General features: G+C 43.0%; 4 protein-coding genes across 13 annotated transcripts in view; 1 reads left to right on the top strand and 3 right to left on the bottom strand.

The window, feature by feature from the left end:
* The first annotated feature begins 1,237 nt into the window (after positions 1–1,237).
* Positions 1,238–33,767, top strand: LOC311532553 (uncharacterized protein). 5 transcript variants are annotated; one of them, XM_084651105.1, is made up of 6 exons: positions 1,238–2,409; positions 4,389–4,528; positions 9,643–9,743; positions 10,132–16,018; positions 22,737–22,830; positions 33,162–33,767. In XM_084651105.1, the coding sequence occupies exons 1-3, from the start codon at positions 2,234–2,236 to the stop codon at positions 9,672–9,674; spliced, it is 348 nt and encodes a 115-aa protein (XP_084507231.1). In that variant the 5' UTR covers positions 1,238–2,233; the 3' UTR covers positions 9,675–9,743; positions 10,132–16,018; positions 22,737–22,830; positions 33,162–33,767. The 5 variants fall into 5 exon arrangements, with proteins under 5 accessions (XP_084507231.1, XP_084507232.1, XP_084507233.1 ...); XM_084651106.1 differs by having other exon boundaries at positions 10,466–16,018; XM_084651107.1 differs by having other exon boundaries at positions 11,090–16,018.
* Positions 17,165–42,959, bottom strand: RCC1L (RCC1 like). The gene is made up of 11 exons (XM_084651098.1): positions 41,871–42,959; positions 37,405–37,534; positions 31,448–31,576; positions 30,462–30,528; positions 29,897–29,948; positions 28,008–28,092; positions 24,880–25,061; positions 21,445–21,529; positions 20,669–20,842; positions 19,104–19,189; positions 17,165–17,722 (listed from the first exon to the last, which is right to left on the bottom strand). Exons 1-11 carry the CDS (start codon positions 42,723–42,725, stop codon positions 17,645–17,647), a joined length of 1,923 nt encoding a protein of 640 aa, XP_084507224.1. The 5' UTR covers positions 42,726–42,959; the 3' UTR covers positions 17,165–17,644.
* A 383-nt stretch (positions 42,960–43,342) lies between these two features.
* NCF1 (neutrophil cytosolic factor 1) lies at positions 43,343–80,899 on the bottom strand. Of its 2 annotated transcripts, XM_084651100.1 has the most exons (12): positions 79,248–80,899; positions 71,877–71,975; positions 65,961–66,041; positions 64,523–64,598; positions 59,536–59,701; positions 58,511–58,566; positions 57,172–57,294; positions 55,179–55,286; positions 53,989–54,106; positions 50,200–50,307; positions 48,075–48,211; positions 43,343–45,899 (listed from the first exon to the last, which is right to left on the bottom strand). In XM_084651100.1, the coding sequence occupies exons 3-12, from the start codon at positions 66,033–66,035 to the stop codon at positions 45,781–45,783; spliced, it is 1,086 nt and encodes a 361-aa protein (XP_084507226.1). In that variant the 5' UTR covers positions 66,036–66,041; positions 71,877–71,975; positions 79,248–80,899; the 3' UTR covers positions 43,343–45,780. The 2 variants fall into 2 exon arrangements, with proteins under 2 accessions (XP_084507226.1, XP_084507225.1); XM_084651099.1 differs by lacking the exons at positions 71,877–71,975; positions 79,248–80,899 and adding an exon at positions 67,406–67,614.
* Positions 80,900–85,456: 4,557 nt separating this feature from the next.
* The window catches only part of GTF2I (general transcription factor IIi), a 75,602-nt gene continuing 17,248 nt past the window's right edge, over positions 85,457–143,810 (bottom strand). The window contains exons 4-36 of one of the 5 annotated variants that reach the window (XR_014714422.1): positions 136,260–136,394; positions 135,384–135,567; positions 135,137–135,165; positions 132,901–132,955; positions 132,105–132,148; positions 130,846–130,923; positions 123,888–123,947; positions 122,981–123,037; positions 119,975–120,037; positions 117,918–118,019; positions 112,857–112,922; positions 109,174–109,357; positions 107,532–107,590; positions 105,232–105,303; positions 104,271–104,454; positions 103,872–103,930; positions 101,016–101,087; positions 100,281–100,464; positions 99,740–99,798; positions 98,865–98,948; positions 98,281–98,373; positions 97,366–97,431; positions 96,623–96,806; positions 95,879–95,931; positions 93,623–93,733; positions 92,696–92,779; positions 91,700–91,883; positions 90,381–90,409; positions 88,745–88,828; positions 88,152–88,190; positions 87,498–87,573; positions 86,934–86,970; positions 85,457–85,977 (exon numbers count right to left, since the gene is read on the bottom strand). Coding sequence is in view for 4 of the 5 variants with exons in the window: in XM_084651268.1 (XP_084507394.1) it covers positions 87,515–87,573; positions 88,152–88,190; positions 88,745–88,828; positions 90,381–90,409; positions 91,700–91,883; positions 92,696–92,779; positions 93,623–93,733; positions 95,879–95,931; positions 96,623–96,806; positions 97,366–97,431; positions 98,281–98,373; positions 98,865–98,948; positions 99,740–99,798; positions 100,281–100,464; positions 101,016–101,087; positions 103,872–103,930; positions 104,271–104,454; positions 105,232–105,303; positions 107,532–107,590; positions 109,174–109,357; positions 112,857–112,922; positions 117,918–118,019; positions 119,975–120,037; positions 122,981–123,037; positions 123,888–123,947; positions 130,846–130,923; positions 132,105–132,148; positions 132,901–132,955; positions 135,137–135,165; positions 135,384–135,567; positions 136,260–136,394 (2,816 nt within the window). In the remaining variant the exon portion in view is untranslated. The remainder of the gene's footprint in view (positions 85,978–86,933; positions 86,971–87,497; positions 87,574–88,151; positions 88,191–88,744; positions 88,829–90,380; positions 90,410–91,699; positions 91,884–92,695; positions 92,780–93,622; positions 93,734–95,878; positions 95,932–96,622; positions 96,807–97,365; positions 97,432–98,280; positions 98,374–98,864; positions 98,949–99,739; positions 99,799–100,280; positions 100,465–101,015; positions 101,088–103,871; positions 103,931–104,270; positions 104,455–105,231; positions 105,304–107,531; positions 107,591–109,173; positions 109,358–112,856; positions 112,923–117,917; positions 118,020–119,974; positions 120,038–122,980; positions 123,038–123,887; positions 123,948–130,845; positions 130,924–132,104; positions 132,149–132,900; positions 132,956–135,136; positions 135,166–135,383; positions 135,568–136,259; positions 136,395–143,810) is intronic. The other 4 variants (XM_084651269.1, XM_084651268.1, XM_084651271.1 and 1 more) reach the window with 4 other exon arrangements.

The raw sequence follows: 143,810 nt of genomic DNA on the forward strand, positions 1-143,810 counted from the left end.
GCTGTTAATGGCCATTTTATTCCTGTTGTGACTTACTTGAACAGGGCATTGATTACTCTTTTTCTTGAATTAAAAAATCCAGCCCTGGTCCAAATTACTGCTAAGCAGACTGAAGCAGACCATAGTTAGGAGGCTGTTGTGTGGCTCAGGTTTTCTGGCAAATAACCAGATCAGAGAAATTCTCATTCCTAAGCCTTGCCAACCCTAGGACCTATGGCCGGTCACCCTTCCCACCTTGTGCTTCATTCAGCCCAGCTGGAAAATTGGGATAAACACCACTGAAATCTCCAGAGACTCCTTGAACACAATGCATCTGAGCTGAACTTTCCTGTATAACTTAATCACCAGTATGATACGTTCAAGCCCTAAATGGCATCTGAATTTTTGGCAAACACTCCTGGTGCTGAAAGCAAAATTGTTGCTGTTATCGTACAGTGGGGTGTGGGGGACTGGGGGTGTGAAAAGAAACATTTGGTAACACGGCCTTGTTTATTTCCATTGTGTTCTGTCTTTGCTGGTGTCTTGCAGAAACGGGAATTTACAAAGCCGTTCCTTAATTGGAACCATCTTTTTTTTTTTTTTTAATTGGGATAAATGATGTGATGGAGACTTTTCTTTAAAAAAAAATGCTCCAGAAAGCAGCTGACTGAAGGGGCAGTTCACCCCTATTCGAGGGACTGGTGCAACACTTGTGTTCCCTAAGACTTTAATCCTGCACAGACTGACACACACATGCATGTTGAGTGACTCAGCTGAAGCCAGTGGGGCGGTTTGCAGCATGCAGAATTATGTCCATGTACCAGTCTTTGCTAGGTTGAGGTGGAAAGGCTTCAGTGAGATTTAAATGGTTGATAGCCCTTGTGCCAACCCTCTGCACAGAGGTGAATTTCACCCGGTCGCGTTGCAACAGCAGCGAAAGGTGTTGTTCTTGTATGAAGCGTGGAGCTGGAAGATGGATGGTTTTGCTTTACACAGAGAGTGCACATGCTTATTTTACTTGCTGGTCTTTTGCTGAAACTCGAGATTTATTGTACTGTATGGAAAAGAAGAAAAAACCCTCATGTTCCAAAACAAATGACAGTATATTTTGTACTCTGTAAAGTGTTAATTAAAATGGAAAAAAAAAAAAAAGCGAAACATACGCTGTCTGCTTTTGTACTGATCAAACTGATTAAAATAAAGCAGAGCTTGGCATTGTCTTTATAAGATGTAACTCTCTTTTGTTAAGCCTTTTCTAAAAGGCAACGAATGCCAGGGAAAGAAAAGTCTGTCCTAGGTTTTATCCCAGTATTGAGCTGCTTGCATCAAATGGTGACCAGGCAGCTAAAATCCTGAACATCCTGTTGACCCTTGTATTCACACCAAGCTCCAATGAATTATATGGGCCTCCCAACAGTTGCAAGGGCCTATTCATGTAGATCCGATTGTAGGGTCAGGGTTTAGGTGGTAGCAGGCACCAGAAGGCCCCTGGCCAAATCCAGCCCAGATGGTTATCGGTACGACTCTGCTGAACGCCTGGAGGGCAGTTCCAACTCTGAAATCAAGCCCTCTGTCAGGACGCCGTGTGTGCAGGGAGAGATGCCAGCGTTCTTGGTGGTACCATCCTCCAGGTGCACCGGTGATGCAGGGCTCACTCAGCTGGAAGGTAAGCGATCCATCCCATTGCACTCTTTGAAAGCAGGAGCCAGTAAGCCTAGCGCCATCCCTTATGGGGAGTGGGGGGTGAAGAGGGGGACTGCAGAACTGTCTCCAACTATTGCATTATACAAGTGTCACTAGCACCTTTTGGACCATTGTTATTAATTATTATTAAGTGCTGGCAAACGTTCCCTTGTTCTGACAGGTATCTCCCAGGCTGTGGGAGCTATGGGTGTGTGTTTGCCTACGCAGTCACTGCCCTCTCTGCACTGAAGTCTGTGCTTTGGGAAGAAGGGTGCCACACAAACCCGAATCTGAGCTAAACTTGTCACTCTGGCTCCGTGGAAGATCTCCACCCAACTGGACCCAGGCCAATGTAGATAGGCGTTTGTGGAGGTCTGGGTAAGGGGAGTTGAGGCCAGTGCTTTACCATCCAAAGATCCAAATGACACTGATCTTCTGCCTCATTCCCTTGACTTAGGACCCCAGCTCGATGTGCTGCAGACTCCCTTAGGCTAGCTCTCCTCACAGCAGTGCGCAGGCCAGTAGTTCTCCACGCAATATTGAAGTACACAGCTGCGGTCTCTGCCAAGGGATGAAATCCAGCATGGACACGTCACCACGTCATGGTGGACTCGTCAACCCTACGCCACGGCTGGCTGCATTTGCTGTGGTCATTGGCAGGCTGTGCATTGCCCTGATCCCGTCGTGGCCTGTGTTATCCCTTCAGAGATTTGAAGACTGGAAGATGGAGTTGAGTACTGTTCCCAGGTAAGCAACTGCCTTCGTTGTTCAGGAAAACAATAGTGCTTTCCAGTGTGTAAAGTGCTGCGCTTTAGGATCATCTCTCTCGCCGAGAAAGCCAGGAAATCCCCCATTACCACTTACTGTTCTCAGCAAGGGTGAAGTTTTGAGGGGGCTGGAGGTTCTGGTTGAAATTCACAGGAAATGCAACTCCCATGTCTCTGTCCTGCAGCATGCTGTACAATTGGGCATTAAGGAGCTGTCATAAATATAAAGGGAAGGGTAAACCCCTTTGAAATCCTTCCTGGCCAGGGGAAAGCTCCTCTCACCTGTAAAGGGTTAAGAAGCTAAAGGTAACCTCGCTGGCACCTGACCAAAATGACCAATGAGGAGACAAGATACTTTCAAAAGCTGGGAGGAGGGAGAGAAACAAAGGGTCTGTGTGTCTGTCTATATGCTGCTTTTGCCGGGGATAGACCAGGAATGGAGTCTTAGAACTTTTAGTAAGTAATCTAGCTAGGTATGTGTTAGATTATGATTTCTTTAAATAGCTGAGAAAAGAATTGTGCTGAATAGAATAACTATTTCTGTCTGTGTATCTTTTTTGTAACTTAAGGTTTTGCCTAGAGGGGTTCTCTATGTTTTTGAAGCTAATTACTCTGTAAGATATCTACCATCCTGATTTTACAGGGGGGGATTTCTTCATTTCTATTTACTTCTATTTTTATTAAAAGTCTTCTTGTAAGAAACTGAATGCTTTTTCATTGTTCTTAGATCCAAGGGTTTGGGTCTGTGGTCACCTATGCAAATTGGTGAGGCTTTTTATCCAACATTTCCCAGGAAAGTAGGGGTGCAAGTGTTGGGAGGATTGTTCATTGTTCTTAAGATCCAAGAGTCTGGGTCTGTAGTCACCTAGGCAAATTGGTGAGGCTTTTTACCAAACCTTGTCCAGGAAGTGGGGTGCAAGGTTTTGGGAAGTATTTTGAGGGGAAGGACGCGTCCAAACAGCTCTTCCCCAGTAACCAGTATTAGTTTGGTGGTGGTAGTGGCCAGTCCAAGGACAAGAGGTGGAATATTTTGTACCTTGGGGAAGTTTTAACCTAAGCTGGTAAAGATAAGCTTAGGAGGTTTTTCATGCAGGTCCCCACATCTGTACCCTAGAGTTCAGAGTGGGGGAGGAACCTTGACAGGAGCAGAGGTGCATTTGGTCCCCACTGAATAAACAGCGAAGCATTTGTACATGGATCCTTAACGTGACGCTTGGCCTTCGTCATTTAGTGCATTTAAAACTGACGACAAAACCGTTCAGTGAGGCGCCATGGCACGAGTGACCTGGTAACGTGAGCCCAGCCACCTGCCCTTGCCATGCCATCTTTTAACTTCGGGCCTGACCCTGCCTCGCTGAAGTGAATGGGAGTCAGACGGGACCCTTAAGGTCAACGTTTTCAAAGTTCCTGAGGTGATGTCCACACTAGCAATGCTTCACCGGCACAGGAAGGCCAGGATACGATCCCAGCGAAATGCTCCAGTGTGGATGCAGCTATGCAGGCTAAGCTGCTCTGGGTGCTGGTGTAGGAAACCCTCTCCCCGCCCCCCCCCAGGAGCAAAACAAGCTTTACTAGCAGCTTTCCCAGTGCAGCTGCCTCTCCGCTGCAGGCTTCAGCTGGCACAGCTGTGTCGGCCAGGGATCGTGGGTTGTTGCTCCTAAAGCTGAAGGCCAGATTTTGCCCTTTGGAAGATCCCATAGTGTATGTGTGACTTTTCTGAAGATGTGTGTGCAACGTAAGAGTCGTGCGAGCTACTTGATCTGCTGCTGCCTTTCATGTCACCACGGCTGTCAGTGGGGGAGGTTCCTATCTGCACATTTTGACACTTAGGCCAAACGTGATCTTTTTTTTTCCTCAGTGCATGCTTAGCATTTATGTATTTCTTTTCTTTCGCCTTCAGCCATAGAAGTGGCTGTTTTCCCACTGGCCATGTTAACTGTGAACCGTGTTGTCTGACAGATCGTCTACACTGGAGTGGAATGTCAGGATCCCAGCATTGTCTTCTCCTGAAGAGCATCACTCAGTGGAGGGGAACATCGAAAACATAAGAAGTTTGGGAAAGAGGCATCTCCCCTGGAAACCTTGTCCCTCCATTCAAGGTAGAGATGACTTGAAAAGAGACGTGGGGTAAAATTTTCAAGTGTACCTCTAAGTCTCATTGACTTTCAATAGGGCAGAGGGCTGGTCTACGTGGGGAAAAGCCTGGAGTAGCTAGTGCCGATTAGCTAGTGCACCCTAACCTGCACACAGGCACTCTTGGGGCAGGGTAAGAGTGTTCACATGGGGAGTTCGTGTGCTTTAATTTACACCCTAGCTATCTCTGCACTAGCTTCCCCATGTAGACAAGCTGGGAAGCTCTTACATCGTATAGGAACTTTTGAAAAGGTTACCCATGCAACCAACTGCCCTCTAGCAGCTAAATATCCAAGTAGGTCCAAAAGCTTTATTGGCTGCAAGAGACCTGGAGGCATCCCTCTCTGCTTGCACGGACAGCTAGCATGAGCTATAACCTTGCAGAGCTCTTTCTGCCGCTCCTGGAACCAGACTAGGGAAATAGCAAAATTAATTCCCCATCTAAACACCCTGGTCCTAAAAGCAGCTCACCATTTTTGTTTTGAGTCATTAAATTGTTCTCCTCATATCCACAGTGAGACTTTAAGGCAGACCATAAAATATTTTGCACCAAATTCAGAAGGACCTTGCAGCAGTCACACTATGTTGTACAGGATGGAGACACAGGAATTTCACTCAGATCTTCATGGTCCTAAAAGCACAGGTCATCACTACGTGAGCTAATGGAGAATCTTCATTAACTGTTAGCAGTATAGAGCCTACGAAACATGCTTGAGTAGTTCTGAGTCCCTTTAGTAGAAGACAGTGATGCAATCTCATAACCGGTTATATTTAAATAAGCACACATGGTAGGATTTGGTCTGAAATGTATCCACTTGAACAAAAATTACAGATCCCTCAATAAAATAAGAATTGATTTGTTTGTCAGGTCTAAAGCTCTTCCGGTCAGAGACCATAGCGTCTCCTGTGTTTGCAGAGTGCCTAACAGAATGAGGCTCTGGGTGCTACCTCAATACAAATAATAAGAAATGTATTTCTCAAGCTAAGAAGAGGCTTGGGGAAAGAGTCCAAACTAACAAATCAGGCCTGATCTACTGTATTTTAGGACTTCAATGACTGGTAGAAACTCCTAGTTTTGTTGCAGCTTAGTTCGAGCACTCTGCAGTATGTTTATAAAAATAAGAGGATGGGAAGTCAAACCAAAGCAGGTCTATTTTTGAGGTCTTCAAGTTCTAGTTCTCAGAATCATTTGGATCAATGGGGAGGCAAGATATAGTTGGTCTGAGTGTTGACCGTGCCTAAAATAATCCTGGCTTTACAGGATGTAATATATTTCATTTACAGTGACATGGTTTATTAACGCACTCCGGACCATATTTTGCCCTCCGACAGCCCCACTATTAGGTCAGGGATATTACCTGAATCTAGCTAAGGGTGGAGCATGAGCCATCCCAGTAGGATTTTAGGTATGGAAGTGCAGAAATGAATAGCTGGAGCGGAGCACAAATGAAATAGTCTTCCCGCCTGGGTAGCAGTCATTTTAATAACAATCCTGCAGCTGACGTTACTCGGTTCCCATGCCCCAGTTGATTCGCCATGGGCTGCGTGAGTCAAGGAGACTAAATTCCCCTCACCCTCAGAGATCGGCCATGTGCTGTACAGTATCTGTTGTAGGAATAGCTGAAGGACTTGAGCTTATAGGGCTATCAGCCCATTGTCTTACCCAAGGATTAAATTCAGCTGCGCGGACCCTGGGGTAGCACAAGCCAGGATTTGGATTTTCAAAACCAACTGATATCTTTGGGCTCTTCAAGTTGTTGGTACAGTGTAGTATTAATGATTAATAACTGTATCACTGGACAATCCAGATTGGGGCCCCGTTGTGCTCGGAGCTGTACACGCACGGAGGGATTGTGTTTCCTGCCCTGAAGAGTTTTCACTCTATTTTCAGCCAAAGCTGATAGCACAGTGGTATTTGTAAGGCAAATGACTCGTACTAATCAATGCGAATCAAGTAGGTTATTTTTGTTCTAATTTAAGATGCTCCCGATGTACCTTCCCTGTTCTCCCTCTCCTACCCCTTCCCCTTTACTGCACGTATATTTATGGCTGTCTAATTTGCTACTTTGAAGGACAAAGTGCGCAGAGATTCCTTCCATTGTACTACTTCTCAGCTCCCTACCGTGGGACTAGATTGTTAATTATACTGACAGCTGTGTTCCTAAACAGATGTAATCTGTCATGGGGGGGGAGGGGGGGATGTAAACTTTACAACCCCTGGATGCCTCCAACAGGTAAAATCTTTCTGATTTTCCTCGTATCCAACAGTTTTAAAAGGTTGATCCTGCATGGGACAGTAGAGGATAATAGAAGAATATTGAAAATCAGGCATTTTAGTTACTGAGTGGGTGGACAACTGAAGGAAAGAAAAGGAATCCTCTGGAGACATGTTTATAACACATACCTGCTACAGGATACGGGATTTACAGGAGGATATAAAGCCTGATCTATAATCATGGCCTGGAGCTTGTGCTGTGGAGGAAAGTGCTGTAGGGAGATGCAATCTGAACAGCGTGCTCTGTGATGTGGGGAGGGGACCGTGCGTATGCAAATCAAGAGTGGCATGTCTCAATTCAGTAAGATGCTAGGAAAGGCATTTGCCTTCTTTCCACAAAACATGACCCGAGCCATCAGCTAATGCCGCCCTAGCCAGAGTTGGCAGAGACGATGCCAACAGGCCTAAAGGGGAAAGCACCATTACAAAGGACCCACCGGTCTGCAGCAAGAAAGGGGATTTCTCTTTCCAGGTTAGTTTTCTTTTATTGTGCACTTTTAACTCCTTTGCCTGTTAACACGCTGTAGCGGAGGGGAGAACTTCTTGCTTTGTTCAAGTTTAACCCATAATTGGTACCGTAGATGCTGTGACTCAGCTGTTCATTCTAGTCTGAAGAGCGTACGCTGGCTTGTTACAAATGCACCCCCTGAAAACAAGAGCAGAAGCCAGGTTGTCTAGAGGTTAGACCAAGGGATCGGGAGTCACCAAGGGATGGGGAATTCCTGGTTCTGTCACCTACAGACTGTGTGACCATGAGTTAGTCACTCAGTCTCCATAGACTGCTTCCATATCTCACAAGGGCCTTGTCAAACTTAATTCATTAGTGCTTTAAGATCCTCCATTGAAAGGGACTATAGACGTGCAAAACTATGGTGTTTTGTTATTAAGCAAATCTCTGAACTTCAGCCTGGAATCAACACAGATACATGCAGTGACTTCAACTCATAGGTCCTGCCCAAATCCCACTGCAAATTTTATAAAGATATAATTACATCCTTTATGTGTCCCAATGAGTTTATTTTGAGCTTGAATAGCTGGAAGATCAACTCAGTCAGTTGCAGCTTCAGCACTAACCATTAAAGGCATCACTTCAAGGAGCACAGGGTTTAAAAGTTTAACCAGACTCCCTCAGTTCATTGAAGTCGGGTTTTCTTGGAGCAACACTTTTAAAAAGATTCCTCCCCATACCTTCCCCCGTCTCATATAAGGAAAAACTTGCTTCTAACAGAATTTTAACAAACGTATTTTTTAAAAAAAACAAAATGACCATATTTTACAGAAGCGTGTCTGTGTGAAATTCTTCCCTGAGAGTTTCTTAGATACCTGCACTGAAGAATTTACTGTAAAGCTTTTGGGATGCAATGGATCTGATTGATGTGTGTGTAAATTTAGTGGGCAAGGTGCCGCAAATCAACAGCACTGGGAAATGATGCCCTGGTCTTCCACAGAAGAGTTCACGCAACATGAGGAGCAGCAATAAGAGTGGTATCAAGCCACTCTCATTTAGAGACACTGCCTCATTATTATTTTGTTTGTCTTCATGTTTATAGTAGCTGCTAGATTAAGGCCCCATCATTCTATGTGCTATGCAAACTCATAGTAAGAAACAGGGCCTGCTCCAAAGTGCATAGAGTGTAGGTGTAGACAGCCTCAGATAAAAGTAGTATGACATTTCCTGTTATGCAAATGGCGAAACTGAGGCACAGAGTGATTAAGTGACTCGCCCGGGGTGTCACAAGAAGTCTGTGGCAGGGCCAGGAGTTGAATCCAGGGCTCCTGTGTCCCACTGTACTGCTTTAACCACAAGACCACTCTTCCTCACTACCTCAAGGCCATTCAATGGCTGATGAGCATGCCAGTTTGGATAAATAGTGGTTTAAGTGAGGTGGACACCTGTCCACTAGAGATGAGTCTGAAACCATCAATCCATTTCACACAGGCCAACACACCTGGGTGAGAAGGTAACAGCTCTCATTCCCGTAGACCTGCAGGTAGTGACCTGAAGGTAGCATGAGCTATAATCTCTGTGAGCCATCCAGGTGGGTACAAGTCTAATCTCACCGATTCAGGGCCAAGCTCACAACTGCAGTCAAGGGGCAGTGAAGAGGAAGTGGCAGGGCTACGCCCTCTCTCTCTCTCCCCCTAAGGAAAGGCTTCTCTCACTCTAGAACACTGGGGTTTGTTTGCACTGTCTCCACATCCATGGCTGCGTTAACCAGAAACACCAAAGGAGCTCTTAGAGTATTCGGAGCCCTCATCGCTCTTTCCCAAGCACATTAGACCCAAGAAAAGTCCCACTGCATCTTAGCTGCCAAGTCCTGTGGCCCCCTGCGATGTTTGCCATCCTTTGTCCTCCCTTCTCCTGCACGGCACAAGGGGGGTTGGGTCAGCTGTGAAAGGTGTTTCACAAAGATGGATCTGTGTTTATCCTGACAGTGTATCACTATGAAAAATTGCCCTCCACGGACAAAATGAGTCAGTGCAACACTTAATTCAGCTAAATAGACCAGAGGTCTGTAAATGATCTGACACCAAAATGTGTATATATAGCCTTATTCTCTGTTGTGTTAACACCCTGGGCTTAGTAGCTACTGTTCTATTAATCATTCGTAATCATTATCTGTTTGGTTTTTTTGACCTCTGAAATATGTGATGGGCACATTGGGATTTAACCAGCCTGTGGCTTTTGTGATCAGCTGATACAGACTAATAGCTGCTTTTCCACATCTGACTGGCAGGTCTGTATGCAGATAACCACAGACGACATGTTCTTGTTTTAACTCCTCCTGTTGTGATGTCTTGTAGAGAGCGACACCGCAGCATGGGGGGAAAACTAGACTCATCAGCAAGGGACTGGCCGTTCCTTCAAAGCCTGGCCAAACACACCATGCTTACCGAGGAACCAGGTAAGAGGCTTATCCCCATCCTGAATTCCTATATCATGAAGGCACCATGCTGCTGTGGTTAGATCAGATTATGACAGACGGTTCTCTTCCCAGCTGTGCTTCTACGATTGAGGGTCCATTGTGCTAGGCCATTTACACACACAGACAGTCTCTGCTGCAGAGAGCTTACAATCTAAGTGCATGCTGACAGTACACAGTATTATTATTTGTAGAGCCTAGGAATCCCCAGTCATGAACCAGAGTCCCGTGGTGCCAGGTGCTGTGCAAACACTCAACAAAAAGGAGCTTATGAGATTCTAATAAACGCTCTCTGAGAGTGTTTTGTCAGACAGGAAACAATTCCTGGCTTGGAATGACTCTCAAACTTTGCTTTGTTTCCGTCATTCAGGCCAAACAGCACCAGAATGGCATCATGCCCAGACTCAAGTGTGCAGTTCCATGGATATGCATCTGGAGGCACAGTACAGACCACTGCTGTGGGGAGACATTACTGAATGATATATTGCCAGTAAACACATTGGGTGAAATTCCTGCAGGCATACAGAAGATGTGACAGTGACGAGACCACTGAGCCCCCACAATGAAGTCTCCCTTAGCTTCTCTTCTGTAACTCTTTCCCAGCAGGGTTGTTGCCAAAGATTGTGCTGTAGGAGCTGGATAAATTATTCCAGGCGTTCAGTTCTTTGAACAACACCTCACGGAAAATAATTTTCTTCTTTTAGATGTTTCAGTTGAATAAGGGAGGCGTCCTTACCTTTATGGATTTATACCCCTGCCTGCCTTCCTACAGATCCACTGCCTCCTGGGAAATTGCAAGCATCTTATAAAGGCCAACTCAGAAAGATCTGAAGAGTCTGTACACAGAGAATTCTTTCCGATGTCATCAATGCAGTTTTAGACAATAGCCTCGGGTAAATCTGAAGCCCTTTGGCACTGGATGTCTGAAAAGGCAGAACATGTAGAAATGAGACCTCTTCAACCTCAGTGGCTCAGCCTACAAGATTACGAAGGAAGGGTAGAGTCAGCGGTGTCAGAGTACAACCCAGGAGTCCTGACTCCCAGCCCCCCTCCCCACCCCCCAACTGTGCTCCCTCCAGAAAATAACTCTCCTACAAAAAGACTTTTAAACTAAACTTTGCTACATGTTTAAAAACAGTAACAAACCCACCCCTTTCCCTCAGAAAAGAAACTCAGCATCTTATGTACCACAAAACAGATTGTAGTTTAGAAAACCGGCAGCAAAATCAAGCTCATAGTACTGCAGGAATAACGTTTAATCTTCCAGAACTGCTCTACAGGTGTCATAGGGGCCTTTTTCAGATGATTTATGCTTGTGTTCTTTGCAGAGTTTCTCTGGGATGAAATATAATGGCACTTGGAAGGAGACGTTGAGTAACACAGACAATGACTGGAATAAATGAGAAGTGCTGAGGAGAGATGTCCCGATCCTGAAGTGATCTTGCTACCAAGTTAGTGGAACAAGAAAAACAGCTTTCCTCTGCATCCTGGCCTGTTCTGATGAAACAAGCCCATGGTCACGTCCCTTTGTGGGGACAAAGGTTGGTTCTAGCTCTCTGAATATGCGGTGTGGCCTCTCTCACGTCTCCCCTCCAGAGCAGCCAGTCTCCAGACTGCTTATTTTGAAGTGGTTTGGAGAAAGATGGGGGCTCTCTTGCCTTACGAGGACACTTAAGTCTGTGAAATATGTGTTGAATGGTTCTTGTCTGGGTAATATTCCACTGAATGTTCTGAAAAGAGCAATGCCAACATGTGCTGAGGGCGGTATGCAGAGGGGGATTTGTTGAAGATGTAGTGAGGAGGGGCATAGAGTTGGGAACGGGAAGATGTTCCCCTGGTCCTCTCTGCTGCTTGCTTTCTTCCTTCACCTTTATTTCAATAAAAAAGTGGGGTGGCTCATGAAGGCGAGGCTTGAGCCAGTCACAGCAAAGGCAGGAGCTGGGTGTCTCCCACCACACAATACACTTTTAACCATGAAGCATGCTGCCCTTTTCTGGAGAAGGGCCTCCTAGGAGTGGGCTCCCACTTTTGCTGGTAGTGTTGTAACGCACACAAGTAGGGGATAGGGTGAGGCCCAACCTATCTTGCATGTGTGAGAAAGGATTTGAAGTAAAAGGTGATAGTCATGCTTTTGGAAAACTTTTCCTATTCCTGGGACTAGTGCCCAGGAAACCCCCTCTGCAAACCCTTAAAACACCCTATGTTACATCTCAGAAGTGCAGGCCTGGAAGGGACCTCAGTAGGTCGTGTAACCCAGTCCCCTGCACTGAAGACAGGACTAAGTAATAAACAGACCCATCCCTGACAGGTGTTTGTCTAAACCATTCTTAAAAACCGCCTGGAATCTGCTCAGCGCCGTGTGGTGTAGGAGCCTGAACACAATGCAGGGAACTGGCAATGGTGCAAGCCATATTTTCTGAGCCTCAGTTTCTCTATTTGCAATATACGGATATTTACCTCCATCACAAGGGTGAGGATATATTATGCACTGTCTCCAATGCTGTAAGTGTGGCTGTTATTGACCACTGGAAACAGGCCTTGATCCAGACACCCGTCCTTGGGAAAGTTTGAATCTAGAGCAGAAATTTGTGGTGCCAGCAGTTATTATAATCGGTGATACTAAGGATGACCTGTCCCCGTGCAAGGAGCTCAGTTTTGCATTTCTTATGTGAAATGTCCTATCATCCCTATCCTGGAATTCCAGCCGGCCTGGCTTTGCTGTACTGCTCCCAGAGCAAACTGCATGGCTCTTCCTGGGGCATGCTCTGATTTCCAGGGCTGGCCCTTTCTCCCCTCCCCTTTTGCAGATGTACTTGAGAAGTGTGGACATGCCAGAAATACCAGTGTGCAAAGGTTTGCGCTGACCTCCAGCTTGGGAGGGGAAACATTATATTAAACTCAATATGGTATAAAAGTAGAATTGAAATAAATCTAAACAAAATGCTTTTACCATATCGAAATGAAATGTTTCAATGTTGTTTCAAAAATTTCCCATCAAGAATGTTATCGAAATCAACACAGTCCCCTGATTTCAGCAAAACTGCATTTTCCAACAGCAAACTGTTCCATCATTCTAGTGAGTATCTGCATGTCTTTTTTATACAAGTCTCTGCACTCACTAGCGGAAGCAGAGCTGGGTCTGGGCAGTGGCCTGGGGAACATCAGAGGTCTGTTTAAGGTGCTGTGTCCTAAGATATCGGCACACGTGTTAGACTTAGTGCAATGGGTTGAAATCCTGGCAGCATCCCCTCCACCCTTCATAAATGAAGATCCATGTGTTTTGCTGTATGGGGGGGTATTAGATGAGCCCTTAAAAACCAAAGCCTTGTCTGCACTGTGTGGGATGCGGAGGAGGAAAAATTTCAGGGGCGTGGGGCACCCACTTCGCATTGACTTTGTTGCCATGGGGGATTCTATGGCATGTCCCCTAAGAAAAGGGGGTTGTCAAGATGTCTTTGGCCAAAATGTCCAATCTCCCATTGCTGTTGTGCTGTCTGACTAACTTCACAGTCTGCCACTTATTGCTCTAGCAATATCCCCCAAGCCTTGACTGTTCAGGCGAGCAGTTGTCCTGGGAACCCAGCTCCGTTAGTAACATGCCTTTGGATTTTACAGAGTGAGCTTGAAGGCTCCAAATATAGATGTTCCGGTTCACTGGCAGCTGTCCCTGCCTGTCTCACAAAGCTATAAAACAGTGTATTTACATCCTCCCCACACCTGGACTTGGGCTGCCGATGATCCTTCACACATCAGCCTCCAACCAGGACTCGCCTTTCCTCACCTGCATTTCAATATTCACAGCATGGTGCCATTAATTAGAAAACAAGGTATTGCAAATGAGGACTCAAGCTACCTTCCACTTGGGGGTAACCTCCTGTCACTCAGATTTATTTCCCCAGCAGGCAGAATAGAAAGCTTCAGTGTTTCCCCAGCGCGGCTGTCACTGCTGTTTCACGCTCCCATCAGTACAAGACACCAGCACGATGAGCAAGTGACCTAGGAAATGCAGATCCTGGCCCAGCCAGTCAGGAAGTCATCAGCTTCCATGAGTAATTCCCTTTCTGGCACTTAGGAAGTTGGTCTAGGTAGACTGTAAAGAGGCTGGAAGGGCACTGCAAGCTTAGATAGAGATACCTTGGCTGTATACTGTTGCTTTGTGTGCTCGCATCTGAATGTTGGCTTGGTGCTCGGACGCTCCTGCCGTCTTATAAGCTGATCTGTTTAACTCCTTGTTTGTTTTCAGTAAAGGGAGGGGAGTAAGGAAGTCTGTTCTTTGCCTGCTAGGGTTACAACTAGCTAGTGGGCGAGAGAGAAATTTTAAAATCCAGGTTAAAGAGGGACCCCTTAATGAAAAGATCTTGTTATGGCTTAAGGTAAGTTCTGGGCCACTTGCGCTCATTAAAGATCCAAAAAGGAAAGCTTGTTCGTCCGGGCATCCTGCCTAAATGTTAACACTGCCTTCCTAAATTTCCCTGTAGTCGCAATAACATGTATTAGTCTGCCTGCTTCCCGTCCTGACCTGTTGCGTACAGTTGCTGCACACTGTTAAGAGTTCCCTGTTTGAACCCAGAGCGGGCTGCATTTCAGCAGTGAGGGAAATGACCCTCCCATATCGTTTGCACAGCAATTCATTCGCAAAGTGCAGTGACCCTATCTATGAACGTACAGGGAACAAAAGCAACCCCAGTTACTATGGAGGGGTATCTGGGAGACTGCAGTGTTTCCCTATATTTAGAAAAGGAAGTAACTGAGGTATTTCAGATAGTGATTGCTGGATTTTTGATGGGGGAAGCTGTAAGGATTTGTCTACGCTTGAATTTTCAGTAGTGGTTAATTCACGCAAGTGTGAATTCTAGTGTAGCTGGACCACCAAAGTTAGTGCCAGGATGAAAATGTTCATTGCTTGTTGTGTTTAACCACAGAATGCAGCTTAACGCTCCTTACAAGTAAATGGATAGCAAATCCTCTTGAACATACTGGGGATTTTAGGAGCATAGCATGTTAGTAACCCTAATTCGAACAGCCCACTGTTAGCTATGACTAGCAATAAACGTGTGTCTACACTTGTGTTAAAACATGACTGAAAAGTCAAGCGTGGACACAATGGGTAAAACTTTCAAAAGTACCTAAATGACCTAGAAGCCTAAAACCCAGTGACTTTCAATGGAGCTTAGTCTCTCTTGAAAACTTGAACCACCCGATATTATTTGTATTACCATAGCGTTTAGGAGTCCCAGTCATGGCGTATAAGCGTACACTGTTCCTGCCCCAAAGAGCTAACCCGAGCTCCCCTCTCTATAAAAAATTATACTGAAAAATACTCATCATCTTGCTTTTCTTATTTAATTCAATAGCACTGATGGAGTGTTGGATTAACACGACCTTAATACCGTTTCTGGATCAAACCTGTGCCTCTCTAAACTTGTTAAAGCATTTAACTGAAAAGAATAAATAGAGATTCATGTACCTGAAGTTTCCAAAACCTTTCATCATTATGACGGATCACTAAGGAAGATATTTAAATAACTCCACATGAGTAGGAGGTAAAGTTTTGTTGTGGATTATAAACTGGATAATGGGACCCTACCAGCACACCAGCAGCGTGAATACACTGCTGTAGTCTAGTACGAAAGCTCCTATGGGAATTTGTCATTAAAACTCCCATTGACTTGCAATGGGAGCTGAGCACCTAATTAATTTAAGCTCCTTTGAACTCCCAGCTGAAAATGTCTTGATTGCCTGAAGCTTCATTACCATTCAAGAATGGTAAAGCCATGTTTTCCTACCAAGGTGAGAGGAAATGTTAATTAAATATAGCAGTAACCTTCTGCAACTCTTTCTGAAAGCTCCCTGTGGTGCTGGGACACTACAGCAACTGTGTGCTGAGACCCCTCCTATCATGCTGCCCAATACTGTTACCTTGTCAGTCTGTTGTCTTCCTCTGGTCTTAGATGTAGAGTGTCTTTTAGTACAGCACATAGGGATCCTGACTGCAGCTCTTAGGTACTATGATCTACTACTATTACAGTTATGTTACAATAGTGTCTTGATGGCCCCTTCTGACCTTAAAGACTATGAGTTATCTACTAATAAAAAGAGAGAATGCTGGTTCTTGTCCCTCTCAAACCTATTCCTGTAATAATGTCTTATTCCCCTCTAGGATTTTTACCCCCCTTGGAGATGGCAGTATCTGTTGTTCTTCATGTTTCCTAACTGTGCCACCTTTTGGTTGGCTGCCACTGAAGGACTAGAACATGGTGAGTATCCCCATTGGAGGGGCTTCATGAAATCAGCTATTTATGCCTTACTGCTGGTCTCTGTTTATCCACAAAGAACTGAGAGGCTGATGCTGTTGGCTAAACAACTGCAGAGCAGGGCTTTGAAAGCGCTGCAGTGACAGCTCTTTGAGGTCATGTACAAAGAGGGAAGGTTGGTGTATGTTGGACACTAGCAGGCATTTGGAAGTATGTGGAGTCAATGCTGACAGGGTTGAATGGCATCAAAGCACATGAGCAGTCAGCATCCCCATAAAAACTGGAGCTGGGGAGAGTAGCTTAGATATGAGCGTGAGCTGGATGGACAGATGCATGGTTGTTTACTGGCAGTTGCCTGAAGGGTTACATCGTGGGTAGGGTGGAGACAGGACCCGCCAGTTGCAGAAGGGACTGCAGCGCTCACTGATGTCATGCCCTACCACCTTCCTCTCGGTCTAGTGTGCCCTCTAGCATATCCAGAGGTACAAAGGTTGTGTCTCTGCTACCCTCACACCTGGGCTTCTGCAAAGATACTTCTACCAAGCTTCCCAAATCCACTCTATTCCATTACATTTGTGATTTCACTGCCATCTTCTCCCTCTGGACCTAGATTTTCAAAAACAGGAGTCTCTAGTCAGGAGGTAAACAAACACTTTTGGAAATCTCACCATCGATTTAGGTTCCTGTTACTCCAACTGGGGGGGGAGGGCAAAGGCAGTGTATAGTTAGCACCCATTGCAGCAGTTCTGCGTGGAGATGCATGTTGGGGTCTGGGGTAAAAGGCAGCATCCCATGAGATGAGTAGGAGGAGTTAGAACAACTACACTCATCCTGAACCCGCTTAAGCATCATACCTGTGCTGCTGTAGTGCAGACAAGGTATAAATTAATGTAGATCACTGCTCATTTCACTTTCACCCCACACTGCACCATATAAATCACATGGGCAGGGGATCCCACTCTTATCTACCTGCACGGGGCTCTGCCTTCATCTACTCCATTTTTCAGTATAATTGAGGGGAGCTCTGTAAGCTCTTTGGGGCAGCTGAGTGAAACGGCATAGTGCAGCTCTGCTTCCAGTGTAACTCACAAGACATTGGCTCAAACACTGTATGACTGGTAATGTTGCTGAAAAACAGTTCTGCCAGGGTGTATTAGCATATATTTATTTCAGCCCATACTATAACTTTCCCTTTCAGAAACATGGTTGGGGGAAGACCATCACGCCCTTGCAGTGGCGTTTAAAGTTCTACTGCCATGTGTATGAGTAAGTGCACATAGCATTATGTCCTGCAATTTCCTTATGGAGGAACACAGTAAAATGGGCATCAGAGTATTGCTGCCTGGGAGTTTGGCAGCAGGACAGTTGGAATCTTTTCAGCAGCCCATTAAAAGTGTTTGATATGCACATCCCTATGGGAGAGAGCCTTACGTTCCTCCCAAAGAGGCACTGGAGAAACCGTTAAAGTTCCAAGCATAGCTGTGGTTCTTCACACGCCAAGTGCGTGCAGTCAGTGCCGTATTCTATCCCCTGAACATTAGCACAAAGGGTTCTCCTTCCTGAAAGAGTCGTCATGGGTGCATCTTTTACCATCCGTTCCCAATGTGTAGCTGAGGTACAGCACAGCTGCTAGATAAATGATTTAACCAGAGTTACCATATGATCAACTCCACAAGCCACATCAACTACCTCGCCTGGGACTGTCACCTGAAAAGAAAAAAGAAAATTTGCTTTCAGGCTCTTTCTGCCACTTATGTGCACACACCCATACGAGCCAGGCTGAGCGCCTTTTAAAGTGCAAGCCTTTGGGACACCTTGGTGATGGGGTTCAGTCCAGGGAATGGAGATTAGACTGAAGAAACATCAGCTCCAACTGCAGGCAAAAAAAAAAAGGCACAAAAACAGCCAACCCTACAGAATTCATCAACATGCTGAAAAGCACAGTGCATGCTCATGTACTGATCTGTTAGGAAATGCAGGGGATTGTAGCCCCAGCCCATCTGTTCAGAAAGCAGCAGAGACTCAGCAAGATGATTTGTTAAAGCCTGGGAGATGCTTCATGTTTGGTCTCAGTTCAAGGACAAGGGTGGATTTTTGAACTGGGAGCATGAACAGGTTAGTCATTAAGTTACACTGAGGTCTTTAAGAACAGCTGAACACTAGCATTTCAAATGTGTAGTCCTCAATGGAGGACTGAAATAGCTGCTAGGTGGTGGAAAAGGCAACCAGCCACGAAGGGTAACAGATCCTCTACACTATATATGGTGCCCTATGGGAGCTCATGCTGCTGCTCTTTTAAAAGAACAGTAAGGTGCATTGCACCCTAAGATTCCTGACCATTTTAAATGGACACACCACTGCCATCTACTTTCCTAGTAGCTATGTCCAGGGAGAAATGGGATAGTTAAAATTTATGCACTTGGCATTTGTGCCATTTAATTTAGCAAATCTTAACTAAATAAATGAGGAAGTAGTATTCACAACTTTGATAAACTACACTTCTGTATGAAATTGCCCCTGCTTTAATGTTTTTTCCTTTTAAAAAGGATGTTTTATGTGCCTGTGACATGAAAGTTGAGAATTCAGGCAATTAAGTTAGACAGTTGTGCCAGCGAGGGTGATAGCTTGGCCCCCAAAATATTTGAAAATCTTGTCTGAAAGGTGCGGACACTTTCAAACTCAATGCTCCATGAACATAGGTGTGGGGATTTTTCTTCTTTAATTTAAATGAAGTTTGACATAATCTTAGTGAACACAACAGATGCTGGACAGGGCTTGGGCTCTGACACTTGGTATACAGAACACTTAACTAGAGCCCAAGTCTCTCAGTTCTCCTGGTTCAGTATAGGCTAATTATAAAATACCAGAACAACACTGGAGACAACATCTAGCTCTGACCCAACTCCATCCCTTCTGGTCAGGAAGTCCAAGGAGGAAGTGATAAGACCATCTTGCATTTGAAGTTTTCATGTTACTTTCAGTGCCAAAATCAACAACTAGGCCTAGTGAGTGGGTGAGACCTCACTCCTCTTTGTTATACAATACACTAAATACAGGGCATGTTTGTGCTTGAATGCTGTGTACTTACCCTCCATGGGAAATACTGGTCTTCCATTCTTCCAATCCCCAGGCACCCCCTTATATTCTTGCCCCACACAAACAGCTCTCCTCTGTCTGCAACAAGCAAAAAACCCAGGTCAGATTGCCTATGAACTAAGTAATTTTATGTACAAGGAAAGGGGTTGCAGCTATGCTGCTTATGGAGGTATGGCCTTCTAGTCAATCACCAGTAGGTCTTGTAAGTTTAGTTAAGAGAACACTTGATAGAGCAATGTTGTCTTCACAGAAGAGCTCAGGGAACAGAAGCAAACAAGAAGTTTTTGGTCTGAACCTTTTCTCCTCCACCCAAAGTGCAGGATTTTGTTTAAAGGAACAGAGTCCACCAGAAGGTTCTGAAGTCAGTGGAAGCTCCAGGTGTTCATTTTCAAAACTCAGGTTCAACATCCTCCATCTATGTGCACAGCTCTTAGAGTCAAAGCAGGAGCACCGATGTGACTTTCAAGATGTTTAACTTCATGCATCAGAGCACAGTGAGTGAGCCAGATAAGCAAAGATAGTGAAAGCCACCACTCCACATCTGATAGAGTGGTGGCTTCCAATCAGGGTAGGGCAAAACTGCATTCAGTACATCTGGAGATGTCTTAGGCTTCTCAGTCACTGGAGGTGCTCTTAAACATTTTACTTGAGTCCCAATTTCAAAAATGATTTATACCAATGAAAAAACTCTGGGTAGACAAGGCCTAACTGTTTCAGCAGGGGGTGAGATTTTTTTTTTTAACTGAAAGAGAGGAAGTTGTCCCTGCAGGGACACAGTTCTACTGGTATATAGCTATTCCCGTATGAGCCTGGAAACACCAGTATAAAGCACCCTACACTGCTCTGACTATAGTGGGCAGTAAGAACAGTACAGCCTGTGTGCATGGACGAGCACTTTATCCACCTTGGTACAATGACATACGCTCTCCATTTCTTGGGTCAATGTGCCTCCACCATTATGGAAAGTCACTTGAAGGAGATGGGGGTAAATGTTCTCTAATCCTTCCCATTTGGCTACAGCTCAATTCCAACATTATTTTACCTATCATTGAGGGAAGCTTTTACTCTTGAGGTAGAGTACCTACTTCAGCTTTCCATGGCGCTGCCCTCTGCTGGGCATCGTCAGACTCCAGTTATTTTCTTCACATACAATCTTGATGTATTATAGTTACAGCTGCCCTAACAGTGCCGCTAAGATTGTCAAGTCAGTATTTGCACTGTAATGCCATGGTTTTTCTGCTTCAGACACTAGGTTAGTTAGTTCAACTTGCATATCTGGGCTGGTTGCAATTTAAAAAGCAAAAGGAAGGGGCACAGATCTGTTTTACTGAACCCAGATTAGAAATTTATCATTAACAGAGGCCAGGCTGCCATCTGTCATTGACATGGTCCAACTGAAAACATGATCCAAGCCATTGCATTGTTTCAGCATGGTATTTTTGAGGTTCACATTTCACGTTTAAAGAGTGTTTTAGAAACAAACATCTCAGTAAGATTTTAAAAGGGGAACAAATTGAAAAGACACTTTCCCCACTGATCCATGGCCTGGAAACTTACTGTTAAGTGCAGCAAATTGGCTGAGTCCACAGCGAATGCGAGAAACACGGGTGTCTGGACTGAAGTCTGACAAGCCAAAGAGGGTGGGTGGGATCATTTCTGGAGTTGCTGTTTCCATCAGGTTTGGTCCTTTCCCAAGAATTCCATATCCCCAAACAAAGACATTTCCTCCTTCTGCATTACAATAAAAACAAATTCTTTGAGTACATTCACTCTTATGAAATTAATACAGCCTCAGAAATCTAATTAGATCCAAATGGCTATTTTCTTTGGGCTTGGCAAGTCATTCTGACTATTTAAAAAAAAACACAATGTGTTTCCATTTGGCTCCTTCCTGCATTTGAATTCTCTCTAACTTTGCCGTCAAAGCCAATTTTCCTTGGATCATGTTTCCCGAATGTAGTTCTGCCTCTGCATTATTAAAACTGAGTGTTTTCAGTTTGTCTCTGAGAGAGAACAGGCCCACAGTGCCCAAGGTACAGAGACACTTATGTCCCAGCATTCCTACCCTCTTGGATTTGTGACTAGCCAGCTCTTTCTGGTGTGAGACTTCAAAAAGAATTCTTCAAGTTCAATACTTGTGAAAGCTGCCAGATGGACAGCGTGGGAGAATTAAATCATATCGACACAGCAGTGCATGCTCCCTGTGCCAACATGCCTCAGCTCTGACCTTCAGGAACAACTTCTAGGGCTAAGTATTTCATTCCTAACAGCCTGTCTCCTCACCCATCTTATTAAATCCAATGGGAGCCCTGCAACAGCAAAAATGAACTCACCATTTACAACAGCATTGCCCGTCCCTCCACATGCAGCATCCTTTATCTTCCCAATCTTGAATGGTAAGTGCCTCGGAACATTCACCTATTGAGAAAAAACAAACAATTCTGACCTCAGAGAATGCATACGCCAGCAATGAGAACCTGGACATTCACTGGTGTTTTTGGAAGTTTCTCTTAGGACAAAGAGAATGTAAACAATGTCTACAGAATGTCTATTGTTGTAAAAGTCACCTTTCTCCCCTGTATCTATAGGATTGTTCAGGCGGTTACATAAACTATGGATGCTTCCTCCATCTGCTGGACTGAGGTCACAGTGAATGTGATCCCACAGCAGGAAAATGAACTGTGTTCAGCTGAATGAGGCCAAAGGTGAAGACAACTGATTGGGGAAAGTGGCAAAGCTGAAAAAATCCACCTTGGACTACAAAACTGAAGAATGTTAAGGGGTGTACACCTAAAGGAATCCATTCATCCCAGAGCTGAAGAACTAGATAGGACAAGGAAGCTAGCCGCTCAACAAGTGTTTGCAAACAATCACAAGAGAGACCAGAAGGCCATAGGCTGTAGCCCTTTTGTGACAGAGTTTAAAAGGCACTGGAAAACCTATAGTTTAGTGGGTGTGAATGATGAATGTTACAGATAGTTGAGCATTTCCTTTTCCAGAACAGTCATTACTCAGACTTGGCTCAAAGGCAACATCTTTGGTGACCAAGCAATCTAACCCCATTTCCAGTCGTTCTCAGTATCCCCTCCAGGAAGCCTCATATTGGAACAGTCTGACCCCATGTTATTTAACCTACTAATTATCTCAAAACATCCTTCCAAACTAGATAATTAGCCCTAAACTGGGGACACACCAGGATTAGCAAAAGGAACTAAACTAAAAGTTTACTAAAATGGCATTAATTTGATGGTCTGCTCTTAATTTTCCTTCAAATATAGCTGAATATTGATGAACGAGGCAAACATCTGCTTAATTGCCACATTCAACCTTGAGTCAGCATTTCAAATCTATTTACCATAAACATTTGCTCTAAGAAGAAATTTACTTTTGTGAAATGACCCTGTGGGATTTTTGTAGAAGGCTGTGTTCGAGCCAGTAGGGAGGAATGGATGCAGCTTGCACCTTTTGTCCCATAAGTTTGAATGCGGCTAAATTTGTCAGATTACTTTTTGCTTGTGCATTTGAAAGCAGATTACAAATAAATTTGAAATGGATAAATTCTTTTAAAAAACTGAACTGTTCTAAGTATTTGGTCACAATATAATAGAGTACTCTTTATCACCAGGTCTCAAAGAAGATCAGTGTCATCATCCCCATCTTACAGATGGGGAAACTGAGGCAGCGAGCAGGGACATGCCTTGCCCAGAGTCATCCAGCAAGTGAGTAGCAGAGTCAGGAACAGAACCCAAGTATTCTGAGTCCTAGTCTAGTGCTCTCTGCACTAGGGTATACTGCCTCAGAAGTCAGTTTCCTGACTGGATGCCAAAATACACCCCACACCCATGACTTTGAGGCTGAGCTTTCTGCAAACCTTTGTCTCTGTAGAAGCCATCTGCAGAAAGCCCATGTACATGAGAAGCAAGTTCAATTTTAAAAAGCAATTGCATGTCTGGACTTAGTCTGTTTTTTGCAGTCTCTGCTGTAGACTCAAACCTTAATAAAAAGATTAATTAAAGGACTGCATTATTTGCACAAGGAATATTTTTCAAAAACTACAGATTAACAGCACAACTGTCCACACTACAGATTGCCTACCCCACTTAAAAGAGATTTATAAAACATTCACCATGAGCCTTTATGGTCCACTGAGTCATGGTATAATGAAAAATCTTTGTGAGCTTCTGGCACCCTGCAGCGATTGTTTATAATCTGACAGAGGAGAATTCCCCACTCTGTGGCAGGCAATAAGTGCCAATTCATCTTCTGTGGGGATTTCAGCAAGCCAGTGTCAAAATTAAGCTATGATGTTATCAGATGTGGCTATTTTAAGAGTTGACTTTGTACTGAATTAGACTGACACTATTATTTCCTGCCTTAAAATTAATGATGGGATGTTGAAAAGGACTTCACTGTTATATATAAAAACATAGCTTAATTTATTTTACACATTTAATGGGTTTTGGCAGCTATATTTTAACATGCTTAAGTATTATTAATCAGGAGTCTGTGCATGCTATAGGCTATATAGGTTCATCTAGGAAACTATCAGCCCTGACATCAGACTAACTCAAGTATAAAACAGAAAAAAAAGTGTAAATTGAACACTTTGAACTTCTCTATCTGCAGATTTCAAAGTGTTCCACAAAAATGATCCAAATCAATCTCCCCCTAATCCCTGTGAGATTCATTCAGTCACCCCAAAATATATCCAGTGAAATTGGGTCCACACAGCCACGCCCTCATATGTTCTCCTATAGGTATAACATGCCCACTATAAGCAATGCAGTTACCTGGGCTGTCTCTCTACCCTTTATGGCTAGGAGTTTCAGAATTGCCTGAGGGAATTAGGTGCCCGACTCCTGTTGAAATTCCCAACATACAGCCTTCCAGTTGGATGCAGTTTTAAATCAACTTTCCCTCTGGGACAGAGCAACAGCAGGGCTTTGCAGAAAACTCAAGACCAGTGAGAGACAACTCATTTGACAGACTTAGGTATTTAAAAACAATATTTTAACTACATTAAATTGGCTCCTTTGAGTGGGGCCATCTACCACTTGTTATTCGGTTCACAATGTGAGGGGTGTGGCTGGATTCCCAGTCAGACCAGGAAGCAGCAATGATCAGGACAAGTTAAAGATCATTTGCTTCAAGCCCAGAGCTCTCACTGCTGTTATCTTTGGGGACTTAGTTCAAGTGGAGCTACACCTTAAATCCACTGAGAGACTGAAGCTAGAGCAGAATGTGGCCATCTATCTCCTCTGAGAGGGATCCTTCACTGAGCACATGATTCCAGAGTTCTCATCTTCTGTGGCTGCCTACTAGGTTTCAGAGAGGAGTTCAAGGTGTTGCTCTTTTTCCTGTGAAGCCCTAAATGGCATGTGACCTGCCTACTGGAGGGGCTGATTACTGCCAGAAGAGGCACTCCAGTCAGACCATCCTTGGTTTGCAAGCTGGCAGGGCCTTCTCTAGGACACAGGCCCTCAACTTTAGAACATACTTCCCTTGCTTGGCCTGAAACAGCCCTAAACCATGGGCTTTCAGGGCAAAACACGAATACAAGCAATACGATTATTCCCAGACAGTAGGGCTTAGTAATTTTGGGTGAAGATACACTGCTAGTTGTGTCACTTTACAGTGATTGTGTTATCAAAGGCACCTGGAGCAGGGAATAGGTGCTTACTTTATAGCTTCATGTACAGAACAGTTATTTACATAGTGCCCAAAGGTTGGCAGGCGAGTTGCAGATGGAACATCCAACCTAACCTAACCTGTGTCGTCTCTGTGATGGAAGCCAGCTGCATGTATTCAGAGTTTCCCCATCCAAAGAGATCTCCTTCATCAGATACAGCCAGACAGCTGTCCCCATAGGTGGCAACCTGAACGATATTTACTCCAGCAATATCTCCGCCCAGTTTGGTGGGCACACTGGTGATATTGTAATGGCCAAGACCTGATAAGGGGAGAGAGAGATGTGCTGTAATGAAATGCTGTACTTGTTCATATTAGAAAAAAGGTAGATACCATGCGCCTCATGGTGCCAGTCATTCAAAGACTGGATCTTTTGAAGCAACAAGAAAAAAGTGCACCTGCTTCTGGGGATGTGTTATCTCAAAGCTAAAGCAAGATCTGACTGATACATCCCTAGCATGCCTCCTGTGTTCTAGCAGCTTGGTGGCACAGCTCAAGAGCCCACCATGTATATTACAAAGATCAAACAGTTTGGTATCCTATCTGTCTCTGTAGAGGAGATAAATAGCAGAGCACTTCAGAGCAGGCTAATGCTACACTAAAATGCTTGATCTAAGAGGATGGTTAAACAGGAATTAACTCAGGGAAGCCCTGTGGTCTGTGTTATGCAGGAGGCCAAACTTAGATTATCACAATAGTCCCTTCTGGCCTTAATCTATGGAAGAGTTGCTGATGCTCAACATCTCCCAGGATTTGGTGCCAACAGGGCTATTTAAAAAAAGGCTCACCATGCTTTACCCATCTCAAGACAACAGTGGTGAGCCCCCCAGTGATATTTTTATTATGACTGGGCGGTTGTGAATCATTCTTGTACCAGCCCCACACTCTTGTTTCATGTTGAGCAAACAAGTTGATTTCTTACCTTAGTACCTAATGATCCAAGCCGAGGCCTATCACCCCAAAACATGCATTGGGAACTAACACAACTATCCCGAGCAAATTGTGTTGCAGCAGTTCTTCCTCTATCTGCTATAAAGCCAACCAATTCCTACTCCCTGACTGGTGACTATCAGCTCCGATGTAACGCAGAGGAATCTTTCTGCTCACAATTCAGACTGATGCGTGCCACCCTGTATTTTGGAGGTGGCTGTTAAAAACAGTGAGGCTAACATACAGTGGATTATGTAAAGCATGCATACTCCCATTCACCACTTCCCCTCCCTACTTTACACTCCTAACGGTCCTTCATTGCTGTCACCAAACAATCAGGTTTCCCTCCAGAGTCAATTAACTCCACTACAGAGTGGGAGAGAGACCTGTTCAGCTGTCCTGTGGGTTGAGCACATTGAAACAATACTAACTGCACAGAAGTCCCATTCCTCACAACATCACACAGACCAATTGCCTAGAAAAAAGTAAATAAGCCTTCTTGATAGTATGGGTCTGGACAATTCAGGAGCGAGACTAGGAACTGTATCAAAAATAAAATGACTCAGCATGACAACTCCTGGGACTTGACGTGACTGGTCATCACACTGTCTTCATTTACCTCAGCAGGCTCCAGAGCTAATGCACATGCCAGCATATCTAGGGCTCCCATGGGACCTTTCCCCCTGCTGTGGAACAATCTGCTCACACACCACTTGTGATTAATGCTGTGTGTGTACTTATGAAAAGATGCAAAAAAACTTGACAACTTCTACTTAGACGTTCGGTCCTGCTCTGCAGAAGCGGCTAAGACACAATCTACACTATCTAAAGAACCAGGTTTAATCAAGGCTGTGAAACATATTGTGACCCCCACCATATTAGAACATGGGTTTATCTTGCCTGTGCAGACAGATGTGTTAGTGAATGCTCTTTCAAACCCAGCTGAGACCCATGCTAAGATAGGGTCCCTAAAACCAGTTAGGTTTCCTGTGCCCTCAGAAACACAGCTGGCTCACAACATATTTCACAAGCATAGGTGGGGCAAGGTGAAGAGGATGGTTGATATGGTGACAGGCTGCCTGGGGCCAGATGAAAAGCTAGTCTGGGAGTAGGGGGACACAAACTGGGGAGAGCAGTAAGAGGACGCAATAGGCAACATGATGCAGCCAAATAGGAGGGAAAGAAGAAGGACCTTGGCCAAAGCTTCCTGCCTAGGACAGCAAAAGCAGCCAGGAAGGTGGTCTCAGTAAAGGCCGTTGTCAAGAGCAACAGGAACAGGAAATGGGGGGGGGGGAGGAGGAGGAGTCTGGAAGAAGGACAGCAGCAGTAGGTAAAAACAATATAGAGCTGGATAGGTAACCCCACATCGGCGCAGACCTCCCTGTGAGGGGGCACAGACTCACTCAAGTGGATAATGAACTCTTCTGGGCTCAGCCAGCACTGACCAGACCGAGCTGTCAGCCTTGCTGTGCCTGGAGATTAGCATAGAAGATGACAGCCACAGACCTGGATGCCCCTGAGACTGCATGGACCAGGTACAAAGTGGGGGTGACCAAAAAGAGGAGTGGATTTTCCCTCTCTCAGGGGAAGGAGAGGGAAACGGACCTTGCTTTTGTTTGTTTGGAGAATCTCTTGTGTGCCAAACACAGGAAGGACTCTGTAAGCAACTCCAATCAAGGTCTGGTGGGGACACCTACCTGCCACACCCCAACCAGAGTCCTTCCCCACTGCCACTTCTCACGTGTCACCATGGGTGTGGGTGGAGTTTCAAGGTCAAACAGGGTCTAAAACTCAGCAAGGCCAGGGGACATTCAAACTTCTTCTCTAATTGCTCCCATCCTCCAAGAAATAAAAGGAATAGGCTTGGCTCATTCACATGAGCATGCAGAGTACTGTCTATACAGAACATGTTTTTATCTTGCATGTGCGGACAGAAAAGCATGTCATGGTTCAAGTCAAGGCTCACCAATACATCGAGATGGGATCGCTATGACTATTTCAAGCACTATACAGCAATCCCATACCTATGCACTGGAGATAAATGGCTTGAGATGGCTTGAAATATTCTCAAACAGAATTTGCTGGCAAGACAAAAACATCCTCTAACACAAGTGAGTTGCAATGTACCTTATCTCAACTTGCTGCCACTGTTAAATATCTGGCATTCTGTCTTCCAGTCAGTTGATCAGAGCAAACACTGTTCCAAGCTTTTACTAGCACTTGTTGGATTTTCTGCACAGCAACTTCAGCTCAGCTTCTACTTTTCTGAAAGGCCTACCTGTTTGTCCATCAGCTCCCCATCCACAGGAGTAAACATCGCCTCTCTCCGTCCTGAACAGACTGTGATCCTGCCCACAGACAATCTACATGCAAGTGAAAAGCTAAGTCAGATCATGTTGAGAATTAGTGCACCATGACATCATGTGCGGACTTATGAATGTGAATCTCTTGTACTCAACATGCCTGTTCTCTTTAGCCAGAACTTGCCAATTTTGGGGCCTTCTGTCCAGAGCAAACAGAACAGCTACATGTACAAGAGGGAAGGTTAAAACCACCCCAACACAGGCCTTGGTGAACACAGTAGAATTTTGGCTTTGTCTGTAGTGAGCGCTCCCGAAGTGGAATTCCAAACAACATAGTGAACAACGAGGCCCAAGCAAACCATAGCCCAACATCATAAAATGGCATCAATGAACGATGGAAGAGAACTCTCATCACAACCTCCCTTCCAAGAATGATTATTTCCTGGTTCACGTGATGTCAGCTACACCTTGCAATTTGACTCTTTGACTTAAGAACTACAGCAACCCGGAATGTCCCTCTGCCGCTCCACATCTGTTCTTGGACTGATCATGTTTTACACAATACCCACGCCTGTCGTGGGATTGGCGTGAGCTATTCCAGTGATACTCAGACTGGGATGCACAAGCGGCTCTTTAACATGTCCCCTGCCGCTCTTTGCGGCACATGACATGAAAACACAGTGGGATTTAATTATTAACCCGTCAAAGTTATTAACCCATCAGGAGGCTTTTACTATGTTATTAACCAATTAAGTTATCAACTTGCACTAAGTTATTAACTTGTTTGCTGTGAGAACATATAACTAAATATTTTATTGCCCTGTCATACTGTTTTAAATATGAATATCTAGTACTATAGTAAATGAAACAATGAATTCCCATGACTGTGGCTCTCTTGGGGAATGCTGATCGCTAATTTGGCTCCTGAACCACTGAGGTCTGAGTATCACTGAACTAGGGCCAAAATTTCCAAAGGTGAGGCTTAAAGTCTCTCCTAAATCACTGGGTAAATGTTCAAGAACAGCGAGCACCTAAGAGCTGACACCAATATCACAGGGAGCTGCTAGGTGCTCAACCCACCTGAAAATCTGGCTAGTGATTTTTAAGAGCCTAAATGAGGATTTAGGCTTTTAACGTTAAAGGACTTATTTTGGAAAACTCTGGCTGAATATAATGCGGGCCTCTCCCATCCCACTGGCCTGGATTAGTTACCTTGCTTTCTAGGAGATCACTGGGTGGATTTTATGGGCCAAATTTTCTCAAGTGCGTACATGCAATCCAGGCAAATGAACACGCAAATGGCTAGTTGTGCAGTTTAACTGACCACTTTGTGCATGCAGTTACTGCAGCTGCATGAAACAGCAGGGCGATCGTGTGTGCTAATTAGGCCTCATCCAATCCTAGAAATCCTCATCTAGAATCTGACCGTATGTGAATCTAGCTGGCAATTTACAGGGAGAATGGTCTCATGGTTAAGGCATTGGATAGCACTTGGGACTTCACAAATAAAAGGTCTCGGTGCCCAACTGCTGCAAATTGGTGGTAAAAGGAGAGGTAGCAGACACAAAAGGCCGAGATGACTGAGAAATGGTCAGGGATAGGCCTCTCAACAGATAATACTCAAATGCAGCCAAAGAAATTCAGCAGCAGAGGGTGCCCATCAGCTAAGGTCTCATGTTTCCTGATCCTCCCAGGAATTCAGACCCAGCAAAGTCAATCACACTAGCTGGGAAGTGGTATAGGATAAGGGGCAATTGTTCAAGCCCCAAAGAATCAAGCAGTAGGGCCTCTTTCCCATTTTAGAAGACATCTGTTGAATGACCCCCATCCTCAGACAGGTTTTAGATTGAGAAAAGGCTCTTACCTGCACAACCCTGCCTTCAAACTTTCGCAGTCGGTGAATTAGATGGCTCTCACTGCATCACCAGCAGAGAAAGAGAAAAGGTAAAACAAAGGGAAGATTTCAAGGGTTTGCAACTGAAACTTCCAGAGGCTTGCGCTCTTTGCAAAATATCTGGGGAAGGGAGTCTTCACATGTACTCAGAACACTTAACACTATAGAGCACTTTCCATCTTCTGAAGGGAGAGAAATGATTTCCCCTTTCTATAGGTTAGTTTAAGTGACTAATCTAAAGCAATAGGAGTTCTACTTGGTAGAGCTGGGACTTTTCTCTCAGGAGCTCCTGATTCCAGTCCCTGGATTATACCCAAACCACTAGATTATACTGCCTCCAAATTAATTTAGCACTAGTCTACCCGTTCTCACAGTACATTACCTGGCACTACATTAGTAGGGATGGAGAAAAGCTGTACTAAAAACCTTCACTGGGGAAGGGAGTATGAAAGTAAAGAAAATAGACCTGTAATTAATTATATGAGAACTTCTATTATGCAAAAATAAAGGGTATGAATTCGGGGGGTAGTCTCACCTGTAAATTTCACCTTCAGTAACTTTTCGGCCGCACTGCCCATAGGAATTGTTGCCCATGCTGAAGACTGAAAAACAACAACTGCATGCATCTGACTTCCATTTAGCTATTCAAGTTAATATCAAGCATTTATTCTCTCTCATAGATGGTAGCTCCTAACTGCAACACAGCCTGCATAATCCCAACATACACCCAAAATGCTTAGTTCTCAAGCACCTACAAGATGATCTTGAACCTTCTCACCAGGGGTCACCTAAACATGAGAGATTCAAGACATTTCAGGCAACAGTATCTAAGCAGTAATGTCATATGCACTATACTAGTACCTAGAAGCTAGTGGCCATTCCTCCATAATTGACTAGCTCCTTCGGCTGTTGCCTAGGAGACTTAGAAATAAGATCAGCATTTCCACAGAAGCACCAAATCAAGTGATCAATTCTCTCAGCGATCAATAGCTGCACTGGGATGCTAAATACTGCACTGAAGTTGGTGTGCTAAAGAATTCTCAGGGCATTTGAGAGCCAGTCAACACAGGTTCCTCTCTATATAAGCCTATTAATTAATTACCTTTATGAATGCAACATTCTACCTAGCCAAGTAGCACTTAGAAGTTTCACAAAGAAAATGCCATAAGGTATTGGCATACCTGTCCGAAACCTGAATTAGAAAATACATCCAGCTGAAAGAGACAAATACCCTACACTTAACAAGCCCCAGGGCTAGACAGACAAACCATATTTTAGAATACTTGCAGAACAAAAACATCTACAGCTTGGGCCAGATGGAACGCAGAATGTGAAGAAGATTTAAGCTTAGAGTTTTCCCTTCACTGAACAATCCTGCTTTAATGGTTGAAAAAACACTTCCATGTGCCATATTTATACAGTCAGGTTTGGGTTCAGCTTTTAAGGAAAGAAGAAAAGACAAGACTTGACTTGAGCAATCAGACTCTGTTGTCCCTTGCCACACTATAAGTGATACTGTACCTCCTTCCTTGTCCGTCAGGATCAGGGAATGAGCTCTCCCGCAAGACACCTGCAAGATCCGAGTCTCCTGGGGAGTGTCCAGTGGTAATGGAATGGGAGATGGTTCCAAGACACATTCATAGCTTTTAGCTTTAAGAAAGAACAGACAAATCAGAAATTACCAACTTCTACAAAGTGAACTTGGTGTGTGTTTGCTCGCGGATCGTATTTATGAACACATTGCCAAACAGATTCCTGTATTAGGTAAAGGACAATTTATGATCCAGAAAGCAAAGATCCTAACCAGAGTCCAGGGGTGACCTGGATCTATCTCATACTAATTGCTAATAGGGAAGGCTTGGAAACAGCAAGTGCTGGATTCTGCCCAGTAAGCAATTCACAGAATGCAGAAGTTTGGTGGCATTAGATTTCAGGCAGCCACATTCAGGGAATTTGAAAATTTCATTTCAGCAAAGCAGTTAAGCATGTTGGATGGATTACTGAAGAGCTTGAAGTTAAGCATGTGCTTAACTACTTTGCTGAACTGTGGGCTTTGTGACTCAGGCACAATGGGAGGAAACATTCAAAGTCAGTGTGCAAGGTGAACAGGGAACCTCACAAAAAGAAAAGGAGTACTTGTGGCACCTTAGAGACTAACAAATTTATTTGAGCATGAGCTTTCGTGAGCTACAGCTCACTTCATCTGATGCATTCAGTGGACCTCATGACACCATACTTAAAGCACAGCAGATTAAAATTCCTCTCAGAAAAAGGAATGCAGGAACAAGCAGCAGCAAATGTGGCTTCACAAGGGATCAAAGATCTAAAGTGTTTTTTTAAATATTGTACTAGAAATCAAAGAGTTGGTAACTCAACAGAATATACAATTAGTTAAGGCCATCAGGGAAAAGAAAAGAGCAGCAAAAAAGCAAAATATAATTAGCGCTAGACAAAAGGTTAAAGGGAGATGAGCTTTTACAAATGTATCAAAGGAAGAACTTATACTAGAGGGAAAATGGCTCCCTTAAGATCAGACGGCGATCTCTTTACACACAGTGAGTAGAAGTACTTTACGCCACAAGACATCCCACTGATTGCCTAGGATCTCTTGTGCGGCAAGGTACCCTCTTTGTAGGTATCAACAATCTGGATCTTAGTGACTGGAGGGAGCTTGCAATGCAAACAGGAAATGCAATCCAGGAGACTGCCTACACAGAGGCAGGTTTCACCGGGAAATAACAGCCATTCTATCACTCTCTAATGCCGCTACATCTGCCCCTCAATACCAGAAAGATATTGACAGGCTGGAGGGAGTTCTGAGATTTAAACTACACTACAAAGCGAGGTCAGCCAGAAGTGTGTAAAGGAAAAAAAAGCACAACCCCTAGTGAACGTCATGACACTGGCAGAGCAGGTGCTAGCTCATGCCAAAATCCCCAGGTTTCAATTGAACACTGACACAAACATAGCTGGAATGAGGCTGGCTCACCTGTGTGCTAATATTGTTAAAATCATTCCAATACCTATAAGAATGTATTTCACAACCATTTCATAAATACTAGTTGCTGCATGCATTAATATAATTTACAGCATCTGTATCCCATACAGTAAGGTAATATTTGAGCAGTTGTATTGTAAGCCTTTGTGACTCCGTGTAAGTCACCAGACAGGAGAGAAACATTAATTAGTATGAAGAGCTGATCTGCAACACAAGATGTTACGTCTTTCCCAACAGGAAAGGTCCATCGACACCAGACAGACTATTGTGGGATGTTAAAGAGGACAAGAGACTACTGTTCTGCTCTCCTCCCATGAAGATGAATCATGCAAGTGGATTCCTCCCATCAGCCGAGTTTGCAGCTCAGAGCGCATGGCAGGAGGGGATGAAAACACCAAACAAATGGAACTAGGCATCTCTATGCTGCTTCAACTCTGGTGGTGGGGTGTGGGTGTGGTGGTGGGGGAGGATTAGGGATAAGAGAGCCCGAGATGGTTAGCTCTAAAGGACATATAGAGCTTGCTTATTGTAGAAGCATCTATTACCTTTTGAAACATATGACTAGTATCAGAGGGGTAGCCGTGTTAGTCTGTATCCACAAAAACAATGAGGAATCCGGTAGCACCTTACAGACTAACAGATTTATTTGGGCATAAGCTTTTGTTTTCACTCCATGCATCTGAAGTGGGCTTTTTACCCACGAAAGCTTATGCCCAAAATAAATTTGTTAGTCTGTAAGGTGCCACCGGACTCCTCGTTGTTTTTTTGAAACATATGACTGTTCCTCATTTGTGTGTGTGTGTGTATCTTCATCTGCTTTAACTTTACAAATAACTCTTTTCCTTTTCCTATCTAATAAATCTTATAGTTTTTATGGGGTTGGTTACAAGTGTTGTCATTGGTGTGAGATCTAAGGTGCAGGTGACCTGGAGTAAATGACTGGTCCTTTGGGCTGGGAGTAACCTGAATATTTCTGTGATTCTTGCTGTAAGGAACCATCTGTATCAGAGACATGCTCCCGTGGGTGGCAAGACAGATCAGAGTACCAAGGAGACTGACTGTGACTCCAAGTTAAGGCTGTTATAGAGCCTGAGGAGTTTACACTTGACAATTGATTGGTGAAATCTAAGTATATAAGTCACAGCCAATCTGGGGTTTGTGTCCTGGTTTCTAAAAATCTGCCCTGAGGTTGGTGCCCCCACTCTTGAGCCACGACAGGCAGCATGACAGTTACGTCAGCTAGAAGTGTGAAAAAAAAATCACATGCCTTGGTCAGTGTAACTTTGCTGGCAAAACCTGTGGTGTAGACACACCTGCCACCAAAATAGTGCTACTTACAGTTTAGCAGATATTGTTCGGAGAGATGACATACCTAGGCCAGCAAAAAAAAAAAATTCGGCCTCCACTAGGGGGCTCTGTCAGCAAAGTTATACCAGTTCTGTTGTGTAGACAAGCCCAGAGAAGAGCAACCAAAGTGATCAGATAGCTCAGCATTTACTTTCTTTGGCCCAATTAATAGCTAATTGAAGTGGAACGGCTTCAAGAGGAAAGCCTGAGGGAGCCCCACACCAGGACCCCGCCTAGCCCAGCACTTAGGTGATGGCTGCTTACATCCCACCAGGCAGGCAGAGGGGGAATTGAACCCCATCTCCCACATCCTGAGCAACACCCCAAACCACTGGGCTATAGAACATTCATGAGACTAGCTATCGGTGGCCCAACTGCTATGTAATTATTTCATTAAAGTGGCCCAGCATCAACAAGAGAAGAAGAGCAACCCACATCACAAGATCCCTTAGATCAGCACTCAGGGCACGCACTTGCGAGATAGCAGATCCCTATTCACATCCCTTCTCAGTGGGCAGAGTGGGGAATCAAAGCAGACTCACCCCCACCCCAGGTGAGTGCCCTAACCAGTGGGTAAAAGTCAGGAGGGAGAGTGGTGCCCCCCGCTGAGGACACTCATTTAAGAAGAAGTGACAGATCGCTGTTCAAATCCCAGCTCCTCCTGAGGCCATGAGAGGAAACTGACCCAGGCTCTGCCAGATCCCAGATGAGTACCTTAACCATTAAGCTAAACATTGTAAGGGAGGCCCTGGCCTCCCCAACCGCCTTGTGTGGCATTAGGCGCCTACCCAGTTGAGCCCCCCAAGGGAAGATAGGCAGCACAATGGTTGGAGAAACATGCTGGGGTTTAGGCATGAGGATAAGAGGGAAGGTCCTCTCATAGATCAGTAACTGGCTAAAAGATAGGAAACAAAGAATAGGAGGAAATGGTCAGCTCTCAGAATGGAAAGAGGTAAATAGCGGCATCTCCTAGGGATCTGTACTGGGACCAGTACTGTTCAGCATATTCATAAATGATCTGGGAAAAGGAGTAAACTGTGAGGTAGCAAAATTTGCAAATGATACAAAATTACTCAAGATAGTTGAGTCCAAAACAGACTGCAAAGAGATCTCACAAAACTGTGAGAGTGGGCAACAAAATCACAGATGAAACGCAGTCTTGATCAGTGCACATTGGAAAACATAATCCTAACTATACATATAAAATGGGGGGATCTAAATGAGCTGTTACCACTCAGGAAAGAGATCTTGGTGTCACTGCAGACAGTTCTCTGAAAACATCCACTCGATGTGCAGCAGTCAAAAAAAAGAACAGAATGTTGGGAACCATTAAGAAAGGGATAGATAAGGCGACAGAAAATATCATGTTGCGTCTATATAAATCCATGGTACGCCCACATCTGGAATACTGTGTGCACATGTAGTCGCCCCATCTCAGAAAAAATATTAAAATTGGAAAAGGTTCAGAGAAGGGCAACCAAAATGCTGCGGGGGATGGAACGGTTTCCATATGAAGAGGGATTAAAAAGACGGGGACTGTTCAGAGTGGAAAAGAGATGGCTAAGAGGAGATAGGACGGAGGTCTATAAAATCATGACTGGTGTGGAGATAATGAATAGGGAAGTGTTATTTACCCCTTCACATCACACAAGAACTAGGGGTCACCCAATGAAATTAACAGGCAGCAGGTTAAAAAAACAAAAGGAAGTATTTCCTCACACAATGCACAGTCAACCTGTGGAACTCTTTGCCAGAGGATGTTGTGAAGGCCAAGACTATAATGGGGTTCAAAAAAGAACTAGATAAGGTCAGGGAGGATAGGTCCATCAATGGCTATTAGTCAGGATGGGCAGAGATGTTGTCCCTAGCCTCTGTTTGCCAGAAGCTGGGAATGAGCGACAGGGGATGAATCACTTGATGATTCCCTGTTCTGTTCATTCCCCCTGGGTCACCTGGCATTGGCCACGGTCAGAAATCAGGATACTGAGCTAGATGGGCCTTTGGTCTGACCCAGTATGGCCGTTCTTATGTTCACATGCACAGAGGCAGAAACGTAGGTGGCTAGGGAATTTTTAGAGCAAAAACTTAGGCACCTACAGGGTTGGGCAGCAGCTGTGCATGGGTTTTGTGAATTGTGGTGGTGCCTAAACTTGGGATTTAGGCACCGAGTCCCTTTATGGATCTAGCTAGGTGTGCCCATGGTGTGGAGTGAGTGTACCCATTCTTAGCTCCCCTGAATTCCACTTTGCATGCCTGTAGCAAGAACTGAGCACACTCCCCAGCTCAGCACTGCATGCTTAAGGCATCAGCACTATCTGCAGCTCCAATTGCTGGAGTTCTCAGGGTTGTTTGACCCATTGTAAAAACAGATCGGGGAAAGGGGAGCTCTAGTCACCAAGGGACCCCAGAATTGTAGCCCAGATGCTACTCTGGGTCTTCATCTGGCAGAGAAGTTGTCAAGCCAATCTGGCTCTGCATTTGCATGTTAGAGCACTTTACAATTAAAGACAGCTCATTTGCCAGGAGAGAAAGGGAGCTGGATCTCAGGAGCCCCTTAACCATGACCCCAAATTTGCACCACAAATGGTACCCAAGGCCTTCTACTAGCATACAAATTTCCAAGCTAAGCTGCCAATTTTGGTAAAAATTTAACTATGTTTCCATGAGTTAAGGCCCTTTTTGTGATTTTATGATTTGTTCGGATTGGATGCCCAATAACGTTAAAACATTACATGATACAGAAAAACTGCACCACTTCCAGCATCTATATCCACCCGGGCGATGGCAATGACCACCAGATACGTGCCTAACATGTGGTAGCAAAGACATTTTCCTAGCTGATGGGTTACCCCGTAACGCCCAAAATGGGTCTGGGCTGGTACACTACATACATTTATAAAACCACTCCACGGACAAAACTAAATTCTTTACAAGACAGAATTCTCAAAAACCCTCTCAGCCACCAACACTGCAACCCAACCCCACTGGCTCTCCATCCCCAGGAAATACCTAGGACAGTTTGTCTTAAAGGTCACCCAACACCCTTGGGATTTAGACTTCTAGAAACATCTGCAATGTTTTCCAATAGCTTATTTATGATTCCTCAAATCCCTACAAGAGCTGAGATGCTTACTTTGATCCTTCCTGCTTCTCTGAAAGCCAAGCTGAGAATCCTTGTTCAGCCCCATGCCCCAAACTTTGGTAATGTCAGTGGTTTTTGAGGATATTAGAGTGAAGCCATAGCCACATGCTGCAGAGGATATCTTTAAGAAAAAGCAAAACATTGAGTTATAAATCTGTTTTGGAAAATTGAAGCTTATTTGATTTTATAAACTCAGAATCATGTTTATTTAGATTACTTCCCCCAATTCATGGCAAAGGAGTCTTCCTGTTACAACCCTTACAAGAGGGTCATCAGTAGTCCTTATGCTGTTGTGTTTTAAGAATAAAGCTCAAACAGCTGCTAGACAAGCTTCTAAACACTTGTTCTTTTTAGCAACTAGTCCAAAAACTTGGTTTGTTTTTAAAGACACAGCCTGATCTAAACTTAAAAATTAGATCAACCTAGCTATGTCGCACTGGGCTGTGAAAAATTTCACACCCTGATCACTGTAGTTAGGGTGACCTAACCCCAAGAGTAGATCGGAAGAATTCTTCCGTCATCTTAGCTACCACCTCTCGGAGAGGTGGATTAACTACACTGATGGGGGAAAAACCCTTCTGTCAACATGGGAAGTGTCTACACTAGAGTTCTACTGTGGCACAGCTGCACCACCATAGCTCCACCACTGTGGCAACTGTAGTCTAGACATGACCTAAGCAGTACGTATAACAACTCAGCAAAACCTATCACGTCTGTGGATATACGAGACAACCCCAAAGTAGTCCAGACTAAAGAGAGACTATGCACTGCTGACCCGATTCTTCTGGCTTCTTTTCTGAATAAAATCCAGGATGGAAATTAATTCTAAACTGTTTTTTTTTTTTTTTTTTATGCTTTCAGTAATAGCACGCATGGACACAGCACTCAGGTGCAAGTTTAGCACTCCAGGAAGTAATGACTAGTCCCGGACTCTGGGCAGCCCTGGAGAGATTTAAAACCAAAAAGCTGTTCATCTCGATGAGACTACAGAGCTCTATCAACACACCTAAATTCACAAATGCAGCAACCCCTGCAATCCATCCTGGAACACGTCAGTCATGCAAAAACTGTGCGGTCTTCAGGGTGGATAAAAATCAATGATTTTTTAAAAAGAAATAATCAAAAAAATTGGATTTTTTTTTAAATCGGATTTTTTTTTATAAAATGCTTTTTGAGGAAAAAACTTATCTAAAGATAGTTTTAATTAAGATACATTATAGCTCAAAGATATCTCATCATGGAATAGGGATTTACATTCTAATTCTATAGTATGAGACAATATATTCATGTAACGTTTAAGAAAAGTTCTGTAAATGAGTTCCAATAGTTCATGGATTAGAGACCCAATCTTATGGGGTTCCACGGGCTTCTGTATAAATTATTTAGGTTAATCTTTCTATCTACCGAATGGCAGTCTAGAAGATACCATCCGAGATGCTTAGTTTTGCAGTTCTCAAACTGTGGATTTGTGTCTCCAGAGGTAACGTGCTTGTTAACAGCAAAAAATGTTTTTAAATAAATAAATAATATACAGAGGTGAAAAATATCAGACCTCAACTCTATTGTCCCTCTGCAAATTTGTGTACACAGAGTCAATCCCTTACCTCTCTCTTAAAGTGCAAAGTTTCAAAAAGTTCAATGAATAGAAGATTGTTGGGGGTGGAATAGATCTTGTCAAGGAGAAGTAGTCTAGAGACAAATGTGAGAAGTGAGGGACATATGCTTGTTTTGTTAAAATATTATATGTTTGCTGTTGAAGAAAAAAATCCAGAATACTTAACGTTGTTGTTCTAGTTAAATAAAACCATTTAAATGTCTGTCTGGTGATGTTCTCCTCCTAATACAGCATGGCTAGAAAATCCTCCAAATATTAATGATTAACCTGTTGAATTGGAGATAGTTCACCTCCCAGTTTACCTTTGGTAAATGAAATAACCAAACAATCATTTGTTTTCTGATATAGTTGTAAAACTAATCTGAAAAGTTTTCAAAATAAATCACTGTTTAAAAATGTATAATGTGTACCTTTTAAAAATGAAACCTACATCCATCTCTGAGTTGTGAAGAATATGTATTAAGGTTATAACAACCAACAAGAATGCACTTTTATGTAGAAAACCATGATTAAATCGAGTCTTCCTGACTAGTGATTTAAATCAAATCCACCCTGGCAGTCGTTTTGCGAAATAAAAGAATGAGAAGCAGGACACAGAACACCAAAACTTTTCCACTTCAGCACAACTTGAACAACAAAAATGAACAAGATTTTGTTTTCTAAACTAGTAAGTTGTTGGGTTTTTTAAAAAAAATAAAAATAAAGACTCTCAAACAATTTACATAAATTTCAGCGCTCCTCAGGCAGAGTGTAAGCCACCAAGAATTAGGCTAAAGGAGACGAATGAATTTAAACTACTTCTTTAAGATGGGTTTCTAATTTGTTCAAAGTGCAAAGGTACAAAAGAGCAACCAACTTTGGGGATACTTTTCTTCTGTGGGGAGTTAAAGGAAATCGCGAGCTCTCTAACATTGTCATTTTCCCCATCTCGGTTATGGTTCTGGCAATATAGTACATACCAGAGGTGGGCAAACTATGGCCCGCGGGACCGTCCTGCCCAGCCCTTGAGCTCCTGGCTGGGGAGGCTTGCCCCCCAGGCCCGGCCCTCCCCTCCCCCGTAGCATGCTGCCGCACAGGCAGCATGTCTGGCTCTGGCCGGGTGGTGCGGCTGCCAGTCCTAAAGCTCTGAACAGCATGGTAAGGGGGCGGGGAGTTGGATAAGGGGCAGGGAACCGGGGGGCGGGGGGTCAGGGGACAGGAAGCAGGGGGCAGTTGGATGGGCTGAAGGTTCCGGGAGGGCAGTCAGGGGACGCGGAACAGAGGGGGTTGGATAGGTGTGGGAGTCCTGGGGGGCCTGTCAGAGGGCGGGGGTGTGGATAGACGTCGGGCAGTCCGCAGATAGGGAGCTGGGGGGTTGGGTCCCAGGGTCCCATTGGGGGGCGGGGGTGTGGATAGGGGTCGGGGGGAAAGTTTGGGTACAGGGGGGTTTGGTCCTGGGGTCCTGTCAGGGGGCGGGTGGGTTGGATAGCAGCTGGGGTCCTGGGAGGTGGCGGTTAGGGGTGGGGGTCCTGGGAAGGGGAGGTCAGGGGACAAGAAGCGGGGGAGTTGGATGGGTTGGAGATTCTGAGGGGGGCAGTCAGGGGGTAGGAAGTGGGAGGGGGCGGGGAACAGATTTTTTGGGGGACACAGCCTTCCCTACCCAGCCTTCCATACAGTTTTGCACCCCAATGTGGCCCTCGGGCCAAAGTTTGCCCACCCCGCTATATACCATGCTTAAGCTCTCTAGAGCAGGGGTGACCAATGTGTGGCTCCGGAGCCACATGCTTCTCTTCAGAGGTTAATGCAGACACCAACTTTCCAATGTGCTGGGGGGTGCTCACTGCTCAACCTCTGGCTCTGCCACAGGCCCTGCCCCCCACTCCACCCATTCCCACCCCATGCCCTCACTCCTTCCCCCTTTTCCCCAGAGCCTCCTGAAAGCGGAGGTGCGGGGGGTGGGGGGAGAGAAGGTGCTGATCAGTGGGGCTGCCTGCAGGCAGGAGGCGCTGGAAACCGGGGGGGGGGGGGGGGGAGCTGATGGGGGACTGCTGACCTATTACTGTGGCTCTTTGGCAATGTACGCTGGTAAATTCTGGCTCCTTTTCAGGCTCAGGTTGCCCACCCCACTCCCCCAACAGCGTACAAGCTCCTGTGCGTTTGCACAGGTCCGAGAACAATGGAATCCCATTCCTGTTGGGAGTTTCTAAGTACTATCACAGTGCAAATAATAAACAATGATTGTTATGAAGACACAAACTCTCCTTAGGCACATTGACTCAGCTACATTGACAACAATGGAATTAAGGTAATGCTGATAAATTAACTCCCAAAAGCTTTATATTTTTGGACAGACACCTGCCAAGTCTGATTCATTGAGATAAATGCTAAAATCAGTGGATAGAAGGAAGTTTTTTTAAATCACCTTCTTAGAATGAATATGTTGCTCTGCATTTTTCGACATGACATTTAAAATCTCAGACCTTGTTCTCTTTCATTCAAACAGGCTTAGAGTCCTGTTACACTGAGCTCACATTGACAGTCATTTGAACTTGGAGATTACATCTCGTTAAAAACACAGGAAAAAAAATCCTCATCACCAGAAGAAAATACTTCTTTGAAATGAATCCCCCTGAAAAATATCAGAGACAGGCCTAAACAAAATGATTAGACCAAAGCTTGGGAAAGTTCAGGTGCTAATTTTGCAGCTGGTCCCTCTCACTATAATGAGCTGAACCAAACATCCAAGCCAAAACACCTGTGATCACGGGGAAAGTCAGGATCTAAAGAGTTGACTTGGATGCATCTCCACTCCCAAGTGTCCTTCCAATAATACTTAATGGGTCTCCCAGCTGTTTTCACCCACCTTCTCAGCTGTTTCTAGGCGGTAAGGTGTGGGCTGGATCCTCCGGCGCTTTTTCCAGCCTGCATCAGGCATAACGAAGCTGGGGATCCCCAGGGCCCCAGCATAACAGAAACCCCAGACAAACACCCTCTCCTTCCGCTTGGCCCTCTCCCCCACATACTGAAAAACTGGGGCAGAGTCCTCAGTTTCTCTCACTTCTCTGCTGCTCCTGGTCCTGGCTACCTTGCCAAAGCCTCTGGACAGACCTTGCAGCGGCAGTTCCCTCTGGGGCCCCAATAACCCCCTGTGGGGCCTCAGCACCTGCAGCCCCCTCTGACCTACCTGGGAACCCAACATCTGCAGTCCCCTCTGACCTACCTGGGACCCCAATAACCACCTCTGGGACCCCAGCACCTGCAGCCCCCTCTGACCTACCTGGGACCCCAATAACTGCCTCTGGGACCCCAGCACCTGCAGCCCCCTCTGACCTACCTGGGACCCCAATAACTGCCTCTGGGACCCCAGCACCTGCAGCCCCCTCTGACCTACCTGGGACCCCAATAACCGCCTCTGGGACCCCAGCACCTGCAGCCCCCTCTGACCTACCTGGGACCCCAATAACCGCCTCTGGGACCCCAGCACCTGCAGCCCCCTCTGACCTACCTGGGACCCCAATAACTGCCTCTGGGACCCCAGCACCTGCAGCCCCCTCTGACCTACCTGGGACCCCAACACCTGCAGCCCCCTCTGGGCTACCAGGGGCCCCAACAGCCCCCTCTGAGACCCCTGAAGTCCCTGCACCAGCAGCTCCCCCTGGGGCCCCAGGAGCCTCTGCCAGCCCCGGCCCCCAACGAGGAGCAGCGGAGTCGGGGCCATTGGCCCAGCAGAGCCCGATACGCCCCCCGCCGGGCCGGCAACGCCAACCGCCGCTCTACCGCGGCAACACGAGCCGCGCGGGAGACGCCACCTTGGCGACCCTTCCCCTTTGACCTCCCGGGGCCCGCCCCCGAACCCGGGAGGACGGACTCGCCGCGCGACTTCAGCGCCGGGACGCGGGGCAGCGCGTGGGTCACGTGGGCAGAACGGGCGGCGGCCATGACAGCCGAGGCGCGAGCGCTCCAGCAGCCCCGGTCGAGACCTGCCAAATCTCGCGATGTCTGCGATTTAAAGGGGCCAGGCCCATAATTTGGCGGGGCCCTAAAGAGAAGCCCAGAAGCATCCTGCGGGGGCCCTGCTATAGCCACCCACAGCAAGCCCTGGGTCCCTACTGGCGTGGTGCAGGCCCTGGTGCCCAGCCCCCTAAGCGCTGGACAGAGGCCCCCCAGCGCGCCTGCCACAGCGGGAGCAAGCCCTTGCCCCTCGGTCCCTGAACAAAGGCAGGAGGCCTGGGCCCAGCTGCCCCCCAAGGCCCCTCTGCCCCCCAAGCACCCCCGGCTCCCCTTTTGGCCGCTCTCTAACCTACACCCCTTTGCTTCTTTTTCCACAGAGACGGGGACTGCGTCCATGGCTGCTCTGCACCCCGGGCACACCCTCTCCCCTGAGCTTCTCCCTCGGCCCATCTCGCTCCCGGCCTCCGATGCCGGGGCAGCTCCGAAGCAGAGAGTCTGAAAGGGTGGTGGAGAGGACCCAACGCAGGGAAGAAAAACAAAACACTGAACAGAGACTGAAAATACTTGGAAAGAGCCCACTGGCTCGCTCCCTCAGACCTACATCGCATGGGGAAGAAAGGGCCTACGTACTGACACTGCAGGCTCAACGGGGCAGGCACTGGCTTTTGGTTATATGCATAAAACATTAGCTTATCCTGTCTGTAACTGAGGTCTGTAGGTGCTACCGTGCAGTTCTGCCAACTCTCGCCAATTTATCACAAGTCTCATGATATTTGGTGTTCGGTATTTTTTAATGAAAGCTGAGGTTCTTATGCAAAGTAAGCTTCTAGCCTTTGTGACGGCAGAGAAAAGCTTGAAAACTCAAAGCCTAAAGCCTCAAAAATCAGAAGGCAAATCAAAGGAGTCTCAACTTTGTTGTGTAAAAATCTCATGATTTTTAAGACAATCGGTGATTTTCATGGGGCTGACTCACTGTTTTTAAACCCGGTACAAATAATAAATAAGAGTCTCTACACGTTTTTCTGTTTTCCCACTAGAAGGCAGGAGGGAGCCAAATTTTGTTAGACCATAGCAGCCCTTGGACACTTAGCAAAAGCCATCAGTTACAATTACAGCCATAGATTGTTACTGTAGATAGCCAGATGGAATTTCCTCTTTGATATCAACATCTTTTGTAAGGTTTCAGAGTAGCAGCCTGTTAGTCTGTATTCGCAAAAAGAAAAGGAGGACTTGTGGCACCTTAGAGACTAACACATAAATAAATTCGTTAGGCTCTAAGGTGCCACAAGTACTCCTTATCTTTTGTAAGAGGCCTGTGGTAAACCCACTGTGCAACAGCCACTGCGTGTTGGAAAGGATCTGTCAGGAAATCCCTTTCTTCAGCAACTCTTGCAAAATGCCCCTCAACTTTTGTTGAACATGTAGCGTCTCTTGGCTGCAGGAGACAGACTGCAATTCAGCAGCTCTTTTCTCTGACTTGTTTATCAATCAGTCATTTAGCCACCATAAGTGTATTACAACCATAAAATGCCTTTTCAAACCACAGACGTATTTAGCTAGTAAAACACTGTAATGGATTAAAAGAGATGTATGTATTAACTTTACATGGGAGTCTCCTACAATAACAGTCACCAAAAATGGCTATATTACAAAGCAAGATAATAAGTGCAAACCGTATCATCTAGGTTCCAAGTACAAATGGTGGGAAAAGAATCAATTAAGAATCTCTTATTGCTCAATGCAATGGAATGCTGAGCACCTTCCTCTACCTTGAAAAAAAGTCAATGAGAGATGAGTTCACCCAACACCTCATATGATCAGTGCCATGATCAACTGTAACGAGGAATCCAGTGACATGTTAGCCCTGGTCTACACTGGGGGCGGGGATTGGGGGGGGGGGGGGTCGACCTAAGATACGTAACTTCAGCTACACGAATAGCATAGCTGAAGTCGGAGTATCTTAGGTCGACGACTTACCTGGCCATGAGGACGGGCCCACGTCGACTCCGCTTCCGCCTCTCACAAGCTGGAGTTCCGGAATCGACGGGGAGCACGTTTGGGGATCAATTTATCGCATCTATACAAGATGCGATATATCGATCCCCAATAGATTGATCACTACCAGTTAGAGACTAACAGATTTATTTGGGCATAAGCTTTTGTGGGTAAAAAACCCACTTCAGCTGCATGGAGTGAATCTCCTCATCAATTATTGGGAGTGGACTACATCCATCCTGTCTAAATTGGCCTTTAACATTGGTTCTCCACTTGTAACTCACTTCTCTTCATGTGCCAGTATATATTTATGCCTGTATCTGTAATTTTCAGTCCACGCATCTGAAGAAGTGGGTATTCTACCCACAAAAGCTTATGCCCAAATAAATCGGTTAGTCTTTAAAGTGCTACCGGATTCCTCTTTATTTTTGTGGATACAGACTAACACGGCTTCCCCTCTGATACTTGATCAACCGTATTTTGTGTAGTAGATCACAGTAAACTTTTTTTTAAAATGTAATCAGTTACTGAGAATATCTTGCTGAATTCTGTCCTAGTGCACCAATTCAACCTCATTGGACTCCCTGGGATTGCACAAGTATAAATGAAAACTAAATTTGGCCCATCAAGTTGAGAACAATTCATATTTGTTGAGAGACTGAATTATATGTGGAACCTTAATTTGAGGTGCCATAACCTGTAGCTCTGAGAAACTCTGTGAGAACTGCCGCTCTTGTAGAGGTGCCGAAATTTACCAGAACTGTCCAGTCTGGCTACAGAGTCCTGGCAGAGAATAAGCATCAGCTTTATTTTTTTCCCCAGTGGGATCATTTGATCTTGTTCTTCGTGCTCTCTGTACAACGATTCATGATCAGGTCCTTACTGGGTCGTGGCGGAACGGCCGGTTGGGCCTTGGACACATTTTCCACCATTTCATTTTTCTCTCCTACAAATGACAAGACATAAAAATATGTGAAAGTTCCATGCCAGGCCCACTTTAATATCTGTGCATATTGGTCTGGGACTTTCAGAGGAGGCCAAGTGACATAGGTACCCGAGTCCCAATGAATTTGATCCCAGCATAAAAGTGTTTGATGTCAGTGGGTCCAGGTCAAGTACTAGATTGGCTCCTTCTAAAGGGAACACAGCGGCTGAAAAAATGGTTTAGAATCTGTGAGGGATTTGTTAGTATCAACCCCCATAAAGCCATCACTCTCTTGTTCTAAACATTCAAAAACTTCCATCTGGGGAAAGTATTTTTCCCTTCCTCCTCTCTATGTTTTTCTGTGGTTTGCTTTATTCCTGGATTTCAAGGCTAGACAGGACCATTAGATCATTAGTCTGACCTCCTGTGTAACACAGGCCAGAGAATTTCATCCACTTATATGATAATTTACTAAATATGGGCCCAATCCTATACGAGGTGAGGAGCGCATCTTGAAAGGTACTGAGTATCCTCAATTAGCCTCTAGTCAAAGCAAGAACTAAGCGCATACTTAACTTTAAGCACCTCCATTGAGTTCTATGGGAATTAAGCAGGTGCTTGTAGTCATCGGGCCAAACATGTTTATATGTTTTGCTAATAGGGATGGACACATGCTTAAAGCTCTTCGCTAAATCATGGCTGTAATGAGGTGCTCAGCGCCTTGTAGGATCAGGCCCTAGATTAGTTGAGGGGGCTGATGTCACAACATTTAGATTCCAATACTACTTTTTGATGCACCAAATTGCAGGCAAAGGAGCCAGCAGCAGAGTTTGGATCAAGTTTCAAGTTGTCTCTTGGGTAGCTGGTTCTTGCTCAGAATCTAGCTGATCTCTGGATGTGGGGTCAGGATTCAGGAAGGAATTTTTCCCCAGGTCAGATTGGCAGTGACCTTGGAGGGTTTCACCTTCCTTTGCAGCATGGGAGTATGGGCCATTTGCTAGGTTCATTTGGGTATATCACAATCAATTCACTGCCATTGCAGGGGGCTCAGGCACTGGGTGCACCTGGGTCCCTCCTGTTCTCTCTCTGTGGCTCATGATACTCTAGTCTCTCGAAGGCTATAACACTTTGGTTTAATTTCGGTTGTTGTGTATGGAGTGCGGGTGGCCTGTGTTAGACAAATCAGATTAGATGATCTGCTGATCCCTTCTAGCCTTAAACTCTAGGCCTATAAAGTCTGGATCCAGAGGTTTGGTGTAGGTCTCTCTCTGGCTAACTCAATGTGTTATTTAGCTTGCTGTGTTGCTTCAAGATCATTGTATAGCTTCCCATTCACTAGGAATGTCACAAATGCATCACTGGGCTTTCCATACATTACCTCCCATTATTTGCAGGCATTTAAGACATTTCAGAAATCGGAACTCATTAGTTTCAGCCCTTTGGGGGTTAGTACCTGCCCTTCTGGGGCCTGCCCTATTTCCACCTCCATGATTTTTCATTCGCTCAATGCCCTGCTATTCCAGAAACGAACCTACGCATCTCTTGAACTCATTCCTTCTGCAGTCTTTGCTTCAGTGGCCTTTCCCTTTTACTTTTTCCATATATGTCTAACTCTTTGTATGAAACCCACTTCCCTATTTACTGCTTGTAGAAAACTGCTTTGTCAGGATTGCGAGAGACTGTAACCACCATCAGATTCATTGGGCCATTTCATAATGAAGACAATTTCTCTAGAGCCCCTCAGTCTGTACTGTTCTAAAGAGAATAAACCCAACTCCTTTGTAGCCTGATGCTTGTAAGCACTGAGTACCCATAGCCATCAGTGAAGGCAATGGGAGGTGCACATGCTTGGCTCCTTGAAAATCTGACTCTTGGCCACTCCTTACAGTCTGGATTGACCTGGCATCGATTTGGTTGCCTGTCACTGCTGTAGAAGTGCTGTCTGCAGCTCAAAATTAGACCAAGTGGCCGTCATTAACTCTGGTGTGTGGATTCTCCCACTGCCACAAACACCCCTGAGCAACCTCAGCAAGGTATGAGGACTTGCCATGTGGTGGATAGACTAGGAAGCGTAGTGATGTCCACCAGCCCGGAGACCTAATGCGCATGAGGGTCTCCTTGAGTACAACCGTCCTCACCCCCTACCGTACATGACACGGGCTTTCAGTCTAGTGGGTACGTCAGACTGAAACTTACTGATCATGTTGGACTTGTTCTGGAGATTGCTCTGCATCTTCATCTTCCTATACTTCATGCTGTTCCGTCTGTACGTCTCCTGGCTGATATGCTTCCGGATTTGGTTGTGGATGCTCTTGACATTTCGGATGGTCGACCTGCGTAGAGAAAGAGTGAATCTTTCAGCTTTTGCCATTTTAGCTATCTATGCTTTCTTACTTACATGTCCCCACAGTGGGAACTCTCCCCTCTTGTAGGCCTGGCAGAGTCTCATCCTGAGGAGAGCATTCTCACTGGATGTAGCCTATGATTGCTTTTGATTATCCCAGGCAAAAGGACCATGGATTAATGTCAGCAACTGTGAGCAACCTTATGTGGTTTGTTGTGTAAAACCTGAGTCAGGCAGCATCTAGCTGCTATGAATGAATGGTTTAAAAATGAATAAATAAGTGTGAAGTCAGAATATAATTACAGTAAACAACAGTGATGCTTACTTAGTTCTTCCATCGAGCTCAAGTACATTGCAGAGGAAGGCGAGCATCAGTTACTTGCCCTAGATCAAATAGCAGGTGAGTGGCAGAGTGCCCCATCCATTGGGCCACACTGCTCACCTATGCCTATTTATATCCATTGTTTCTGGTATACCACCAGTGTAATTCCGATGTAGGAATTCATGGCTATCAGAGCATTCAGATTGCATGTGTCTGAGGGTGTGTGTCATACACACACTAAAATACTGGTCCATTTGATGTCAATGGTGAAATTCCCATAAATTTCAGTGGGATCAGAACCTGGCCCATAGAATGATCAGATTACATGATTTAGGAAGCCTGGTTTCAGCCTGTTTCCTGAGCTACACCTATCACACACAACTAAAGTACTGTACAAAGTGAAAATAAACACGAACACAAAGACATGGGGCCAAATTCCCAGCTGGAATAAGATAGCATGCTGCCCCTGGGAGTTCTGAGCAGGTGTTTGCCTCTCTTCTGGGATCTGAACTAAGACCAACTCATTTTCATAACCAGTGCATCAAACAGCTATGAGCAGATGGTCCCTACTATCTATCCCAGCTATTTTTTCACACTGGGTTCATACTGTTTACCTAAGTGTAAGAAGCTTCACACTCCATTACCATACCTCCATTCACTCCTAAAATTTCAACACTCTTCACATCTGTGAAATTACATGCACCCATTTCATAGCTGCCCTAAGTAGAAGGAATTATCTTCACAATGGGAGGTATGTATTCCTTACAAGGGCTACTTTGTTTGACTAATGCAAGTCAACAGCAGAGCTTTTGGGTGCTTATCCAGATTGAACCCAAACTCATTGCTTTTCGTGGTTCATCCCTCACTTATAATATCTTTAGAGTGTCTCTCTCTCTGTGTCGTGACAACTGCATCCTCCAGTGACTGGTGCCCTACAGATATTATAGCTTGACTAAATATTTACTGCATGGACATCAGTGAGGCTATGCCAATCCACACCAGCTCAGGATCAGACCACAAACTGGATTTGGGAGCTAATGTATGAAACCTGCCTTGGAATGATGCAGAAATGAAGAGAGAGAGTTCAACTCTGCACTATCCAGCAGTTGTTGCCGTATCAGCACCAGGGAGTTTTATTTGTCTTTTATCTTCTCAATCAAAACAAAATCCCTTCCATTAGCTCAAATTCTCCCATCAGATTAGCTAGTTTGGCAGCTCTGATTATTCAAATCTCTGCTCGCTTTTCAAAGTGAACGCAGTGAACACAGTTTAAAAACAGAATCCAATCTGAAAATTAACCAAGATTATCCCCAGAGAAGAAACTTTGCATGTGGACACCTAGAAGTAAATCCGAGTAGAGAGAGTGCTCGAGAGAAGTCTGCATAGGCCTGTTCCGAAAAGAGTTTAGCATCCTCAGATCCCAGTAATGTCAATGGGAATTGAAGTTACTCAGCAGGCACCTTGCAAGATTGGTTCCTTTGTCTTTCTTGTCAGGAAGGAAGCCTTTTAGCAACCCTCTTCCCCCACCCCTCACATAGCACTTAGGTAGTTCCTCATTTCTAGGGAAAGCGATGGGCATTCCAAACCACAGTCTGGTTTGCTTCATCACACTGTCTCCAAAGGGCAATCAGACCCTGTTTGCCCGCCCACCCTACCTTCGAGGAGGGGCGCCTTTGTTTCTCAGCGTATTCTTCACAGGGTTGTTCTCTTCCCCAGATTTCTGCAGATACATGGAGGGGTAGTAACCGGTGATTTCTTCCTTCCTGGGGTACAAAACAACATCACTTACACCTACAACTCCTTGACCAGCATGACAGCATGTCTGTAAATCAGGGGAACAACTTACCAAGGGATTCGTGGAGGAGTCTCCATCACGGACAATTTTTAAATCGAGATGGGATGTTTGTCTAACAGGTCTGCTTGAGGAATGATTTTGGGGTAAGTTCTGTGGCCAGGGTTCTACAGGAGGTCAGACTAGATGGTCCTTTCTGGCCTTGGAATCTATAAATCTACCATCCTGGCAGTTTAGCAGTTCTGGGGGGTATTATTTTTAACCTCTAGTAGTGGTGACAGCTGACAAAGCAACCTGCTCCTCTTCTCCTCCATCTCAAAACCTGCCTGCAGATACCTCAGAGAGTTTTGTCTGTTCTAGAGAATGAGTGGATAAGATCACTACACTGAGAAATGCCTTTTAAGGCCTGATCTAAATTCCATTAACTTGTGTAAGCAGTGTCAGGATGAGCTCCACCCTGACATCTGGTGGTGAGGTGTGGCAAGTTGTGGAAAAGAACTTCAGGGGCTGATCTCATTTGCATAGGCACACCCACCCCGCCTAGAATGAGGCCATAGCTGCCCAAATGGTCACTTTGGCTGCTGTGGGATCCCCAGTGTCTCTGTTATTGGGGCAGGAAGAATACATTGTTATTACCCTGATTATGGGAACTGTGCTTGGAACTGTACTTGGCCTTTTGTTATGATGGAGAGACTCACCATCAACTAAGTAGCACTCGCTAGGCAAGGGTCATGGGTTTTAAAACTCTGTGAATTGAGAGAGGCTGGGGACAAGTATTAATACTTGGTGGCATGGGCCCCTTGGTGAGGGCCTTACATGCTAATTGCACTTCCTCCTCTCCACTGTGGAATATCAGAGCTAATTTTGATTCCATTAGGAGCCTAGTTACAGGCTGCTGAGCTCACCTTGGGCTAATGGGGCACCAGCACTGAGGCTCCCCTACTACAAGCTGAATTCACCAAAGAGCTGAACTGACTAAGAGCTGAAATCACTGAGCATTGTGTTAAGTAGTGGGGGAGCCTGAAGATATATTGTGGAGCAGTTTGCGGGATGACTGGGGTGCCTTGTGGATAGGCTGGTGGAGCAGTTTGTGGGACAGTGGGAGCTGCTGGTGGGCCGCGGAGCTGAGCGAAGGAGTTCGTGGGGTGGCTGGCGGAGCGGAGGCCTATGGAGCTGTGGGGCGGTCAGCTTCAGATCATGTAAGGTGCCTTTTACCCCCGTCCCATCTCCACCCAGTTTGGGAGGTAAAGCTCCGCAGATAAACTTTCGAACTCTGGGGCTGCCCTGACCAGGGACAGAGACTTTTGGGTCATTGGGACTTTGGGTGATTTGGGGTTGCTGGACTCAAGAACCAAAGGGAAAGGGGCATGCCCCAATTTGCTTGGGGTGGGTTTTTTTTTGCTGATGGGTTGTGTTATGAATCCTGTTGGTGGTGTTTCCCCAACATAATGCCACATTGTTTCTCTCTGTTATTAAAAGGCTTTTTGCTACACTCAGACTATGTGCTTGCGAGAGGGGAAGTATTGCCTCTTGGAGGCGCCCAGCAGGGGTGGTATATATTTGTCCCAGGTCACTGGGTGGGGGCTCGAGCCGGTTTGCATTGTGTTATTGGAATGGATCCCCTAGATATTGAACCCGGCCCTTGTTGCTGCCAACTCTGACAGGCAGAAGGGTTACACTTGTAAGGGAGTTGCACTAAGTCCTTAAATAAAACAGACGCTTTAAGACACCATGAGCAATGTTTTAAGCAGTAACAATTAAGGTGCAAAGCATTGCCTGAGGCTTAAAGACCACCAGGGAGTCGCTGATGCTCTATGGGACAACGCAGCTGATTAACAATAGCAGAAAATGCCCAGCACCAGGATTGCTATAGCAAACCAACAGCTTCCCCCCCACCACCACCACCCATTACCCCCATGGACAGTTACAATACTTGGCACTTCTATCACACTTTACATCCTCATTGTTTGTAACCATTAACTAATGAATTATCTTCACAACGTGCCTGTGATGTGGCTTTTACCCTTCCCATTTTACAAGTGAGGAACCAGGGCAGAGCAGTTAGGTGACTTGCCCTAGGTCATAGAAGTAGTGGGTATTAGGAGCCCGCATTAGAATGCCAGAATTCCTGGTTCACAGGTCTCTGATCAGAGCACACAGGACATCTCTCTGGATTGGGTGATACAGTTTCAAAAAGCACGTAGTGGGTGCTTTCAATGCCCTAAACGTTAGCCAATTAGCTGGCTAGAATCCATCTCAATGTACCATTAATTCTATGGCATACAATAGAGCATTACACACACACACACTTTGTTAGAAGAGCATCACTAAGGTTGCAAAGCCATGCACACAAATGTTAGGAATTGCCAGAATTAGGATGGCCTATGCAGCCTTAATTTTGACTCCCAAATGCAATATAATATACAATACAGTTGATAATTAGGTGCTGACATCCTATTTTTCCCCACAGTCCCCTGCCTCATTCAGTGCACAGATGGACGGTGCTCACTGAATGAGCAGCTATTCAGTATTGTGTAGTTCAAATGTGTGGTGCTAGGCCTTGTTTACTGCACACGATTCAAACCTGGCTCTGAAGACAGAATTACTAATTTCCCTGTAAGCTTTTCTCCCTACTGGCTCCTAGTCCCAACCTCCCTCCCTGGTCTCCTTGTCCAGTCTCCCCTCCCCACACTGTCAAGCCAGGTTCAGTTCTCCCCCAAACTCTGTCTCTTTGCCAGATCTTATTCTCCACCTCCCACATAGTCCCATTCTCCTTGCCCAGCAGGTCCCTGTCTCCCTCAGCTCCTCACCAGCCATCAGCCCCAGTTGTGATTTGCACCCTCTGAGAAGCTAGATGTTCATGTTTCTTCAACCCCACCCCCTCGGCCCTTTTCCCCCTGGGCAGCTTCCTTCTCCATGCAACTTGGCGCCAGCCGCAGGGTTACTGAAAATACTTGAGAAAGAGCCTCCCTGCTTTCCATTCCTATGCCTTGCCCCAGCATGACCCACAGCAGAGCTGCAGTTTCAGGGGAAGTCCTGCTCAAATGAGGCTGGAATAGGCTCACTGTAAACAGAATCTTCAGGGCTTCTAGCTGTGCGATAGCAAGTCTCCACTGAGCAAGTGCCACCTGCTAGTTTTGAAAGGCTTATAACTTGGCCCAGTTTGTCACGGGGATGGCAAAAAGGCACATCCCTGACACAAAGGCGACACACGTTTCAAGGTCCTGCTCCAAAGCATGGGGGCACTAAAGCTTTTAAAGGAAAAGGTCTCCCAAACAGTTTAATACGGAGGGGTGGGGAATCAATGTATTTTTCCCCAGCCTCATTCTTGGGAACAGCTCAATGTCTGGGCTGAAATTCCACCCTTCCGCCCCCAAAAAACCTATCTGAGGCAGACACCTAGCATGGCAAATTTCAGCCCAAATGATTAAAGTTTGGCAAAATTATAAACAACTGAAAACAGGGTCTTATAATGGGAAGTGTTAGCCGACCTTAATAATGGGTGATGCTACCAGCCTCATCTGTAACAACCACCCTATAATTCATGTCGGTAATTAGATTGAATGGCCAGGTTCTCTCTCTATCCCTCCCCCAGAGTGGCCCAAAGAACCAAATCCGATTTATCCTGACATGTGATTTGGATTTTTCTTACCTGACAACCCACCAGCCATCAAGTAGTTTATGGATAACCTCTATGGTGTCTCCTTCTTTCAGTGTCAGCTCATCATCCTCAGCAGCTGTGTAGCCTTTTCTGACAACATAGAGCTCCCCTGAGCACAAAATAATAGAAACAAAGGCTTAAAGGATGCATTAGGTGTTAATATCCAAGAAAAAGCTCTTCAGTGATCCAGACCACAGCTCTGGAATGACAGAGACAACACGCAAACAATGTATCCCATTTTAAACAAGACCCAGGATGCTTTGGGACTCTAAGCTGCATAGTTTGGATCCAGATCTGGACTTCCCCAAAGTTTGGGGAGGTTCAAGTGCTGGGGTTGGATTTGGGCCCCTCTCTAGTTTTGAGCCAATATGGCAAGACCTCCAACTTAGTTAGAAGCAGTCAACAAAAGCAGGGAGAGTCATTTAGCAATGCTGAATAGTAGTCCAGTAATTGAGCTTCCAAGGACACAATGAGGAACAAGGAAGTGCAATGCTGGTTCAAGCCGTTACAATCTTTCAAAAACCACCAAAATATGACGTTAGTGCAAAGAAGCATGAGCCTACGATAACTTACCTTCTGTTGTGTGAGATATGCCTTATGGATGTGAACACTGAAGGTTAATAAAAAAAACCTGTTACATCTTTCACTAGAAAAAAGCCTTTCCAAGGGTCTTGATTCCAGACAAGGACTTGGGGGGATCCTGCCTGTATTAGCCAGTCAGTCTGGGAACTACAGAGCACCAAATCCACAACATCTCTGACCCTCTCCGGCCTCCCTCTTTCTTGAGGCTCCATACCACACCTTGCTTATGTACTAACTCGTTAATGAAATATACGTGCAACTGTCTCATAGTAGCCACCAGCAAAAATACAAAAGAGACCCTGCAACAATTCCTAGAAGTTGAACTATCATCTATAGTGTGGAGTCTCAGGTTACTGGGAGCTCCTGAGGTCAGTAGTGAGGAACCTAAACTATAAGCGTCATTGATCATGGTGCCACTGCGTGGGAATTCACACTGCACTGGCTATGCTCCTGAAGTCCAGCCCTAGCACATACTGGCTCACTGTACATTCTGAGATGGATCATCTTAGTGCAGTTTCTTCTAGGATTACTCCAGAAGCCTGGTCAGGAACATGGAGATGTCCAGCGTGGATCGATTGGTGGGGGTTTGGGTTTTTTACCTGCATAGTTTGGATCCTGCTCTTCAGATTCATCAGGACCTTCCATAGGCTCCAGGTAAGCGGCTGGGACCCACCCACGTTTATTCTTTACCTGACAGAACCACCAGCCTGTAACAAAGCCAGCACAGCAGACTTTACCATTCACTGTAATGCCTTGTACTCAACAGGCTGCATCTCCAAAACCTGTACAAATAAACTCTCAGCGCAGGCCTGTGAGTGAGGGTGGGAGTCATTAACCACATCGGAGAGAGAGGGGAAAGAGAGAAACAGAGAGGTTAAGGGACTTCCTTGAGGTCATACACAGTCACTAGCAGGGCGGAGAAGAGAATTCAGGCCTCCTGGCCCTGTTCTTTAACTGTGGGACAACTAAACCGCAGAACCATGGGACAACCTATCTTGATATTCATCTTCAGGGGTTACTGTTGTGCCTCTCCTACCAATGAAGCATCAGCAGTATAAATGGAACTGTCCATGGCTTCCAAGCCTATAAAATTTGATAAGATTCCCTAAGGCCCTGTCTACATTTGGAAGTTTACCAAAGTAGCTGTTCCAGAATATTCTAGAAAACATTGAAGGCAACCTAACAAAACCCAAACTCTGGATCTTTTAATTGACTACTGGACTGGTCATTAAGGAGCCTCTGTGTGGAAAGCCATAGGATGCAAAGGAGTGGAAGGGGGACAGGGAAGAGCTGTTGTAAGGATCATCGGGGTAAAGAGGCTACTGTGTACGTAAAAATAAGTCATGCATCTGCCTCTGAACACTTCACAGTGACTTGACTGTGCAGGAAGGGAAGCCCTCAGTGTTTCCCTGAGTAGCTCCTGTATGTCATGGTTTAGAAGTGGTTCTTTGTGTCAATTACCATGACAACAGGAAAGGGGAAGACCACTTTTGTTTTGTAACCATATGGACCGTAAATTTAGGAGGTTATTTCCTTGCTGGGCACCAATCCCACGAGTCATGAGGGAAGCTCAAAGGGCTTTCTAGGATTGCATCACAGCCTCACTAAGAGATGTCCCCTACCATGTGACTCCCCATTTTCCTCATTCAGGGCAGGATTGTGATCATAGAGTGCTTGCTGTCTTTACATAATTGTGTATATATATATATATATATATATATATATATATATATATAAATGCTCTCAGCTTCCATACTTAGGGCACGGAATTTCTTAAAACACATTTTGATATACAGATGCTCACTTAATTACTCCCTTATTATTATCTCTTTGTCCTGCTGTAGCACCCAGGAGCCCCAGCCTGGGACAAGAGCCCTCCTGTGCTCAGTGTTTGTACAAACACAGAACAAAAAGATGGCCCCTGCCTCAAAGAGCTTCCCGTCCACACATCGAGTACATTGCGGGTCTAAAGCACCGTGCAAGCTTTCACTAGCTCAGCCACCCCTCAGGAGGGAGGCAGGGGCTCTGATTTACAGATGCACTGGGAGGAATTCCTCCCTGCACTGTGGCTATGTTGCCATGGTTGCACCTGTATAGAGTGGCTGGAACAATTCATACAGTGGGGGAGCCGAGAGCCGTTGAACCACACTGTAAACCCTGGATATGATGGAAAGCACTTCAAGCACCCCTAGTTCCATCACCTATGCACAGTGGCCACAAAACAGCCAGAAGGCTTTCCTGGGGGGGTACCTCCAGCAGAGAGGTGGGTGCAGAGATTCCCCCATCCCAGCTATCCCTGCTGCCCTAACAGCCCAAAGCAGTTGGAAAGGCATGTTGCCTCCCCACTTGGCCTCTGCTGGGGGCTCAGCACTGGCGCCCACAAAACGGTCACAGAATGAGTCAGTGGCAGAATCAGGAAGGGAACCCAAGTGTGCTTAGCGCTCAGGCCTGTTCCCAACCCATTAGGCCTCGCTACTTCTGTGAAAGCGGCTCTGCAGACCTAGAGATAGGCCCAAAACAAAATCCCTGTCTCTACAATGGGCTGAAACAACAAGCTGGATCTGAGCAGCCCTCCACAGCAATGGGCTTTACCACTTTCACTCTTCTCCACAACGTCCACCATGTCCCCAGTTTTCAGAGCCATCTCGGAGCCGGAGTTCTTCTCATAGTCTGCAATCGTTCGGTAAGTCTGCAGGATGATGGGGCCAGTAATGTCTGCAAGAGAAAAGCGGGGACAGAATTTCAGGAGCTCCTGTCATCGTTTTCCATCCAGCACAGTTCTGTTGATCGCCCGGGGAGAAGTCAGGGAAACTCCAAAGAACCTCAGTGGAAAGTCCAAAAGTTTCTCAATTCCTAAGGGGTCGCAGTTCTGGTGTTCTCACTGCCCTCGGCGGCAATGCTCTTGGAGTTCCTCTAGCAAGGATCAAGAAAAACAGCAGCAAGAACGATAACTGCACTAGGAAGACAGCCACTGCTGCTTAAGGACCCCAAATGATTGTATTCACAGCACAGTGAGCAAGCAGTAGCATTTAGCATGTTGCGTAAGTGTCCCAGAAAAGGTTTGCCCATCACAGGTTGCCATCACTCATGGCATTTGCAGAAGGGATGGGCAGCCCCACGAGCCGAGCAAGCCCCTGGCTGAAGATTTGAAACCTTACAAGTAAAGGAGAATGGATTTGACTTTCAAGGAGACCTCGCCTACCCATTCCAGTCATGCACGGGAAGCGTCTAGACTGAACATGTATTATGTACAAAAGGAGAGAGGGCAACATATCAATGCTCTGTAGGGTGCCCCAAGCTTGAAGAGAGGAACTTGGTTTCTGTTGAGTTCTATCAAGAAATAATGCGACTGCGGCATAAGGCGCCAGTCCTGCAAACAATTTAAGCACGTGTTTCAATATATCCTTACTGGGCATGTGTGCTTTGCTGGATCAGGGTCGACTGTGCGGCCGGAATGCAACCTCCAATACAATGCATTCGCCCATGTATGGTGAGAGCATGGCCTGGAGGCCCCATTGACTCCTTCCGGGTGCATGAGTCTGGCACTTAGTGCCACAGTGGGGTCTGTATTGGACCCGCTTTGGGGCTGCCATTCCCCTAGGCTGGCATGGAACCCTCCATTCACCACTCCAGGAGCAGTTTCTCAATTCACTACACCCACCCTACAAGCCGCTTCCTCAGAGATGGCCGTGCTGCTCTGTATGCAGCTGGCACCTCCTGCCCCATGGCTGAGGATATCTGCCTTGCAGCAGGGCCAGCCCTACTGTACCAAGGGGCAAGGAAGCTGGTGCCCTGTGCTGAACACTGTCCCACCCTGGAGATTATTCTCCCTCTGTAGATATTTTCCCACAGTGCTGATGGAACCATGTGCTCACTGTGGCTAGAACGGTTGCTTATGAGCATCAGAATAAAAACCACAACTACTTCTTACCTGCGACATTTTTCTTGGAGTCCTTTGGCACTAAATATGTCTCTGGTTTCTTGATGCTAGATAAACAAGAATGAAGTCAGTTTAATGCCAGTGGATGCTGACCCTTTGTTTTCTCCCTGGTCCTATTAGCAACAGGGTTCCCTTCCCTCCATACAAAGAGCATAAGAACAGCCATACTGTATCAGACCCATAGTCCATCTAGCCCAGTACCCAGTCTCAGACAGTGGCCAATACCAGAGCATCAGGGGAGTGTACAGAACAGGGCAATTTGGAAAGATCCATCCGTTTTCCCCTCCTGGCTTCTGGCAGTCAGAGGTTTAGGGTCGCCCCGAGCATGGGGTTACATCCTTGACCATCTTGGCCATCATCCCTGCACCTCCAGATCCAGTGTAGATGTACCCTTAGAAGACAGGGAAGGCCATTAGAGGGCTCACCAACTATTTAAAGAGATAGTACCCAATTCCTATGCAATACAACAATGAAAATAACCTCCTCTTTGGGCAGAGGCCAGGACTGAAATACTTCAGTCCGATAGTCACTCAATCTTTCTGAAAATTTGACCTGAAAACAGGAGTTTAGAATGGAAATGCGCAGGCAACCTTAACTATAGCTGTTATTAGTGCTCTGGCTATGTAATATATTATATCATATCATATTATTTATATGTTCTAGGATGTTAGTCTCCTATTATATTAATATAAGGAATCCGATCATGTTAATCAGAACATCAGCAATTGAGTGGATGAGAATTCTTCCCATTCTCACTTGGGTAAAGACAAACATAAGGAAGTTGCATAGAAATGTGTATGTTACAAATTTAACATCAAGTTGAGTTAGATTCATAGATTATAAAGCCAGAAGGGACTATTGTGATCATCTAGTCTGATCCACTGCCTAACACAGGCTGCAGAATTTCCCTGCATTAATTCCTGTTTCAACTAGAGCGGATCTCATAGAAAAATACCTAGACTGGATTTTTAAGTGGTTAAGATGCCCTGAGTTCTTGTGGAAGTGGCCATACTCACTGGCTGTCTGTGGGTGGGTTCAAGTCGTCAGGCCTGACTTTGAAGAAGTTCAGAACATGGGAGCATCGGGAAATCTTGTGTGGCAGATTCAGTAAGGTGTAGCAGTATTCAGTCAGCGTGCCTTGCCTGTTCTGTGTAGATCGCTGGCCATCAAACCATTTGGGTGCTAGAAAAGAGCAAAACCAGGGAGACTTATTTTTTGTGTCCAGCGCTTTTGGGAGAGCTGCCTCGGTAGAGGTAGAGGTCACCTTGATACCGAATATCAACCTGAAAAAAGAGCTGAGGAGAACCCAAAAAGTTCTAATCTACAGTGACTGTTAGTCAGATGGCTTCTTGCTCCCTCCTAAGGTAACGGAGTTTGGGAGCATCTCAAAGCATCCTTAGACGCTACAGGGAACATTTTTGAAAGCAGTGGCTACTGCTGACACCAAATGGGTGCCATCCGTGCAGCTACATCCCAAGGGTGCTTTGGAAGAACATGTCCTTGGCAAACATGTTGAAAGGCCCATTGTCAATACGGAGCTAAGTTTTAAAGAAGTTCTGCTGCCGAAACACAGAGTTCCTCCTTTTGTCAAGCCGGCAGCAGAAGCCCAGCGGCAGCCAGTTGCACACCCTGGATCTAAGCAAAAGCTTTGCAGTGAAGACAGACAGAGCAGCTTTGTGGAGAGAGTGCTAATCTGAGCAGATTACTTCCAGCCCCCACGAGGGAACGGGCTGACGAAGAGCGCTGTACAGACCACAAGAGGAAGACCCCATGTTAGCGCTGTGGAGCTCTAATGTAATCCCCACAGCCCATCACCGGGGTAAGCCCACCTCAATTTAGATTAGCCTTTGTTCTAAATGGTCCTGATTCATTTATATGAGGCGGAGAGATCCCCTCTCTCTTCAATTATCGCAGCGCAGGCTGAAGCTTTATAAACACAGTCCTGGAGAAGGAAAAATATTGACCACCGCCTCTGAGCCACATCGTTATATCAACCTTACCTCCACCCCCTGTAGGCAGTGCTAGGTGGAGGCGGAGTAACCACGCCCAGGGGAGAAGCTCTCCCATCAGTGTAGGAGCATCTTCCTTTAAGCACTCCAGTGGCGCAGCTGCATCAGTGCCGACGCAGCGTTTTAAGCGGTGACCTACCCTAAGTAACGTGCCTAACGTCACCCGGGAAGAATGCGGCCGAACAGAGACGTGACCCTGGGTCTCCCCAACCCCAGTCGAGTGCCCTAACCACTGGCCCATAACACTTCTGAATTCCGAACAACTTCCCTATGCAGCAGGACCGTGCTATTACCACCGTTTGGCAGGCAGAGATCTGAGACACAGAGAGGCTACGGGGAGGTCCAGCCTTAGAACACTACAGCAATGCAGCTGCAGTGTTAGACACACCTACGCTGACGGAAGGGGCTCTCCTGTCAGCATCGGTAATCCACCTCCCTGAGAGGCGGTCGCCCGATCAACGTAAGAATTCTTCCGTCCATCTTGCACTGTTTTCACCCAAGGTTAGTATAGTTACATAGAATCATAGAATCTCAGGGTTGGAAGGGACCTCAGGAGGTCATCTAGTCCAACCCCCTGCTCAAAGCAGGACCAATCTCCAATTTTTGCCCCAGATCCCTAAATGGCCCCCTCAAGGATTGAACTCACAACCCTGGGTTTAGCAGGCCAATGCTCAAACCACTAAGCTATCCCTCCCCCCATCTTGCGGGGGTGTGGATTTTTCACACCCACAAGAGACCTACCAATACCAATGTAAGCTCCCAGTGTAGACCAGGCCTGGGTAACTCTAAGTTCACACTGGAAGTCTGTAGCAGAGCAGGGGACTGAACCCGGGTGTTCCAAGTCCCAGGTAGTGCTCTAAGTAGGGTCATCCTTCGTCTCGCTTCCACGCACCGTTGAATTGCCATGTGTCGCTAGCAGCAGTGATCATGCCTCAGACTTAGCGATGGGAGATGCCCTGTTAAGAGGAGCCCTACACCTATTGAACAGAAGCCTACAGCTCTCGGATTTAATAATCCAATTTAATCAATTGGAGGGGGAAAAAACCTCCTCAAACCAGAAGATGACCAGGAGTGGACAGGTCAGGCTGAACTATAATTTGTTGTTACATAATTATGTTGCTTACAGACTGTTCACACAGGATGGGGGAAAGGTGGGGCTTGCGGGGAGAGAAAGAGATAGGAGCATGTGCATTAATTCTTTAACTCTGCAGTAGGAAGACAGGCAGCAGGGAGGCTGGGCTAAGTTCTTGGCAGAAGCTAGCAAGAGAATAAACGAACTGTGGAGATAATACAAGGAAATTAATCTTCCTGAAATTTTGACTCACCTCACCCAGCATGTTTGCGTTAGGTAATGAAATGATCAGTACATTGTCTTGAGCGCTCTGAAGAATACAGGTGCATGCATAAGTTACAATCCAGTGCAACCACTAACTTCACCCATTAAGAAGGGAAATTCTTTCAGTTCCTCAAATCATTATTACTATGTGCTCTTTCTGGAGCACACCCATGTGCCTTTAGGCAAATCAGCACTGTAAATATACTGGTGGTTACTGCGTTCAGGTGGCAGGCAGAGAAGAATGAATCTCAGCACTGTTACGGAGGGGTGCAGTTTGCATTTTGATTCATTCTTTCCAGGGAAATGAAGGTCTATCTTGATGTAGATCTTTTGAAGGTCACCTCAGTACCATGCTGTCAAATGTTATGGGAACCTGTAGTTTATTTGTGTAGGTGGAAGCCAAGAAAATTCCCTTCTAACCTGTAGGGTTCCCACCCATCAGCATGTATTTACTCCTAGCCAGAGACTGTATTTCCTTCCCGCACTCTATGGGCCACACGGCCAAAGAGCTTTGCTACCACATAGGCACCTAAATGGTCAGATTTTCAGATGTGCTCAGTACCTAGCCGCTCCCATCGTTCTCAGCTATACTAGTAACTTCATGCCTATCCTGGCACAGACAACACGGCAGGCTTCAAGCTCTCTGGGTCAGGCTTATATTCATTTGGTGTCTTGTGCAACATATGGCACATTAAAGACAGCACATTGCTGTGGCAATTGTAATTCTCCAGCGAGTCCTTTAAATCTTATAATGGAGAGTGGTTTCCTGCTGTTTATTCTGCACCTATACAGGCCATATGTAAGACAACAGGGCAGAGCTGCAGCCGTGGCTTCCCAACATACTATTAACTATTTCTTAATGAAGATTTTTGTCTGTTTCTTTAGTTTATTGAGAAAAGTGGAACAACGATTTTTTCCTGCTCGTGTTGCTCAGAAAGGTCTGAAGGGATTTCATTAATAATTTCAGCGACTCCTGTGTTTCACCAGTACTGCTATCAGTGTTACAAGCAGCTCTCCTGGCTATGCTGGTGGATCTTACAACTTCCTCAAATGTACAGATGTTGTTTCTGGGGCCTTTCAGCAAAACCAAGACACAGCCGCTACAGTCTGACCAGAGCAACAACTTTGCAACAGAGCCAAGAATTTTCATGCACCAGGACAGGAGGCAGACAAACATACCACTTCATCTTTCCCTTTACGATCACCACCTTTCACTGCTAAATCCAACTGACCCGATGTTGGGTGTTCCTCATATCTAAGGGATTTCTTCATTAAAAATAGAGCAACAAATGCTGACAGAGAAATATGACCCCACCCACCACAGCTATTACAGTAACTAATGTCAGCAAAGTGAAATCTTCTTTGAGAAACTACTCGTGTGTAAAATTCCTTATGAGGACAGGGGAAAGTACATTGGGGGCATTCCCCAACCAATGGCACTTAGTAGGTTTGCATTTACCCAAAGGTTACTCAGATCAGCGATAGGAACTAATGCCAAATCCAGCTCCCAGTAAAGTCCATGGGCAAATACCTCTTGATTTCTGTGTAAGCTTGATTGAGTTCTAAATCCTGCTCCACTTATTCACTCAGGTAATCCCAAGGAAGTATTATTAACGGCTATTTCTGTGCATGCATTGCCTCAGAAGCATTCATAAATTATTCCTCATAATCACTCTGAGGGAGATAGGTAGCATTATCCCCGTTTTACAGTGAAGGGGAAACTGAGGCACACAGAGAGGTGCAATGACTTGCTGAAAACTGGGAACGGAACCCAGATCTCTTGACTCCCACTGCCTTAACAAGTAACCATGAGAGCTGGAAAGCTTTCTGCCTGCCAAGGATGGTGCTTAGGCTGACATGAGTCTTTACAGCAGTCGCTCATCTCATCCCTAAATTGCAAGAGGGAGAAGTGGCTGGGACGGAAAATGAGTGTACATTAATGGGAAGCAGTTACACCACTTTCCCTGCATCTGCCAGAAGTGGATAGGCTATAGGCGGTTACTGATTTGTGATCTGAAACCATATGTGAAGTGACTGTTTTATTTACAGTAATTTCGTGTTTGTTTTAAACAGAAGCCTGTCAGTTCACCTAAAAGCACCTCCCGATTCTGCTAAAATGCCTCTAAAAGCACTGGGACACTTTGCAGCTGTATTGTGTTTTTCTAGAGTTGATCACCTACACTTCAGGAAATACACAACAAGCCACCTGCGGTGGGTGTTCATTTAGTCACATCTTCCTCCAGTGGAGAGTTCCAGTTACTACAACAGTCTGCTACTTACACCTAATGGAGTTACTGTATACTTTTAATGACAGGTTTCAAAGTAGCAGCCGTGTTGGTCTGTATCCGCAAAAAGAAAAGGAGTACTCGTGGCACCTTAGAGACTAACCAATTTATTTGAGCATAAGCTTTCGTGAGCTACATGCATCCGATGAAGTGAGCTGTAGCTCATGAAAGCTCATGCTCAAATAAATTGGTTAGTCTCCAAGGTGCCACTAGTACTCTTTCTTTGTGTGTATACTTTTAAAGGTCTCAGGTCCCATCCCCACTGAAGACCCTGGTGTCTGTGTGTATGCAGATATATTACAGAGGGGCTGCCGTCCCTTTTCATTCCAGCTTCCTGCTTTGAAGAGAGTGGCTGCTCTATACATCTACTTACCTGGTAAGTGAGGGATGATCCTGTTCTCAATGTTGATGTCCCCAGATTCAATGGGAAACATTTCCTTCAAGGATTTCTAACATGAGAAGAGAAACCAGTATTAGGCACACAGTCCAGTCAGCATATCCAGGCAAAATTCCATCCGATTCCTAGAGTGCTCATCCCTCAGGCTCAGATCGAGGACACCAGTAGAAGAGACTCAGGCCCTGGTTTTCCAAAGACCTCAACTTTGGCCTCTGACTGCACATCCAATGGGGAGCTCAATTTTGCAAGCCCATTTTATAGCACCTAGACAGCTAGCTTGCTGGTTGTGGTGACAAATCAGGTAGCTAGCTTTAAAAGGTCAGATCCTGAGAGTTGATGGCACTCAGCACCTTGCAGAATTGGGCACCCATTAAGGACATTAGGTAAAATTTTCAAAAGTGCCTAAGTGACTTAGGAGCCGGGTCCTATTTTCAGAAGTGACTTTTAGGCACTTAGGTGCCTCAGTCCCATTGCCTTTCATTGAGATTTTGGCTCCTAAGTCTCTTTTGAAAATGGGAAAGTTTTACCCTTTAACACTGAGTTCTTAATACAAATTGTAAATAAAGGCAAAGAAATAATCATCAAATAATAGTCTGCCTCCATCTGGGGACCGGAATACTTTCCAAACTGGAATAAAGCTTCACAACACTCATGAGGGAAGGATTGTTATCCAGGTGTTACAGATGGATAAACACCGTTCATGATTAAGTGAACCTGAAACCGTCAATAGACTGCAGCGGCAGGTGGCTCTTCTGGTGTGTGCCACTGGATACTGAGTTAGAGAAGCCACTCTCCCAGGAAGCCCTGGGACAGGACGTGTGTACCTTGTGGTAACAAGTTCTCCCGAGGGCAGTTTGTATCCAGCTTAACTTCTCACTTCACTGCAGTAAAACGTCACTAGAAAGAAAATCAGTTCCAGACTCCTCTGTCTGGTGAATGGCAAAGGCCCCCTTGGAAGGTTCTACGAAAAGGGACAAGTGCCTTCTTCCAAATCAGCCTAGCAAAGGCTGCTAATTAAGTGGCTAATGGGGTATCTAGGCCACTCAATTCCTGTCCCTCTCCTGGGGAAATCAGATCGCATATGATCTGAGGTCAGCTGGCCCAGACTGAATGCTACAAGTTTTATATTATGGTTCTGAAAACATAAGTGCAACTTCCATTGAAGTCACATGAACCTTCCCTCACCATGCATAAAAGGCGTAGGCATTCCCGTACCACAGTGATGAGCCTGTTATAAAGGTCTGGCTAGACAGAATACCGCCGCAAGCCTTCATAACCACACCAGCACAATCTGTATAGCACTCTCCAAAACGGACAGAATTTGGCCTTCGTTATTGCCTTTGAAGCTCCTCCAGCCCTCTGCCCCCGCAAGCCAGACTTAGCCTGAACCAATACCAACCGAGAGTTGACTTACATGAAATTCATATATCTCCGTAAATTTTCGATAGACTAGTTTTTCGGTTAGATCCTGCCATTTCACCAGGAACATGTAAACCTATTGAACAACAAACAGAGTTCAGATTCTGCAGTTTATCCTGTGGGACCCCAATTTTTACCGCCATGTAGAAACAATCACGGTCTGTGATCCATTTTCCAAGAGATGCCAGGTAGATATTCTTGTTTGCTGGAACGAACACCACACACATACCTAGCTACAATCTATTTCCAAATCTGTGTCAGTAACAATCCTCATTTTTCTCTATTCATAGAAAACTCAGCAAGCATATACAGTACAGTAGGTTCTAGCACAGGATGGTACAAAGGACTGATTTCCTATAAACATAGCCATTCAGCAAATATCACATAGGACTCTTCCCTCTCCCCCTCCCCCATTCACACTACCCATGGTGCCAGTCTAGACTACTGCTTGTCTGCTCCTCTCAAATACCCCTGTGCTTTCTTCCACACTGCCCCCACTAAGGGAATGCCCCCCCGCCCCAGAACTGATCCATGAGGCTAAAGTCCCATTCTCTTTCATCTCTCTTCCCAAGAAGACCATCTCCTGTGATGCTTAGAAGAAAATCAGCCACCTCTGTAGAGGCTCAGCTGTGGGGCAGTTGAGTAGAGGCAATATTTAACTACAAAAACCTAAAAAAAAAAAAAAAAAAGTAAAACTGGTTGAAAACGCCTATTTTATTTCCATTAAAATTTTCAGTTTTTTTCCATGACAATAATTCAGAATGAACTGACAATTTTTTTCATTTTGGTTCAAATCTTTTTTATAAAAAAAATTGAAAATTTCATCAATGCAGAACTGTTTTCACAGAAAATTTTTATTACAGCAAAACTTTTTTCCCCACCCAAAAAAAAAAAATGTTGATTGAAAAATTTCATCTAGCTCTGTTGTATACAGAGAAAGATTAGGGATTGAAAAAGTTAGTCAGAGAATAGAAATGCAAGAGAGACTGGGGAGAAATGGAGAGCGGGGAGCCAGGAGAATTGCTTTTCCAACAGTGGCAAGTGATCAAAACCCCCCAGTGACACCCTCCATATTAAAGCTAGTGACAATTGTGAGCCAGGGCGTTCAGTTCCTATTTGCCCCAAAGTTCTTGGTTCTGAGCACCCCGCATTTTGGTTCAGCCTATTACAAAGACAGTAATCAGCCAAGCAGCTGAGATCTGGACCCAAAGTCTCCTGATGTTCTTGGGTGTTCAGGTCTGGAACAGACATTTCTAACTACAATCCAGACTGCTGTCTCAGCTCAGAAGAGCAGCAGCATTCCCCCAGAATTTTACTTTTAGAATTTCTCTTTCAAGGTATTATTTAAAATTGAAGGTAAAACGAAGCAGAGGGAAACTATACCTAAAGAAAAAAAACCCTTCAGTTTATTGCTCTGCAGTGCAATCTCCGAGTACTTACATAATGTTGGCTTGGAAAAAACCTTTTCTCGAAGCCAAGCAGCTCAATGTGTCTGATGTACGTATCTGCCATGGCTGAGGCTGGCCCCTTGTACTGAATGCTAGAATCTGGCTATTTAGCTGGTGGTAGGATGGAGCTGTTTGTCTGGACACTCACTGCTGCCCTCTCCTCCTTCTCTGCCTGTGCATCGGGTGACTTCTTGTATCCACCCTGAAAAGGGGAAGTTGCACTGACTATATCACCCTTAGTTGTTTCACCAATTGTTGGTTTTATTAGTGGGCTGTTTCCTGCTGTGAGTCTCAGGATCAGGAACTAAATAAATCCCTCTGGGTTCAGCTCTCTCCTTCTTTCTCATCGCCAAAAGTCTGCAGACGCCGTGGGGAGAAGGGTGGAGATGCTGTGAGAATCAGGATCCAGACACCTCAAGAGGAGAGTGAGGGGGCCTGAACCCCAAAGAATAAGCAAGTGAATGAACAGGCTGTCTACAATGTTATTGTGTAGCAAGAGATGTCAAGTAAGGTCTTTTGGGAAAGCATGCGATGGCCATTAGGAGATCTGTGTGCAGGTTGGGATCTGTGTGCAGGTGTACAGAACATTGCCACTGGAACCAAGATGCAATGCAGCATCACCGTGCAGGAGTTGTGGGGAGGGAGGGACGGACAAATCAGGCAGGGAGTGGTTGACGTGAAACTAACTCCAAGCACTGAGCATTGTATAATCCAGGGAAAGGCAATGGTGGAGCATGAAAGTTCATGGAAAGTCACTGACAAGGAAACCTGTCTTGGGAAACTAAGGAAGGAGGGAGCTTCCCCCACTCTGTGTAACCATGAATTACCATGGGCTGAGAGAAAGAAAACACCCGCTACCTCTGTTACAAGGGAAGGGTTTCTTTGAAGTGAAGGCTATCCACAAATATCTGAGGAGGGGGCTGCCTGCGAAACACTGGCTCCCCTCTAGGGCACAGGGCATGCTGGGAAACTGTTCCGAGGCAACAGGTAGCTTGTATTAGAAAAGGGAACTGAGCTAATACAGCAGTGTAAAGGCTGAGGTTGCATCTTTGTGTTTATTTTTTGTGTAACTTGGGTTTGCTTTTCCGCACTATTTCATCTCTGAATCGGTAACATTTCTATTACATAAACTTGTTGTTTATTTTTATCCTGTTGTGCAATCTTCAGCCCCATGGGGACTGATAAGTTGGGGCAGGTTTTACTCCCCCAGGGGTGATGAACCAGAAGGGAAAAGTCCAGGTGTCTGGTAGTTAAGAACTCAGGGAGACAGATCTGGGGGAGCTCAGGACCAAAAGGGCTACTGGGGACACCAGGCAGGTGGAAGCCAGGGTGAGACCCTTATGCTTATAGGCTGGCTACCGGGGTCAGAGTTCTGACCGTTAGCAGCATGACATTAAGGCACCCAAAGTTACGAAGGAGAACCCCTTAGTGGTCGGGGTGATCCCCAAAACATCCCAGGGGCATAGTCGTTACTGAAGTTACACTATCAGCAACCAGGCCAAACCCTTGTAGTAACAGACCCTAATGGATTCAAAGTGAGGGAACAAAGTCCAAGGTGTATTATTTTCTTTTGTTTATTTTGTGTTAAGGGAAACAGAACACGGAAAGGGGGAAGTGAGCGAGTTAGCGTGCTTGGACACCGTGGACAAAGAGCAGCATGGGAGCTTATGTTTGAAATATGGTCCTTCCCACGGGGGAAATCAGAGGATCAGGTGCTAAGTATTTTGAACGGGAGGAATAGAACGAGGGAGATGGACCAGAGCTGGGAAACCAGCCAGACCTTATTCCCTGCAGGGCTGGCCAGATGGCAGCTCTGCAGGGACGAGGTGGCATATGACCTCCAGATGGCAGAGCTCAGAATGCAAGAGGAGAAAGCTCTCTAGGGGGCAGAGGAGCGGGCCCACCAGTGATGAATGGAGGCGATGGAAGCAGAGGAGTGAGCATACCAGCAGCCGATGGAGGCACATAAAATGCAGGTAAGAGTGCTGGAGCAGCCGAAAGGTATTCCCCAGCCTGCAGGTAATCCCGACCCCCACCCCCAGCATTTACCTAGCTGGGACAGACTGTGTCCATCTTGCCAAGACTCAGCCTGTATAGATACTTAACTGCTTTTGTAAGAACATGCCAGGCCAGTGGCATGGTTAAGGACAAATAAAGGTCTCTACAGATCCCCAACATTTCAGTAAAGTTTTCCAGGTCTTCACTGGTTTGGGCCAGGAGGAAGCAATGAACTATGATAAATATAAGCAAGCTGTGCCACTAAGGTTTCAGATTACTCCTGAATCACACCGTGTAAAGTTTAGGGACCTAGAGAAGCAGGACAATATCCATCATGAGGAGTTTATGCATAAAATGTGGGATTATAGGGAATATCTGGGCAAAAAGTAAAGGGCCAGAAGGCGATTATGAGAAATTAGTTGATTTATTCGCCCAGGAACATTTCTTTAATGCTTGTTCAGATGAAATCAGAGCTGCCCTATGGGAAAAGCGTCCTGACATAGCGCGGACGGCTGCCGGTTTGTACTGGGGATTGAAAGAAACCCCCAAAGGGAAGGAGAGAGGCCCAGATTTGTTCACAGGAGGAAGCCAAGGCCAAATATACCCCAAACAGGTACCCTCCAAGTAACCCAGTTACAAACCTCTGGCCCAGGACATAGGCCCAAGGACATGCCTATACCGAGCATACGAGGAGATACTGCCTCAAGCTCAAGTCCCATCCTGCCAGGGTTAACACAGCTATGGTGAACTCAGGACGTAAGGAGGGTGTTAGTAGACTTTGTAAGGTCTGAACCTATGGAGGTGGACAAGATGTTCATTGAGGATGTACAGGCAGATGGCAGGGTATGCTATTCCTGGAGAGAGACGGCTGTGCAGATTGCACAGGTTAAAAGGGAGATGCTCAGAGAGCTTGACATGCTTCCCAGGGGAAAATGTCAGACTCCTCTTTATGGAAAGTTGGGAAGTCACAGCATCCTGAGCCTACGCAGAGTTGGAGTGGAAGGGGGCGACATATGCTCTGACCGTGGGAATTTGGGATGGTATCCCTGCAGACTCTTTGGCTGGAAATGATGACATATCAGTGCCATGGGAAATTGTGCATCCGAGAAGCCCTTTTGCCTGGCCCAGTGGAGGAAGAGACTGAGGGGACAGGGAAAGCCCCTTTGCTGGGCAGGGACATGTTCCCAGGGAGGGGGCACCAGCTCCTCTCACTGAAGCAGCCCTGCAAAGAGCTTTTGTTAACGGTCAGGACACAGACGCTTCCCTAGAGAGCATTAGGGAAGCAGTGCATAGCACCACCCCTGCAGAGGATAATAGGGAAGAGGGTAGGATATTTAGGGAAACCCCAGTGGGAAAGGAACAAGGGCCCCAGGGAGCCCTACGGACAACACCTATTGCCCCAAAAGCACAGGGCAGCGTTACTGTGGGTAGCTCAGGACTGCCATTCGCTGGCCATCCAGGAGTAGAGAGACATTGAAAGGCTTCAGAGGGATTTTTATTGGCCCACTATAATCCTGGACATAAAGGAATATTGTAAGTCCTGTGACTTGTGCCAAAAGTGGAAAAAGACGGGAAGTCTCTGCAAAGTTCGTTGCAACCATTGCTTCTAATTGGCGCAGCATTCCACAGGGTTCCCACGGCCATTATGGGTCCATCCCCTAAGCTGCCCAGAAATGGAAAAACATACAGTACATATGGGTAGTAGTTGACTTTGCTAGCAGGTCCCACGTATTCTCTGAGTCATGGAAAAGGTGCGGGGTAAGAATGATGGTCTGCCCCATGTCATCCAGAAACAAATGGGCTAGCTGGAAGATTTAATGGGACACTTCTATCCATGCTGACAATTTGTGTGGACAGGAAGGCAAAGGAACTGGGACGTGCTACTGCCTTAACTATTGTTTGCTTTCAGAAAAGTACCCCAAGAGTCAACAGGATTGTCCCCATTTGACCTCCTGTATGGATGGAAGCTCCAAGGTCCCCTAGACCTGGTCAGAGATTCACGGGAAGGTAACATTGAGAGCCAGTGACTGAATTTGTATTCAAATTCAGGGCAGAGCTAAAATCCATTATGGAGCTGGCACAGCATACCCTTGAAAAGAGCCAAACTGTACAAAAAGCGTGACATGGCAAAAGGCACGTGAAAGATCTTTTGATACGGGTGATCTGGTATTGGCGTTAGCCCCTGTAAAAAAGCATAAAATGCAGGACTCAGGGTCCTTTCGAGGTGGGAGAGAGACTACACGAACTCATGTACCAGGTACAGAAACCCTATGGCCAGGGCTTACCCCAAACAGTCCATAGGAACAGACTGAAAGTTTACCATAACAGAGCGGCTCTGGTAAACATGATATGCTGTGCAGATGAGGACCACAAAGTATCGCCTCTCCTAGACTTGATGTCTGAGAGTAAGGGGAGGACTTCAGATAGCATTAATTTAAGTGAAGGTGTAATGGGATCACACCTACCTCCCACGATCGTCCCCGGCTGGGTGCGTGGCTGCACCTCTCTCGGTTTCTGGTGACACCCGTCAGTGGTTTCAGTGACTCAGCCGAATCCCACACAGTCTGTAGGTAACACAAACAAAATGAACCCCTTCCAGGGTAGACAGTCCAACAGAGACCTATCGCAAGGCCTCTCTGTCTTTAAGCAGTCTCACAGTCTTTACCCAGTCCCGGCCCTGGTATCAAGCCGTACCCAGCGCTGGTACCCAGCGCTCCCTCCCTGGAGACAATGGTTTTGCCCTCTCTGGGCCTTTATGGCCCCAGCTGTCCAGCTGGGCCACTAATAGTTCAGATCCTCTTCCAGGGGTGTGTCAAAGTCCAATATTCAGGCTGCTTCCCCAATGGCTAATGACGGGGAATCTGGGCCCACCCACTACTCCATGTTTCAGCCCAAGGACCCTATGAATAGCAGCCACCCACTGCATCCCTTTGATCACTCACGATGCTGCTACATTTCCCTGGGTCACTTCCCTGCAGCCCGTTCACCTTCATATATGCTTCACCCTTACCGAAGGGGCATACAGCAAGTCCCAACAGCCAGCCAGGAGCTCCATCTCACTCCCCTAGTCCCTGCCAGCAACTGCTCTGTTTGTGGTTCTGCAGTCCTTCAGCCTACCAGGAATGCCATGCACGCTCCTCCAGTTCAAGGCAGCAATGGACTCTGGTCTGCACTTCAGCTCCTTTTATACTAACCTGCAACCCTCTGATGGGCTAGCCCCTGCCCCTGCAGCCTCTCTAGGCCAGTTGGAGGACTCAACTCCTCTGCTCCTTTCTTGGACAGGGTGTGGTCAGACCCTGACGCCTCTAGCAGGGGACCTCTGAGCCTGCTACTCCCTGCCACAGAAGGGCTAACCCCAGTAGAAAAGAGAGGAGTCATGCTGTGTTACAAAGCCAAAAGCTGTCTTCTAACAAACCTGGTCTCACTCACCTCAGACAGCATCACACTAACAACGAGGAGCCATGCCCAGTAACTAGGAGAGTTTACAGAATACAGACAGGGAGTCGGTATGGTTCTGTCAGAGACAGCGAGAAGTTCTGCTTCCAGGGTACCCCATAGCCTTAAAGGGCTCGAGGAAACCGGTCCCTGCATATGAAATGTCTTTAACACACTAACTGACCTTGTGTGACAAGCCTGTTGGTTAAGATGTAACGCCTCCAAGGTAAAGGATTTCAGAGGAGGCTGGCAGACCCAGATTCAGTTACACAGGTGTAAAACAGGCGTATCTCCACTGAAGTCACGCTGGATTTACATCTGTGTAAAAATCCAGATTAGAATCTGGCCCATCTTGTATAAGGGTTAATGTGCAGGGCCAAGAGCCCCTGTGGTAGGCACCAGGCAGACCCTTAGTGCGGTCCATTTATGGACAGAACTGAAGGGGGAAGGTCACTCAGTAAAATCAGTTATTACCAATTAGTCACCCATCAGTCTAAGGCGTGCCACACAGTGGTCTGGCCCCGTCTCATGGCACATCCCATCCCACACAGTCCCACTGACATTGATGCATATTTCTTTACAACAACATGTGAGCTATGCAACTAAGGAAAAGGGGTAAGAAATGCTCTTCAGAGTAAGAGGCAGGGCTAGAGTCCATGTCAAAAAGGAAATGAAAGAGGGATGGAAAGGGGCAATGAGTTTGATCAAGAAATAGGCCCAGTCTGCAAAATTCATTTCTGGGTCTAGATCTGGATGTCTGACACCCCCAAAGTGCATGTGGGGAGAGGGATGCTGGATCCACAAGGGCAGAAATTCTGGGTTCAGATTTTGAACCACTTCTCGAAGCTCAGGCATACTTAGATTGGAAGTTAAAGCCTATTCTCCAGTCTGAACACATGAATGGCTTTGGAAAATTATCTGATATTGAATCCAGCCACAGCTGAGATTTTTCATTTCCTCAAATGTCTGGGACTGACCCTGTGGGTCACACCATTTAAAGCACAGCTGAACCAGGGTCTGAAGAACTGACACAAATTGCTTGCCTTGAATGTTCATGATGATTACCTTCTCATGAAATTTAAGCTATTATTGGATGACGTATGGGGGTGTCGTCTAGACTCCTTTGTTCTCCAACCAAAGGGATGGTCCTTTTTATTTTAATCTGGGTTTAGCACCTAATGGTGAGTGGAAATGGAAAATGGAAAAGTGGAAAGAAGACAGAGCAAGAGAAGAGTGTGGATAGATGGTGAGAGGATGTGGAAGTAGGCATGTCAGAAGGGATAAGGAAAGAGCTGAAGTGTGGAGGGGATGAGACGGGATGGGAGGTGCATGGAGAGGTGACAGACAAATGGAGGAGAGAAGCCCCTCTCTTTTGTTCCTTTTTCAGTCTTCTCTTTGAAAAATCACCTCCTTCAGTTCTACTTGTTTCTCCTGCTCTTCTCCTCCTCTACAAAGGGTAATTTTATAGACACCCTTACTTAAAACACACACAGGCAATGGCTCATGATGCTGCAGCTGGGAGCTGTAATGTTTGGGGCCCATTAGCTTAAGAAATGCTAGCATTCTGATTTAGAAGGGCAGACCTGTGTCTCTAACAAGCAGCTTCTCTGAGCTGAAATTCCATGGTCTCTAAGCTATGCAAAACCCTCGGGGCTAGGAAGGACTAATGAAAGCGGGAGATTTCTGCTGGTTTGAAGAACTTTCCAGACAATCTGAGAGCAATGGGTCCATGTGATCCCCAGCATAGGGACAATCCTGCAAGTCATCCTCCCACCTGGCTCTTGTTCTCAGGCTTGGGGAAGGGGTATTAGAGGACAATGCAGGTTCATGGGATAGAGCAGCTGTTTCCAGCCCTGCTGGACTGTGAGTTATCAGACCTCAAAACAGTTTGCAGAAAAAAAAGCTATTTTCAGTTAGCATTGGAGGTTCATCAGAATTAATAATCATCATTCTCACCCTCCAAGAACAGGCTGAGTCACCGTCCTAATACAGCCTGGCTTTCCCGGTGGAAGGGATGTGAAAACATAGTTCTGTTAACATTGTGACAGTCTCCGAAAGTTACGCGGCCTATGCAGAGCACGATGTAGCATAAAGATTTCAGAGGCATTCATCTAGAAATACTGCCTCTGGTCAGCAAACTGCCACTCCAAACAATGCATCTGACCACAACAAGGATGCTGTTAGAGGTAAGAGTGAGATGTTCAGGCTTTCCCCTCTGCTAGGAGGTGTTACTCAGAAGAAAAGCAGGAGTTTGCTGTCTTTAGCCTGGACTGGACTTCAGTGGGCTTTGGATCGGGCTCTCTCTTCCCTCAGCCCAAACCAGCAATGCAAAACAATCTCCTCTCCCCCTTGGGAAGAGCTCCAAAATCCTCCCATCGACCGAGGTCACTGGACTCACATGAGACACCCTGCCCTGAACACGCAGGATTCACATGCCCAAGCCACAGGCTGTGCATTCTTCTATAATTCCCCTTTTCTTTTTGTTCTCTCTGCAAGCATCTGGGAGTTTCATTTCTAACTGAGATTTCATTAACAACTGGACTAAACAACGGCACCGACTTCCCTGGGAGCTGCAGAGGTTCCCCACGTCTGGAAACCAGGTCACCTGCATCAATGCTGGACCTTGCTTGACCTTCAGTTTTGTATAGTCATTTCTGTCTTTAAGTATTTCCTGTCACCTAATTTAAATATGTTGGCCAATCTCTTGCCTTCAAGCTAAATAGTAGCTTCTCAGTGGGTTTTTTATGGACCCTACACAGCTCAAGTGAACCTTGTACTCCAGAATCATAGTAATTCAATGGGGGAAAAGGTGTGTTTGTCCCACAGGGAACAACCCTATGTAAACTACACAGCAGTGATTTGTCCAGACCACTTTAGGTGGCCCACCAAAAGAATCGCAATACGAGATCCCTGCTTTAGCCAGATCCCTGACGTGATATATGAGTTAACGGCTGGGGTTTTGTAACTCAGGCTGAAGGAAAATATTCCTGGTTTGGGAAAGAAATCAAAGACCACAGCAGGCTTGATGTCAAGGTAAGGAGGGGGTGGGGAGCTGAGTGGAATGAGGGAGTAGAGGTTCTTAGTGAAAGCAAATCCTTAGAGTTGGTAGCTAACAGCGATTTTACTGGGATTCTCCCAAGACTGATTTTCCCCCCAAGCTCCAGGGAGTTTGGCCCACACCGCTCTCATCTATGGTTCACAGCCTTTCCCATGTGGCATGGGCAGGGCCTTACAAATTTTCTGTCTAAAAATGGTGCTTTTCTGGCCCCTAGCACCGTAGCCTCCTAATCTTCAATGTCTTCAGCCTCACAACATCCGTCGGAGGCAGGGTAGTGCTCCTCCCCCTGTTACAAGCGGGGAACTGAGGCACAGACAGGCTCATTGACTTACCCACGGTCACACAGGGAATCTGTGGCAGAGCAGAGCATTAAAGGCAAGTCTCCCAAATCCTTGGCTAGTGGCCTAATCACTGGGTCCTCTCAGTTTTCTACATATAAGTCTATTATGATGTGTATAGTGGTCGTAGTACCTAGGAACACTGGGCTTGGGCCCCACTGGGCTAAGCCCCACGCAGAATCCCTACCCCAGATGGTTCACTAGCTACACGTCAAATAGGATGCCATAAAAGTAAATGAAACACACAAGCTGAGCAAGGGTGGGTTGGGAGGATGAGGTAACAATAAAAGTCTGCAGTCTGTCTTCTCCAGCTGTCCACAGATGAACCAACCGTAGCCCTGCTGCAGGAACTCCCTCAGCCATTTTTCCACCACGTGGGAAGGAACAACAGGGATTGTTCTGGGTTGAAGGATAAATAACGCCCCCTCGGTCCTGCTCCCTTCCATAACCATGTGATATTTTATGCAGGCTCTAGAACGGGGTAGGGCGCTTCAGTGTGAGTCTGTGCAAAACTTCCTCCTGCGTTTCCTTCGCCTGGGGCTAGGGATGAGCACGGGCCAGAGGGGAAAGGTCCAAAAGGCTCAGCTGCTCTCAAAAAGCCCTCTGGGCTGAAACCTACCCAACTCCTTGGGCTGCAGCGCAAGCCAGAGCAAGTGAAAAGCGGAAGCAATTTTGCTGATGTTGCAATACCGAGAACCCTCCTCGCTCTGGGAATTTCAAAGCTGCACTCCCATCCCATTCATACAGGACCTCAGAGCCACCCCATATGTCCTCCGACGGGAACAGGGCTCGATTCTGCTCCGGCTGACTCCAGCGGCAAAGGGCAGGACAGGGCCACAGGAGGAATGACTCTGTTTAACATTTTAATTTGGCTTCAGCAAACTTACAGCCTCAAACAGAGAAAGGGGAACCGAGAGCACATATTGGTATCAGGCCTGCGCTGACATGCAAGAGAGAGAACATGAGGTGTGCGTGCTACTGTGTCCAGAAACACCCCACCTGGCTAAGGCAGGGCATCCCAGAGGAGTGCCAAGAAACAGGGACAGTGCCAGGAATAAACCACACAGGCGGCGACCTAGGGCACAGAGTTTTTCGGGGGAGCTCCTTCCCGGACCTTTCCTTCTGCACCAGCTAAACGAGTCTGACGCTTTTAGGGCATCTCCACCACCTCACACTTGGGAGGTGCCCCTAAAAACATCAGCCATGAATCTAGCCTGCCTTGCCACACCCTCACTCCAATCCCCACCCCACTAGATACTGCTGGGGTTTAACACCAACATCAGGGGCAGTGGCCATTGCCGCCAAGAAAACCTGTCTATGCCATTCAGACCAGCATGGATTTCAGAGGAATCCACCCACAATGCCAGACTTGGTAGCCAGTCCAGTTCTTTTCCCTCCTCCCACCTCTGTGCCCTTTTCCAGGCTGCACCCTATATATGGGATGAACTCCCAATGCCAGTTCAGTTGGCCACCTGCCTCTTGTTCAGAGATCTCTCCTCCAAGTCCACTCTGCTGCCCTTCAAGCAGCAAGCGCAAAACCATCAAGATAAAAAAAACCCGACAGTTATTCTGTTTATCTGGGGTGGGGGTGCTTACACAGCCCCCATTTCTGCAGTACCCAGGTGCCTCACAAACTTTAATGCTTTTATCCTCAATACTTCATGAGGCAGGGCAGTGCTGTCATCCCCATTTTAGAGCTGGGGAACTGAGACAGAGAGACTGAGTGACGTGCCCAAGGTCACACATGGAGCCTGTGGCGGGGGACTGAACCCAGGTTTCCCAAGTCCCAAGCTAGTCCCCAACCATCCTTCCTCTCTGGCCTGATTCCTGCCACCTGAGGTCTTGACCCCATAGTCCATGCAACAGGAGTAGGCCCCTGCAGTCTCCCTGACTTTAGTGAGTCTCACAGTGCAGGTTGGGTTTCAGTATCGGGGCCTACATTTCTCTCTGCTGGATTTCCCCACTTGGGGGGGGGGTGTCACTCCACTGACACCCTAGCTACATTTGGGCCTATACCCTTTGCAGGCCTCCAGTCCCTGAAGGGAAACAAACAAAAAGCCCTCAGCAGCTCTGCTCTTCTACCTAGTGGAGGGCAGGAGTTTACAGGCACTCCAGCTGATCTGTCTCTTTTTCCATGGTGGCTTCCCCCCCCCCCCCCCCCCCTTGTACTAGAGCACCCTCTAACTTCATGAGTGCCATGAAGGGGGCTGGAAGAAGTGATGCAAGGACCTGAAGATAACCACCCCAGCATATTATCACCCACAACAGTAATAGCTAAACAGAGACTCCCCAAGCAGGACCCACCACATCTCTTAAAATGAGGTTCTAAGACTGGCTGACCAGGCCCTGGCCTGGCAGTGGGCAGCAGAGAAGAGCTGGCAGTCTCTCTCTTCGCAAAGTGGCGGGGCAGCCTGAGTGGAGAGGCCCTGGCTTTGGAATTCACTCCTAACGCTTGCGCCAGAGCTCCAGCGTGGCAGCCTTTAAAACTGGCTGCAAGACGCAGGTACACTGAGGCTGGCATTTTAACAGGTGGGGGATTCACACCAGTGGGCAAGAAGGGGTCTAGTTTTCGAGCCCAAAGACTGGCCAGTAGTACCATTTGATTGAAATCTTTGCATTAACTCCTATTTTATAATAGAGAGGGTGTGCTGAACAGCATCAGTACTGAGCAGGCCTTATAACATGGAGCAAATTTTGTTTCTTTCCCCATTTCTGGGTTGTAGTACAGAACACTAAAGGAAATGGCCAACCAAATGGGGTTTCCTGCCACAACCTTGCTTGTTTAGCGCTCCGGAAGGAGCAGGATGAGCGCACCCCTCTTCTGTCCTTCAAGGGAAGGACCCCACATACCAACCACTCCAGCTGCCTAGCCCGCATGTATATGGGACAGGGATACCAATGCATTTAACTATCTTCTCACCTTCCCCCTGTTCCCCTTCAGCAAAGGGAGAAGCAGTTTCCTTCCCTGGTATCCCCCCTCCACCACACTCCAAGGTCTAGGTTACCTGATGGAACGGTGGCAGCAGAACAGCATCTCTCCCAGCTGGCTCAGCGAGTCTAGCTCTGTAGGGTAGGCACTCGCGCTCCGGCAGCTGCTGCCAGCAGGCTCCAGCTGGAGCTAATTTAGACTCTCAGGGGTGACTGTCAACAGCCCATTAGAACTCGGACAACGAGGGTACGGCTGCCACACAACACAATGAATATTTAGCACCTTGAATCAAACGTGAATCATCTTAACCCATGCCCCCAGCCCAGCACCTTGGAGATCCACATATAAATAAATAAGCTGCCTGATTTATCACAAGGAGCTAGGTAATGGTTTTAAATATATCCCCCGTAGGCTACCAGAAGACCTCAGTTTCAGGACTTGGTGACTGTTCACAAAGCCATCCAGGCCAGCAGTTGCTAGGGCTGCCTCATTGTGTATTGTATAGGTGTGTGTATTACTTTCCAGTTGAAAGCAATGTACATTGAGTGTAAATGGAGCCTGAGATAATGAGAACAGATAGGAGTCCAGTAGAATTGGGTATTGAACAAGCCTACCAAATACATCTCGAGGTGCAGAACAAAAGTAGGGGAGGATGGAAGCAAAGGGTAAAGGAAGAGAAAGGGAAGGCACACATGGCCTTTCAGCAGACACAGTCTTGGCCTTGTAAATGGAGAGTTCATACTTAGGTGTTGTTTGCATTACCGAAATGTGCACTGGTATAAACACATCCCTATAATTACCTGGGTACAAATGCCTAATGTAGACAGATGGCACCTTACGAAATGGAACCACACTGCTAAATCTGGGTGTGTTACACTGATGCAGTTTCATCTAAAACCGGCACCAGCGTAGCTTCACTGGTTCAACCGCCCGCTCCCAGCAGCCAGGGCCTCAGGTTCTAGGATCAAGCAGCTCCCCCCGACGTTAGCTGCCAGGGTGGTGAGCAGGGTGAGAGTTCATCTTATGTAATAAAGCGCCAGATCCCTCAGCTTTAGAAATCAGACCCCACTCACTGAATTAGACTCACAAGTGATCAGAAACTCAGCTTCTAATTACAAAGTTTCCAGCCCTCATTGTTGCAGAGGAAATCTTGAAAACATGGACCTTAAACACCACAAGACAAATTCCAAATTTAATTCTTACGATCTTTAAGCCAATCTTGTGATTTTACAGAGTTTAACTCATGATTTTTGAACCCTGGGAGTTGTCAGTAGTGAGCCAACAGAGATTGGAGCAGAGGTACGTACACATCAGCCTGCCTCCATAAAAGGCAGCTAACTGAATTTTGCACTACTAGGTGGGATGGCACCTTTGGGGGGAGGGATAGCTCAGTGGTTTGAGCATTGGCCTGCTAAACCCAGGGTTGTGAGTTCAATCCTTGAGGGGGCCATTTAGGGATCTAGGGCAAAAATTGGGGATTGGTCCTGCTTTGAGCAGGGGTTTGGACTAGATGACCTCCTGAGGTCCCTTCCAACCCTGAGATTCTATGAATTGATTCTTATGATTCTTTATTATTTGGTTGCCACAAACCCAAGTACAGCTGCAATTTCTTGCTGAATTTCAAGGGTATCCCTACAGGGAGTGTACTGCAGTAGTCTAGCCTGGTGTGGTAAAGATGCGGGTAACTGTTTAAACATGGTACCTTAGTGTAGTACTTTAAGATGGGGACTTCTTCCAAAGCATACGATATACAATTTTACAACTATGCAATATTTCAATCAAATTCAACTTTCTCTGCCATTTTCACTGTATTATTTGATTTCTACTCTATTAATAGCTGGTATTCCCATCATACCTAAAAACAGTGCAAAATATTAGAAACTAAAAGCATTTGTCTACAGAAAACTACTTTTGTCTAATTGCAGCTTAAGTCTGTGCCAAATTTAAAACTGAATTACAGAAAGTTATTGCATGACTGGAAATTATTTAGTATCTTCCTTCCTGTTTCCCCATTCTTTCAGCATGAGGCAAGAAATGAAACTAGATTTCTGGCTCTAACAGAGGCAAGATGCTTCTATATTGGGACATGAAACATACCCTCATTTCTTCTTCATTTCCCTCTCCGGTGCATGAGCAGTAGTTACTTTAAGTTTCAAAAAGATAGGAAGCAACAGAATTTGAGTAGAGCAAGTTTTCAAGGGAGTGATGATACTGGCTGAAAAATAAACCAAACTAGTAATACAGTAAGTAATCAGCCAGGCTACGATTTTCAAACATGGGTGCATAAAGGCACCTAAAGTGCCCTAATTTTTATAGCACCCGAGCACCCACAGCTCCCATTGACTTCGGAGTTTTACATATTTCAGTGAGGACCACAGTGCCTGCAGCTCTGAACAATCAGGCGGCTTATTTAGGCGCCCTTGTTTGAAATGTTTGCTCATAAGTTCTGAAGTCCAAGTTAAGCTTATTCATTTGAAATTAACAGCTGTAATTAAAGGGGTATTGGCAATATCTAGAAGGGGGGTTTCAGACACAGTGCAGAATATTTTCACTTTATGTTTCCCCTTTCAGCCTTCAGTTATCTTGGGTCTGGGATTTGTCATAAGAGCTACACAGGTAGAAATGCTTACCTGGGCTATGAACTGGGCACTATGGGTATGGGACTTTGGCTGACACAGGTTCCAACTGTATGGCCCCGTACTACAATCACATCCGTCAGCTTTTGCCTATGCATGGACACAGACATTTAATACTCTGGACAATTAATGAAGTTATTACAGACTGAATGCTGAAGCTTTAAAACCTTGGAGGATTAGAATTAGCCTCCCTTCTGTACTGATCCATCTGTAACAAGTGCTGAAAGCCTGGAAATTAAAGATTATGGAACTCTGCTCTTGTCTGGTCCAAAGGCAATTTCTGTATATGTTCTTTAAGTTAAAGTAAAAACCTAATTCAATCCAGAATCACAGGGGCTTTATTTCACAGATGGCACACTGGGATGTGTGAAAGGCACTAAATGCTCTAAAGTCTGATGAAAAATTGTCAACATTTGGTGGATGCCTTCCCTCCTGCCCCCCAACAGTGATGAGAAAATGAAATGGAGCGGCTGGTGCTCAGTTTTGTATCTGGGAATCTTCAAAGCTTCAGGGATAGACATGAACCCAGCAGCTGGACAGTTAAAGCTGAAAAGTACTCCAGTTAGCACTGAGCATTAGCTGACACCTAGTGGCTAAGCATGACCTCATATAAAATCCATTAAGTGCAATGTTTTGAAGGTGAATATTTTCTCTAGAAATGTTAAACCCTAGACCAGAGGGGGGCAAACTACGGTCCATGGGGCACATCCAGCCCGCAGGACCCTTCCTTCTGGCCCCTGAGCTCTTGCCAGGGATCCAGGTCAGGAGAGGCTTGCAGAGGAGCCAGCCCAACTCCCCGGCAGCATGGTGAGTGGGGCAGAGCCTAGCCCCTGGCCCCTCCCCTTCTGCTCCCCTCCCTTCCTCCCAGTCACAATTCCCCCAGCACCTGGACAGCATGGCCGCAGCTCCAGCCAGGCAGCATGGCTACAGTGCCGCCAGACCTGGTGCTCCAGGGCAGCACGGTCAGGGGGAGTTCCGGGGGAGGCGAGGAGAAGAGGGAGTTGCAGGGGGGTGGCCAAGAGGCCTGGACCCTGCTGCCAGGGACAGGGCAGAACAAGCCAGGGCCCCTCTCAACCTCCAGCATGCTTGGCCCATCCCCAGCAGTCAAGCCCAGGCAGGGAGCGAGCCCTGCCCGAAGGCCAGGGAGAGCAGCCAAACGAGCAGGGGAAACGCACAGGGAAAGGACTGAGCCCCCCTTTCCCCCACCCCACAGGTAACGTGGGGCAGGGAGACCAGGGAGGGTTGGATAAGGGGCAGGGGGGCCCCAGAGGGATGGTCAGAGGGCAGAGAATAGGGGTGTTTGGATAGGATGCAGGAATCCCAGGGGGCAGTCAGGGGTGGGGAAGAGAGGGGTTGGATGGGGATGAGAGTTCCGGGGGGCTGGAATGGGGGCGGGGCCAGGACACGCCTCGCTGTTTTGGGAGGCATAGCCTCGCCCAGCCTTCACTACCCGGCCCTCCATACAATTTCTGTACCCGATGTGGCCCTAGGGCCAAAAAGTTCGCCCACCCCTGCCCTAGACGATCAGGAACAAGACTCTTGTTTAGGTGAAAAGGACTCCCTTAAGGAGGAGATGGAAATATTAAAGTGTGAGGCAGACTGTTCAATATTTCTGTACTATATGACTCACCTATTTGAAACAACCGAAGTGATCCTGTCCTTTCTGACAGAGCAGTGTTGAACACTGAATGATGTGTACAGACTTTCATACAGCACTGTTATAAGCCATCAGATGGACAGATGCAATGTACACAAATCTATTTTTTAAATATAACTATTGCATTGGTTTTCCATTTTCAGTTCTTGTGTTGGAAGAGTATAACTTTCCCAAACCTCCGCAGCAAGCCGGACATAAATTCTGCAGTTTCCGTGTTATCTGATTTTTTTAAATTCTATTGATTTTTGTGCCACACCCACATTTTGAGTTTTCACTCTTCTATATATTATTCCATTAGCAATATATAAAAATGCATTGCTGAGAGAAGCTGGAAGGCTTAGTAGCTGTGCAGAGGGCAGTTTAGATTTTTGGCATGCAGGAGGCAGCTGAGGCATGCAGAACGGATGCACCACTTTTGTCCTCCTTAGAGGCAGAGTCAGCGTTGACGCAAAATTTTTGAGTGGTACTTAAACTAGTTCCCCATTCTAGCAACCGCTGCTCCACAAATGGCTGTTGTCCCAATATCTAGCACTTCAAACAATTATGTAGAAGTACATTAATTGAACACTTCTATTATAATGATCGGCACTGAAATACTTAATGGTTAAATTCTGAAACAACATCAGCAGGGTTCAGAATTAACAAACAAATCTAGCAGAATGGGGCAGTTCACATGCGTCTGACTACAGTCCATCTACAGAATCAGGAAGGCAGCACATGCATCAATTTCAATTTGATTCATACCTGGAAGGCTTTCTTTGCAACTACAAGAATTAGAAACAGAGTGGTCTTTTCAAAGGGGCTCAGCATGAACCTAACTCTGTTCCCATTGAAGTCAATGGTAGAACTCCCATTCATTTCACTGGAACCAGCTGGACCTACACTGAGCACTTCTGAAAAATCTCACCAGTAAAAAAAAAAAAAAAAAAGGTTCTGCAGCTCTTGGAGGAGCTTGACTGCAGCCTATCTTGTGGCTTTAGAATTGCAGAAATCATGTGGTTCTGAAAATACCTTGGCAGTGACTTTAAAATATTTCCTCTGCTATATATTCCAAGTTCATACACATTTATTATACCAAATTAAACTAGATCCTTCCAAAAAGTTTCATCAAAGATGTAATAAAAAGAGACCTGTAAAGCTGGATTTGTGTCAGAAAGGCATGAATGGATTGTGTTTATTTAATCTGAATTTATAAATACGCTAAATCATATTTTACCTATCTTTTTAAAAAAAAATTATAGCTAAAACGATTTTCTTCAAAATACATCAATTTATACTGCATGGGTAGTCGTGAAAACCATGAGAAATTTATTTCTTTCTGCAACCTGGAAAGAAGATTTACCCATTTGTGCATAATGCAGTCATCCCCAAAAAGAAAATTTTACAATACTCCATATTTACTCTATAGAGCTTAATCACATAGCCAGCATTTTACATCTCTTATGGTTCGTTAAATTTTAAAACGCTTACATTTGTCTTTTACAAGATGTGGGGAGCAATCAGAAAGGACTACAGGTAACTTAACTCTCAACATACTAGGTCTTACAGCAGCTTAGTTGCTTAAGTGTCCATAACTGGTTCTAAGTGAATTAAAGGGCATCATCCAGCAGTCCTCATGTAAAACTCTCACATAAGTCCATGGGAGTTTTGCCTGCATTAGGACTGCAAGACTGGACCCTTCTCTTACATAAACCGTGTGATACCCTGATAAAACATACACTCTCTACTTTGAAATAATGGAACAAAATATAAGAAAAGGCTCAATTTAAATTTGTTCCTCATCCACACACTGAGATACTGACCATTTCATAGTCCATTTTATTAATGACAGGTTTCAGAGTAGTAGCCGTGTTAGTCTGTATTCGCAAAAAGAAAAGGAGGACTTGTGGCACCTTAGAGACTAACAAATATATTTGAGCATAAGCTTTCGTGAGCTACAGCTCCAATGAAGTGAGCTGTAGCTCATTTTATTAATGCATACTAACGGTCAGGTGAACGAGTTCATCTTTTATTTATTTATGAAAAACATATGAATTGAGATAGATATCATAGGAAAAATTAGTTCAAATATACAGATAGTATTGTCCAATCAGCCATTAAGGAGAAAGAACCAAAAATCATTAATTTTTTTCCCAAAAACAGAAAATCAATGAACTACTGTAGGTATTTTTCTTCATCGTAAAAGCTGAGATGCATCCAGGCACAGTACAATTCTACTTTATTGGGAAATGTAGATGGCCTCTAAATTCCTGTTGATTTTTTTAAAATCTTAATTAATCCCTGTCATTTTTTCAGCATTGCTGCCTCAAATTTAATCCTTATAATATATAACCAGCCTTTCCAAATCTACAGTCACTCTTTGCTTTAAGTCAATTCACAGAACTGCTGAAAAAGTAGACATTTCTATCTAAAAGTACAAAAAGGGTTTGTATAGAAGGTACTTCTCTTATACAATTATATTACACAGCTCAGGACAGTCCCAGCAAGCTCTTCTCCAGACTGCATGCTTCTGACTAGATAGAAAAAAAGTACAAAGGTGAAGTTAGTTTCATTGCAGCTATGTATCCTATTGTACATACTAGTACTTGAGAAATTCATGTATATCTCTTCAAGTCCTCATTTAGGCTATGATTCGTGAAAGTACCAAATCACATGCTTTTCTGAATAAGAATGGGCTTAAGTATGTGCTTGAGTGTTCTCTAACCCAGGCATTTCACTTGATGTAAATTCTCTGTTGAATCCATTAGGTGGGCACAATTGTAAAATAGCAAGAGTGACAAAGAAACAGAGACCAAATTCTGCAGCCCTTACTCAGACAAAACTCCCACAAACTTCAATGGGAATTTAAACCAGATGAGGTGTGTAGAATTTGGTTAATAGAAGTTACAACAGGCCTTTAAACATCTGTTCGGTTAAGTCCATCTCCCTGAAAAGAAAGGATTATTCCCAACATTTTCTAATGCTTTGTCTAGTCTATCTTAAATATTTCAAACAATGGAATTTCTACCATTGAAATACTACTTGACCAACCAACAGATCTCAGCCGTGGAAAATTTTAATTGATATCCAATCTCAAATTATCAACTTTGTGATGAATATAGTCAATAGCATTTTCTTACTTTTAGAAAGGGAGATCATAGCATGACTGTATTAGACAAATACAACCCGTCTTTATGTCAATCAAGTTGACAGATGTTACAAAAGTACCAAAGCTCAAAACTAAAAAAGCTTGGTTGAGAGCTTTTTAATAAATTCAGACTTGGAAAAATAAGTGCAGCTGTAATAATTCTTAATATTTAGCATTTTTTCTGAATGGTTTATAACAAAGTAAATCCTTAAAAGTAAATTATAACTCTGCATATTTTTATTTGTTGGGATAACACCATAACTAGTACCGTTTCAACTGCCACCAGAATTCTGTTATGAGAACTAGAAATGGAAAAACTAGCTCAAATAAAATAAGATTTACCCTGAATCTTTGTCCCAAAACTTGAACTGAGATTTTTCTGAGGTTAAAAGAAAGTAAGAAACAAAACTTTTAAAATGAACAGCAATCACATTTTTTTTTTTAAATCAAAGCTAATTATTGTACCATGTGTTTCTCAAATTCAGGCAATATTAAAATGAAGAAGAAATACCATGCTTAATTACAATTTAAGGCTATACCAACAACAACATCCTTTGCACCCAAGCATGTCAAAACTCTTTACAAACATTAATTAAGTCTTAGATCGACTTAGGTATGTAATCATAATTCATTTTTATTTATAGGTAGTACTATGGCACTCATCAAACTAGTATTTGAATGCCTCACAAGCTTTAATTAAGCCGGACAGTACCTGGGTGAGCCACAGACAGACAAAAGGACTTGAATAAAGTCACAGGCCAAAGCAATGACAGAGCCAGTAAGAAAGCGCTACTCTCCTGACATCCAGCCTTGTGCCTTAGACATACGACGTGCATTCCCTACAAAGAGGTGTAAAACACTATTCCCTAATAACTATTAATTTTGACAGATACTAAATTATTTTACCCTAATATTGATAAGGTCTACCACGTTGGATCTGGCTCCTGTTTTATTTGAGAACTTTCTTCTGTTTCTGCTATGTCTGTTGAAAAAGAAACAAGAATTCTTTCTACAAAAGTTTCATTAATATCAATGACAGTATTGCACAGGAAAAGTCAATAACTGCTGAGTGAATATTAAGAAAATATCCATGTATCTTTTAAAATTCAAATCATGAAAATGATTAAATAGCAAAACGGCACTCAAAATGGTGCACTTCTATGGAAAATATTTTTTTCTCTGGTGATGGCAACATTCAGTCATGTGAATTGTGGGAAAAACTGCTTTGAATAAAGACAGACATCATTTAGGATATAAGTCATCACTCAAATGCACACCTACGCAAAGTCATGACTTATTAAGAACAACAATTCATAAACTTCATTGTAAAACAAAATCTGAGTAACAAATTTTTACTGCAGAGTAAATTTCATATAGTGGCTGTATGATTATCATGCAAACCAACACTTCATGCAGAACCAGGAAGGGAACCAAAAGAGAATGACTTGTGTTTTGATTAACCACCACTTTATCTTTTTACTTTTATTAGAAGTGATGCAACCTTACTCAAAATCACTAAAAAATAAATAGTTTTTATAATAACTGACAGCAGTCACTTACCTTCTACAGATACTTCTATTTGGCTTGGTTCAGCTGGCTCTTAAATTAAAAAATATATAATAAAATTAATAAACATGTAGTTTAAACAATGTGCATAAGATAAATATTACAGCAAGTCTTGAGAAAGCTCGTGAATATTCTCTCCTATGACCACTTTCAAATATTGTGTCCAAGATACAACAACTGTGACCTGCTGAAGATAATTAAAAAGTAAAATCTGATGTAGTAAAATAAATGATCTGGAGAAAGGGGTAAACAGTGAGGTGGCAAAGTTTGCAGATGATACTAAACTGCTCAAGATAGTTATGACTAAAGCAGACTGTGAAGAACTTCAAAAAGATCTCACAAAACTAAGTGATTGGGCAACAAAATGGCAAATGAAATTTAATGTGGATAAATGTAGGGGGAAAACACCTTTCTTTATACAGAAGAGCATACACTCTTTCAAAGTAAAATCTGGAATATCAACATCATCAGTCTTTGCATTCCTAGAATACAGCCTATTATCAGGCAACAATTTAATTAGTTAGCAAGCCCTATAATCTGACTCCTATCACCCTTCAAAAAGCGATTTATTACACCTCTATATTCACCTTGTACTACTGGTGCCGGTGCAGGAGCAGGAGCCGGTGTTGGTGCCTTGGCTGGTGTTTCTGATTCAGTTTTCTCCATCAACTCTGAGAGAATAAATACAGTCAATTGTTTAGGTTTAAAAAGAAAAGGCCCCTCAAACTGTCAAATGGCATCTATATTTTATTATATGTTCCACCCGGTGAACCTGTTGCATAAACAAGTTATATTCACAGTAACTGAATAATATACCCTCTTCTGCTCAATAGAAGTGTTTTCCACTTCTCTTCCCTCAGAACCTAAAGATTCATTATAATCCCTGAGCTAACATCACCCTTTATAATGCTAAAAAAGACTGGTTTTCAAAGGATAGTATAAAACAAATGGCAAGACCACTAACATTATTGAAGCAATAGACAAATCTCTCTGTATCTAGACACCTCAGACTGCCTTGACCATTGAGGACGTGATGGCAGACATTTGTATGGGAAAGAAATAGGACCTCATCTTATTATCAATCTCCTTCCAGTGGTGGAAGAAAATCAAGCGTCTATCAGCTGCTCTCAATTGCCAATGATGTGTTATGCTATTGACTCCTGCAGTTCTATGTAGCAGTGGACAGGGTTGCTCTTAAGTGGGTCCTTTCTTCCCCTCATACATTTCTCTGGAGCCCCTGCCAGGAATTGCTCTTCCGAATGGAGGGCTCTCTTTCGGACGATGACACAGGATATATGGGGCCAATGGGAGAGACAGTGAGAAGATCCTGAAGGCACTCTAGTCAGTAGAGCACACTGACACTTCCAGCTGATATAATTGAGCATCTTACCCAGTGTAAAGGGGGTACTCAGCAATGGATGAGAGCTGGCTGACTGAGGCTCAATCCGGGTAAGAGAGAAGTAATGCTGGTAGGGGTTTGCCCTCCGAATCTGTAGTATATCAATGGCTCAGCGCCTGACAAGGAATGCTGTGCTACCAGAGGTACTGTTTTTCAAATGAGGCTTAAAACCAAGGTCATGACTATTTTAGATAACTGAAAACACCTGGGCATTTTTCACAATATTTGGGTGTCCTGGCCCAAGTCCTAATTGGTAATTACATTCTGTCTCCCTAAATTCTCACCTGAACACAATTTTTCACTCCAATTTTTCCTTTGTGTGGCTATTGAAAAGCTTCTGCATGTCAACTGCTATTGAAATGCAGCCACACCTGAGGTGAAGAGAATCTTGTATGAGTCTAACTGGGCAAGTTCTAAACTAGCGCTGAGCTCATGTGGTTTTGTAAGTCATAGAATCATAGAATCTCAGGGTTGGAAGGGACCTCAGGAGGTCATCTAGTCCAACCCCCTGCTCAAAGCAGGACCAATCCCCAATTTCTGCCCCAGATCCGTAAATGGCCCACTCAAGGATTGAACTCACAACCCTGAGTTTAGCAGGCCAATGCTCAAACCACTGAGCTATCCCTCCCCCCCCAAGGTCCTTCCATAAATAAACCAAGCATGTTTACATTTCCTGACTAAGTACTAAGGAAATAAGTTATCCATATTTAGCAGTTAATGCTCTGGACCTTCTGCCACCCTGGGATAATGCTACAATAATCTAGCATGCCCTGTGGAGTGATACATTGAACAGAATTCAAAGTGACAAAAAATGGAATACTTACGGTTGTTAATCACAAGTCCTGGAAATGGTCTGTTAAAAAAACAAAACAAAAAATAGGAATACTTAATGCTTTTAAGATCACTTTTACTGTACAATCTCTCTCTTTTATGGAGGGCCTCACCTGAGGGTTCAGAACAGAGCACAGTAAAAGGAGTGACTGCAATAGTCTCGCATAGTTCCCCCCTGGAGCAGAGTGGTTTATCCAGCAGACTGTGTCAATTTTACATCGATAAGAAGGTGCAAGTTCTTCCTTCAACCAGTTGCTAAGAGAATCAAATCTTCACTTGGGCCCAAATACTGCATGTTCTTATATTGATCAAGACTCACGAGCTCAAAAACAATCTTGATTAAGAGCTGCAAAATTTGGACCTCTCTAAATTGACTTTTTAGAAACTCCTTGCTAGCTAACAGAACTGCTGGATTTGATCGCTTGCAAACCCGAATAGAATCTAAGTGTTTATGTTTTCACTTTCTTGACTCATCATCTGTACAGATTCGAAAATCTCATTTATTCCACAGTATAAGCAAAACCATTTATCTCTTGATTAAACTAACTTCCAGGGTAATCATCATATTTTATCAAAAGACAGTACCTGAACTGATTTTAAGAGGGACACATTCTCAAGAACGTTAGGCAAAACAGCAACTGAAAATCTTAAACTTCAGGAATCCAATCATGTACTCACGACTTTTAAAACATAGTCATGCTGATCTGGAAATTTAAACTACTACAGATATACAATTTACTGTTAAGAACAAACAAGCTTGTGGATCTACGAATTCTGTTGTGCAAAGGAAAGAATTCTCAATCTAACAGCCTTGACAGCAAGGTCCATAACTTTTTGAATAGCGATAAGCTGTACCATAGGAGCAGGTTTCAATTGGTGTGTTAGAAATCACTTACAAGTCAATTTTCAGAGAGGTAGCCGTGTTAGTCTGTATCAGCAAAAACAACGAGGAGTCCTTGTCGCACCTTAGAGACTAACATGTTTATTTGGGCATAAGCTTTCGTGTTAGTCTGTAAGGTGCCACAGGGACTCCTCGTTGTTTTTACGAGTCAATGTAATCAATGTTCCTATGTATGCTTACTCCCAAGAATTTTCATTGTTAATGCTGTGCACCCTCAATTATTTGAATTTAAAATAACCTCAACTGCTTGTTATTCAAAACAGAGTCGATGCCTCCCCACATTTATTATATTGAAGATTCCCTCAATTTTCTGAAACACTGATTTTTCCAAAAGTATTGGCTATTCTCATGACATCTGGATAATCATGGTTACATTATATAACCAATGACAGTAAAATGACAGTCACATACCGAATAACAGTAAATTTTATAAATTCTGCTGATTCCAAAATCCTTCTCATGGAGCTGATTTCCAGATAACTGGGAGCTTTAAATGCCACTCCAGGAGGCATTCCATCCACCACCACACAGCCAGGGTTTATGGTGATTTTTCTGTATGGGACTTTCACAGGGAAATTCATACCGATTGCTTCACCTAAATAAGAGACGCTGTGATTTGAACTGTGACCCAAGTCTACAAATCTCAGTTTACAAATACTCAGGGCAGTAAGAAAATCAAGTGATGTGAAAACAAGCATTTAAAATAATCTCAAGTGCTATAACCTTAAAATGCACTTGCCATTTAAACATTACATTGAGTAATTTTCAAATGAACTGTGTTACAAGCTACACTCATGAAGGTTATGGTTCACGATAGTCACTAGTATCCAACTATCACAGTTCAATATATAAAGGACTAAAATTTAGGTTTTATAAAAATAAATTAAAAAAAGAATACTCAGACATTTTAATGAAGGGAAAAAGTGTTTCCTCTCACAATGAAAGCAACACAGCCCATTGCTAGTGAAGAACCAACAAAAAGAAACTAAGTAGGCGAATTTCATCATCCAATCTGAACACAGTATAAAAAATAAAGAAAAACTGAACAGTGAAAGGGTAAATAAGACTTAAAAAATTCTTTCCACTTTAACATTTTAAGGTGTTAACTGATCAGGACTGTGTAGCTTTAAGCAAATTTTGGGTTTAAAAGTAAAATATTTATTAATCTATCATCACAGGAATTTCTTGGTTTAAAAAACACAAAACAATTTAGCCCTCAAACTAGATTTCTGTGGAAGCTGGGGCATATAATTACAGATTAAAAAAATTACATATTGGTTATATATACAGTGCAAAAACATCAACTGTAATGGATATTATATACTATAGGTTATACTTATTTAAAACCAAAATGTAAATCACTGGTTATTTTCAAAGCTATTTCAAATCAGAAATTAAAAAAATTACCAAACTTCCTGCTGAAGAGATCATTTACTTGTTCTCTCAGTTGTCGAGCCTTTTCTACTTTTGATAATCTTTCACTTTCATCATCTGAAAGAAATTGTCAGTGTCAGGATTTAGCAGGTGATTTTCCTCTTTAACTAGTGCAGTACTGACTGCACGAGTGCTTATTTAAAACAAGAATAGATGATTGCTTTATTAAGCATTTAGTAATCAGAACAAAAATAGGCCTTTTCACTGTTTTTTTTGGTTATAGCAGTAATGGAGGATTTTGTAAATATGCGAACTATAAAAAGTTGCAGTTTTAAATAAGCCTGAAAATGATTTCAAAATATTTACAGGACAATGTTAGATTTATTAAAAGGAGAAAATTTATTGAATAAACCCATTATTTACAATCATGACTTATTTTAAGTAAATGAAGTGACAGTGTAAGACTGGGGACTGAAATCCTCTATTTAGCCACAGTGGAAGCTTTCCCACACTACCTAACCAGCGTAATTTATCCCTGAGCTAAAGTGACCACTTCTGGGGAAAAGAATCTCCATGATAATTTAATCCTAATTCTGTCTACTGAGACTGCCAACAAAGTTGCAAATTAACGCTTAATTTAGCATGTGATGGGGCGGGGGTGGTGCAGATGTGACCACCTGCAAATAGGAACTGAACTGAGATTCATTTTTCTGCAGATTTTACTTAGTACACAATCATAAAAGTTTAAAAAACCATCAATGTGACAACAGTGCAGACAAAGGCCACTTAAAAGAGGCTATTAAGTGATACTCTTTGTAGACTGTACTATATATAAGACAGGATGAGCCAAAGGGCAAATCAGGATGGGGGGGCAAGTGGTAACATTAGGCAAAGAGCTCCTGCCATGAAGAATGAGAGCTGTAAACAGTAAGCAGCAGTAAAATCAGAGCACCCACCTACCTGGTATAGTCACTTGAATGATGTTAAGATCTTCAACCCCTGCGGCTGTGTTCACCACTGGCTTTGTTGTGGTGCTTGTTGTATTTGATGTATTGGATGAACTGGTTTTTCCTTAAACAGAAACAGGAATTTGAAGTATGAGCAAAATGGCTGAAGATGGGCTAACACCTTTCCAGCAGAAAAAAAAGGAAACATTGGGGGAGAAACAGATTTGCAGTAAAAAAAAATGCAATTTCCAAAAGGACTTAGTATAAATGACTAAGTCCCTTGACTGTCAATGACACTTAGGCTCGGAAGTGCTTAAGTCATTACTGAAAATGGGACTTCACTTCTAAAAGTTTACCCTTCAACTATTTCTTACAAACTACCAAAGTCAAGAGAAAGGGTTAATGTATGTTACAAGGGCCTCTTTTTCCTTGCCTAGCAGGTTTTCCGATGACATGTTATTTTTAAAAAAGAATGTGTGGATATTTTCATGTTTTGGTCAAAGCAATAAACTAGAGCACTCAACACTAGTAAACAATATTGATCAAAAGAACAAATAGTGGAATATTAAATTCTCACCCACACAGGAAATCTTTTATCGCTGACTTTAATGGAGCTATGCCTACAACAACTGAGGATCTGGTCCAGTATGTTTCGTTCCTGATCCTGCTCTCACTGACACTACCTTTACACTGGTGTAACTTCACTAACTTCAGTGGAGTAACCGGGGTGGGCACACTTTTTGACCTGAGAGCCACACTGGGGTCGCGAAACAGTATGGCGGGCCGGGTAGGGAAGGCTGGGCCTCCCCAAACAGCCTGGCCCCAACCCCCTATCCGCCTCCTCCCACTTCCCACACCCAGACTGCCCCCTTAAGAACTCCCGACCCATCCAACCCCCCCTACTCCTTGTCCCCTGACCGCCCCCTCCCCTAACCATCCCCCCAGGACCCCATCCCCTATCCACCCCACCCCACCCCGGCTCCCTGTCCCATCTGCCCCGCTCCCAATCCACACCCCCGCCCCCTGGGACCCCCAACCCATTCATCCCTCCCCCACTCCTTGTCCCCTGACCGCACCCTTCCAGGACCCCCGTCCCTAACTGTCCCCCCAGGACCTTACCCCCTATCCATCACACCTGCTCCCTGTGCCCTCCCAACACCCCGGGACCCCACCCCCATCCAACCCCTCCTGCTCCCTGTCTCCTGACCGCACTCCCCACCCCCCCCGAACCTCTACCCCATCCAACCGCCCCCTGTCCCCTGACTGCCCCCAGGATCTCCTGCCCTCCCTCCCTCCCCTTACCATGCTGATCAGAGCAGCAGGACAGGGTTATTTGAAAGCCTGGGACGTGGGTGGGCTCAAGCCACGCTGCCGGCGTGGCTGCAGAGGAGAAGGGACGGGGGCGAGCCCCCCCTAGCTGGGAGCTCAGGGGCTGGGCAGGACAGTCCCGCGGGCCAGTTGTGGCCCGCGGGCCATAGTTTGCCCACCCCTGGAGTAACCTCTGATTTAAACCACTGAGAGTAGCATCAGGTCCAATGAATACACCCTAGAAAACCAACTTCTTCTATGGAATACCTGCTCCAGGTCACAATTTGGGAGTACAGTATGAGCCATTAACCAGTACCTCAATCCTTTTCATTGGATTGACACATGGACTTTTACAGCTCCCTGCATTTTGCTCCCTTGTCAACGCTGCATTACAAGTTGGAGTCGGAGCAAAGTGGCTCCTCAGACCTTGGAGGGTGCACTCCAGCACTGTAAAGCTTTACCTGACCCACAGCCTCCTACTGCTTTGAAGGAGGCATTGTAACAGCCAGTGCAAAGGGATCTGAGTCTTTAGATTATACAAAGCTAACTAAAAGAACAGGAGTACTTGAGGCACCTTACAGACTAACAGGTCTCTAAGGTGCCACAAGTACTCCTGTTCTTTTTGCGGATACAGACTAACACGGCTACTACTCTGAAACAAAGCTGACTGATAAACAAGAAAGCCATTACTGAAGCTGCATTGCTGAGTTGAGGAACTAGACAGAAGTCAAGAAAATATAATAGCTTTACAGCTCCTCAGAGTAGGGACATATCTTTATCATAGAAGTATACCAGTGGCACCATAGTTAAGGCTGTGTCTTGATTTCTACTTGGATAAGACTTTCCAGTAAATATACCGTGAAGTTTTCAGGAATTGGTTTATACTGGGCAACATTCCTGAAATTTGAAAGCAGCCCAAGACAGATCACCATCCAAACTCCTTAGCTGTCGTAAAACTTACTCTGGGGACTTTTAGCAGAGCTTTCCTTAATCGCTGCCTCGAACATCTCAGGCCTGCAGATGAACAGATTTGAACATTTCATATAGAACAGTAAAATTACACTCAATCCATCATTTCCATCCAACAACAAAGGAAATACTAGCTGTCAAAACTGAGTGGTCAGGACAGGGAGAGCAAAGTTAGTATAATAATGCTAGCCAGGATGTTACACATAAAGTTAACAAGATGACTGATCATTTTGGTTTTCTACCTTCACCACAGTATAGCTGTTAAATCCCTAATATCAGTGTTTTTACTCTAAAGATCAGGGATCGGCACCACCATGTTGCAAGACGGACACTTGACAAAATTCTGAAAATTGGAGTTTGTGTCATCCCTCAGAAGTTTGATTTAACATCCTTACTCCTTGCTGCAGTGTTGGTGACCTTTTAGCTACAAATGACTTAACTGCAAAGCCTGCTGCTCCCACTAAAGGGGAAATGCAAAGTCAACATTAAAATCGAAATAAGCCCAGAACTGTGTGCTACTCCCCATTAAGCAGGCTTTGAAGAGCATTCAGCATAGAAAACTATTAACATATCCTTCTCCAGATCTGAAAAATCCTCTGACGTTTCCCGGTTTGCTAGACATTTCAGTATATATACACTAGTGTGGTTAATGGAGGAATCTAGCACTCTTCAGGGCTTAATCTTTGTTTTTTTAAGCTTTGCAGCTCATTTCCATTGACACACACAGTTCTCTTACTTTTTTATGATAAATTTTATCTTAGATTTGTTTCGCAGGATCTTCTCCAATCTTGGAATGCCAAAAGTAGATGGTCGGCGGAATGGCACCCCCTCAGGTAGTCCTTCCACGTAGAAATCCTCTGGATAGGATTCAAATAACGCAAATGGGACCTTGACAGGATCTTTAAGCCCCAGAGCTTCCCCTGAAATGAAAGAGAGCATTAAAATTAGAAAACTAGTATTTTATCCTGAAGAAGGGAGTTAGGTTTCCAACACTGCTGGTGGGCAGAAAGTGGGCCATGCTCCTCAGATACCTTCCACATACATGCAAGGGGGAAATCTCAAGTCTGCAGTAAATCAAGCAAGCGCCTCTTCCTGAGAGAGTGTTTGAGTCCCTAACAGCACAGCTCCTCTTGCAGCCATGTTGTCTGGCTGAGCAACAAGGAGTACATAGCAATATGGAACTAATGGGTTTCTGGTGGACCACAGGATGTCTGTGGATTTTTGAAGCCAAACCCCTGCACCACTCCTCCATTCCCAGCCTTACGTGGAAAACTTAGGGGGAATCCGATCATTTGGAATTTTCAATCTGCGATGTGAGAATCAATCTCCTGGGAGATAACAGGGCCCAGAGTCTGCAAGGCTATTAGAGCCTTTCAAAATCTGTGTACGAACAGCACCATCAGACACAACGTACACGCCTAACCAAGTTATCTCATCAAGCTCTAAAAGATACATCTTAAAAAAGGTTGACATGCTTACCACATTTTTCATTAAAAAGATTTTCAACTTTTTGTTTTAGGTCAGTAATTTTGGCATTCCAAGCCTCTGTCAGGAAATCAGAAGAGTTAGATTAGCATTTGTATACTTGTATTGAGCAAAAAAATCTGTCTAGGAACTGTGTATTTATATATATATTTTTAAACATTTACAAAAATTGTTTACCGACTACTATGAAGTCAAAAATGAACAAAATTGCTATCACACACTAAAGAGCATTGAACCATTCCCTTTTAATCCTAACTCATAACCACTACTAAGACTCTTCTCCTTGAAGCTTTACAAAAGATCTCAGTTAATGAATGAACCAAAGAGTCAACTGTAATGAATTCAACAGTGATATATTACAGTTCTCAGAGGCACACAGAATAATCTGAGCTAGCACCCAAACTTTGAAAAGGCCAGACAGACATGGTATTTCCTTGAGAAATGTGATCTCGATACTAGTTTCGTGAAAGGATAGATATTTATCACAAATCAATACTAACCCTTCTAACTCCATTCTAAACTTTATTACTAAGCAAATGGAACGGTTTTTGTGTTTTACGTTTTGTGACTATCGTGTTGATAACCCTGCACAGGGCAAACCCACAACAGGGAGGAAAAGTTAAAACTCCTTCACATGACTGCCCCAAATATGTCTTCTAAAAGCAGGGAACCATGGTCAGAGACCTGCTCTCTGATGATTACTGTGAGCTGCAGATAGCCTAATCTTCTGAGTTCTGTGATCACCTATCCCGATAAATGCTTTTTGAATTTGCATGTAACTCAGTCATCAAATGCAGAAAGAAGATATCACTGTTAAAAAAACCTCTCTACTATTATCAAATCTCAAAAACTTCCAAATATCAAAATTAACAAAGGCTATCAAGACAGATTAAAACCCACAATATTTACCAAAAGAAAACTCTCTTCCTCGTGGCTTGAAGCCCATATTGGATCCATTGGTTTGAGAATTAGTTCGAACATCTGTTTGTGGTTTATTAGGACCTGCAGAAATGAACACACACTTTATAATATTTAAGAGCGAGAGAGAACATACAAGTAACCATCTTGTGAGAGAAACAAAAATGATGAAATATGGCAACTGATTATAAGTAAAACAACTGAGTCAACAGTGGAACAAAAATGCTGTTTAGAAGTGCTTTAAGGATTGTGGAATTAAAACATAACATACTTTAGCACCATTTAGTCATTGTCCACCCTTCTGTATTATTTTCCTTAAAACAAGTTCTCATTTCTCTCTTTGGAATGAAGGATCCAAATGTATTGTGAAACAACCTTTGACAGAGCCATCGTTCTGTCTATAACTTATGTTAATCAGAAATGAAAAATAGAACTGGTATCGTGAAGTTAAATTGAGTTTTCTACACAGGACCATTTTTTTAAAATAATATAATTGTATTGTGGATGAAAGGTCTTCTGCAGTTACTATTACAAGTTACTTTAATAAGAATATTCCCTAAAGGGAGATTTCCTACCTTCTTCAACAGTCACCTCAATCTCTGGAACCTTTGAATTGCTTGCAGGACTTCTTGCTCTCTTTGAGCTCTTTGGACTCAATGCTACAAATCAACAATACTGTTATTCTTCAGTAATGGACATACTGCACAGATCCCAAAAGACAGTATTTGGAAACATCCCACAAACAAAATAATCTGACATACAATGTGTATTGTTTAATGGTGTGCTTTATAAAATCAAAACAATGCAGGTAAGATCACAAACTTTAAAAAGTGAATTTATTGCTTGTGAAATAAGCAGGTCTGACAGACACTCATTCAATATCCACTACAGATTGTGAGCACTACACAAGATAAATACAGGTAGTATCTTCAGCATACTGGTTTGAAATGGAATTTACATCTTTGGTACTTTTTATTACCTAATCCAAAAAGTTAATTCATTTTGATATTTATAAAGATCTTTATTTTGTAAACAACTTGAAAGTTTCCCTAAGAAATTTTATTTTTTAAGTTCCAATTTACATACTAGATGATGGTGTTAACAGCAAAATCAATGAGAACCAAGAGCTTTGTCATTTGTATAGTTTACATCCTCCAGATTTGTGTTGCTCCAGGTCATAAAATAAATGAATGGTATAACTGGTGTGCTCTTAAGCAGATATTAATGTCTGACTTTTGTTATATTTCCCAATGTTTTAAAAGAATATAGGTTTTGTATTTTTAGGAAAACCCTTTGGGCCAGATTCTACCACCCTTGCTTGTGTTAGGTAGCACCTCTCTCTGCCAGTAGCCCACACAGTTTTCAAGTACTAAGCTGTTACTCAGCCAGGTAAGAGAAGCAGAATCTGGGCTTCTGGGGTGAGGGCAGTATGGAATGTTTAACCACTTACCTTTAGTGTTTACTTTACTAGCCAATCCAGCAGGCAAATAAGAAGTGACAAGCTCTGGCCTAAAAATGTAAAATATGTTACAGAATGCAGTCTAATAATTAGAGATACAAAAAAAAGTACAGTGAATTATTTACATATTTATTGGGATTCAGAAAAATTTATATAAATCATTGTAACAGTCTTTTAGATCTGAAGTATGGATGAGTCAATGTAAATTAATAGGAAAGAGTTCCAAAATCTAAGACTAAGTACCTTGCTTTTTGCATTTACTCTAGTGGGAAAAATGCTTCAAGATGTAAAACTATCATCTTCCCTAGATACACATTGCATGACACACTCCAATTACGCACATACACCTCATTTTGTGAAATTTAATCAGCAAGGCATGTCCTTTTATCAGAGAAAGTGAATGTACTAAAATATGTCTTTTATAGATAAAACAAAGTGAACTTAGGCAGCATTTAAAAACCCAAAAGCCCCAGAAAGAGTTTCATATAATTTTAGCAACCAGCAGTTAAAAATAACCAAATGATAAACTTACTTTTTAACAATAAATTTGATTTTGCCACTTCCACGGACAATTCTTTCAAGGCGTGGAATTCCAAACCACGTGGGACTCCGGAAAGGGATTCCTTCTGGCAAGCCTTCCACGTACAAGTACTCAGGATTCGATTCAAATACAGGGTAGGGAACCTTCACTGCCTCTGAAAGACCCAGGGCCTGGGCTGAAAATGAAGATGATGTGACAAGCTCAGATGGGAGGCATTTTATTTTGATAGTTCTTAGTAAGGTTGGCATTTTTATTAGTTATAGTGGCAGCAGCATCCCTAATCAGAATCAGAAAAGGACGAGAGAAGGGGTTTAAAACAACTTTCCCACCATCATTCCACAGTTTGGAATCACTGCATGTAGTGATTTTGTGGATCTTACTAGGTAAGATCTTGCAATAATTATCAATCTAGGTCCATGGTACCTGCTACTGTTTTATAAGAGTTCCTTTCACCTAAGGATCTCAAAGCCCTTTATGAATTTGCATAAATGTCATTAATCCCCTTTTTAGAGAAAACTAGACAAAGAGTACGGATATGACTTGCCTCATGTCACATGGCAAGCAACTAGCAAGAGTGGGGAATAAAACCCAAGACTCCCACATCTGTTGTTCTGTCACATTTTTAATATTTGTTTTAATTTATTGTGCACCACAATTCTCCTTGAACAGAAGATTGTTTTAAAACAGAGTAGAACTACAACACAGTTTACTGAGGGTTTAACTCACCAAATTTCAGATTAAATATCTCTTCCACTTGCTTCCTTAGTTTTGTGATTCTGACATTCCAATCTTCTTTGACTGAAAATCAAAAATAGATGCATCTTGGGTTACTGAGTTATTAACAGATATTTGGGGAAAAGTGGTACCACTAAGCATATTTCTTTTATCACTGGAGTCTAAACTATTAATGCAAAAATTGTCTTGCTTTCTAAGGTGCACAATCACAATTTGGTATAGAAGGATTTACACATCTACTGCTTATTATGGTAACTGAAATTATATACAGAATATACATAATAATGGGAAAATATGTCTAAGCATGATTATAAATCTCTATCACTGCCCCCAAGTGTATGAACTTGTCCTTCAGGACCCTTAGCAGTGGGAAAGAATTATTTTAGTGGCTTTGACACAGCCGGAATTATTAATGATTTTAGCTCATGAGATTAAAAATCTTTAGAACAGAATATGAAGATTTAGAGCTTTGCCATAAATTTTGACTATCAAAAATAATTTAGTCTTGCTTTTTATTATAAATGAAAGTTCGTGACAGAAAGCAAGCCAGAGGCCAATTTTCTAAATTAGGTGTAGAGGGAGGGAGAGTGCACATTAGTGGAAATAAAAAATAAATACCATACGTACTCATTCATTAGCCTGTTCATTTATAAGCCGACCCCCCAAGATGGATAGGTAAAAACAGTAAAAACTGTATGACCCTTTCATAAGCCGACCCTATATTTCAGGGCTTTGCAAACTTTGGCTCCCGGCCTGTCAGGGTAAGCCGCTGGCGGGTCAGGACATTTTGTTTACCTGGAGCGTCTTCAGGCATGGAGCCCCTCAGCTCCCATTGGCTGGGAACGGCGAACTGCGGCCACAGGGAGCTGAGGGACTCCATGCCTGCAGGCGCTCCAGGTAAACAAAATGGCAATGTATTAGACATTCAATTCAATGATTTCAGTTTAAAATCATCAAATTTTGGCGTAAATCCATTTATAAGCCGACTCCCGATCTTTTATGTGTCACTTTTTTACCAAAAATATTCGGCTTATGAACGAGTATATACAGTACTTAAATATACTCATTTTATTCCCCAGCAAACAGTGCAATCATAATTATTGATCATATCCACTGAGGACAGATAACTTGTACTGTAGCATTTTTTAAAAAGACATATGCATGAAACAAGCAATATGTACACAGGATCACAAGCTCAAAATCATATTTCAAATGAACAAATTATCTGGCCTGTTTTACTTCTAACTCCTTCAATTATGAAAACAAAGAATGTTCATAAACAACATAAATGGTGAAAATTATTAATTTAAAAGAGTTCACATGGACCCCAGCCCTGCAAGCATTTACCACAAGCTTATGTATACAAGAAAGTATTTGCACGATCAGAGCCTTAATTTGGCAAGTGAAAAGAATATACTGAACAGCTGTATTTTTAGATTTCTAGTGCCACCACACAAGAAGCACAAGGGAGTATTGTCTGGGCTGAATACACATGAGGGGAAGTTTTCTATCCAGCCAAAGAGCACCATATTATTCTTACTAACCAAAATAATTCTTGAATTTTTTTTTAAATACAAAATCAAAATGTTGCCCCCCTAAACTATCTGGTATAGGAACTACATTTATTTATTGCTCTGCAAAACTAACATTTTGAATTGTTCAAAAAATTGGTATTTGTGCTGAGACACACACAGTCTGCTTTAGCAACAACGGCACAGAGGACCTTCTCCAGTTTTGCCTTAGGACTAACTGCCAGGAAAGAATGATGCATCCAGTGGTTTGCACTAGCGTTCCAATCCAAAACCAACATTTTTTCTGTGTGTATTTGTCTAACTTGTACCCTGGATATGGCTATAGGCAAAGTTGTGTGTGTATTTACAGAACTAGTCTTTCCTAGCAGCTGATGATAGATATAATAACCAGTGGGAAATCAGCATGGCATTCTGATCACTCTATTAGGCATGATTGCTGCATGCCGATTCTTCCAGAAGTAAGATGCTATTAAAGCAGTGTCTTTCGTCACTGGTATTGTTCATACTTATTGCTGCAGATATCTTGTCAACCTGCCAGATAGTTGTACAGTAGGACAATAAGCTAGGGCTTTGGCAGCAAGACTGAAATTAGATGCTGCCTAACTCTGCACTGCAGCTTTCAATGGGCTACCCTATCTCCACATACAAATCTTATCCCTGAAAGCCAAGAAAAATCCTCAATCCCACTTTGATAAGGCATGGATACTGTTGAACTGTAAACATTTGGAGGGAAAAGCAACCTGCATTCTCTGCTTAGGTAAAACCTAACATTTGTTGTGGTTCTGTGGATTGAAAATTGTTAATACAGCCCTCTGACTAAACCAAACTGTGCTTTATAAGTCATTAAAGTGATCAGGTACCAATCTGCACATACATGGTACCTCTGACCTGATGATAGCAACATGTTTTACAAATAAATTCAGTGTCATAACACTGCTGTTTGGTAGATATTGCACCCAGGTGGGTAAATGGGGCTAGAGAAATCTAGTAAAGCAGGTTCTTTTCCCATGCTCATCACCATAGTATTGGAATACCTTCTAATAGTGCGATAAACAACAGGATCATCATCTACCATAAGGTATTCTTTTCTCTTTCTTCTTCATGAGTAAACGTGCATATTTTACAAAGATTATCTAGCAAAACATGAAAGATTCCTTCAAATACAAATATATTCATTTAAAGAGAGTTTCTCTTCTGTATTTATACATATTTGGTACCACTTTTCTCATGCTTAGAGAGGTCAGAAAAATTCATTTAATTTATTTATTCTGCATATGGATATATAGATGGAACTTGCATACAGTATGCGTCCTACCTGGTGTATTTGATCTTGGTTGAGTAACTTCTGTTGGACTGAGGGTTAGTAGTTCTGGCCTGTAATTAGAGAGCAGGTTATCAAATTGTTCTATACAGTCTCTGAATAATGATTTTTTTGTTTGTTTTATGAATCTATGTTTTGATTTTAATATTATTTATTTCAAATTGTCACCAAAATGGGCTAGTTGCTATATAGATATTTAGGAAGATGATGGCCTAAACTGCGAACACCAATTTTCTTTGCAATGTGAAATATCTTCTGTCCGCCTGGTACCAGAACTCAGAATGCTTTATGGCATTATAAAGCTGAAAGCTTTTCTTTTGCTTCAGTCAATCAATCAATCTCCTGGCCTTTTCCTCTTGCTTTTTCAATTTATGCACTAAAATGTTCACCTACCTTTTGATTACAAATTTTATTCTGTTGCCCACTTGAATAATCTTTTCCAGCCGAGGGATTCCATACCAGGATGGGCTCCTAAATGGAATGTTCTCTGGCAGACCCTCCACATAGAGATCACTGGGGTGTGCCTCAAATTTCTGGTACGGGACAGCCTTCGGCTCAGTGCTCCCTAGGGCCTCAGCTGTTAGAACAACAGAAATTCAACAAAACAAATCCAATGATCGATCAGTTCAGCCAAACAGTTTGATTCAGCAAAAACTATATCACAAAGTCTCTGGGCCATCACAAACAGTAACATTAGGTACTAGCATAGCAAAGAATATTCAAACCCACTGGACTCCAAGTTGAAGACACAGAGTTTAGAGAACTAATTATCATAGTGTCCCATCTGATGTTCAGTAAGTAGCCCACCAACAGTGCCAGATTGAAGATTAATGCCAATGGGTTTGCACAGGAGAAAAAGTCAAAGCAGGATTGGGCTCAAAGTGATTTGAACTTATTTTCAGACAGTATCAAATTTTCAGTGGTTTCATTCTTGACCTGTATATGTTCCTAAGTAGGCTGGGGAAACAGCATTCAAATTCAAGCCTGGAAATGCTCAGCTATTAATCCTAACAGTGCCACTGACATTATACTGTACATTGAAAAATAAGGTATTTGCTTTACCACAACTAGAGAGAAAAATCCAAATGCAAAAGGAATCAGAACCATAAAAGGCAACTTTACAGATGAACTTTACTGAACATTTACCCTTTTGACTAAACATTACAGCAATAAAAGATTTATTTTTTGCTTAACAGTCAGGATTTCAAGCATTTGGAAAATTTTCATTCAAGAGTTTCATCCACTTATGCCTCAGAAGGATCCAATAAAGCTTTCTTAAGGATAGCTAATATGAAATCAACCTACTATGGATTAAAAGCCACAAAGGAAGTTGGAATACTAGCAGTGTACTTACCAAATTTTTTACAGAAAAGTTGATCTACCATCTTTCTTAATTTGGTGATTCGGGCATACCACTCTTCTTTCACTACAATTAACAGTAACAGAACAAAGATAACATTCCTTAATTATTTTGATTAACCGCAAGATTGTAAAGACAAGTCACACAGTTGCTATTCACTAACACTATACAACATGGCATGGATTATTAGTTTCCCCAACCATAAGGCTATCAAGAGATCTGAGTACACCTTATTTGTCTTCATATTACTTCTATTAAACCCTTCAGTAAAACAGCAAAAGGGGGCTGGATTTAAAATCACAAAAGCAAGGATACAGTTATGTTTTGCACTCTATCCTTAGTGTATCCTGTGCCTACAGCCCCTTGAATTTGGTCCTCAAAGCCGGTGGGTGAACAGGTTCACAACAGTAGGTGATCTTTCTTTGCAGATGACATACAATACCTTCATGCAATTGGTTAAGGATGGAATGACATCCTTAAATCTTATTTTCTGTTCAAATATTACAAAAATAAGGGTTTATTTTTCTTTAAATACCAATATACAGCTGCATAAAGAACACTACACAAGCTTCACCAATGCAGATTCTTACTCCTAGCCTCTCACGCCTCTGGACTCAGGAACTCTAATATTCCCAATTCCTTCTCTCAGATCAAGGTTGACAATGTGCATTTTTGGGGTGTAGGAGGCTTCTATGAGCTACCATCGCTTCAAACTATATTACAATTTGTATAGACTCTTAACATCTAGCTTAAGACAATTAGCAAAACCTGACCCTGAAGTGGAGACAGGTGGTAGGATAACAACTTAATCAAAACACATGTTGAGGAAAGTAATTTTCCAATTATCATTCACACAATGCTATATGCTTTTTATTATTAATTATTATTATTATTATTAAAGAAAAATAAGAGTAATTCTTTGTCTTCCAGGTTTGGGGGAAAAGAAACTGATCAATATGGATTATAATGTTGATAAATGCTTGCATTCTTATCTTTGAGTGAAAATTTCTAGTATCTTTGAATGCGCTTCGAGGGGAGGCAAAAAACGCAGGAGTTTTTACCTGTTGAGAATATTTACCATTGGAGAAATAATCAAGTGGTAAAAGGAATTACCTTTTGCATTACAACAAAAGAATTGTCACATTCTCTAAGTCAGTCTTGCCTTATGCCAGTAGCCATGAAGATAACCAATATCACCATTAATATATTTTTGGCACATATCAGCCTAATCTCACACTTCAGTTTAAATACATCATCAACTTAATCAAACATACTCTGATAAATATACCTCTCTAGCCACTAAAATGGGCTACCCACTAAAATCAACTGTATAGATAGAAAGCCTGTCAAACTAATAATCAAATGATAGCCTCTTTACGTGGCCTATTTCATCTCATCGGTTAGCTCAGTAAGACTCTGAAAAGCACAATGTTCCTTGAAGTGAAAAATGTGGTACAGCCAGTTTAGCCGTTCACATCTCATTTTACCTTCACCACCTGTGTGCAAAAGGTTCGGTTTAAATTCAGGTTCATACATGCACTGTTCTGGGCCTCATGTTACAGTTTCTAAACACAATAATATCATCTGGCTCTTATGTAGTGCTTTTCATCAGTAGATCTCGAAGCACACCACAAAGAAGGTCAGGAACCAAATCTGTATGTGCTCATTGTGAATACACTTACAATTACGGATAGGGCATAAATGGATACACAGCATTTTTTGCCCATTCCCATTGTGAAAATGTGGGTGAGGTATGTTACCAAGGGTTTTGGTTTTTAAGCCCATCTACGCCTTCAATATCAAAATCATCATTTGACAGACCAGACCATCCCACTAGTGAGTTTTTCAAACTCTGAATTTGAAAAGTATTAAGTTTTAATTTTTCTGGCTTGACAACAGTATTTCCAGACCAGCTGTTGTATAGACTTACAACGTAAGCAAACACTGTTTTATACAGGCCAGGGTCTCTGCATCTTAGTTGTCAGATTTATTCTCTTTCTTAGTCAGTTTCAATGTGGACTGAGATGTGAGGTTGAGAGGGGAATAAATATTGGGGGTACTGCTCACTAATCACAACATATTTCCAGGAAAGTAGGCTTTTCATTTACTTGCTGAAAAAGCCTATATTTTTGAAAAACTCTTTTTCCAAAACCAAACGCTATCTTTGCCGTGCATTATACTAAAAAAACAGGTTGTGACAGGAAGGACACAAAGTGAATACAACTCATGCCTCTATATATAGAAGATATTCCATCATATTGCTGTTATGCAACCCAAAAGTTTAGAAGTCCTACCTCCTGCAGCTGGTTTGTCCAGCGGTGCATCTTCTCGTGTTGAATTCAAAAGTTCATGCCTGAAAATTTTTAACAAATATACATTGTTCAGCATTAACATACCTTCAGATATGTTTTTACCAAATTTATAGCATTTATAGGAAGTTATAGCATACAGCTCTGTAGCAAATTCTACTGTTAGTTACCACTGTGGGACCAGAACAGTATTCAGTATCCCCAGCATACTGGTTATAGTCAATACCAAACCCTGAAGGCTCTTACTTGCCAAAAGAATCTTACTTACAGCTTGCCAAAAGAATTTTTGACACATGTTTTTTTGCTGAGATATGCAGTTTCGTTGAAGCCAAAACATTTCACAGACACATACAAACTTTGATGGGAAGGTTTCTGGTGTCCAGGATGGACTCTCCAATCCCCATCACAGAAAGGGGCATAAAGAGACAAATCAAAAAACTGACCTTTTTGATGTGAAAAAGATGTTTTAATCTTATTAATTATTATTTGTATTACTGTAGCACCTAGATGCCCTAATCTTGGATCAGGACTGCGGAGTGCTAGGGACTGTCCGAACACAGAACTAAAAGTCTCTGCTCCAACGGGCTTACAATCTAAGTCCATACAATTTCATTTAGCAAAAATGTGCAAGGAAGTTCCTTTTTAAATTTTTTGTTTTTCTTCCCATGTGGAATGAAAAAAGATTTTCAGGTCTCCAAAGTTGCAGTTATAAAGAATGCTTGTTCTCCAGACAGCTCTAGTTACTACACACAACAAAAGTAAGGGAAAGGTAACAGAACTGCTGTACTTTATTAAGGGTCTTTGGCTTGTGACCAATTTAGGAAGGGTGTTCAGATATTCCCCCCCCCCCCAAAAAGTGAGACAAAGGTGGCAGATCTCAAAGATTATAATCAGTTGCAGAACAGAGTCTGTGCTCTCATCACAACCTCATCTTATTTTCCTGTGGACAGCCATGAAAGGCTCTGCACAGACATCAGTGAAACAGTTTCCCAGATTTCCAGGGTATATAACACCAATGCTGAAGGGAAGGCAACATATGAAAACAAAACATTTTCGTCCTCAGCTAATTATGGGCTTGAGCCAAAGCTCATGGCAGTTAATGGAGAGATTTCCATTAACAGCATTAAACAGGTCAAAATGGCAGTTGTCTTGTATCTGAGCTTCATTTATATTACTTGCCCTATCACATCCGTCTGAAGTGAACCACCAAGCTATTAGTGGTGAATGTCACACACCAGTCATTGGACAACTCGAAACAATATTCTGATAGGAAAAACAGAAGAACAGATCCATAAAAACTTGAAATTCACACCTAGATCCTCAGCTGGTGTAAACTGGCCGAGCCCCCAAGTCTATGGAGTTATGCCAAATTACACCACCCGAGGATCTGGCCCATGATATTAGAGAAAATTCTTCACCAGTTGGGATCTTGTACAATCACATTGTGGTGTCAAATCTGTGCTTGAATAATGCTTTAGTGGTTTGACCGAAAAGATTCCTTCTTGCTAGCACTACAAAAGCATCTGTTGGTAGTAATTAATTTGGAAATTCTCAGAAATAGTGAAGAATTTTGGTTAGAGCACGGTACGAAGAAAGGAAGAGTGAAAATAAATGCAAAGCTCCTTACTTCTTAATCACAAACCGTATCCGCTCCTTGGCCAGCAGTATCCTCTCAAGGCGCGGAATCCCATAGGTAGATGGCCTCCTGAAGGGAATTCCTTCTGGAAGGCCTTCCACATACAAGTCTTCTACATGAGACTGGAAAAGTGGGTATGGGATAGACACTGGACCTTTTGCTTTTATAGCTTGAGCTTTAAGATAAAAGGAAAATAAAAACATTAGCATAGCTCATCACCTTACCTAACCTATTTGCTTGGCACTAATCTGAACAATATAAACACAAGCAGATAAGCAGGCAATAAATGCTTCTTATAATCTCTAACCACCTAAACATTCTATTTATGCTTTATTTACAGTGGGAACGTTTCCCATTCTCTCTCTCACCCCAGCAAGCTCATCTTTCCCCACTTCTCAGCAAAAATGTAGTAGCAGAGACTGCACCTGTTACTGCAAAGTTTCATCTTACTTTGGTTTCATTTTCTGGTACATTGTAGAGTATCAAATAATCAAAACAACTACAAACCAAGTAAATTTTTCGACGCATTAATTCTCAGTTTGCCAACATGGTAACAAAAATTCAGTAATTCATAATGGGCTTCCAGTCTTTGGAATGACTTAATGAAGTTCTACTTTATTTCAACAGTTAAGGAATTGACTGAGCAAACACCACATTTCTTACAAGGCCAAGAACAAAAATGTGGTCTTAAAAACAACCAGTCTTCAAAAATAAAAAGCCAATAGCTCATTCATTAGTAGCAGAAGCAGAAACTAACCTCAGTATACCTTTACAAAAAGAACATTAATCCCAAGTATTACCAACCAAGCGGTTTGGTGTATTTTGTTGTTTGAGGTTTAGCTATGAAATTAGAAGCAAGGTTAACTATGGAGAAAGTTTTTTAATAGACCAAAATCTGCTCTGGGGTAACCACATATACACCTCACGGACTTCAATGATGTATCTGAGGGCAGAATTTGGCCCTGAAAGTACAGACAGTAATGCAAAGAAACCATCCTTCTAAGATACCACCTGCACTACAAGACAAACCATGAGGCTTCTCAAGGAAATTTAGAGTTAACAATGACACTGCATACTTAACTGGTTTTGTAGCTATGTATTTCAAGACATGCTTCATACAGTCTATACTGAAGCATAGTATCTTAGAACAACAGTTAAGTTCATGAAAGCAGAGCACCATGTACCAGCTGCAACTCTTTCCCTAACTCCTTATATTGCCTAGATATTGCACAAGACTCAGTAGTGAGATTGCATGTTGTAGGCCTGATCCTGTTCCCTTTACAGGAAACAGGAGTTTTGTCAGAGATTCCAGTAGAATCAGGATGAGATCCAATAAGTGATCCACTAACTAGAAGTGCGGCAATCTGAGTTAAGGCCAAATCAGAGGAATCTCAGCTGCGTTAATAACTTTTGAAAGTATATGGTGGTCAAGGCACTTTCTCAAGTGACATAATTCAATGTGGAGGCAGCCAGTCAGACATAGGCTATGTTCAAAATAATCAAGTTAGCTGTACACCAAATGCTTAATCACTTTTTATATATGGGGAAGAGCCAATTGAGTATTTAAGGGCATTTAAATACACATTGTTTGAAGTCCTGTTTTGAAAGACACACATTATTATTATTTCAGGCAGCCCAATGTGCAAGTTACACAAAAGAGGAAACTTTGAAAATACTGTTTATTAGTCCTATATTCTGCATAAGGTTATAAAAATGATAGTCTAGTTTGAACACAATTATTGCTAATATGGTTTCAACCCTAGTATATATAGGCCCAAACTGGAATGGGACACTATACATATGAAGTAACAAAGATCCATCTGGAGAAATTTTTAGGAAATGGCATATTCAGAGATGATCTCCACAGAATGAGTCACATGGCAATCCATGAAACTTGCCACATATTATATTAATCCTTCATTAGGGAAGTTTTATTACAATACTACAGCTCTGCCAAGTAAATCAGTGGGTGAGTGGTGAGAAGCATCACAAACCCAAGGGAACAGCTTCAGAAGGAAAGAAATGTTTGTAAACTACAAATGGCATAGGGAAACAGAGATAAAGGTGCAACACCAAAATTCTGAAGGGTCAGATCACAACAAAGCATCAACCAAAACCAGCTTTAACATAATAAGGAGAATGCTATTTCAATAAATAACTAACAACAGGTAAGTTTTTACAAGTCGAAATCTTTATTTTTCTTAAATCAATAAAATGTTTAGCAGATTCTCTTATCTCCAGACAGAGCAAAGACATAATCAGCAGTACAGTCTGCAGTGAAGCGTCTTGATTTGGATCCTTACAAGGTTTGGTATTCAAATTCTACCAGAACTAGATTTTTTTCATTTTTCAAATTAATCTGTATTCACCAGCTAAGGAATTGCATTTACACTATAATACATTTGTACATTTACTTTACATCCAAATACAAAAAGATAATACCCAAGGTGTCAGTAGTAAATAATAATGACTGACATTTGTAAAGCACCTTTCACCTAGAAATCCTGAGTAATATTACAAAGAATAGGCATAGTTCTGGACATCCACAACTCATTGAACTGTAGGAGATGTGCATACATACAGGAGGACAGAATTTGATTCTGAATATGTGATCACTTTACCCTTCACTGATATGCAATGCAGCCACTTCTAGGACATAAGGTGGCAGATTTTGAAGGATGCACCATAAACTCAAGCATCTATTCAGACACATGGCTGCACGACTGTCCTTCACTAACTGAAGCTATCGGAGACTTTCAGGGAGGCTAAATGCAACCACTGAATTCAGAGTTAGGTGGTGTCACTGGGACTACAACTCCCCTCCATAGCACAACCAGGTATTATAAACCAGATTCTCAGCTGATTTATGTCTGTATAGCACCACTAAAATCAGGCCAGTTTAGTTAGCCATTATACTTGAGTTCAATGGTGCTATGCAGATTTATGCCAGCTGAGAATCTGGCCCTGGATATTTAATGACAAAGTGGTCACGACTCCAGTTTTGAATGACATCCAAAAAGATACTCCCATTTTTAACAGTAGATGGGTACCAGAAAAATATATCAATTTCAAAGAACGTAATAGCCTTTTCCCCTCTGTCAACAAATGCAGCTGGTCATCTCTCTTGTACAGACACAGAAATGACTCTGACTGCAACACATGACAATCAGCCTCACAGTCAGACACATGCACTCCCTTCGCCTTTTAGGGATCACATGATTGTTGCTTCATTTTAAAAACAATCTGTCATCCACAACAGCAAAGCAGCAAATAATTATCTTAGGAAGGGCCTCCCAAGTAACAGATCTAAATATTACTTTATGTAAGGACTTGATTTGTTGCTAGTAAGATTAACAAAAGAGTCAAGGTCACAACTTTCAAATAGGGATGCCTAAGATTAGAGTTTATTGGAGATCAGGTTGCTCTGCATGATTGAAGAATAAAGTTACTTAATTAGGTGCCTAACCTTAGGCACCCAATTTTGAAAATCCTGGCCCAAGTGTTCATTAAGAGCTATTTTCTCCAGCTTTAAGTCTTGTATGATATTAAACCCTTCAGTGCTGTCAGTCCTGGCATGTTCCAGAGCCAAAAACAGGATGCATGCCAAAAAGTTGAGACTTCCGCTGTCAAAGGGCTAGAGGCAATTGTTTGGAAAGGAGTTTGTTAACACATACCATATTTTCTTTCAAATAATTCTTCAACCTGCTTTCTCAAGTCTGTAATTCGGGCATTCCATTTCTCTGTAAGGAAAAAAGAAGGACATGTTAGACTACAAATGAGAGCAAGCCTTTACAAAGAGTGTTTTGCTACTGAATTCTGGAATAAACAGTATGCCTTTAGAGCTCACACGCACACAGATTCATGTGGGGGTGTGATACACACACTATATCTCAATATATATAGGGGATCTGGTACACACTCTACATCTCAATATACATGTATATCAAAGAAATAGGATAGAATAAAATGTTTAAGATTACCTCCAAAACTTGTGCAGATGTTAAACCAAGTTTAAAAAAATTAAAGGACAAAAATGGGCTAAAATTAGTCCAAAAATGGTTTTTCTTCGATGTTTCAGTCAGCAGCTCACACCACCATCAGGGGTAAAGTCAATTTTCAGCAGCTATTGACAGTTATTTAAATCCAGAGCATGAGAAGCTTAATTAGGAAAGCTTGATAAAGCTTACACCGAGTACATGAAGCTGTTTTGGCGCAAATCTGTAAAACTACATGGGTCAGGAGGCATCATGCCATCCTCTTCATTAATCCAGTATTTGCCAAAGTCCTGATGTTGGCTGGATTTGCAAGTCATCCATACAATTCCTATTTCTGAAAGAAGATGCAGACTGCAAGACATAGACATTATCCAAATCCAGTTGTGTGTTGTACGGATAAACTGGATTTAACAGCAGTATTTTTAAACAGTTTAAGTTCTGTGATAGAAATTGCATCTTGTTTTCATATCATTTCAATACCTTTAGGACTGGCTTTTTGAAGATGGTACCAGCTGCTGGCTGGCTTTTAGATACTAAATAAGCAAGCATTTTTGTTGCCTATTTGCAGAGTAGACTTTTCTGACCTCTCCAGTTACAAGCCCAAAGTCAGACTGATAGGTTTAGCCGTTACACCTCCTTTTGCTGAAAATCATTCTCTCATGTAAGATGAGATACAGGGTTCAGCTTCAAGTCTTTACCAAAATTGGTTTTAAATATTAAATCTCCTATTGGCAAATGAATACAGCTTCAGAGTCCATTTTTAAAGGTTATAATTGACTTTTATATGCAATTTCTTGGATGTCAAAAGATAAGCGTGAAATACACAGTGTAGGTAAGAATAAGGCCTTGTCCACATGGCAAATTTTTTTGGAATAACTGATTTTTTCAGGATAAATGCCCTTGCGGACACACACAAACTTTTTTCAAATTATCTGGTATCTCATCCCGCACTAATCAATCTGGTTTGGATTTAGCAATTCACAGGGGAATCTCTGCTGGGGGCTCCCCACTCTAAGCACTAGTGGTGCTAGTCCCACTAGTGGTGGGACCCACATGGACTGTTTTGGGAGGGTGGCCTTGGAAATACCCAAGAGACCATCAAAGGCACTGAAGCAACCCTGGACTTCATCCAGGAGATTCTCCCAGACAGCCAAGATCTCTCTGGCATGCCAAACCCTGAGCCAGAGACCCAGGAACAAGAGAAACCCAGGCAGAAAGCCAGCCTGAAACTGCTGTGTAGGGAAGAACTACTAGTAAGTATTAGGTACTGTAATACAATACAACTATATAAGGAGATTTCTTAAACAACTGTGTTCCAGGTGCTGGCTGGATGCTGCCATTTTGCGTGGAGTCTCTGCCTCTCCCCAACCTTCCTTTAGTGTGCTCAAAATGGCATCTTCCCTTTAAGCCCTAAAGGGTTTATTTCCCTGAAGTATCAAATTCCACAACCACTGGCCAAACGTACAACTCATTGTCCCATCCCCCTTCCTGTGTGATTCTCCCTCTGTTGCCGACCACCCTCCAAGATGGTGGTATTGCAGGGGTTAAAAGAAAAACCAGACACATTTCAAAGCACATGTTTATTGCAACGGCAGATACAGTAGGAGAAAAAGCCACAGAAAAAGTATTTTGGCTCACAGTTTAATCAGTGCCCCAAAGCTTTCAGCTATCTTTACATTTTATCACGTAAATTGCCAAAATTAGGCTAGAGACATTTCAAAACGAATAGGGATTATAAAGCATTCATGGTTAATTTTAATCAGACCTTCAGTATTAACCACCCCTTGGTTTCAAACCAATTACTGCAGAAGTCTGCTTATTTTGTAGTGCTCCTGATCTGCATGAGTTATAAAAACAGAATTTAAAGCAAAGATAGCCCTCTGTTTGGCATGCACGTTGCAAACCAATGCAGCCTTTTTGGGGCTGCCAAGATAGATGGCATTTCCCTTCCTCTCCTGGACCAGCGTAGGGTGTGGGGGCATCATCCTAGGAAACAACAGCGCTGCATAGCTCCCTGGTTTGCCCACTGACTTTGAACAGTCATCCTCTACCTATTGGGAACACACATAAGGGTAACACGCTCCAGTGTAAGGTTGCCTATAGACACACACATGTAATTACTAACCTGCCCCCCACTCATTCTCCATTATCTACCAATCTCGCAGCCAGCACTGATACAGAGGTCCTATAGGAAAGGGAAGTAAAGTGGAAAATGTCCACGCACACCCCAGACTGGGAAGAGCAGAAGGCAATGGCATTCCAAAAAATGAGAAAATATCAACTTACTGTTGTCATGGAGACCACTATCTACTTGCACTTTTTCTCTGTCCTCCCTACCACATGAAATGCCACCGCCCTGAGCATCTGAAAAGTCTCTGTGTGAAGCAAAAGATGACGTGGAAGAATACGCTCAGACCTTGCCAAATACATCTCTGCTAAGATGCATTTATCACGAGAAAATCAGTTGAGAAATCTCCTTCCCCCCCCCTGCAATAAAAACATCAGTTCCTAATAAAATGTTCTCTCTCTCACGCACACCCACCTACCATTCATTTGGTCACAGTATATTCATTTTCTACCCATTGCACTCTGGTTTCAAAGTAGGAGCATGTTTCCCTTGACACTGTTTCCCCAACAAGTTGTGGCACCTTAGAAGCACCGTCTCTGGCTACTCAAAACATTGAGAAAAATCTCTTCACCACCACCACCCAGCCATCAATGAGGATTTCTCCCTTGCTCTCACAGATGCTGGGCAAAACACAGCAAGCACCTATCTCACAGGGCAGATATGGCTCACAAGCATCCAGTCTTGTTAGGATATAAGATAATTCCACTTTCCCTTCCATCTTTCAAAAGCACATTCCACTGTCATACTGCAGCTACTCAGGGTATAGTTAAACAGCATCCTTCTCCTATCCATGTGTCCAGTAAAAGGCTTCGGAAGCCCAGGAAGCAGAGGATAAACTGGGTTTCCCAGAATGACAGGGGGAATCGCAACACCATTAATGTCCATAGTGGTCCTGGGAGCAAAAGTTCCTTTTTTCATTGGAGGAGTGAACAGGGCTGAGTTTCTACAGTTCCTGGCAATTTTGACCTTGCAAGACTACCCTGTATTAATATCGGTGAACCTTCCATAGTGATCAGCCAGGCCTTGCAGCACACCACGGACAAATACCCTTTTCTGATGAAGTCTGAGGGGCAAAGAATTGATACATGAGTCCCAATACAACGTGGGAACACCATTTGTGCAAATCCATCAATAACCTCCCATGCATTGCCAAACTTTATGACAAGGCCCAAGAGCACCTTGTCAATAGCAGTGCACGCTTCCACGAGAACAGTCCAGACAGTTGATATGCCAACACCAAAGTAGTTAGCTACTGACTGGTAGAAATTAGAGACCGAGAACTTCCAAAGGACTTTGGCTGTACACTTCTCAATATGAAGGGGAACCCCCCCTGTTGGTGTTCCACCACTGCAACTCCAGGGGGAGGCTTTGCACAGATGTCTAGAAAAGTAGCTTTTGTCATTCCAAAGTTCTGCTGCCAGTGCTGGTCATGCCAGTTCTGCATCATTATCATGTCCTGCCTGTATGCGCTAGTTTGCTGAGTGCAGAAGTGGTGCTCCATTGAGTGGAGCTGCTCCGGGAAAGTGTCCTGCAGAAGTAACAGCTTTATTTCAAACTCCTCCTCTACCCATGTGGCTGTGGCTGTCTCGCAACCCATCCAAAGCCATGAACACGAACAGAGAGGTGCAGCAGCTCCTTCACATTCATGACAGGATCGTGGTGCTTGGCATGTTTTCTCCACGCTGTCTGATAGTTTGAAAATGGTACTTGCCTCACAAGACACAGATGAGCCATGGAAATTATTTAGTCTGAGCCCAAACTCTAGTATGTTCTGGTAGGCATCCCACAATGTGCTATGAGAAAAATCCCAGAGTGCATACAGCCTAATGGCAGAACCCTAGACTGAACACTAGAACTCACTGGGGTATCTGCCCAGAATACCGTCTGGCTAATTCAAAAAAATCACAGTGCTCTGTGGACACAACGATCCAAAATGGAAGTAGCTTAAGCCAGAATAAACAAAGCATGTGGATGCACTCTTTCACTACAGTTACTCTGTATGTGTTATAACAGAAAAAACAATGTTAAAAAAAACCAAAAAAACACTTTCCCATGGAGACAAGGCCTAAGCCAGGCTATTCACCATGAAGAAGTCTCCCTTCTTTTCCCAAGCATGGCTCCCCTTGGCACACCTTTGTTGTGTAACTTGAAGTGTGGAGAGAAACTAACTAGGACTGGCTCCTGAACTAGGACTCCAATTATCCATTAAGCTAAAGTGAAAGTGACCGGCCTCACTCTTTTCTCAGATTTTCTCTCAAGAGGTCAGACGAGAAAATGGCTAAACTGATTTCTACTTTGTTTTATCCTATTTCTAATGTTTATATTGTTACGGTTTCCTCCTCTCTACCACAATGGCTTCCAAATGGTTTATAAAAGCTACAACTTTGGTTAGTCCAAATTCTGGTTAGAGGATCAATTTACAGGTGAACAAAAACAGGTGGTTTACAACTGCTTGCACTGTAGCAATATATCTACAAAGAAATATAGGCTGTTAACTGAATGCCTCTATTTATCTCTTCAAAAGTCCCACAACCTGATGTTATCTAGAGTCATCAAGAAGGAAAGTTTTTCAGGAAGCAAATGACAAAGAGAAACTTGAATTTGTATCTTACCAAAATTGAATTCTCTCACTTTTCTTCTCCCAGCATTGGCAGCCTCATTTGCTGACTCAGTGTTCTTCGGTCTCTTGTTGGGTGGTAAGTAGTCCTCATCATCTTAAAAATAAACATGAGACACATCACTGATGGTTTTATCCAGACACGTACTTTACAGCGTTGACACGGTTTTGGAGTCTCAGAATTCTAATGGAAGTATCAATCAGTGCCTTATTAAGGGCCCAAATCTGCAACCTTAGTCATGTGAGTAATCCCAGATTTAAAGAGAGTATCTGCCTGTGTTAAAACTACTTAGGAAAGTAAGAGTGCCAGGATGTAGCAAAGTTTAGTATAAGCAACATTTATTTCACATTTTGCTGGGAAAGATGTTAAACACAACAAGAACTAAGTGGCGTTCTGAACATATGCTTAGTCACAAAAAGTCATCATGGGACAGCAAAAATAAACATTTACTAAATGTTTATCTGATTAACTAGAAAATCTATCCACTAAAGCTATGCCTACCCTGCATAGATTATACTGGCATAGCCCCATAATGTAGCTGCAGCTTACACTGCCCAAAGAAGCTTTTTCTGTCAGTGTAGGAACACCATCTCCCCAAATGACGTTAGCTATGTTAATGGAAAGACTTTTCTGTCGACATAGCTGCATCTACACTAGGAGTTTGTCAGCAGAGTTATGTTAGTCAAGGATGTGTTTTTTCACACCCTGGCCAATGGAGCCATGCCAATATAACTTTTCAGTGAAGATCAGGCCTAAGTCTTGAAATGCATTATCTAAACGTAGGGCCCACACAGGACTAAAGCATGAAAGTAAGCTCTACAGCCTCTTATGGTACATTTGTCCCTGCAGAGCTGAAGAGCTCCACAGAAATAGCGCTTCAAACCAGTACAACCCTGTGAGACATGAATAAGTTTCATTTAACAAGAGCTCAAAATATCAGGGGTTGTTCTGAAGTTTTTAATTCCAGTAGTTTCATAGGTATAGTTGCAGCAAGCAGGAAATAAGACCCTTTGACTCTCTCACTTCTGTGCTAGAAGGCTCCCTTCTCCAGAGCCTAGTTATGCTCCTGAGGCCAAATTCACCTAACGGACAGAAAATGCAGTTAAGGAAAGCAATTGATGGTCTTTCTGCTCTGATGAAAGAGGTTTAGCACACCAATAAACAAATCCAAAACTATGCCAGAACTTGACTTTTTTTCTTCATGTTGTTATAAAAAAAATCCTTTCACCTTTGTAATATTTACAATCCTAGATAAGAGAACTCGATAATTAGAAAAAGAAAACTGAAGCCTGTCTCATGCTTGAGACAGCATTTTCCCCAGGATGTCGTGAGCGTATTCCATTTGGAAAGCACAGTGTATATTTTAATTTGTAGCCACTCGTCTCTCTTTGGCTGTATGATAGAAGCCAACTTTTCAGTGTGTTTTTACTTGTATGGCAGAGGACTTCCAACCAGTCTTCTAGTACAAAAAAACCCCAACATTTAATTGCTTTAGTGTCACTACAGTACTTTCACTGCAGCTACATCACTGTACACACTTATTACAAATCAGAGGCCAAAACAGCTGTTATCTTCCCAATAGATTTTTAATCAGCATCAGACAATTAGTTTAAAGCTTCAGTTACAGTACTTGTACATGCAACTCACGAGTCCTTTCCACAAGCTTGTCTCAACTAGGAATTTGTACGTGTCTAAAATGTGTTAATAAAATGCCTTCTTTTTTTAAGAATGAATATGTTCTTCAGAGTCTTATATTTTACCTTACAATTAGAGTAATGAATATTTTGTACTATTAATGCTAGAAAAAAAAAACAAGATTTAATCACTATGTTTTTGGTATGTTGTGTTTTTACTGAACTTCTTGGAGTAAGTGTGCTTAAGTGGTAGTTCTCATTTCAGACTCTAGTCAATGCTGACTGGTGATCAAATTTATTCTACTCTAGGCAGTGGGTGAAAGAAAACATCATGCATACTCAGCCAGACAATTGTGAAAGGCTTTTGTTACCAAGAGAACCCAAAAAGATTGGAACGCAGGAGTTGGAAAAACTAACCTTCAATGGTGACCTCAACTTCAGGGTCCTCACTTGTCTCAGAAGGGGCATGCTGAGAAGAATCTGAGAACAAAAACAGATCACAAAAGAACTTCAGAATGGCATATGCACTATAAAGTACTTTTACCCAAGCGTTCAGCAATTTAGCATTCACACTGCCACCTGTCACAGAAGCCTAATGGCATATTAATATGTTTGTTGCACACTGTGAATTAAAAAAACCCCAAGAACAGAGACACTTTACCACAAGCCTTTAAGCATTTCTAGACAAAGGTAAGGAGGTAAGGATTATATTTGCTAAATTTCATATGCAGCAGTGTAGGAAATTTCTTATTCTTGGCTTAATAGGATTCATATAATCATAAATAATTCCTCATTGTCTTGAAGGATTACTTAAAAATGTAAACAAAGGCTTTGTGCCCTAATAGATTATATATTTTCTGTCGTCATTCATGGCAGACTTCCTCTGGTTGTGCTAAAATAATTTTCATTACAGATTACAATGTTAACAGTGCAAAATGATGGAGATGGGGGTCAAACTGACTTCAGTGGGGCAACATGCATCAGTATAGTGAACAGGATTTGCCTTAACAGTATAGAGTGGGGAAAAACATATACACTGGATAAAAATTTTTTAAAAAAGGAAGCTGATTCTTGTTTGAAACTGTTAAGATTTATGCAAATTCTCTAGTTAAAAGGCACTGTGTTTGTACACCTGGATGAACACTGTCTTTGAGATCTCTAAGCTAGAAGCATAGTAAATTGTTTTGTTCGATGGTCAGTAGGGAGCACTCTCCCTTCATCATTGCTTTTCACTTTATATCATAGTCATCAGCAACAGCTACTGTAACACATTAAATAAAGCACATTTCACCTATGTCAAATCTATCACCTGGTTCAGAAAAACTGTATTACTCGTGAATTAAACGGAACGAGTGTAACACAGGTAACTGGTAAACTCAAAGCACAAAGAGGATTATGATGTCCTGGTCCTTTAGCCACAGAAGATCAGACAAGCAGTCCATCTAGTCCAGTATCCAGTGTCTGACATCCTTTAGAGGAACATGCACGAAGTCACATAGTGGACAGTTACGAAATAGTATGCCCAGAAGAGTACCGTAATTTCTTCTTAAACCATATCAGTGGTTGGCTTATTCCCTGAAGCAAGTCTTATCTAACTTGTAGATATTACCAGTATAAAAGAGAGAACTCTTTTTGACCTCTAAGCACCTCTTGACCTCAATGATAACTTTGCGGCAATAAGTTCCAGGTGTTCCATTGTGTGCGTATATAATTTTTTTTTTAAATCATCTTTTCTATTTTAAATAGGTTACCATTCAGTTTCACTCACTGCCTCCCTCTACTTGTTTTCAAGGGTAAATTTACCTCTCATATACCAGGCATTTTTTAATATAGCATTAATTTTTTTGTCTCTTCAATATACTAATTAGTCCCAACCTTTTCAATCTCTCTTCATACAAACATCTCTCTAGCTCTGTAATGATTTTCGGCACCCCTCTAGATATCTTCAGTATATGCTGTATCATCTTTTCCAAAACAGTAGGACAACTCAATACAATATTTTAGATGAAGGCATACTATCTTTTATATAACACTAGAATATTTTCACTACTATTTTGTCTACCATTCTTTATATGTCCTAACATGTTTATTTTACCCACGCTGCACATTTAAAGCAGGATAATGATGCGGCAAGTTCTTTCGGAGTGGTTTCAATCAATTTAGAGCTCAGTAATACATAGTTTAAATTATTCCCTCTGATGTGCAATTGCTATTGTGTTGTCCATTCACTAAACCTTGTCTGCCCTTAGTTTCCTTAATAGCTTCTCATAAGGAACTTTGTCAAAGGCTTTTCGAAAATCCAATCATCAACTGATTCTTCTCCCTTAGGCACTAATTTGTGGGCACATAAATAATTTTAATAGATTACAGACGCAGGATTTTCCTTCAGATAAACCATCCTAGCTTGTCCATATCATATGTCAATCTAGCCATTTCTTTTACTCCTTTTAAAATCACAAAAAAAATGTCCTACCAGTAAAGTAAGGCTTAACTTAATTGCTTGTAATTTTCTGAATTGCCCCAGCATTTTTTTTTAAACATACTAACTTAACTTGAAGCATGGATAGGTTTTGAGTTCTTAGCAAAAAAGGGTGCAACTTTCAATTCAATAGTTCTCATTTAACAAAAGAGAAAACAGATTTAAGAACGACATGGAAATAGAGCTCAGGTTTAAACTAGTAGAGGCCTAAATCAGGCACTCTTAGTGGAGGGTCTGTGGTTGTGGAGTTCAGTACTGCCAAAGATAAGGCTGAGCCTCCGTCTTATCCCTTTCAGGTTGCCCTGTAACACTCATTTCTTTCTTCTAGTTCTCTCTTAACAATTAAGTGTCAAAGTGGTCATGACACTTGCTTGGGGAAGCAATGCACCCAGATTATTTCCTCCTAGGCACATTGTTTTATTAATGCAGATCGGAAGAGCAGAGAACTTTATTCTTTTTTGAGGGACCTAATGCACTTCTAAATTTACGCAATGCCATCTACACACTATGTGATAGGCACCTTTGAAAGTCAAATAGTAAGGATTGTAACAGTGAGTACTGTTGCCATCATAACTTGCCCACAAAACCCATGAGTTTATGATTTGGGATGGAATAAAACTGGTTGGAGGATCATATTTCTGAATTCATGTAATAGCTTTTAGATATTATGGTGATGGGCACCTGACAAATGCAATTAATAATTTAAAAGAATGATCACTCCCATCACAATAAGTCATTCACGGTCGGGGGGGGGGGGGGGGGGGCTGGAGGGGGGAGAAGGAACAACAAAACCAGCCATCCATTCACAAGGAGAATGGTTGAGGAGATAATCTACAGTTTCAATGTACTGAAGTTTCATTGTTTTCAAATATTTATTTAAAAAATGAAATTCTCTTTTCAATGCTGTTAATTCATGTTTATGAAAAAAGTTTCATATCTCTAACCTTCTACCGGTATTTCCACATCTGTTCCTTCACTGCAATCGGAACCCTGGTGGCTTCCTTAGATAAATATAAAGTAAAATATACCATAATAAAAATACAGAGTAACCTGTGCTAACATTAAATATTCAAAATAAGTATTTTAATAAGGCAAGTTCAAAACTATAAATATCTAAAATCCACATGAACTGAAAAAATGCATCTCAATTTCTGAATCTGAAAAATTCATTAAAGCAAAAGCAGTCTGACCTTTATACAGAAGTGTCTTTCTTGAGGTGCAAATTAGCTTTTTCTAATGTTTGTAAATGGGCATAATACACACACACACCCCAACTGCTGATTTTGTAGGGGTGGGGGAATTTAGGCAACACAATTTCACCAGATTTTCAAATTCTGCGAAAAACATCTTCCCTAACCAACCACAAACACTTTTCCCATTAAACTGCTTCCCCCCCATGCTTTCTTCCCCACTCCAACGTCCTAACCCATAATACTTTTAAAAAGAATCAAGTTTGAAATGTGGCATGCAAAGAGGGTTATTAAAATGTTTATTAATAGCATAATTTTACACACCAAACTGCAATGGAAACAAGGCTTAAATTTTCAAGAATTGCTAGTAATTTTTGATGCCTCAGAATTGGTCTTAAAAGGGCCCGATGTTAAGAGAGTAGATTAAGAAGGCAGAGCACCTCTGAAAAAGACAGGGTCCCCTTTTATTGTATTTTAAATTCGGCACCCAAAAATTCTAGCACACAAAAACACTTGTCCCTTTTGAAAATTTAGATATGAGATCTTACTTGTCTCATACCAAACACAGAACTCCAGCATCTTGAGAATCAGCACTCAGACATCCAAATACCAACACTGCTGCAAGAAAATGTTGCTGAGCGATACAGAATTGAAAAAATACCTGTGTACTTCTTTGCAAGAGCAATTTTTTCATCAATTTCTGAAGTTTCTGAAGGGCCTGCTTTGGAGACACAAATGTAAGTCTTTAAAAATCTATTTCACAGTAAAATTCACTTTTTCAGCCACTAAATTCATGTGTTAAACCAGCTCCTTTTATTAAGTATACCAATGAAGTACATTTGGTTTCCATAGTTTAAAAAACTATCACAACAACATTATGATTGGGAAACAGTCAATTCAATGAGTGTATGAAAGACTATACTCAGAAGAGAAAAATCTCTTGGAATTATATTAAAACAATTACGATTACTAACTGGTATCTTTTAGTGGTTTGGGATAGTTTCACTTAACGTGACTGGGCAAACTATATTTTCAAAAAGGTTCAAAATTACCACGACGAAGTGAGGGATTGGTGGGTGTGTGATTTTTACACTCTTTATCATCTCTTAGCATCAAGACACTTTCTGATTACACAAGTATGTAGCTCTTGCCTGGAAATAGGCGAGGACTTCACCAATTTACATGGGTAATGAAAAGACACAATACAGCTGCTACCACTTCACATGCATAAGAACCGCTGGCTACAACAGATTTGGCTAGAGGCAGTGAAACTACTCAAGCATTAATAAGAATTCATTTGGAGATTAAGTAATGACCAAGTAAAACAGAAAAAAGGCAGTGTCCAGTCCCAGGTTTCTTAAATCTATGTGACATAATTGCTATCAGTGACTCATTTGTCAATTACTACTATTCTGGTATTACATGCAAACTGATGGGGTCCCATCCCAGCTCCAAATAAGAGCTACATACGCATTACAGAGTAAAAGTCATTCCCCTTCCAGAGTCTGGTTTATTACCAAAACGATAATTTCAAAATAACTCTATATGAACTCAAACTCAATCCTCTTTCTAGGATTCCTTTCCTCAAGACCTGTCTTGTCACAGGCCCTGGATCCCTGTGCCAGAGGGATACTCCCACTTCATTTATATTATATTCATGGTGAAATCTTATGAGCCATTCCTGGCCTAAAGATGCAGCAACAACTGACCTGTAGATCCCTCCTGGATTCCCACACCTGCTAATAAGGTGGGACATTTAGGGCATACCTACACTTACAAGGGATTGACGGTGTGCCAATCGATCCACCAGGGGTCGAATTAGCGGGTCTAGTAAAGACCCGCTAAATCGACCGCAGATCGATTTCCCTTCAACTCCAGAACTCCACCGGAATGAGAAGCATAAGGTAAGTCGATGGGAGAGTTTCTCCCCATTGACCCAGTGAGGTGTAGACACTGCCAAAAGTCGACCTAAGCTACGTAGACTATTTTGGAGTTGCATGACTTAGATCAACTAAGCCCCATAGGGTAGACCTGCCCTAAGAGAGAAGAGAAGTCACAAAAGTAACAGGGCACAACATGGGTGAAGTAATATCTTTTATTGGATCAACTTCTGTTGGTGAGAGAGACAAGCTTTCAAGCCACACAAAGCTCTTCTTCAGGTCTGGGAAAGGTATTTTGAGTGTCTCAGTTAAATGCAAGGTGGAACAGATTGTTTAGCATAAGTAGTTAGCACATATTATAAAAAGAAAAGGAGGACTTGTGGCACCTTAGAGACTAACAAATGTATTTCAGCATAAGCTTTCGTGAGCTACAGCTCACTTCATCGGATACATTCAGAGGAAAATACAGTGGGGAGATTTATATACACAGAGAACATGAAACAATGGGTGTTACCATACACACAAATGAGAGGTTTCAGAGTAGCAGCCATGTTAGTCTGTATTCGCAAAAAGAAAAGGAGTACTTGAGTACTTGTGGCACCTTAGAGAAATCTGTTAGTCTCTAAGGTGCCACAAGTACTCCTTTTCTTTTTACTGTAATGAGAGTGATCAGGTAAGGTGAGATATTACCAGCAGGAGAGCGGGGGGTGGGGGGAGGAGGAGGAACAACCTTTTGTAGTGATAATCAAGGTGGGCCATTTCTAGCAGTGGACAAGAACGTCTGAGGAACAGCGGAGGGTGGGCGGAATAAATATGGGGAAATAGTTTTACTTTGTGTAATGACACATCCACTCGCAGTCTTTATTCAAGCCTAAGTTAATTGTATCCAGTTTGCAAATTAATTCCAATTCAGCAGTCTCTCACTGGAGTCTGTTTTTGAAGTTCTTTTGTTGAAGAATTGCCACTTTTAGGTCTGTAATCGAGTGACCAAAGAGATTGAAGTGTTCTCCGACTGGTTTTTGAATGTTATAATTCTTGAAGTCTGATTTGTGTCCATTTATTCTTTTACGTAGAGACTGTCCAGTTTGGCCAATGTACATGGCAGAGGGGCATTGCGGGCACATGATGGCATATATCACATTGGTAGATGTGCAGGTGAACGAGCCTCTGATAGTGTGGCTGATGTGATTAGTCCCTATGATGGTGTCCCCTGAATAGATATGTGGACACAGTTGGCAACGGGCTTTGTTACAAGGATAAGTTCCTGGGTTAGTGGTTCTGTTGTGTGGTTGCTGGTGAGTATTTGCTTCAGGTTGCGGGGCTGTCTGTAAGCAAGGACTGGCCTGTCTCCCAAGATCTGTGAGAGTGATGGATCATCCTTCAGGATAGGTTGTAAATCCTTGATGATGCGTTGGAGAGGTTTTAGTTGGGGGCTGAAGGTGATGGCTAGTGGCGTTCTGTTATTTTCTTTGTTGGGCCTATCCTGTAGTAGGTGACTTCTGGGTACTCTTCTGGCTCTGTCAACCTGTTTCTTCACTTCAGCAGGTGGGTAACTGTAGTTGTAAGAATGCTTGGGAGAGATCTTGTAGGTGTTTGTCTCTGTCTGAGGGGTTGGAGCAAATGCGGTTGTATTGTAGAGCTTGGCTGTAGACAATGGATCGTGTGGTGTGGTCTGGGTGAAAGCTGGCAAAGCCTCCAACCCCTTTTCACCCCCCTGAGCACTGCAAGTTTCAGGCACTGTAAGTGGCAGTGTAGACAAGCTCATAGAGGAATCATTTTGTGAAAAGCTTCAATACAGAAATAACCCCCGCTCCGACCCACACTGGAACCCATACAGGGTATTAAACAACTACAATTCATACTCAAGGGGACCCCATCGTGAAAGAAATCTTTCCTGAACCCCCTCTTCTGGGCTTTAAACAACTTCTGAACCTCTCCAAGCTTATCAGAAGCAAGCTCCCCAGACCCAGGACACACCAACTCCAAGTGGCATCAGACCCTGCCAGAACAACAGATGCAAAACCTGTAGACACAGCTCCACTGATAGAATGATCAAACCCCACCCCCCACCCCCACACCTTTCAAGATCCAGAAGTACTACAATGCCTATCACAAGATGTGGTGTACTTCATCCAGTGCACTAAACACCCCTATAGCATTTAGTTGCAACTATGTGGGTGAAACTAGACAATCACTACACTCTCGAATGAACTCACACAGGACAATGATAAAAGACAAAAACACCACAACACTTGTGGGTGAACAGTTTTCACAAAAAGAAAAGGACGACATGTGGCACCTTAGAAACTAACAAATTTATTTAAGCATAAGCTGTAGCTCACAAAAGCTTATGCTCAAATAAATTTGTTAGTCTTTAAGGTGCCACAAGTCCTCCTTTTCTTTCTGTGGATACAGACTAACACGGCTGCTACTCTGAAACTTTTCACATTGATCACTCTATATCTGACTTATCAGATCTCATCCTCAAAGGAAACCTGCACAACATTTTCAAAAACAAGCCTGGGAGCTTAAATTCATCTCTGCTAGACACTAGAAATCATGGACTGAATAGACACACTGGATTACTGACTTAGTACAACAATCTATAACCCAACTACTCAACTCTATGCCCTCCCCCACTGCTTCCTCCCGCCCCCCCTTCTGCCTTCCTTTCCTCCCTATGATTGAAGGGGTGTTAACAGGCCACTTCATCTAAAATGGTCCCTTGACATGCATATTAACTACTTATGCTAAACCATCAGTTCCACTTGTATTTAGCTGACATTTCCCAGACTTGAAGAAGAGCTCTGTGAAAGCTCGAAAGCTTGACTCTCACCAATAGAAGATAGTCCAATAAAAAAATATCAGAGACACAAGGTGGGTAAGGTAATATCCTGGGATCAACATGGCTAAAACAACACTGTATACAACAGTGGAAGAACTTTTGATGAGTCACTTATGCTTTGAAATGGCCTGTATCCATTTATCTGCATTGTGCCAGTTAATTATATCTGATGGCCATTTAATTTCTATATTAAGTGTTTTGTCACAGTGTGGTTTGTTATTTTCCTTTCTGTATGAATTCCTGCTTTTTCTATAATAGTTTTTAAGATGGATTCTATTAAATGCATTCCCAGTGACTGGGTCTTGTACCACTGAAGGTCAAGTTGTTGCAAACTGGATTTACAATTTTTAGCAAGATAAAATAAGACACTTCCTTCTCGCATTCTGGATGATCTCCACTGGAGAAAAAATATCTGTAGTTAGAACTGGACATCTTTCTGTATTTTTACGGTGAGTGTAACCTTTTGAATTTATCAGTCTAAAGTCAAGAGGGTCATTCTTCTTCTAGCTTCAGTTGGATGTCTCCCCATTTTAGTTGCCTCATTTCATCATTCCCTCGAATTCCGAAACACATTATATTATTCAGCCACTTTGTGTTTTGAAGGGAATTGGCACTGTGTGGTCCAAGCTGATTTGTCAAGTATAACTGGTTTACAAGCTCATTGGTCACTTTGTCAGATGCATTTTGTTTGCAGCCTTTTCCCTTTGTTTTCAGTTCTCTTTGTTTTAATTTCAAGGCATCTCTGGTATCTTCGAAGACTGCATTAGTTAGGCTGGTGGGATAATTGGCTTGTTTGAAGTAACCTTCAGTACTTTGGAATACTGATTGCAGAGTGAGGAATTCATAGTCAGTTATTTTTATGTAAAAACAAACTTTTCCATCACTTACTTTTCACCAGACAAACAATATTGCTGAAGATATACACAAACCTTTAGGGTGCAAGGCTTTTTTGCTCTGTTTGGGCAGTTGCTTTAGTTCTTTTGCTTAGTTCCTAGCAGAGAGTTACTGAATATATGGTTTTTCCCTAACTCATGCAAACATACTGCATCACTATGTGTTGCTATGTATGCAAGGAGACTGGGGTAGTTGTGAAGTCTGTTTCAATACTGATTGTTAAAAATATAATCAGATTACATTTTATACTAAGGTCTAAATTTCCCTCCCGAGATGCATGCATACATCTCCCAAGGAAGCCAATGAGAGTTGTACATCATACAGAGGGCACAATTTGGTTCTAAAAAATAACGACTGATTACTTTTGTCAAAATCTGGATCTGATTCTTGTTTGTTTTATAGCAGCACCTAGAGTCCTTGGCTCCATTGTGCTGGGCACTGTATAAACATATCAAAGACAGTCCCTACTCCATAGATTTTACATCTAAATTCTGAGCATGAGCAGTAATATCATGGTTCCCAGGCTGAGACTAATATGCAAGATTTAAGCCCCATAGGCACAAGCTGGACAAAGCTGTAAACAGCTAAAAAAGATCCTTAGATTTATACGTAGGTCGAAATATCCTGAATAATTTTTTTCCTCCCATCAAAAAGTAGCCTCCTTTTCCAAAATTTGAAAAGATCCTTAGATTTATACGTAGGTCGAAATATCCTGAATAATTTTTTTCCTCCCATCAAAAAGTAGCCTCCTTTTCCAAAATTTGAAAAGTTTTAGCAAAAACTTTGATATATTTGAAGTTTTCTCTTTTTCAGAAATCTAACAGAAACCTTAACACAAATATTCTTGCATGACTTTGTTCTGCAAAATGTTTAGTCTTGGAATAAGCAGGTTTTTTTTAATCAGTAAAATGTCAATAAACATTGATTTCACTGATTTCACACCCAAAGCAATGAAAAAATATTTCCATCAATGATACTCAAAGTTTACAGACAGGCAAAGAAAGAAAAATACTGCTTGAGAACTTGAGTTTGATTTAAGGTTATTTACCTATATATTTTGACATATGATATTGACAATTTGTGTTTTATTGGTTATGAAGCTTTAACTTTTTGAATCTCAATATCTACCATCATTAAGTAATTACTGTCTGAGCCCCCATAATCTCCCACAACTGAAAATTTTAATCTTTCACACTAACTTTTACCAGAAATGGGAAAAAAAAGAAATATTACCTCACCCACCTTGTCTCTCTAATATCCTGTGATGGACACAGCTATAACACTGCATACATCAATATTATAGGTTAAAATTATAAAAAATAAAAATTGAATTCTACCATGCCTAAAAATGATTTTTGTTTGTTGGGGTTTTTTTAATTTGTTTTTGTTCTTGCCAATCCTGATCGGTCAGCTGCTTCACATGATGGATTTTTTTCACAAATCAGAAAAATGTAAAAAATATTTGAAAATTCAGAAAACAAAATCAAAATTGGATCACTACAAACAGCAATCAATGAAAAATGCTGTCAGATTTACTGACATTTTTGCAATTAAAAAAATTTAACCAGTTTTAGGCAATTCAATTTTTATGGTAGATGAAGCTTTAAGCCAGACAGCCTTTAGCACACTGCGTAGTAAAAAGGTGACAAAAAGTTGTCACTGAGGTTACATTTGCAAGCCTGTCACCAAAGCAAAACATATTCTAGCGTTCTTCCACAATTCTACCAGCTCAATGTAGTTATTTAATACTAGCTTACTTTCAGTGATCTATAATGTCATTTACCTGCCGGGGGGGAGGGGGGATTCTGTTGCAGTAGCTGTATGCCTATTTCCTTCATTGAGAGTTACTTAAATGGCTACAAGCATGGAGGTTTTGTATTAGAACAAATAAGTCTAGTTTAGCTACGCAACTACAATGTGTCTAAAGACAGGAAAAAACAGCAGTTGTCACACTTAGATACACCATCTTATGAGACAAAATATATGCAAGCTAATATTACCTGGAATATTATACTGATAGTAGTCAGGATCCTCTGATTCCTCTTTTACTGTTACTGTTGCCATCTCTAGTGAAATTCCTGCAGAAGCAATGGAAAAGTCACCCAGTCACATATGCAGACACATGATAAAGGGATTCAAAACCAAAATTCTGGCTTGTCTTTATCACACAAAGAGGAGCAACCGGTTTGAAGTAATGTAATAAGTTACTATTTTTTAAAAATGGCATAGTGGGGTTCCAGGTTTCTTTCATCTCAATAACTTCCCTATCAAATAGGCTCAATTTACCCTATTTCTTTTTTCTAACCTGCTAGCCCTGCAAACTCAACCTTGGATCCAAAAAGTCAAGCTGGGCTCTTCCCTTCTTGTACACAATCACAAAAGTTTTGCATCCCCCTCCTACGCACATGGCACTTCTAAACTAATTTTTGCTCACTTATGTTTATACAAACTGAATTCATTTGAAATCTAGAGATTTCTGGAACTGAATCATTTTGCTGTGTGCAGCAGCACTGTAGGGCCTTGAACTGGTCTACATTCTGCTAAGCAATGCTCTCAGCAGGTCATCAAATTGGTTCCGAAATGTTTTCAAAACATTTTGACTAGAGGAAGATTACCACCCCAAGAGAATAGCATTAATAATGCTGCAAATGTTCTAGCAACATTTGCAGCAAAGATTTGACAACTCTTCTTCATTTCAGTCTCTCTGACTGATTACTTTATAAAAACAAGAATGCAAACTAACTCTTTGTCTGTATTAAGTGAGCTAAAAATCATCTATCTATCTATACAGCACCTGTGAATTTACACTATCTAGGATAAACATGAAGGGATATTAAGCCCATATGTTAGGACTGAATATTATAGCTGACAGGGCTAGTTAATTCTTCCCTCCACCCAAACGATGTAGAAAACTAAAGAAAAATGGGAGGAATAGATCACAACTTCTTCCCCATCTACCTACAATCTTATGACATTGTCATTAGTACAATTTTATTAGACAACCTATAAAATTTTATAAAACATCATTTCTCAGTCCTCAAAATGGATACTTTTGACCGACTAAATCCTATAGTACTTAACCATTAGGCTATAGTTTGGTTAGATGAAGGAAGGGGTTTGTTAATATATTCATTGCAGTCAATTGCTGCTGTTCTCATGCTTTTCTGTTTGCACTCTCTACCGCTATCTAAATGCAACCACTTGAAATTAAGGCTGCTTGCTCAGAATGTTTTGCAAAGAAGTGCAAACAGTTACATACCAGAATCCTCATTTGGTTCTGTTTTTACTTGGACAGGAGGGCCACTAAAGGAAAAAAAAAAATTAAAAAAGAAGAAACAACAACATGCTTATGGAAGTTTCTGAAGTGCTTGTATTATCTAATAACTTGGAATTGATATAAAGTAGTTAAGAGAAAAAATTCATAGTGCCACGTAATAGCTATTCTGGAGTATTTTATGTGGCTTTCAATATCATTCATTCCCTACCCAACTTCTTTAAGACATATTTAGTATTACAGAACTGCACTATTTTTAGTAAGATGTTTATTTAGAAGCACATAACTCCATTAAAATTTGCATTTTGCAACACACATTTTACATTAATGAATTTCCAACTTGTTCCAGACACTGCCAAATGGTAAAATTGTATGACATTCAATAGAAGAGACAGTGGGAAGGAATAAGCTTGATGGACATACTTGTGACATACTGCTGCACAAGACAAACTCGTTACTGAATGGTAACATATTAATTATGTTATTATATACAACTCATGTAGACTGAAATGAAACTGATATACATATACACGTAGCCAAGAGTAAGAGGAAGTTTGACACATGCCATTTTTGATCTTAGGTAAGCAAAGGTTATCCAGACAGAAAAAAAAAATGTATCCATATAAATGCCATATAAAAATACATACTAGACACTGAAAACCATAAAAGTTTATGGAGTGTTCTCATTTTCTCTCTCTTTTTTAAGGCGCTATATTTATCAGAGACAGAAAAAAAAGGTCACAACTGTTACAATAGTTTCAATAGGAAAAAGACATTTTACCTTCCACTTGGTGGTGTAACTGTGCGTGTAGAATCTGTAACAGTCACATGAGCTCCTGAAAATGAAGATACAATTTATAGTTTTCTTATACGCCATTTACATTATATACAAGTTTAAAATGCCACAAAGATAAATTAATACTGTTTTGCTAAACAAGATTTAATTTCAGTTTCACAAATTAGAGAGCTTGTGCTTTTATAAGAGATTCGTTGTTGTTACTGTTTATAGCAGGGGTGGGCAAACTTTTTGGCCTGAGGGCCACTGGGTATGGAAACTGTATGGTGGGCCATGAATGCTCATGAAATTGCGGTTGGGGGCGCGGGTTCTGGGGTAGGGCTGAAAAGAGAAGTTCAGGGTATGGGAGGGGGCTCTAGGCTGGGACAGCATGGGAGGTGTGGGATTGGGGGGGTGGGCTCTGGCTAGAGGTGCAGGCTTTGGAGTGGGGCTGGGGATGAGGAATTTGGGATTTGGAGGGTGATCCGGGCTGGGACAGAGGGATTTGGAGGGAAGGATCAAGGCTGGGACAGAATCCCCTGGGGCATGGGCTCTGGCTGGGGGTGCGGGCTCTGGGATGGGGCCAGAAATGAGGAGTTCAGGGGGGCTCCAGACTGGGGTAGAGGGTTGGGGTGCGGAGGGGGAGGGAGGGGATGAGGGCTCCGGCTGGAGGTGCGGGTTTTGGAGTGGGGTTGGGGATGAGGGATTTGGGGTGCAGGAGGGTGATCTGGGCTGGGATCAAGGGGTTCAGAGGGAGGGAGAGGGATCAGGGCTGGGGCAGGGGCTCAGGCGGTGCTTACCTCAAGCAGCTCCCGGAAGCAGCAGTGTGTCCCCACTCCGGCTCCTATGCCGAGGTGCGGCCAGGCGGGTCTGCGTGCTGCCCAGTCCTCAGGTACTGCTCCTGCAGCTCCTATTGGCCACTGTTCCCGGCCATTGGGAGCTGTGGGGGCAGTGGCGCTGGGGTGGGGGCGGTGGCGCTGGGGTGGGGGGGCAGCACGCGGAGCCCGGGCTGCCCCTAAACATAGGAGCTGGAGGGGGGACATGCTGCTGACTCCAGGAGCCGCAACATGCGTGTGTGGAGCAGCCCCCGACCCTGCTCCTGAGCAGGAGCTCAAGGGCCGGATGTGGCCCGCGGCCGTAGTTTGCCTACCTCTGGTTTATAGCCTAAAAAGCAACACTAATACAATATTAGAATGTCTTTTATTAAATGTAAACATTTTATCTATCCCCATCATCATTGTTACTGGAAGTCATAACAACAAAGCTAAACTGATGCTATGTCTCAACATTATTAAACTATCCAGTCTGTTTTGGCAATCTTGCTACCGTTTCTATATTGCGGTTAGGTGCATAAATATTATTGGAATAGGAATTATGGACGTTTCTACATAGTTCTTAAGCATACTGAATCTTACCTTTACATCATTTTGGTCATTAAGGGAATCTTTGCCATTTCTATTACATCAAGATCTTACATGTCTAAAGGTGCGTCTACACTGCCCTGCAAATCAGACTTTGTGTGGAGCAGGACATTGTTTTCAAAAGTGAAATTTATCCCTAATGGAGAACCTAAGCAATGCCCTCTGCAAGATGGAAGCCCTGTGGTAGCCCTTCACAGTGGGGAGCAGCAAACATGGGGCTCTGTATTGGCTTTAAATACGCTGGCATGAAATTCTTGCTCCTAACAAGTCAGCTGTTGCTTAAAGAAGTCCCTTCCCCAACACATGCAAACACACTTGCATTGATTCTTGGAATCGGCATACTCCATTATGTCCATAAAACACATGTCTACAGATGATGCATGGGCCTCCAATAAGCAATCAGAGAACCGTGGTCCAACTGAAGCACTGGGAGAGAGGAACCCATGAGTGTTAATCCCCGGTCTGACAGTGACTCTCTATGGAGTTTTAGGCAAGTCACCTGGCCGTTCTGTAGATCAGTTTTCCCTTCTCTATAATGGGGATAATACTTGATTTACAGTAAGACGAGTACTGTAGGAGGATTGAACGTATTGGAATGAATTCTCTCCCCAGTCAGTGGTTCTCGGTAGAAGGCACAAAGGAAAACAGAATGGTTCCATAACTGAGTGAATAGTCAAACCACAATCTAGGCATTTCTGCCAAACAGAATACTTATAGATTTGTTTATAGGTGCCCTAACTCCCACAAAGAATTGAAGATAAAAATATATATTCTAATGATAATTTTCATGTTTTGTTTACTGCAAACGACTTGATACTTACCTAGGTGTTTCTTTGGCTCTAGGAAAGGCCTGCATTAACACAAAGAAAGAAAAATCTCTTACCTAAAAAGTAATATCATTACCCATTTGGTAGTAAGACATTTAAATACAAACACTGAATGCTTCATGTAACAGACAGTATATGCGCATAATTTTTAAAAATTGTAGAATTTAAGGTACCCACAGAAAAATATCAATTAGCTGTTCTGATTTAAATGGACAAACCCATAAAAGGGAAAGAATGTAACCTTTTGATCACAAATGAGATCCCTGATTTGTTTTCCAAAATCCATTTCAGTGTTGTCACATCATAATTTGCAGGATGTTTAAATGCAAGTCCTTCAGGAAGGCCCTGCACTACCACTGCAGACTGGTCCCTTTGAATCTTGTCATATGGCACAGGGACTACCGTGGACTTCCCTAAAGCTTTACCTGTAAAATAAATTGTTGGGAAACAAAAAATACGTAAGATTAAATACAACAAATTAGGCTTTCATATTTTTGCCTTCCTTCTTCCAAGTCCTAAGTTTCTACCCATGTCTCTGAACCATCTTCTTCCCTGTTGTACATTCCCACCCTATGGTCTGCTATTTCTGTTACCATTCTTCTCAAGGTGGAATGCAGCATGAGGCTTCCTTCAAAGCCACTTCCTAATTGACCAAAGAAGATCTTCACTGAGTAACATGATGCAATGTTAGCTAAAAGATGGAAACCATAATTCTTCCTCTGGAGAGGAACATACTTCCCCTACAACACTCCAAGACCTTGATTGCTTTGGGGATAGGGTAAAACAGGACTCAGACATGGATCAGAAATTAAGCACAAGTTGCACAGTTGACAGTGCAGAGAATTACCATTAGGTTACATATTTCGTTCTTGCTTAAAAGAAAGCTGCTCCATGGAACATTCAGAATGTTCATGTGCAGTGAAACATGTATAAGACAGCAAACTCTTTGGAGTTTAAATACACTTTAGAACTACTGAAAAATTAAGCTCATTACCTCAGCAGTAGTCTAGACTGAAGGCAGAAACTATAAGCCACTCTCCATCCTACTTTAATGATGGTTTAGTTGTCCCAGGAAGAGTGTTATTTCAGATTTTTAAAAATTAGTTTAAGCGCTTACCATAACAAAAGCAGAAGAAATCCTCTACAGACTTTCGGAGAGCTTCCATTTCTACAATATCCACTGTCAGCCTGTTTACAAGTGACGTCGTCTTTGTTTTCTGTAGTTCAGCAGCCTTTTCCTCTTCAGAAACACCTGCAAATTATTTGGTAACAATCAGAACACAAATCCCAATCCCAAATCCCTTAAAAACTCATCTGTTGCCCATCTGGAAGAAAGCGGTTAATATGACATAGAACAAGAACAGTACATATGCCTTAAAAGCAAATCTGTTCCTATGCTGATAAACAGGTGGGCCATAGGTGTTTATGCCAGCATTATTATATTGTATTCATGAAGGTCATAAATATCATCAACATTAGAACAAACTGCAAAGATGATGATGAACTAAGAGACATCTAAGCTGGTTGTTTTTGCATAAAGAGGTAAAAAACACGGAGGAACAGTTTAACAGAAAGGCAGTGCAATACTACCAAGTAAAAAAAGACTCTGAAGCAGCCATGAAGGAACTTAAAATGCCTATATCTGAGGAGCATGTCAGCCGTCAGGTTTTAGTTCTGACGTCTTATTCGGTAGTTACATTAAACCTTGTTCTGTTTATGTTGCATAATGCTTAACTGATTCTTTCTGAAGGAAGGGATACGGCTTTCTCAGTACAACGGCTTGTATGCAGTGCAGCTCTTTCATCTTTTCAAAAGACTTGTTAAATTAAGCATGTGTCTGCTATGGCTGAATGGGAGCGAGTACTGTCAAGCTGTTAGCGCATGGAACTGAAAATAACCAGATCTAAACTGTATTCATTGTCCTATTCTCTGAGCAAAAACAAAATAAAAAATACCATCCACCACCCACATGAGGTGTGATGGATGTTAACCCCCTCAACCATATATGATGGATAGGAGAGAGCTACATTTCAGACTGCAGCTTTGTGTTCTAATGACATCATTCACGTATTCCAAACATTTACTAAGATCCTTCAGCAAAAAGAAAGAAATTAACATTTAGTCTTTCTAATTTTTGAAAGAAAAAAAATATCAGAATGCCTACACAAAGTTGGTCATCAAGAATAGGCTGTGGATCCAAGTTCCCTCTAAACTGCACGGCCACGTGGCTGTGCAGCTGCCTATTAAACCCTGTGCAGGGGCTCAGGGCTGCGGCGAGGAGAGATGCGTCTCTCGAAGCTCCAGACCTGCCGCAGCAGGGAGAGGCACCTCTCCCCGCCGGCCCCAGCACAGACCTGCCCTGGACATGCTGTAGACGGGGTAGAGGCGCCCCTGTCCTGGCCCCAACCCAGCCCCAGCACAGGGGCCGGGGAAGAGGTGCATCTCCCCGCCCCAGCCGAGGTGCTCTGCGGGGACAGAGAGCTAGGAGGGTGGATGCGTCTCACATAACAAAATTCATTCCACATGTGTGGGAAAAGTTAGAGGGAACACTGTTGTGGATTGATCAGGAATAGGTGATGTATATTTAATAAAAATCTACAAGTAATCTACATAAAATTCTACATAGTTAACTATACATATCACCTCTACCCTCCAAGTCACTTGCCTTCTTCATGTCTTTGAAAATCTCCAAAGGGCACTGAAGTGTCCAGCTCCCACTCAGAGTACGGGAGTTGAACACTTAAATCACCTGGGACTGTTTCTTCCTGCGTAGAGACAATACCGAGCACATTCTATGTGCTACTACAAATAATAGAAAAGGGGACTAATACTTACCTACCTCAGTGAAGTTCTGTGGAGATTAAATTAATGGCTGTTTCTAATGTGTGCTCCTAGATTCTTGGATCAAAAGGTACTATAGAAGTTCAAAGTATTGTTAGCTGCACCACTGATTTTTTTCAGATGAAAAACTATTCTACTGAAAAAGAAACAGTAGCTTATTTGTTAAGTGTCAATAGTGTGCTTAGCATTTTATTATAAAAATCAAAACAAAACCCAGAAGATTACATTGTCCCTGCCTCATTAAGCTATAATCTAAATAGGGATAATGCAAATATAAACTTCCCTTGTCAACCAAATGAAGATATTGTTGTGTGATTTTATGAGAGTGTTTAATAGCACTTTGCAGTTACTTGAGACAAGCAATGGTAGGCTTAACAAAAGACAATCAATTATGAAGAGAGTTGTTACATTCCGCTATGAATCTGCATTATACTTATGGCAGATTACATTATACCATAGGTTGTCCTATGACAAAAAAAACCAAAAACAAAGCATGAATGGCTAGCACTGATTAGCCAGAAATTTGGACCCAGGTTGATAGCAGGTTGATAGCACTGAACCTTGTTTATCATTTTTTAGGTTGCTTTATTTGGCACTAGAATGGAAGAGTTCTAAGCTAGTATAAGAACAATGTGCCACTGATCATATTGCTCTAAAAGGAGCGGTTTTCTCATAGAACGCACTATTTTAGAGTGTTCTGACTCTCAAAAAGATATTTTCCTTTTTTTAAAAAAAGTTTTGTAAGGGTTCTTCTGCTACCCTAATTTTGTTCAGGAGGGTTCTTCTGAGCGTACCTGAGACAACCAACCACCACCAGATTCAGGTCCACTATTCTTTCTTTTCTCTCTGCACGCACACCTGCCTGCTTAGCACCATCTTCATTGCTGTTACTACCAATAAAGCTTGAAGAGGAGTGTATTTACAGTAGCTTTCTGCCTGCTACCTCTATAACAGTACATGAGAGTGAAATTAGCCCAAAGTCTGGAAAAGGAAGTGAAAAGAACCAATAGCACCAGTTTGGAATGGACTGTGCAGAAAGTACTGTCAAATGGAGGAAGTAAATAAAAGTGATGGGGGGATGGGAATCAAAATCCTCCAATTTCTTTCATTTAAGGTATTCCTAGGTGCTGCTTGTAACAAGAACAGATAAAAACTTCAGCTGCCACTGTGATTTTCAAGTTGACTCTGTCCCTTTAATCATCTTGCATTCTTGCTGTACAGCTGAGAGTCAATGTCTGCACCCTATGTTCTGCACACAGTCAAGATACCTGTGGTGAACTACAGTTATCTAGTATTTTATTTGTTTATTTGCAGGTGTTCTTCAATGTGCTGTGTTAACTTGATAAGTGGGTTTACAGTTAAAATTAGCTTCTGAGTGACATAAAAGAATGCCAGTAAGTTACAGAATGGTATGTCACTATTTGCACTAGTAATATACGCACACAAAGTAACTCCAGTAAAAGCTGTTTTTACTGGCATGTTGGGAGAATCGGGGGCGCCGGTAACTGAAAAATGCTGGTTAACTAAGAGGGACAGAGTTTGGGTGCAGAAGGGGATGTGGGGCACAGGCTCTGCGCGCAAGCCCCCTCCTTCACCCAAACTTCCTCCCAGAGCTCGTGCTCCACACCCCTTCCCACGCCCCAACCCTCTGCCGGCCCCACACCAATGGGACTATAAACTGGAATTTCAATGAAGATCAGAAATGCCGTGTATAAAGCTTTCTGATTGGTGAAGTGACGGATAAAGCAGCTTTTACTGTACAAAGAATGTCCTTTAAATATACAGCAAGGAAATCCAAATTGATCAACAGGTATTACAACTAAAACCTCTACCCATTAAAATAAAGTGCTTTACACTGAAAAGTTTCTAAGTAGCTTTACTTACACGACGGGAGCCATTCCATACTCTTGATTTCAAACTTGAGACATTTTACTCCATCTGAATCCCAAAATCCTGATATACTATAATATCCTATTACATTCAATGAGAACTTTGAGTGAGCAAGCTAAGACTGGACTGGTGCCTTAGTATAAAAGTATCTGGCATGAAACTAATCCTTAAGCTTTTCTCTTATGCTCCACTGGTATTCTGACATTATGAATAAGTTCCTGGTTCAGTGGCTATCTTTGTAAAATTCAACGCATCTGCTAATGGTGAAATAATGTATATTCAAAGACCACCACAAGTTTAGCACTGTCCTTACTATTCCAGAAGGTTTACAAGAAATAATAAAAAAAATATGCTATTGGAATGAGGTAGTGGTAGTCATATTAGCTAGAAGGGAAGAATCAGGTGTTGTTGCACTTGATTTACATAGTTGTTAGCAGGTGCAACTAAAGTAGCATGAAGAGGTAATGGGGTTAATCAGGGAAAGCCCCTGGTAGGCCAGGCCGGTTTGTTTACCTGCAATTTAAACTCGTTTCCACCACCAGAGCCCCACTAAATTACACCCATTACTAATAGTCAAAAATGAGTCTCAGATCCTGAGCCCTGCTAGTTATCAGACACTGCCTATATTTACAAAAGATGCAAAAAGGGACCCAAAAAAAAAAAAAAAAAAAAAAAGAGTGAAGCAGTGGAAACAAAGGAAAAAAACACTGGCTCTACAACATAACAGGGAAGAAGAGCAAGCAAATCTGACATGAAAAGAAACGCAGAAATACTTAACAGCCACGACGTTTTAGTCCACACATACTTTAAAAAAAAGAAAACTAGTTGTCCGACATATGTAAAAGCAAATCAGGAATCAATATTCTCAACATACAGAACACAACTGGCTTAAAAGGTGACCTGCAAATAATTATTTTTAAACACTGAGCTTGTGCCTTTTCGGCTCTTTTATGAATAAAAATATGGCTTCCAAGAGATTTTTATTTCCACTGCCCCCACCCTCCTTTTTTTTTTTAACCTGAGAAATGGCACGATCAATTCTGGCCTTTCCTGGTTTTTCTAGAGGACCTACTAATGTCTCAAAACATGCTTATTGCATGTTCACATCTTAACTGAAAGGGAAAGGTGTGGGTGGGGGGAGAAGGCCTCCCTGGTTTTGAGTTTCATATTAGGACAACTGTTATAAACCCTAGTTACAAGAACAGTTCAAGCTGCCAAGGGAGATGGTGGAATCAGCATCACTGGGGACAGTTAAAGCTAGAACAAACATTAATTTATTAGGAATAATTAAATCAACCTTTACACAGAGTACTAGATATGAGTTATTTGACCTTTTCTCAGTCTTGCTTCTCCCCCACACCCCAAAAATAAAATAAATAAATAAATCCCTTCTTCTGGTCTGTTTTACATCCCTTCTAAACCAAAATGATTCCACGAAGAAACATCTATTAGGTTTGAAAAAGTTTCATCCAATGAAGCACTGCAATTTTAACATTCTTGACACCAAAGGTTTATTGTTTGTACAAATACCACTGTGGGAAACTAGAAGCACTGAACAACTAGCAATATATTGCCAAGCAAACAAAAAGGGTAGAGTCTCGTTTACATCTGGTAACTTATGTAAGAATTCCACAGCGCCTCAATCTTGGGTATCGTGACTCGTTTACAGACTAGGCCGCCATCAAGCAGAAAGAAAAATCCCAAAACTGTTATCCAAAGGTAACAGCATTTATGGTACCAGATGGCAGGTGGATTTAATGAGATCAGCACCAAATAAAAACCAGACACCCCAAACAACAAAAATCCCCACTAAGTCAGAGAGGGCCAATTTCCCACAAATACAGGTTGTAACACAGATTAGGAATACTAACTTCATGAAAAGTTAGCACATCTCCTTTAAAATAAGACAACTGTTTAAAATAAAAGAAATCACTGAAATCTAGTATGGGAACAGAACGCCTGGTCCTTAGGTTGGCAAAGACTGATCACATCTAAATCATGAAGCCTTTGGGGAAGGATACCGGTAACACCACTATTAAAGTCCTGTACTGGTTGATCCTTTCTACTTAACACAATCCTCCCTTGGTTTAGTGTAGTAGACAAGAACACTTTACAAGTATGAATACCCTGTAAACTGGAGTGAAACAAAGGAAGTATCTGGATAAACTGGACATCAAAATATTGTGCTTCCATAAAAAAAAACTATGTTTACACTATGCACAATCCAATGCAAGGGAGGTATGCTACGAGTCTCTTGAGTGCAAAGCCTTATGAGAAGATGGTCTTGTGATTAAAGCATGGTTTGGGACACAAGATCAGAGTTCATTTCCCAGCTCTTCCACTGACTTTCTGCATGACCTTGGGCAAATCACAGTCTCGCTGTGCCTGCTTGTCTCTCTCCCTTTGTCTGTTAGATGGTAAACTTTTCAGGGTATGGCCTTTCTTTATATTTACATCAATGGTTTTCAGCCTGGGATCAGTGGAGCCCTGGAGGTCCGGAGACTATGTCTAAGGGGTCCACAAAAGCTGACTATGAAAATAAACAGGTTTCAGAGTAGCAGCCATGTTAGTCTGTATCCGCAAAAAGAAAAGGAGGACTTGTGGAACCTTAGAGACTAACAAATTTATTTGAGCATAAGCTTTTGTGAGCTACAGCTCACTTCATCAGATGCAGTGAGCTGTAGCTCACAAAAGCTTATGCTCAAATAAATTTGTTAGTCTCTAAGGTGTCACAAGTCCTCCTTTTCTTTTTATGAAAATAAAGTTTTAGATTCCAGAAAAGGCATTCTGTTTTTCTTATCAAAAGTATGTGAATACCCCCACCTACAGGTCAAAACCTGGAAGTGTCGTCATTACCATAGAAGCCCACAGTTTAGCCCCAAGCACACGCAAACATTTATAGTTAAATACTGTTCAGTCCGTTTTTAATCTAAGACTTCTATGGTAGGGGTCTGCAGACCACAGGTTGAATTTCCAAAGGGGAGTGCACCTCCATTCAAAATCTTTTAGGGATCCGCAAATGAAAAAAGGTTGAAAACCACCGAACTATGTACAGCTCATAGCACAATAGGGCCTTCAAGTGCTACTACACTACACACAAAAATAGTAGCTTCATGTTGCCACAGGAAGTGGGTAGGAATAGAAATCCGGTGGAGAGTTAAGCCTCCTTGTGGCCTTGCTGCAACAGACACTGCCAGACTTGAGCTGGAAGTTTTATTCATAGAATTACGCGACTTAACCAACACAAGGAGCAACACTACTCTTTCATTCCGCCTTGAGAACAGGAAAGCACAAGCTGCAGCAGCCATTATCACTCAAAGGTGGAAAATTGAGATAATTAAAGAAGGACAGTCATAATGACAAAAGTCATGCATAATCCAACTCATTTGCTGTCAAGTGTTTATCATACTTATTCTTAGTGTTTCACATTTACCAGAGCTATTTGTGTTTAAATAAGGACTTGGGTCAGTAACACCTCATCTACTATTTGATTCTTCAATGAAGTTATAATGCTGTATGTTGAACAGTAACTTCACTGCGGATCAAGCAGAATAATTACTTCTATAGCAGCTGTGTGTGTATATAATTCTGTATGACAGTTAAACAACTGAGAGTCCCGCCATGAATAAAGAATGGGTGCTGAGAGAATGAGCTCTGATTTAGAATTTTAAACAGCAGCAAATACACTGTTCAGGTATGTCCACTGTTTCTGTGATGGACTAAATAGGTCTGTTTGCAGTGTTGTTGTAGGTGTGTTGGTCTCAGGATATGAGACACACAAGGTGGGCGAGGGAAATATGTCTGTCAGTCAAGCAATATTTAATAATCAAAGGAGACAGGGTGAAGGATGATTTTTAGTTTTTAACAAAAACTCCACTTAGCCAGGCAAAACTACATTCTTCAATGGCCAATATGTAAGGACCATAAGAAACCATTT

Source organism: Lepidochelys olivacea (assembly GCF_965140295.1).
Source record: "Lepidochelys olivacea isolate rLepOli2 genome assembly, chromosome: 17".
Classification (NCBI taxonomy): Eukaryota; Metazoa; Chordata; order Testudines; family Cheloniidae; genus Lepidochelys; species Lepidochelys olivacea.

Bases quoted from the DNA above. Each gene is read 5' to 3' on its own strand.
- LOC311532553 (XM_084651103.1), top strand. From the start codon at position 2,234: ATGAAATCCAGCATGGACACGTCACCACGTCATGGTGGACTCGTCAAC. The intron at 2,410-4,388 runs GTAAGCAACTGC...GTTGTCTGACAG, and splicing joins GAGTTGAGTACTGTTCCCAG to ATCGTCTACACTGGAGTGGA. The intron at 4,529-9,642 runs GTAGAGATGACT...GATGTCTTGTAG, and splicing joins ACCTTGTCCCTCCATTCAAG to AGAGCGACACCGCAGCATGG.
- RCC1L (XM_084651098.1), bottom strand. From the start codon at position 42,725: ATGGCCCCGACTCCGCTGCTCCTCGTTGGGGGCCGGGGCTGGCAGAGG. The intron at 31,577-37,404 runs GTAAGCATCTCA...TCTTTCTTAAAG, and splicing joins GAGAAGCAGGAAGGATCAAA to CTAAAAGCTATGAATGTGTC. The intron at 30,529-31,447 runs GTACAGTATCAC...GTTGTTTTTCAG, and splicing joins CCTGACGGACAAGGAAGGAG to TCTTCAGCATGGGCAACAAT.
- NCF1 (XM_084651099.1), bottom strand. From the start codon at position 67,477: ATGGCAGATACGTACATCAGACACATTGAGCTGCTTGGCTTCGAGAAA. The intron at 59,702-64,522 runs GTAAGTAGATGT...GCTCTTTTCTAG, and splicing joins GATCATCCCTCACTTACCAG to CACCCAAATGGTTTGATGGC. The intron at 58,567-59,535 runs GTGAGTATGGCC...TTGTTTATCTAG, and splicing joins AACCCACCCACAGACAGCCA to CATCAAGAAACCAGAGACAT.